Source organism: Sorex araneus, chromosome 6 (genome assembly GCF_027595985.1).
Source record: "Sorex araneus isolate mSorAra2 chromosome 6, mSorAra2.pri, whole genome shotgun sequence".
NCBI lineage: Eukaryota > Metazoa > Chordata > Mammalia > Eulipotyphla > Soricidae > Sorex > Sorex araneus.
The window spans coordinates 60,521,632-60,647,274 of NC_073307.1; the positions used below are offsets into that span (position 1 = coordinate 60,521,632).

Genomic DNA, 125,643 nt, shown 5'->3' on the forward strand with positions numbered 1-125,643 from the left:
GGATTCGAACCCAGGTCAGCCGTGTGCAAGGCAAACGCCCTACCTGCTGTGCTAATGCTCCAGTCCCATTCACCCCGTTCCTTAAGTCACTTGCCCAGATATACCCTGAGGGTGTGCAGGTACTGCGTTCGGTGCTCTGACTGTGACTCACCTGTAGGTTATGACTCTCCAATGCCCAGGGCAAGGCTTGTTATCCCATTCTCTCTATGCCAACAGGATCAAGCTGCCAGTCATCCGGCCACTGGGTCTCCCCCAGTTGGCAATCCCAAAACTTGCAGGGATTGTCTCTGGCAGGGGTCTAGTGCATGGGGGGGATGCACAGGGACACTCAACCCAGCTTCTCAGGAGGACTAGACCCCCCAGTCCCTGACCTCCAGCCCTCCTGCTCCTGTGGGACTTCCTGCAGCTTGTCCCCGTGAATGAGCTCAGGGATGGTCTGGGTTTACTTGGGGCCTCGTGCAGAGTGAGAGCAGGCTGCCAGGATGGCAGGTGTGTTGGTCCCGGGGTGGGAGCCAGACATCCACATGCCGTCCAAGGGCTCATCTTGGAAGCAGCGTCGAACCAGCTGTGCACAGGCTCCCAGTAGGCCGGGACATCAGGCAGGCGGGGCTGAGTTCCCAGCGTCTGGTGTCAGAGTTGAGGGGTGTAACAGTGAGACCTGGAATGCTGGCCTGGCTGCAGAGGGGCCCTGGGGCTCACACAGGCACCCCATTCTGGGTGGGACCTGGCAGAGATGGGCTCCCCAGGTCCCTGCAGGATGGAGACCAAGTTCCCAGTGCCCTACCCCCACCGAGTCCAGCTCACCCATATCTCACCCTCTGCTCCCCTAAACTTCCTACATGGGACCCAAGCCCCAGCTAAGGGGCTCCCTTGGCCATCACTTGGCCTCCTGAGGTTCTAATCTACCTGATCTGGGACTCACACAGAGGTCCCAGTATTACTTCTCTCCTGCCCTGTGACTTGGGAATCCAGAGAAGGTGTAGGGAGCCCCATCAGGACACGAGGGGTCAGCAGCTGAACAGACTTAAGGTTGGGGGAAGAAGAGAGACCCGGGGGCCACACTCGCCTCCCTCTCAGCGGGGGCGACCAACTAGACCACCCTTGACTATATTGTGCAAAGAAATCCTGCCCTTATTGAGGTACCAGCTATCAGTGGCTCCTGATGGTCTAACTTGGCCTCAAATTGGGGAGTGGCCGTGCTTTCAGGGCCATAGCCACAAATGATCACGAGGTGGCGCTCGTGTTACACGAAAAGTTGTGGCCGTTCTTTCAGCGCCTTAGCCCTAAATGACCACGAGATAGCGCCTGCATCATATGGAGGATCGCTAGCCCCTAGCGCCGGGAAATGAGGGACGGCCAGCTGTCCTCTCATTACAGAGGGGAAAAACCGAGAGCCAGAGAAAGCAGAGAACTCCGAGATTCCGTGGGCCTTTCTGCTCTGAACAACCCTGACTGCGAGTCCCGTGGACCTGAAAAGGCTCTGTGGTCTCCCAGGAGGCCCCCACGTGGGCTAAGGGGCTGCCCAAAGCCAGGCTGGCTCACTCCCCAAGAGGAGCTAAGCTGAGCCACGGTAGTTCCCTGCTGAAGCTCAGATGCCCTTATGGCTCTCCTCATATGGCTGCAAAACTACTGCCCAGAAACAGCTACGTCCACTCTGCGGCCTCTGCGTGCTGGACATGCCCAGATAGACTCAGAGATAAAGATGAACAGGTTGGTAGTAGATGACAAGTGAGAGGGTAGATGGTGCATAGACAAATGTGGGAGACAAGTGGACAGATGGGTGGATGGACAGGTAAGTGGACAGGTGTATGAATGGACAGGTGGACAGGTAGGTGGATGGACAGGTAGGTGGGTGCACAGACAGGTAAGTGGATGGACAGGGAGTTGGACACGTGGGTGAATGGACAGGTAGATGGACAGGGAGGTGGACACATGGGTGGATGGACAGGGAGGTGGGTGCACAGACAGGTAGGTGAGGAGTCATTACTGCACCTATAATGCCATGTCTGTGATTGTCCTCAGAGCCACGGGTTTGATTTTGATTCTTAGGAACAGAAAACAGGCCGAGCTGGAGGTAGCTAGACAAGCCGGCTTAGGCCCTGTGAGAAACTATTAGCGTGCCATTAGACCCGTTGCCATGGCAACAGCACAGCAGAGCGATTTTGTGGATAAGTCCTGAGAGAAAGGGCAGACACAGATCAGTGTGAAGGTACAGTGAGCCTGGAAAGACACGTAGCTAAGAGCTCTCTGAAAGGACTCTAAGCTCAGTGCTCTCTGGAAGGACTCACAGCTCAGTTCGGTGGTGCACTATAGTTTGGACCATAGGCACTCAGCCTGTCTCCTGCTGTCTCCAAGAGGCTGGCATGTGACCAGTTGAGGGAAGGGTCTTGCCTCTGAAGTCATTGTAGGGTTCAATGATGTTGGAACAATTCCTGAAAACAGTGTGGGGGCCTGCACCTTCTTCCTTGTCTCTCCTCTTGGGTTGCTTTGCTCTTTGTCCTGTCAGCAGGACAATGCCAGCCTCGAACAGAAGAGACCTTTCTGATTTTATGCAGAAAATAACTCCTGTGAAGCTTCCCTAATTCCACCCACATCAAATCATTAGAGATCTAGAAGGAAACAGGCAGGTGAGTTAACTGAGCTGCCCAGGAACCCTCTCTGGGGGAACCTACTCCCTCAGAGCCCATAAGTTCTTACGGACTGTTGCTTCATTGGGATTTTATTGATCCTCAGAGTTCAAGTTTATCTCTTTTACACTTTCTGCTTTATCAGATTGTAAATCCTTATCCTGGATAAGCAAGACGTGGAGTGTCCTGTGTCTTCTGGCATCTCAGGGGCTGGGGAATTCTCATTCCTCCCACCTGGACAGACCCTCTGGAATGTGCCTACTTGCTCCGAGGCCCTGAAGCAGGCGTCCATCTCATTCTGATTCATTGTAGCTGCCAGGCACAGTGCTGGGCAGCAGAGGGCCCAAGGGATTCTGAACCCAAATGGGGACAATTAAAAATTTAATATAATTTGAGAAATGCTTATCTCGAGGCAAATAAGTTTTGGGGAAAGGAAATTACTGAGGCTGGAGACAGTCGAGAGGATAAAGAGGATAAGACACTTGTATGAGGATGAACTGGTTTGATCCCCACAGTACTGGGCCCCCTGAGCACTACCAGGAATCACCCCTGAGCACAGAGCCAGGAGTAAGCCCTGAGCACTGCGGGTGGTGGCTCCCTACACACACAAAAAAAACACCAAAATGGGCACCCTTGGTCTATAACTGTGCAGAGACTCCCTGTCCCCATGACAGTGGCTGGGAGGGTCTAGAGCAGTGCTAAGCCCAGTCTCTGACATGTGTCACAGTGCAGGGTCCCTTTGCTAAGCCTTGTGGGCTGGGAGGGGACAGTCCCTGCATGTGGGAGCGCCTACTGCCGTCTTTGGGGCCAGAAGCCACGTGTCACTTCTGTCCTTTAGAACCGGGCCATCTGACTGCATCCCACTGAACTCAGATTTCTCCTGAGTTTCAGAGAACCGCTTCCAGTACCTGCAACACTTCTGCCGTAGGAATATCACTGGTGCCCCCACTTTGCAGGCCACGGAGCCCACCCACTTGCCAGAGGCTCCTGAGGCTCTCAACCATGGCTCAGGTGGATGTTTACGTGGGAGAATTGCCTGGTGCTATACCTTCAGGCAGTCCTGGTGGCCCTTGGCCTCACTCCTGGCTGCACTACCCAGGGGTTCCCCTGGGCCGGACCCCTTCTCCTGGCATGCTCTCCCTGATTCCCCACTGCTGCTGCTCCATCTGCTCTGGCTTCTCATGGCCCCTTGCTCTGTGCCTTTTCCTTCAGCCCTGGAGGCCACCCACTAGCACCACTGCTAGGGCCCCTGATTTTGCCCCCAAGGTCAGGGTCAGTGGCGTTAGAGCCATACTTGAAATTGGGTCTGGAGGCAGCACTGGGGGTGGAGGGGCTATCCCTGCTGGGTCCCTGTAGGCCTGCACATGCTCCTGTGATGGGAACATGTGCCAACACTCCCACGAAGAGGGGCCCGTGGGCAGCCACAGCCATGCTGGTATTTGGAGAGGAGCATCCTGGGACCCTCCAGTCCTTCTGGAGTGCCTAATTCAAATGTGGCATGGGGCTTTGGGTTGGACCTGACTGGTCCCTGCATGGCACCCCTGCCTCAGTGTCCCCACCACCCTCACCCTGCTCAGCGTCCCCCATCCATGCTCACTCCTGCCTCAGTGTTCCCACCACCCTCACCCCTTCCTCAATATCCCTACCACTCTCACCTCTGCCTCAAAATCCCCCACTTACCCTCACCCCTGTTTCAGCATGTTCCACCCACCCTCACCCCTGGCTCAGTATCCCCCACCTACCTCACCCCTGCCTCAGCATTCCCCATCCACCCTCACCCCCTGCATCAGCGTCCCTATCACCCTCACCCCTACCTTAGCATCCCTCACCCACCCTCACCCTGCTCAGCATCCTCCATCCATCCTCACCCCTGCCTCAGTGTTTCCACCACCCTTACCCCTGCTTCAGCATCCTCACAACTCACCTCTGCCTCAAAATCCCCCACCCACCCTCACCCCTGCCTCAGCATCCCCACCCACTTTATTCCTCCCCTGCATCTCTCCCTGAGCCCAGGGGCACCCCCAGGACACATGTGGCTGGGCCCTGGGAGAAACGCGCCTCCAAGCATTTTTTCTGTGTACTTCACATTCAAACTGTGCTTTTCCCTTCTAAATTGGGAGAAGCCTCCGCCCCCAGCGTTCTGGGGAGTGAGATGGATGGGCACCATCTCACTTTTGAAAGTGACATTTATTCTGTGATTCAAGAAGCAAGGGTGGTGGGAATAAATAACCGGGAGCTGATCACAGATCAGACTTTATTAATAACGTGGCAGTGGGAACGTGAGTGCTTAGGGGTGTGGTGGGAGGCTGGGGGTGCCTGGCTTATTGTGAGGGAGGCAGAGGGACACATCCCTGGAGTCCTCATGCCTGGAGCCAGAGCCCTCCCTCTCCCTGCACCTTTCCTTACCTACCCTCTGCTGTAAACTGCACGCCCAAGAACATGAAGAAGCACATGGAGGGGGCTGCAGAGGATTCCTGGGGTTGAGTAGTTGGGTCTTCCAAGTGCTTCTTTATTTTAGATATTTACTTTTGGTTTGGGGGTCACATGCAGCAATGCTCGGGGCTTATTCCTGGCTCTGTGCTCAAGAGCCAGGCAGTACTCAGGGGATTTTATGGGGTTCCCAGGTATTGAACCCAGGTCAACTGTATGCAACACAAGCACCCTCCCCACTGTATTATCACTCTGCCCCCAACCCACAGTGTATTTTAAAACCTTTCATTGAACTTACATTGTGGTGCAAGGGTCTAGCCCAGAGTTGAACCCCAGGCCTTGCATGTACCACACATTCCCCACTGAACTCCATTCCCCACCCCATTTCGTCTTCTTCCAGGTCTTATTTGTGTTTTGAACTTGGATTCCAGGACAGGAGTCCGGCAGTCACCTTGTGACATAGAGGGTAGACAGGACTCTTCAGTGGTGTTCACATGGCAGGCCCAGCAGGGGAAGGAAGGAAGGAAGCAAAGCATCAGGCCTCTGGTTCTCAGCCTAAATATGCCTGGAACCCTCGTATTTTTCCCAAAGTCCTGAGGCCCTCGTCCCACGTCAGAGGTTGGGGGGACCTGGGAGCCCAGGGTGTGGAGTGCTTCAGGGGAGAGAGGGGAGTGCCTCTGTCCAAGACTGGTCCTCTGCTGCCTGCTGCTGCTCTGAGCTCAAACAATCAGGGACAGACAGAGCCTGGTTCCCAGGTCCTGGGGACATAGACCACACTGGTGGGTGAGCCATGAACAGAGAAAGCACAGATGAGCCCCTAGGTGCGGCTGGCAGTGTCTGGAAAGGGGTGTCTGCTCAGCCTCACTTTAACTGGAGGTCAACTCTCCCAGCGTCTGGCTGTGGGGACTGTGTCCCTTCTATGGTGACCCCACCTGTCTCCTGGGCAGAAGTCACATGGTATCCTATTGCAGAAGGCCCTAGACCAGGCTCTGGGGTCTGCCCTGTAGGTTCACAGGCAAGTCCCCCACCTGGATACCCCCTCCCACCACACACACACACTAGTTGCAGAGTGTCCAGTTCAAACCCTCCCTGCCTCCCTGTTCCCTCCTGTCCAACACAGGTGACTGCCACCACCTCAGAGAGCCATTCGACCATTTAGTTGAAGAAATGCTTACACTGTGACCTTCCCGAAAACTGCGTCCAGAAAGAGGCAAAGAGCAGAGAGCGCGCGTGTGCAGGGCTTAAGGGGCTGAGCTGGCACGCAGCAGCTAACGGGCTTTGCTCCTGGCACCACATGGGTCCTACCAGGGCACCGTCAGGGGTGAGCCCTGAGCACCGCTGGGTGTAGTTGTCTTGGCCCAAACGGGGAAGGAGCAGAGTGTGGGGCGGGGCGGGGCGCTGTTTTCCTTATTCCTGAAAAGACACCCGCCTGGCAGGGCCCGAGACCGTGGCGCGCCTGCCCCGCGCCCAGAGAGAGGGAAGCTGGTGTCCCTCGGCGTCTCCGATCCTGCTGAACCAACCCAGAACCCCGTCCCCACCGGGCGCCAGGGTGCGCGCGTGTCGGGGAAGGGACACTGCAGGCTCGTGGCTGGCCCCCGGGACTGCCCTCTGCGGCAGGGGCTGCGCGCTCCCCGCGCCGGCGCCCGTGCGCGCCCTCCCGGTGCCGCATGCGGGCGCTGTGACGTTCCCGGGTAAATGCCGAGCAACTGTGTAGGCGAGAGGGAGCTAAAAATAAGAGCGGAAAATCTATCATTAAGGTATCATTGCGCCAGCGCAGCTATTCGCAGGCTCCCATGGTCCCCGGCGCCTGCGTTTGAAGCCGCCTTCAGGCTTGGGGGTGGGGGTGGGGGGATTTGCAGAAAACTCGCAGCAGCGGCTCGGCAGCCAGACCTCCGGGCGCAGGGGGCGGCGCCGGCAATAACAGCAACACTCAAAATAAAATAAGCTCCTACCCCCCACCCCCGCCCAACCCCGCACCCTCGCCGTGGTCTTCCGACCGCCCGGGAGCCGCGGGAGGGGCTGCAGGCCGGCGCTCGGGGCCCCGCAGCCCGCGCCAAGCTCGGGGCCCAAGGAGCGCGCTCTCGCTGGGGCTGGCCGGGGCTGGCCCCCCTCCTGCCCGGCCCACCTCGGCTGAGCTCCGAGCGCCGGGGGCGTGCGGGCAACGCTACCCCCGCGGCCCCGTAGCGGGGGCAGGTCGGGCCGGCGCGCGCGCGGGAGGAGGAGGCGGCGCCGCCGTGCGCCCCGCGCGCGTGTGTCCCCGCCGGCGCCGCGGGAATCAGCTCTTCGAGGGATCGCGTCACATGACTCCGCCTGCCCCCGGCCAGCGCGCAGCTCGCCGGCCCCAGCTCCCGGGCCCGGGCGCCGAGCGGCCCCCCCGGAGCGCGGCGCGCGGCGCGGCGCGCACGGACCGGGCTGCGGGCTGCGGCGCGGGGACGATGTGAGCGCGCGGGCTCGCGGGCCTCCCAGCACCATGCAGAAGGGGATCCGGCTCAACGACGGCCACGTCGCGTCGCTGGGGCTGCTGGCACGCAGGGACGGCACGCGCACCGGGTACCTGAGCAAGCGGAGCTCGGACAACACAAAATGGCAAACCAAGTGGTTCGCGCTGCTGCAGAACCTGCTCTTCTACTTCGAGAGCGACTCCAGCTCGCGGCCCTCGGGGCTGTACCTGCTGGAGGGCTGCGTGTGCGGCCGCGCACCCTCCCCCAAGCCCGCGCTGTCGGCCAAGGAGCCGCTGGAGAAACAGGTGAGCCCCCCCGGGTGCGGGGCAGGGAGGCCCGGCGGCGCTCGGGAGCGCGCTCCCCGCCCCCGGCGTGGTACCCCGCACCTCGCCCCTCCCCGCCCGCAGGGGCCGCGACGGCGGCTCCCCATCTCGTTGAGTTGGGGCGCGGGGGCGCCGGGGTCGCTGCGTGCCGGTGGCTCCGCTGCGGAGGCTCCCGCCTCCCCCGCCGCGCGCTGCAGTCCAGGCCGCCAGCCCGGCCTCGTTCCCAGCGCGGCCCGTGTGTGCGCGCCGCGGCTCCTCAGGCCTCTCCCGGACCCCTGCTTGTCGCCGTCCCTGGGGAAGCTGTGTGTGTGGTGGGGGCGCTGCGGGCCGGGGCTGCGGGGCTGGCCGGGGGCAGTCTGTGCCCTGTCTAGGACCCAGCGCCGGGCCAGCGCCGCAGGCGGGTCAGGCGGAAGGGCCGCCCGGGGCCCCTCTGACGGCCACGCAGAGAAGGCGGGGTCCCGCGCGGGGAGACCGGGCCTCCGGGATGCGTGTTGGAGAAGACACATGCCTGGCTTGTGTGTCCGCAGACGGCAGAGCAGAGTGGACAGCGGGCTCGGGACTGAGCCTCGGGGACCCTGTCCGCGGCACCAGAGCCGAGCCCTGCCTGGTAACAAGCAGCGGAGGGCGCTGGCCCTGGGTGCAAGCCTGACCCGTGGGCACCCTTTCTGTGTTACCCCTGACTCTCGACTCCGGGCATCCCGACTGAGTGATCCCCGACTCCTGGCCCCTGGCATCCTGTCTCTGGGTCCCGGTAGTGTCCACACAGGACTTTGGGGGAAGATTGGCCGATAACCGTGGACGAAGCTGCCCACGGCCCCTCAGCTGCGTCTGCCTGAAGTTAGCGTGAAGCCACAGGCCCCGTTTGCCCGCTCGCGCCCTGACAGGGGGCTGGGGGGGCCGCGGCCCAAGGGTTCCCGAGCGCCCGGGAGAGGGCCTGCGTTGCTGCCGCACTTGGCTGAGGGGACTGGCTGGCGGGCGGCACAGGCTCAGCCCGCGCCTCAGACTCCCCTCAGCCGCCCGCAGACGCCCCGCAACGCGCGGCCTCCGACCCTCCACAGAGCCCGGCCGCAGAGTGGGCGGGGCGCGGGCCGGCCGCGCGCTCTGATTGGCGGATCCGGGGCGTCCGGCTGTCTCTAGCGCTGAGCGCCGCGCCCAGACGCAGCCAGAGGCGGCGGGAGAGGGGTCGCGCCACGGGGGCCGCCTAGGCTTCAATCTGGGAGAGACTCCACGCGAAGAGGGTGCGCAGCCCGTTCTGCTTTTCTTGCTCCCCCCTGCCCCCTCGTGGAGTCGCCTCAGAGGGAGTAGAGACGGCCTTTCCAGGGGCATGAGGGTTGGGGGTCGGGGAAGGTGGAGGTCGGAGGGTATGGGGGTCAGAGGGTGTGCGGGCTGTTGCCATCTGTGCTGTGAGGCTCCTCCTCCCTGCGCAGTGTCACTCCAGCACCTGTGGTCTGCTTTCTAGCACTTTGTCCCACTAACACCCCCCTCCCTCACCCCCAGAAGCCTGGTGTCAGCAAATACTTGTGGACTTGTCCGCAGCCCAGAGATACCCAGCCAGGTCACAACAGGGGTGTGCGGACAGCTGGAAAGACAAAGGCTGCATGAGGTGTCAGGGACCCCTGGCCACCCCGCTCGCTCCTGGGCTGAGGGGCAGAGCATTGAGCAATGTCAGTGTCAGGCCGTGAGTGTAGCTGGCTGCTTGCCCTGTGGCCAGGACTCAGGGGTGACCAGCAGGGATGGGGGGCAGAGCAGCCTGACCACACCAGCTTCCTCACAGCACCAAGACAAGCTCAGGCCTTCCCTTGTGGCTTGGTGGGAAAGGCCCTGAGACTAGCCATCAGGCTCAGGAGCACCCCTGAGAGCACCAGCTTATCCTGGCTGCCTGCAGTATCCTCAGGAGGGAGCTTGTGCTAGGCCAGCCAAGCTACCTTTCTACTCCTGCTGTTGCTGCTAACCACGCCATGCAGGCGCCTGCTCCTGGCAGCACAGAAAGGATGATTCCAGAGACCACCCCAGGGGCCCTGGGGGGCAGTGGGGGGGGCCTCAGAGGCTCCATCTGGTGTTGGTTCCTCTTGAGTGACTGCGTCTCCAGGGCCCGGGTTTAGTGACTGGAGGCTCTGTTGGCATTTTGTCTGCAGCCCAGCTCTGTTTCCTAGGAAACAAGGGAGAGGTTGGTGCTGTAACATGCACATACATGTGCACACATGTGTCCATGCATGCACACATGCACACAGTGCTCACATGACACATAGAGATATGTGGTTATACACACATGCCTGCAGACCTGCTCACATGTGTCCACACATGTGTTCCATACGTACTCACACATGAGTGCACAGCAGGCATGCTCACGGATGCATAGGCACACATATGTGCATACACCACCCGCCACAGGATCAGCAACAGCAGAAACGCAGCCTCGTTGGCAGAAGCTAAGAATAGTTCTGTGCTGCTATGCCCAGCATGGCCACCGAGGGCAGAGGGATGGGGTCAGTGCCTGCCACATGGCCACGTGGGTTCCTGTGCATCTCCTAAAGCTGTGGGTGGGGTTGACTCTGCACCCCAGTTGGCCCTTGCCCCAGTTCCACCAGGATGCCTCTGTGCTCCCCTGCTCTGCCAGCAGCCCCATGCTTCTGCCCTCCCACAGCCTGTCTTGTTCCAGCTCCTCCACGATCAGTCCAGTTCTAGCCAGAGCAGGGCTGTCTGTATAGCTCACTCCTCCCCAAAGCCCTGCCCCTCTGATGACCCCATCGACTCCCCTCCCTGCCCCTGTGAGGATCCTGTCAGCTCCCCATTCTTGTGCTGGCACACACTGCTCTGCCAGTTGACCCGGGTCCCTCTGCCCACAGCATTACTTCACAGTCAACTTCAGCCATGAGAATCAGAAGGCCTTGGAGCTGAGGACTGAGGATGCCAAGGACTGTGATGAGTGGGTAGCTGCCATCGCTCATGCCAGGTATGGCCCAGATCCATCGGGTGAGCCCTGGGGGCTGGGGAGCCTCAGATCCAGGGTACAGGGATAAGGTAGGTACTCCCATACGGCTTGGCCTTTATTGGAGGTCATTCCAGGAGGTCAGCATTAGCATTGTGTTCTAGGCAAGTGCAGCGTCAGGACACAGGCATCATGTAGAAGGGCTGCGGGCATAGGGTGGGCACCATGCGGCTTCACTGGGGTAGCAGGCCCTGGCCAAGACTCCTCTTCTGCGTCATCCTGGGTGTCCTGCAGGGAACAGGGAGGCAGTGTGTCACACATGTCCTGGTGTCCACAGCTACCGGACGCTGGCCACAGAGCATGAAGCTCTGATGCAGAAATATCTGCACCTGCTGCAGATTGTGGAGACAGAGAAGACAGTGGCTAAACAGCTGCGGCAGCAGATTGAAGACGGGGAGATTGAGATTGAGAGACTGAAAGCTGAGGTCAGTGGCACTGTGCATAGGGCCCCAGGCCCACACGAAATGTGCATGTGACATGTAATACACATGACACCCAAACCCACAAATGGCACCAGGCCCACATGAGCCACCCAGACCCACATGTGACATATAATGCATGTGATCAAACCCACATGTGGTGCCCAGCCTTGTATATAGTATGAGATGGATGTGGCACCAGTGGTGACACCAGACCCACATGTCACCCTGGCCCACATGTCATGCACATCATGCACACTGCACTTAGACTGCCAGATGGCCTGTGACCCATGAGCACGTCCTGCTGCCCTGGGCCTCTGCCCTGTCCATGCACATGTTAGGTCCTGGGTCCCCCTGTGGGTGTCACTGAAGCTGTGGGGTGAGGATTAGGCTCAGGTCTGGGTCAGATCCCACTCTGTCCCCAGAGCAGGTCCCCAGTACTGTTGACCCAGGTGCCCGTCCCCAGTGGTTTGTATGAGTGTGAATGTGTATATGTGTGAATGTGAACATGCATATGAGTGTAAATGATACATGAGTGTGTTTGCATGGGGGGTGTACACAAGTATGGGGCATGTCCATCAGTGTGTTTGTGTGTATGAGTGTGCATGAGCATGGATACAAGGGTTGTGTGTGAAAGTATGTGTTTGAGTGTGTGTACACATGTGTGCTGATGCCCTCGTGAGTCCTGACCACAGGCCAGCAGCTCCCCAGCTGCCCACACCCTGGAAATCACTGTCAACACTGCATGCTGCGAGACACTGGTTCCCAGAGGCCTCTGTATCTGGCCTGTGCCAGCTTCTTCTCCTGCTGCCTCCAACTTCTGATTTTGCCTGCAGCGTGCCTGCTTGCTGGGGTTGCATGGCTGCCTGGGTCCTGGGCACTCAGGATGAGCCAGGAATAGTGCATCACAAGGGCCTCAATTATTTTCAAAGCACAAAGGCCAGGTCCTCTCATGCCATATGTATAGTATTATCAGCCAGAGCCTCAGAACCTAGGACTGCCCTGACACGATGGCCATGGCCAAGAAGTCCCAGGACCAGGCAGAAGGAGCCAGAGTCCAGGACACCTGATGACCCATGTCCAGAGCCTCCTCATGCCACAAAGAGCTGGACAAGTGCAGAATCAGGGACATGAGAGTCACCAGCCTTCTTGTGGCCCAGTGTAGATTTCTCACTAACCCCTCTGCACACAGACCTCTGGGACTTGGAATTATGAACACATGGAGTCATGTATACATGGGATCCTTTATAAATGAGACCCGGAGCAACCTGGGATCCTGTACACATGGGATCCTCTACAACATAGAGTTCTGGACAATATGGGAACCTGTATAACATGGGACCCTGAGCAACATGAGATCCTGTACTCATGGGACCCTGGACAACACAGAACTCTGGAAAACATGGAATCCTCTATAACACGGGATCCTGAGCAACATGGGATTCTATACACACAGGATCCTCTACAACATGGAATTCTGGACAACATGGGAACTCCTATAACATGGGACCCTGGAAATCATGGGATCCTCTATACCATGGAACCCTGATCAACATGAGATCCCATACACGTGGGACCCTGGACAAATGGAACCCTGGACTACATGAATTACTCATAACATAGAACCTGGACTACATGGAATCCTCTATAACATGGGACCCTGGCTAATATAGAATCCTGAAGAGTGTGGAATTCTGTACACATGGGATTCTTTATAACACAGAACGCTGGACAACATGGATCCTCTAAAACATGGAACGCTGGACAACATAGGTTTACATAATGGGACCCTGGACCACATGTACTTTGTACAACGTGAGGACTTAGGGTAGCAGCCCCCTGAACGTGTTCCTGTGCCAGGTGGGAAGGCTAGTGTGAAGAGGCCAGTAGGTTCGGCTGGTGCAACACAAGCCAGGCAAGTGCCAGAGCGGGCATGAAGCTGGCATGCTGCCACATGCATGACTGGGACAATTGTGCCAAGGTGTTCACACTCTCAGCTGTCTTTGGAGATGCCACCCCAGTGAGCGTGTTCTGAGCAAGTCCAGAGCAGAACCGTAGGCTGGGGCCAGGTCTCCTGGGCCCCCTTTGCTGGATCCTACACAGGGCTCAGGCTGCAGCCAGCTCTGAGGAACTCTCCACTTGCTGCTGCTGCTCCTGCACCCAAGACAGACTTGCAAAAGGAACAGCTTCCTCTCAGAGCCAGTCTCCACCTGTTACACTATACCCAAAGAGAAGAGTGGCAGCGAGAGCCCTGCTCAGAGCTCCCAAGGAGGGAGCCTCATCTAGAGGGATAGTGGCAGACCAGGGGCACCCCATGTCTGGTTCTCAAGAGGTCACGTGTGTGCAACTATGCATGCATGATTGTGTGCATACATATGAATATGTGTATGTATTATGCCTGCCGTGCACATATTGTATGTGCCAGTGTTTGCATGTTCTGCATGTTCCTGCACACATCTGTGTGCACGTGTACCTGTGTGTGCACGTGTGTGTTTTATGCGTGTGTGTGCTTTTGTGTTGTATGTGTGGACTCTTGTCTGCATATGTTTGTGTATATGTGCGCACTGTATTGCCTGGTGTGTGCACAGGCCTATATGCATCCATCTGTAGGTTCCGATCAGGGAAGCATCTATATTCAATGTGCAGATGTTGTCAGCTACAGGCTGGAGGGGCAGGAGGAGAGTGGAGCCTGAGTGCTTCTTGGTTAGATATTTTCAGCCACTCTTGGGCACAGCTGGGTAATTTTAGCAAGCAAGGAGTGGAGAACGCTAACTGCTCCACTTCACTTTCAGAGTGCTCTTGCTCTGCTCGATCGCGAGGCCCATTCTGGCCCAGGCACCACGGCCTCAGGAAGACGTGGCTGTGTGCTCTGAATAGGTGGTGGCTCTGTGGCCACTCCTTTCCTGGGGTTTTATGCTGCTTAGGTTTTTGTGGGGTGCCCAGTGCCTCAGCACCAGCCTGTGACCACACCCAGGGCTCCCACAGTGGAGACAGAGCTTCTGTGTGAGACAGGAAGAAGGTTCTCAGGATACAGGGAGAGTCTGTACCCGAGAGGGTGCGGAGGGTTGTGGAGCTGTGCTCAAGTGCACATGGGCATCTTCTACTGCTGCAGCTTCACCAGTTTATTCATTGATCCCCTGAAGTGTGGAGAGAAACCCAGACTGAGCCACCTCAGAGAGAGCAGCTGCCACCCAGATCGTGTAGATGGTTCTGGCCCAGTGCCACCAGTGACCTCACACAGGGCTGAGACCTGCCACCTGGGCCCAACACACACCTGTGCTCCCTCATAGCTGTGGCCCCCTTACACACCTGTGCACCCCGCACCCACCTGTGACCTCTTACACCTGTGTATTCCTCACTCCTCACACACCTGTGACTCATCACCTGCTTCGAGTGCACACACACGCGCGCGCGCGCACACACACACACACACACGTTCGCCCCTCATGCACCTTTGTGCAGAGTGCAGCCCTGGAGCTGACCTGGCTTCTGTCATAGATTGCATCCCTGCTGAAGGACAGTGAGCGCACCCAGGCCACCCAGACTGTCACCCCCAGCGATGAAGACAGTGACATCAAGAAGATTAAGAAGGTGTGTGCCTCTCTGGGTGCAGAGATCCCAGCTCCTGCTCTTCCCCTGGCCGCCTTCCCTCTGGGGTCCCCAGCAGACCCTGATGCTCAGCCTGGCAACCTGGAGTGCGGGGGTGTGCTGGCACACATGCTTGTGTGGTAGCCAGAGTAGTAGAACTGGAGCCCACAAGGAGAGGGCAGGAGACCCAGCCATGCCAGCAGAGGGACGCCCGCTGGGCCGTCCACATCATGGCCCGCTGTCACTGGTGATGTGTTCCAGTGTTTCAGAGCCTAAGCATTTATTGGAAAAACCTGGATTTCTGGTTTCTCAAGCACAAATTCGTGGACAGCCTCCGCACTGCCCATGGGCGGACGCTGCTCCTGCTCCTAATAGAACCTCTGAGCTCTGGGCACCCCCTACCTATCGTGGGTGAAGAAACTGAGGCATGGAAATCCACGTGTCCAGGCCCCTCATGTGAGCACTCGCAGACTGACCCAATCCCCGAACCTGACTCCACCTCCTCTGGCCCCCGGTCGTAGCAGCTCCTGCCAAAGCTGGGTCAGGGGTGCAGAGACGAGGCGGGCAGGCCTTGTCTCGGGGCTGCCCGGTGACCTACCAAGGGGCTGGGCGGGCTCTGACACAAGCCCCGGCCCAGGTCCAGAGCTTCCTGCGAGGCTGGCTGTGCCGGCGTAAGTGGAAGAGCATTATCCAGGACTACATCCGCTCGCCGCACGCTGACAGCATGCGCAAGCGCAACCAGGTGGTGTTCAGCATGCTGGAGGCCGAGGCCGAGTACGTGCAGCAGCTGCACATCCTAGTCAACAACTTCCTGCGTCCCCTGCGCATGGCCGCCAGCTCCAAGAAGCCTCCCATCACGCACGATGATGTCAGCAGCATCTTCCTCAACAGGTGAGCCCAGGACCGGCAGTGAAGACCTCTCCCATTCCTGACTCACCCTGTGGTCACAGGATGCTGGGGTGACCCAGGCTAGGGAGACCCGACATCCCTGGGGTCATGTCACCATAGCCTGTCCTCCTGCCAGCAGGCCGCTTTCCCAGACAGAAATCTGGCTCTCGGCTTGGAGCTGGGGTGTCGCCTCCATATCCCCTTCTAGAGGAACTGTTAGGGTGCGGGATGGGTGGGGTGCCAGGCTTGGCTTTCCCCTAGGGGCCCCATCCTCTGAGGCCCCATGGGGTCCCCTTTAGACAGGCACGAGCTGGACCTGCCCTGTGGGCCCCTCGTTCTCTGATATGTGCTGGGGGCTGGCGTGGCGGAGGGAAGGTGTAGGACACTTTCTGTTCCAGTGAGACCATCATGTTCCTGCACCAGATCTTCTATCAAGGCCTGAAGGCTCGCGTCTCCAGCTGGCCCACGCTGGTGCTGGGTGAGTGCCCGCTGGGCGGCGATGCTGGGCCTGCTTGAACGCCCTGTGCAGAGACCCCGCAGGGAGCAGAGCAGACGGTGCTCTGGAAGGACTTTTGAGAAAATCTCCAGAAGTAGAGAAGTTAGCCTATCCCCCCACCCCTGGCTTCCTGCTCCCCCTGGGAAGGTTCCCACTCCCAGCATCTATAGACACTCAGGGGAGGGCCCCTACCTATGTCAGGGGTAGAGGGCAGAAGGCAGAGGGCATGGCTTAGAACGTTTGAGCAGGACAGAGCCTGTGATCATTTCAGCGGCCTTTTCAGGGTGCTCAGGGACAGCCTTTCCCATGACCCCACAAAGGAACATGCTCAGGTCTGAGCACTTGACTGAGCAGACCAGACACACCAGTTGGGCCTAAGCTGGCACCCACCTGGAGGGACAAAGGGCAGAGCTAAGAGGGCTGAGGAAGGAGTCACCTCAGCGCAGCCACTGGGGAGGCTCCCACCAGTTCCCACAGCAGCAGCTTGGGGGCCAGGGCCCGCTGAGACAGACACTGGGCTCTGACCCTGATGGTTCCCAGGTGAGGCCCTGGTGCCTGTTGCCATCCACCTCTGACCCAAGTGCAGGCTGGGGGCTCGGCCTGACCCGCTATCAGGGCTGGGCCTCTGGTCTTCTCTGGGATTCTCTGGGGTTACCTGGGGTTCTCTAGGATTCCCTGGACCTCCCTGTGCCTCTCTGAGCCTCCCTGGGCCTCTGAGCCTTCCTGGGGATCGCTGGGCCTCTTGGTGGGTTGAAGGAAGGCTTATGGACCACTGGCTGTGCTGACCCTGGCCTCCTTGCAGCCGACCTGTTCGACATCCTACTGCCCATGCTCAACATCTACCAGGAGTTTGTGCGCAACCACCAGTACAGCCTACAGATCCTGGCCCACTGCAAGCAGAGCCGCGACTTCAACAAGCTGCTCAAGCACTACGAAGCGAAGCCCGACTGTGAGGAGCGCACACTGGAGACCTTCCTCACCTACCCCATGTTCCAGGTGAGCCCCCGGAGAGCAGGGCGGGCTCCTCCTGTACCCCAGATGCTGCCCAGACAGAGAAAGGGTCTCTTTCTCCATCTTCCCCATCTCTGCCCCCCATGGCTCCTCCCCACTCTCCGACCCGCTCTCCCCCACCCCACTAGATCCCCAGGTACATTCTCACGCTGCATGAGCTCCTGGCCCACACACCGCACGAGCACGTCGAACGCAACAGCCTGGACTATGCCAAGTCCAAACTGGAGGAGCTGTCCAGGTGAGCCCCCGCACCCCAGGAGTTTGGTTCCGAGCAAGGGGCCTCAGCTTCACCGCCCACAGTGCGGTGTCCATCCTGAGGCAGCTCCAGCTCCTGGGGTCCTGCTATAGCCCCCCTTCACAGGTGCCAGGTCTGACTGGGACCTCACATAGGCCTGTCCTGGGCTTACACTTCACACGTCTGCTGGAGCAGGGGAGTCCCTCAGACAGGGTACCCCATTCTCACAAAGTGTGTTTGCAGAGTCCCTTGTTTCATCAAGGTTTCAGCATGGGGCTCTCCCACAAGGTGACTTCAGAGTCACCCCTTTTCACAGGTGAATCTGAGAGGCACCCGGTGACGAAAAAGAAACCCTCAAAATCTACTCAGTGTTCCCACCTGCAGGGCAGCTGCTGTGACTGACTGAGGGCTCCAAGCCTTCCCTCGTGTCTCTGAGTCCTGCCTGGTCACAGCCTGGCCTGGAAGTGACCACTCAGGTGTCCTGCACCAGCAGACGTGCTCCACAGCAAATGCTTGCAGGCCCTCCTAGTGCCCAGAGGCTCCATCCAGTCCTAGGGTGGCAGGGCCTTGTCCCTTCTCTGTTTCCTCCTTTCCCAGTTGTGTGGGTCGGGCTCAGAGCATGCATGGGTCTACTTCCAACTCTTAAAGGTGGGGCCACAGTGTCTGCAGAGTCGTTCCCCTTCCTGGCTCTCGCTGAGCTCTGGGAACAGCTTCCAGGGCTTGTGAGGGGCGTGGTCTCTCCCCACCAACCCCCCAAGAGGCTTCCTGTCCCCACAGGATAATGCATGACGAGGTGAGTGAGACCGAGAACATCCGGAAGAACCTCGCCATTGAGCGTATGATCATCGAAGGCTGCGAGATTCTCCTGGACACTAGCCAGACCTTTGTCAGGCAAGGTATGCCCACAGGTACACCGCAGGGCTCAAGCAGGCCCCCCTGAGCATACACACACACAGATCCTGAGCACGCCCAGGCACTCCTGAACACATATGAGTGCCCCTGAAAACTCCCAGGTACTCCCTGAGCACATATCAGTGCCCTGAACACTCACGCGTACTCCTTAGCAAGGGCAACAGGAAGCTGTGTATAGTGCTGGCTGCTCAGCAGGCATCTCCTGCAGGCTCCCTCATCCAGGTACCCATGTCTGAGAAGGGCAAGATCACCCGCGGCCGCCTGGGCTCATTGTCCCTGAGGAAGGAGGGTGAGCGGCAGTGCTTCCTCTTCTCCAAACACCTCATCATCTGCACCAGGGGCTCGGGCGGGAAGCTGCACCTCACCAAGGTAAGCCTGGTGGGCACCCATGGTAGGTGCAAGAGGAGCAGGGGGTCTTGGGAGCTTACCCGCTTCATTCACTGTGCCACTCCCTGGGCAACCCTAGCATGGACTCAGGCTGGCCTCCTGGAATCTGGTACAGGTGGCCATGCCCTGGCGTCTGAAAGCCTTGACCCATCAGCTTTATACTGGGTGAATTTCAGTCTTAGCACTCAGGAGACAACCCCAACAGCCGCCTGGACCCCAGATGCTTGTCTGAGCGTTGGGCTTCAGCATGAAGTGAGGTAGCTGCTTGGCTACACAGCCCTCTCTACCTGGACCCTCTTGACCTGAGGCTCCCACTTTTTCAGAATGGGGTCATATCCCTCATCGACTGTACCTTATTGGAGGAGCCAGAGAGCACCGAGGAGGAAGGTGGGTATCAAGCAGGTGTGTGTGTGCTCACTCTCACACATACTCTGACACTCACATTCACTCACACTCACTCTGAGACACACTTAGACAATTAGACAGTCAGACTCCCTCTGAGATACAGTCATACACTCACACTCAGACATTCACACTCACTGTCAGACACTCTTATACACTCACTCAGACACACTCATACACTCACATTCAGACACACATACTCCCATATACTCACCCATACATTTATACACACACTCTACAATCACTCTTATGCACCCACTCACATTCTCATACACTCACACTCATTCACACACTCCCACTTGTGTTCTCACACTCACACTACACAACTCACTATACAAGTGTGCTCACACCTGTATACACTCACACTTGCTCACAGTCACACTCAGGGTGAAGGCCTTGCCTAGCATCCCCCTATCCCTGACTGTGGCTGGGGTGTGTCCTCACTGCCCAGACACCCTGTCTTCTCTTACTTGGGAGGTGAGTTCAGAAGAGGAGGGCTCAGGGCCGCTCAGCACTCACTGACCCTTAGTCTGTGCTTCCAAACCAAAGCCAAAGGCTCGGGCCAGGACGTGGAGCACCTGGACTTCAAGATCGGGGTGGAGCCCAAGGACGCCCCACCCTTCACGGTCATCCTTGTGGCCTCATCCCGGCAAGAGAAGGCAGCGTGGACTAGCGATATCAGCCAGGTGAGGCCCAGGCAGTCTTGAGAGAAGGTGTGCCATGGGGGTCCCTTCTTGCCTATGGTGCTGGACCCCACGACCATCCAGAGGGCATTGTCTGTGTCTGATGCTTCCATGTAGCCAACAGCCCATGAAGGTAGAAACCCCTTGTGTGGCTGCAGTGCAGCGCCAGACAATACCCAAGTTCCCACATGGAGCTTGATGCCAACCAAGTCCAAGCCCCATGTCCCCTGAGCAGGATAGATCCCCTGTGTCCCCTTCATTTTCCCTGCCCAGGACAGGGTTCCTGTGTCCATGCCCCTGTGTTCCTCCATGTCTCCTGCCCAGAACGAAGCCCCCACAGGGTGGGAGAACCTCTCCCTGAGGGGGCGGGGGTCTCTGATGCTGGCCGCTCCACCCGCAGTGTGTAGACAACATCCGATGCAATGGGCTCATGATGAATGCCTTTGAGGAGAATTCCAAGGTCACAGTGCCACAGATGATCAAGTAAGTGCTCTGACCTCTAATGTCTAATAGCTGCAGGGCTCCAGGAAGCTGCCAGGGGCTCTGAGGCTCCTGTGTTCCACTTGGGGTTTGGATGTTGGCAGGGCCAGGCCTGGAACTTACTTTCACCTGTAAGCCATCTGTGCAGCTGTTTCTCCGGTTTTCGTTGTTCTTTTGCACCCCACAAGCCCTTGGGGCTGCAGTGATAGTACAGCGGGTAGGGCATTTGTCTTGCATGCAGCCGACCTGGGTTCAATCCCCCCATTCCATATGGTCCCCTGAGCACCACCAGGAGTAATTCCTGAGTGCAGAGCCAGGACTTAATCCCTGAACATCACCAGGGTGTGACCCAGAAAGAAAAAAAAAGCTCAGACTCTCAGATTTTTTCTGTTATAAAGTTTGGGTCCTGAGATCACTGGCAGCAAATACCTTTGAGCACTGTCAACTACGTGGTAGTTCACAGGTGGTAGCTCTGTGCCTCACTCTCCTCGAGAAACCCCAGCTCTGGGACTCTGTGAACACTCCCGAGGGGGGGCATGGAGGGCATTGACTGAACATCTCCACTGCCATCAAACCACAGCCCTTGCCTGGCCCCAGGACTGCGAGGTGTCCACTCCCCTTTCTGTCTGCCAGTCACTTTCAAAGCCCACATGGGAAGCCTCCATTCTAAGCTACCTCCTCCCAACAGCTCTGCTCCTGCAGGCTCAGTCTCAAGGCGCCCCCTGGTGGCCCCATGGACAGAGCTGAGGGGGTGCCTGTGCCCTGGGAAGTCTTGGGCCTCTGACCAGCTATCCACTGTCCATTCAAGTCCTTACTATATCAGGCCTGTGTCCTTGCAACCTCATCTCCAGAATGCAGCCTAGAGGCCAAATCCTGCTGGATCCCTCCTGCAGCCCAGTACCCACATGGCTGGGGACTCAGGGTCCCCCAGTAAAGAGCATCACCACCAGCATCCCAGAGCCCATCTGCATGGGGCAGAGAGTTGGAGCGATACAGAATGAAGCTGCTTCCCCCTGGGGTCGTGGGAGCAGGTCCTGTGCATGCCGGCTCACCTGTCTGGAGCACTCTCGGGCCTGATACTCTGGCTGGCCAGGACACTCTCTAACCCCAGCACGCACTCCAGACTCCATCTGCGCTGTCGGGGGCTCCCTGATCACCGCCTCCATGACCCCCCCCAGATCCGACGCCTCTCTGTACTGCGATGATGTGGACATCCGCTTCAGCAAGACCATGAACTCCTGCAAGGTGCTGCAGATCCGCTACGCCAGCGTGGAGAGGCTCCTGGAGCGCCTGACCGACTTGCGCTTCCTCAGCATTGACTTCCTCAACACCTTCCTGCACTCCTACCGCGTCTTCACCTCTGCCGCCCTCGTGCTCGATAAGCTCATTGCCATCTACCGGCGGCCCATCAGCGCCATCCCTGCCAGGTCCGGTGTCCCTGTGCCCCCCATCCCCTTCTCCATTCTGGCCCCCTCCCCAGCCCCCATAGAGAAGAACGATTGGAGCAGAGGACAGCAGGGCCTGTGGCCCCACCTGGAAGAGGAGGGAGGGGGCCACTTGGGCAGTCACACCGATGAGTGCACGCATTGACACATGTGCACACACATACACTCACCACTCACATGTATACTCACATGCACTCACATGTGAACACACATGCATTCATACATGGACACTTACATGCTCTAACATGCATATATATGTGCACTCAGTCACACATGCACTCATGTGTGATCTCACATGCAGTCATACATGCACTCATACATATGTACTCACACATGCACGCACTCATATCTGCAGTCATGCATATACACTCAAATTTGTAGTCACACGTATGTACTCACACACGTCATAATGCGCTAACATGTATACTCACAATGCACTCACATGTGCACTCATGTACTCACATATGTGTACTCACATCTAGTCGCACACTCATGTACTAACGTGTGCTCCCACATGTGCAGCCACACACTCACATGAACTCACACATGTCCACTCACATGTACAGTTGCATGTGCACACACTCACATGCATGCAGCCCTGGCAGTGGCATCTCCCATTGCACTGCGGCCCTCATGAATGTCCTCCTGCAGGTCGCTGGAGCTGCTTTTTGCCAGTGGCCAGAACAACAAGCTTCTGTATGGGGAACCCCCCAAGTCCCCACGTGCCACCCGCAAGTTCTCCTCCCCTCCGCCCTTGTCCATCACCAAGACATCCTCACCCAGTCGCCGGCGGAAGCTGTCCCTCAACATTCCCATCATCACCGGTGGCAAGGCCCTAGACCTGGCCGCACTCAGCTGCAGCTCCAATGGCTACAGCAGCGTGTACTCGGCCATGTCGCCCTTCAGCAAGGCGGCGCTGGACACCAGCAAGCTCTACGTGTCCAGCAGCTTTGCCAGCAAGATCCCAGATGAGGGTGATACAGCGGCCGAGAAGCCCGAGGAGTCCTCAGCTCTCAGCAAGCAGAGTGAGTGGAGGCAGGGGCGGGGGTGTCTTCACATGTGTTTACACGTGTGTGTTGTGTGCATGTGTATGTCTGTGAAGATCAAGAACTCCTCTCAGATCCTAGGGTAGGGGAGGTCTTGGGGTCCTGCCAGGCCCCTGCAGGCAGGATGGGGGCTGGAACATCCCACTAAGCTCTGCTGGGTGGGAGGGGAAGACTTGGGGTCCTGCCAGGCTCTGCAGCAGCTTGGCTGTCGTGTGTGGGCGCCCAGGCTGCGTGGATCTGGCGTGTGGCCCCCATCCTGACAACAGTATCTTTCCGTCCTGCTGTCTGTCCATATCTGCAGTGGCCATGTCCTGGCTGGATCGGGGGTAGCTGAAGCAGGGCAGATGGAGGAGAAGGGGGGAGCCCCAGACACCCTGTCATGAGTGGCATTGATGGTCCAAGTGAATGGGCAAGCCACAGAAGTTACAGGACAGTCAGACACCCTGCCCCCATCCCTGTTGGTGCTGATTTGAGGTGCAGCAAGCTGTGCATGTGTTCTGTCCTGGCATTGTAAAAGGGTGAGAGCCCTGCATTGACAGTCCCTGGGGGAAACTGAGGACCAGAGAGAGTGAGAGGCGCTTGCTGTGACCTCACAGCAGATCCAGCGCTGGCACCCAAGCTGGACCTCAAGTCTCTGCAGAGTGGGCATAGGAGGGCAGCCAGGCCAGGAAGTAGGTGGTGGCTGAGCTGTGTGCCACTTCCCCTCAAGGCTGTTCCCAGATCAGGTGGTGGCAGATGAGTTATGGAGGTGCCCAGGCGCTTGGTCTTTCCCCCAGGAGGTCAGCATGGAGTATGCGCCCTCGGCAGGAGCACCCCATGCTGACTTGTCACATGACTTCAGGTGACATTGGGCCCTCACACACCCCTTTCTCCACCCCATCCCCACCCCTCAGGCTCAGAGGTGTCGGTACGGGAGGAGTCAGACCCAGAGCAGACACAGAGCGACGACGGTGACCCTGAGGGCTCGCCCACAAAGTCCCCCACGACGCCCCAGTCTGTGAAGAGCAAGAATTCCTCAGGTGGGCCCAGTGGCTGCTGCCAACTAGCACAGGGCCCAGTGGAGGGGGAACAGGGTGGGCCCTTCTGCCCCATCTGATCCCCTACGCAGGCATCTGAGATGGCTAATGACCTGTGGTCACTCCTGGCCATACCTTGTCTGGGTCCTCCATGCCCTGCAGCAGAGCCTGGGTGGGCTGAGGGTCACTCCTCTGCTGCCCCATGGTTACCCCGCTTCGTTTCCATGCCCCTGGGGCCCCCCAGCCCCCTTAGCTGACAGAACTCCAGCTTCTGCACTCACAGGACAGGGTTTATTCTCGACAGTTGAAGAGGCCCCGCTGGCCTCCAAGAAATGGGATGTGGGGAGAGACAGATGTGGGGACTCCAGGAACCGCCGGGACAGCCACCCTGACTGCTGGCCAGGCCCTGCTGATGGCTCCGTACCCACAGAGTTTCCATTTTTCTCCTACAACAATGGGGTGGTCCGAGGTTCCTGCCGGGAGTTGGACAGTAGCCGCAGTGGCCTCTCAGCTGCCTCTGCCTTTGCCATCGCCACCGCAGGCGCCAACGAGGGCACCCCCAACAAGGAGAAGTATCGCCGCATGTCCCTGGCCAGTGCAGGTATGGGGACCCCTATTGGCACATGTGCTCTGCCATGGCCCCCAAGGCCTCCCTGGAGACACTGGCTGGGCCCACAGTCTTGTACTCTTCTGGGAACCAGCACTTGCCCTTGAGCCTTGACCTGAGCCCGGACCACACCTGCAGCCCCCTCTAGCTGAGACTACTGCTACTGGGTCTGGGGCAGAGAATCTATTCTGGGCTGGACTCTGGCCCTATCTGGGAGACTTGGAACAATTCCAGCAGCCTCTGGGAGATGGCAGCTCTTGTGGACATGTAGGTAGCTCTTGTGGATGCCTGTCCTGGCACATGGTCAGCTGGAGGGTCCCAGCAGAGGCAGGGGTTTCACGTGACAGCTCACCGGTGGCTTCTCAGTCTGGCTTAGGGGCACAGGAGGAGCTGGGCACTGCTGCACCTCATATATCCCCTCCCCTGTGCGCCCCAGGCTTCCCTTCTGATCAGAGGAATGGAGACAAGGAGTTTGTGATCCGCCGAGCAGCCACTAACCGTGTCCTGAATGTGCTCCGGCACTGGGTATCCAAGCACTCACAGGTGGGCCCGCAGCTGGGGGCGGGTGGGTGTCTAGGCACTCACAGGTTGGCCCACAGCTGGAGGCTGGTGGGTGTCCAGGACTCACTTTGGCCCGTAGCAGGGGGTGGGCGTCCAGGACTCATGGTCGGGTCTGCAGCTGGGGGTGGGTGTACAAGCACTTGAAGCAGTGCGCTGAGACCCCAAGTCTTCAAGGTGATGTAGTATACATCTGAAACCAGTGGCGAGCAAGCGGCTGGGCCTCCTGGCAGCAAGCACTGGAAGCCAAGATGCTTTGTCTGTTCAAGGCACCTCTTGTTCTCAGAGGGGACAGAAGGAGGGCCGGTCTTCTGTCCATTGTCCGGGGCTGACCTAGAACCACAGAGATGTGGAGGGGCCTGGCCCTGCTCCAGAGGATGAGGGGGCAGGGAGTCCTGTGCCAGAATCAGGACAGAGCCTCCACCTGGCCGGGAGGTACTGCAAGTGTTCCTTCTCACTCTTGCAGGACTTTGAAGCCAATGCCGAGCTGCAGAGCAAGGTGATAGGCTTCCTGGAGGAGGTGATGCACGACCCTGAGCTTCTGACCCAGGAGAGGAAGGCCGCAGCCAACATCCTCAGGTGAAGTGGCAGGACTGGCCCTGGGGGTCTGCATGGGGTTTGTACTTGGGGTATGCACACGGGATCTCACAGAGGTGGTGGAAGGGAGGCAGGGCAGACAACTGGGCCCAGGGTCCAGTCTCATCTGCACCACGGCCCCAGCTGCCCAGGCCACTAGCTCTCACACTCAGGCTCAGCCTGGCCTCCCTCTCTCCCCCAGCTAAGGGCCGGGTCAGGCAGCCCCTCTTGCAGCTGGCTCTGCTCACATCTGAATGACCTTGGCAAGGCCCTGCTCCAGCCTCACCTTCTCCTCTGAGGCAGTGACCGGCCCTCAGAAGCATCCTGCTGCCTCAGCTCCAGCCGGGACACAGGGGTAGATGGGGTCAGGAGGAGGAGGTCCCTGTGGGGGAGAGTGGTTGCCAGATCAGGGGCTCGGGCCCAGAGCTCATGGGGGAGGGGCAAGACTTGAGGCCCACCTGCCCTCTGTACCCCAGGACCCTGACCCAGGAGGATCCCGGCGACAATCAGACCACCTTGGAGGAGATCACACAGATGGTGAGAGGGTCAGGCCAGCCCAGGCAATGGGCCCAGCAAGTCCCTCCTGATTGGCACCCAGGGCTGTCCTAACCAAGTCCCACTATGGGGGTCCTCCTCCAGTCCCGGGGTCTCCCTGGCTGGTTGGTCCTGAGGCTCTTTGCTCTTTCGCATGTATGTGTCTGTCCTGTACCCAGATGACCCCTCTTTAGTCACCAATCACAGGTTGCAATGCTGCCCGCACCACCTCTCCTCACTCTATCAATCTTCCCTCATTCATACAACCTTTCCTCACCTGCACAATTCTCCTCATCCACAGAACTCCCTACCTGCATTTCCACTCCTTACCCTATCCACTCTCCTCCCCTGCACCACCTCTCCTTACCCCATCAATCCCTCCTCACCTGTACAACCTCTCCTCACCCTATCAACCTCTCCTCACCCTATCAACCTCTTCTCACCTGCACAATCTCTCCTCACCTGTACAACCTTTTCTCATCCTGGCAACCTCTCCTCACCTATACAATCTTTCCTTGCCTGCACAACCTCTCCTTGCCCACACCACCTCTCTTCACTCTCACAGCCTCTCATCCCCACACCATCTCTCCTCACCCCACTGCCTCTTCCTCACCTGCACAATCTCTCTTTACCCATACAACCTCTCCCTCACCCGCACTCCCTCTGTCCTCCACCTGTGGCCTATGTTTCTTCAGGCAGAAGGCGTGAAGGCTGAGCCCTTCGAGAACCACTCGGCCCTGGAGATTGCTGAGCAGCTGACCCTGCTGGACCACCTGGTCTTTAGAAAGATCCCCTATGAGTGAGTGCTGGGACCCTGCTGCAGGCCCCCTGCTCCCTGAACCCGACTAAAGGGTCCTGGTCAGGAGACCAGCTCAGATGCACCCAACTCCCTCTCATTCTCCCTGATCTTGGAAGTGTGGGAAACACACAGACATAACCCCCACCCTGCTCCACACCTGCCCACAACTCTGCCCACCACACCCTGTCCCTCTCCCCATCTCACACAGGCTGAGCCTGAGCTGGAAGGCTCCACTCGGCGCCCACCAGGCAGCCAGAGTGCCCAGGGCCCCTGGTGGGGTCCTCCCTGGCTCTGCTCCCTAGGGGCACCCCAGAACTCAGGCACCAGGACTGACTCCTGTGCTCTGCCCTCAGGGAGTTCTTCGGCCAGGGCTGGATGAAAGAGGAAAAGAATGAGCGGACCCCTTACATCATGAAGACCACGAAGCACTTCAATGACGTGAGTGCACATCTCCATCCCCAGGACTGCCTTTTCTCCCCTGCTGGGGTCCCCAACTCTGACCCCATCTGTATCCTCAGAAGAGAAGACAGGCTGGTGGGCAGAAATGCGTGTGAACACCCCCTGGACACTAGCCCCCTGCCCCGCTTTCCAGAGACCATAACCAGCCAGAAGCTGTTTCTGATCCTCTCCTAGAGTTGGCGCTCCTAGGGGGACTAGTTGGGTCTGAGGGTCACTGAGTGAGGCCTCAGGGGGCCTGGTGCTAGGGCCCCCATCAACCTCCCCTGCACCCAAGCTGCTGGTGCTGGTGGTGTTTCCTCTCCTGTGCTTGGGTCCCCCAAGCCAGCAGGTGCATCCTGAGCTGAGCCTGCCCCTTCCAGTCCCGGCCGGGGCGACGGATGGACAGGTCCTTATGCCCACTCGAGCCTGCTCCTCCCCGTGGCTCTTGTCTCCCGCGCGGGCCTGCAGATCAGTAACCTGATTGCCTCGGAGATTATTCGGCACGAGGATGTGGCCGCTCGGGCGAGCGCCATCGAGAAGTGGGTGGCAGTGGCCGACATCTGCCGCTGTCTGCACAACTACAACGCCGTGCTGGAGATCATCTCCTCCATGAACCGCAGCGCCATCTTCCGGCTGAAGAAAACCTGGCTCAAAGTCTCCAAGCAGGTGGGACCCAGCATGCCTTCCCCCCAGCCAGGTTGGCCCTGAGCACTCACAGCTGGCATCACGCGGGAGCGCCCTAGCCCAGCCACTTCTAGAGAGAATGGTCTCAGGATGGCTGGGCACACACAGTGTGGCACCGGACATCAGGGAGACATGATGTCAAAATCCCTCAGTGTTGGGAAGAAGATAGTGTAGACACTTCAGAGGGTCTGGAGAAAGAAGGTGGTGTAGATACCTCAGAAGGTAGGGAGAAAGTGGTGTAGACACCTCAGAAGGCAGGGGAAAGGTGGTATAGATACCTAAGAGGGTTGAGGAGAAAGACAGTGGTGTAGACAGCTCAGAAGTGGAGAAGAAGGTGGTGTAGACACCTTAAGGTGGGGAGAAGGTGATATAGACACCTCAGAGGGAAAAGGTGGTATAGACAGCTCAGAGAGTAGAGAAAAAGTGGTATACACACCTTAAGGCAGGGAGAAGCTGGTGTAGAAACCTCAGAGGGTGGAGAGAAGGTGGGAAGAAGGCAGCTCAGTAGGAGGGGAGGCGGTGGTGTAGACAGCTCAGAGGGCAGGGAGAAGTATGTCATCTGCACCCCACCTGGCCCAGGACTCACATTAGACCCATGGCCGCCAGCCCTCTGTCTGTGCTTGCGCCCTGGACCCACTGCTGTGCCATCTCCATCCTGTGTGACCACAGGGGCACTGGGTAGGGAGCCAGGGCCAGGACCCCCATCTGGGTTCTTTGGCCACATGGGCAGGACGAAAGGAGTTGCAGCTGCCAGGGTTTGTGCCCATGAGAGCCTGTGCCTACCTGGCTGTGCCAGCTCGGGGTCTTGATCTCAGGGACCCTCAGAGAAACCACAGCAGGTGCAGAGTCGCTGTGCCCCAAAGCCAGCATCCCTCTGCTGCCCACCTCCTGTCCCACCACCATCTGCTTCTCAGCCACTTTCTAGACTGCGACTGAGGAGCTGAGAAAGGGGTGTTAGAGGCACCTAGGGGTGCTGGGGCTGTGGCAGATGTGGAGCTCAGGAAGCCCGTCTGTCCTGGGCCTGCTCCCCACCCACGTGTCACACTGAGGCCTCACCTTTCTCTTCCCGGGCAGTGCACTACCCCTGGTTTTCTGCCTTCAGCTGCAGAGCTGGATGTCCCTCACATGGGGCTCTGGGACCCTGATGTGTCCCCTATGTGGGCTTCCCCTGGCCTGCTGAGCCCTCGGGCCCCAGTGCCAGCCCCCACTGTAAGGGTTCTGCTTCCTTCCAGACCAAGGCACTGATTGACAAGCTCCAGAAGCTCGTGTCATCTGAGGGCAGATTTAAGAATCTGAGAGAAGCACTGAAGAAGTAAGTATCCGGTACCCTGTCCTCCTCGGCAGCTGGAGCACACTGGGGCCAGGCTGAACCTGTTCCCATGAGGTGCCCTGCACAGGCAGTTCTGTCCCCATCATCCCAGCTGCTGGCAGAGACTATCCTAGGTCTTGAGGTATCACAGATGGGCTCAGCATATCTCAGAGTCTGGGCCTTTCCAGCCTGACTCTCAGTCATCAATGCAGAGTGCGCAGAGCAGGGAGACATGACCCTGCAGGAGGCGCTACCCCCACACTGTCCCTGTACCTGGGGCCAGTCCCAGCTCGACGCCGGAGGAGGTTGGCGGTGGGGCTGCATGAGGTGAGTGTTGTGCCAGGCTATTGGTGAGGGTACACGTCTCCTCTGCAGTTGTGACCCACCCTGTGTCCCCTATCTGGGCATGTACCTCACCGACCTGGCCTTCATTGAGGAGGGGACCCCCAACTACACGGAGGACGGGCTGGTCAACTTCTCCAAGATGAGGATGGTGAGTGGCCAGGAGGGAGCCTGGGCCCACCCACCTCTACCCCCAGGCCCACCTGCTCGCTGGGCCTCATGTCCTGTAGGAAGGGCTCTAAGGGCTGAGCACAGGATTTGAAAGTGGAAGGTTAGTTCCATCCTGGTGTCATGGGATCCTCTGAGGATTGGTGTGTCCCCAAAACCAAAACAAATAAGGCTGGAACCATAGGACAGTGAGAAAGGCACAACATAGAGCCACAATTCAGCCCTGAGCATGGCCGGTGTGCCCCCAAATCCAAACAAGCCAAAAGCTTGTGCCATAGCCAGAGATGAAGCTTCTGCCTGGCATGTGTGAGACTGCTGATGCCCTGTCAGGCCAGGGAGAGGCTCCACATCCAGAGCCAAGCACTGTGAAAGCAGCCCTCAGCATCAGGCCCAAGATCCTAAGAGGGAAGCAAAGATGCAGCTCTCCTGGCAAGGGCCAGCCTGGGTGGCTGGACCATCTTTGCCTCCCTCAGCCCTCCCAGCTGCTGACCCTAGGTCAGGGTCTGCAACCTGCCCCGGGCCATGCACAGGGGCAGGGCCAGAGCCAAGTGGTCATGGTCACTGCCCACAGATCTCCCATATCATCCGTGAGATCCGCCAGTTCCAGCAGACGGCCTACAAGATCGAGCACCAGAGCAAGGTGAGGCCGCAGCTGGCGCCTGCATGTAGGCCACTCCCGCCTGCTGGAGACCCCCAGCGCTACAGACTCTGCACCCAGAGTCTCTAAATCTGCTGACCAGGTTCCCCACCCCCGCAGGTCACCCAGTATCTCTTGGACCAGTCTTCCGTGATGGACGAGGAGAGCCTATATGAATCTTCTCTCCGCATTGAGCCCAAACTTCCCACCTGAGGCTGCGGGCACCCGGACACGCGGCCGTGTACATAGCGTGGGTGTCTTGGACCCTCCTCCTTAGCGTGTGCTTCTCCAACAATCTGAGTCCGTCCTTGTCCTCTGGTTCCTGTCGCGCTGGCCCCCTTCCCCCCTCCCGTCCACCCCTGTTCTCCCCGCTCCACATACCGCGTAGGCCCTGCCCGCTTCCTTCCAGCATGTTCCCTGTGGTTGTTCTGGGGGTGGGGGGAGGCGGGAGGGGACCCGTCATCCACAGACCTTCCGCTGACGGCCACTTTCCAGAGTCACTGCTGGCCCGCAGTGCCAGGGCTGGGCTGAGGACACGGGACTGGGGACATGGGGCCGGGGACAAGGGGATGGGGACATGGGGCTGGGATCAGCCATCCTTGGTCCCCACCCCCATGGCCCCCAAGGCGGGATGCTACCTCCTCAACCAGCCTGCACCTCCCCTGTCCACCCGCACTGCCCTGCCAGCCGGGAACCACACCCGCGTCCCCCCGCCCTGGCCCGCACGCTTGTGTCGCTGCATCGTCGTCTGTCCCTGTGACTTAGCACCTCTGAGATGCAGGCGGGGCCTGGGGGACTCGCCCGTCACAGGGCACCTGTCGTGCTGCTCAGCACCTTCTGCTTCTGTGCTGCGGAGCTGGGGGGGCTGCCGCAAACGGCAGACAGCAGACAAATGCCTCTGTGCAAGCAATACCCAGTGGTCTGAGAGCCCCACTTCAAGTCTGATGATATTTCAACTCACAGCTCGTTTGGAAAAAGAAACTTCCATTTTTGTAAAAATATATGTTTCCTGATTACCTCTTGCTAATAAATCTATTCTATCTCAGGGTGAATGGGGGCGCTGATGGGTCTCCTTCATGTGGACTGGGAGGTGTCCTATTTCACCCAGACTCTTTAGCCTTGCTGGCTTATGAGTTTGGTGCAGTTCCCTCTGGGTCCTGAGGGGCTCCATCTCCCAGCGGCCAGGCCAAGGGCCCTGAGAGCCCGACCCTCATGGCCCTTGCAGCCACTGCTGCTCCCAGGCTGGGCTGGCCTCAAATGAGCCTGGGCTGCTCTCCAGGACTGTAGCTGGCCACAGGGGGACACTCCAGAGCCTCATTCCTATCACCTGCAGCCGCGTTTCACAATCACAGCCCTGAGGATGGAGGAAAATCGCTCATGTCTGTGAGTACACACTTGAGAACAGTCAAGATGGAAGGGGAACACTTAGAGCTGAGGTGGTGAGGCCTAGGATCTGTGAACATGGGCAGCTTGTTCTCAACGATGAATGACCGACTTTAGACTTCAAACGCAGCAGGGGGCTGGTGGGAAATGGCATCATCTTACATTCTGGCAAATCTCTCCTCTGCTGTCTGCTTGGTGGAAGTGGCTTCCACATGCACGACCTGCTGTTTGCTCTCCAACTGCACCCCTGCAGACTATGGAAGTGAGGGTGCAGGCTGCAGCTCCCTCAAGCAGGATGTTCCCACCTCACAAAGCTCCTTTGCAGACACTTGACATGCAGTCACCTCTGAGGCTGTCTGGCCCAGCTGCAGTTATAACCACGTTTCAGACTCAAACCTGCTCATGACATCCTCAACACTTCAAAGACAGGGCTGAGGAGTGACTCTGGCCTATTGCATGACTACATGTACCCTAGTACCCCATTAGCACTGGATGTAACCCCCACAAACTAAAACCTGAACAATAGCTGCTGCTTCTCAGAGTGATTCCAAACTCCCTCTGCCCCAGCCTCCCCACCATCCCACTAGCCCCATGCTCCACCATCCCACAGCACCCCCAGATCCCACTGGCCTTGCATCCTGGCAGCGGATGAGCACCTGCACCCCAATTTCCAGGGGCTCATTCCAGTAGGTTCCCACAGGGAATACAGATGCTCACCCACTCATCAATGTTTGCCCCTCAGTCTGAGAAGGGATAAAATGCAGCTTCCAGAGTTGGAGCAGAACAAAGGGGCTAAGTGCTTTCACTGCACGTAGTAGCTACTGTTGGATCTTCAACGTCATCTAAGGTCCCCTGAGCACTGCTGGGTGAGCCCTCCCCCCAGTATTGCTTCATTTACAACCTAAACACACCTTAAGAGCAAGCTGTGGGAGGAAACTGCTGTGAGCCGCCCAGAGCAGGCATGTGCCAGACATGGCTGCAGGGTGCTGGGGCAGGCAAGAAGTGGCTCCTCAGGGGTGTGGGCGTTGGGGAGATCCTGATTGTCTAGGAGTTGCACAATCCCGCCTCTTGGCTGACTGCGCAGGGAGTCGCCCTTTCCTTGTACGTGGGCTTCACCTTGCAGTCCGCTGGACTCCTTTGTCTAAGTGCAACTAGATGACCCAGATCAGCTCCAGGGTGGCTGAAGCTTCCTTTAGAGGGGCCCAGGGAGTGGAGTTGGCTCATTCCAGTGAAAGTCAGTGAGCTGGGTCTGAGGCTGTGGCTGGGGAGGGTCATGTCCTGCTGCAGAGTCCTGGGGGTCTTGGCAGGGAGGGGGCAGTGATGTGACTGTGTGTGATAGATGGTGCAATCCCACTGAGGTCCTGAGTCCCTCAGCACTGTTTAGGAATGTGCCAAGGCGGCCACCTGCATTGCAGTGTTCGTGGCCCATTTCTCTGCCCGGAAGGGAGCCCTGACATTCCACTTAGGGTGAGAAAGGCACACACTTGTTACCTCTCCAGCAGTCAGCCTTGCTCTTCAGCCCGAGTCACCTCCCTGTTCCCTCCTTCCCTTGGGACCACTGCACCTCCAAACCTGGCTTCCAGAGTCACCTTCACATACTCCCTTCAGATCCACCGGGTCTGCGGTGGAGGCAGGAGAGCAGGTGCCTGCACCCCCACCCACTGCACATTGTCCCTGGGCCCTCAGCCAAGGGAGTAGGCACCAGAGACTGGCCCTTGTGCTGGAGAAGCACAGCAAGAAATTGGGAGCTCCACCCAGGACATGTTTATGCAAAGGTGTCAGATGCATAAATGGACAAAGGGCACAGTGGCCATCACCGCGAGACCACTCCAGGCATTTACTACCCACGGGGCTCAGAGGCAGAACCTGAGCTGAGCCCCCGGGAAGGAAAGTCCAAAGTGAGGCTGACAGAGCTGGATGGGCGGGCCTCCGTGCCCTAACTACTCCCGGGGGACACCCAGCAGCTGTTTGTGAGAACCCTTGCGCCGCCCACTCCGCTCCTGCCCGGCCCGCCCTCAGCTCCTGCCCGCGTTGCGGCGAAGCCCCGCCCACACTAAGCCCCGCCCCATACGAGGCCTCGCCCCGCGCTCCTGCTCCCGCCAAAGTGAAGCCCCGCCCCACACTAGGCCTCGCCCCGAAAGCCCCGCCCCTCCCCGCCCCGTGCTGTCCGAGGCTCTGCCCACCAGAGGGCCCGCCCCCTCGCTCCTTGCACTGTGGCAAGGCCCCGCCCCACGATAGGCCCCGCCCATGCCCCGGCCCGGCCCCACCCCGGCCCGCCAGGAGGCCCCGCCCAACCCCCCTCGCAGTCGCGTCCAGTCCAGACCCCTCCCGCTGCCGCTGCAGTGCCCGCCGAGCTCTCCCGCGATGTGGCCCGCGCTGCTGCTGCTTTGCGCCGGGGCTCTGCTCCTGGGAGCGCCGGCCTGCAGCGCCGCCAACGTGTCCGTGAGCTCTTTAGGTACGAGTTGAGGGCCGGGGAGGCGGTGCGGGGCCTGCGCGTGGGGAGTAGGGAGGGGGTCCCCCTCGGCCCCGCCGGCCTTGTACTTAGACCTGAGGGGCAGCGCGCACCCGCACACGTTCTGGCGAGGTGCGGAGCCTCATGCCAGGACGGCCGCTGCCACTTGTCGGAGGTGCAAGTCCAGCCCCTGAAACTGGGGACCTGGCCCCGTTTGGGCCGGGTTGGCAACGTGCAGCGTGAGTGCTCGTGGAAGCCCTTTGCCGAGACCCCCGCAGATCACCTGGCCCGCACCTGCTAGTCGGGGAACCAGACCACTGGTTCTTGCTGGGACCTTTCAAGTGCCGAGCTCGGTGCCTCAGTATCCCTGCTGCCTGGGGGCGGGCCTGGCACTGGGCTCCAGAGCTTTTGGAAGGGGGCCCAGGTCCAGCCCGTCCTCCCAGACCTGGTGGTGTTTGCTGACCTTGACCCGCGGACACCTGGATTCCAGGGGCTGTCCCTCAGGATATCCCCGGCCCTGATCACAGAGGCACTATTCAGGGTGTGGCCAGTCACAGCCCCACTCAGACCCTGCACAGACCCACAGACGGGCCCAGTGGATTGAAGCGAGGTGGCTGTGGAGACTGGGGTAGGGCAGGGGCACCCACAGGTCCTTCTGCTTTTCCTTCATAGATCCCCAGTCCCCAGGAGGAGGCCTGGCTTTCCCACCTCCTTTCTAAAACCACCTCAGGGTCCTCAGGCCTGGTCCTGAACTATGTGGCACCTCTGCAGCCATCGGTTGTCCCAGGCCTGTCCCCCACACCCATCATTCTCCAAAGAACCGCCCAGGACAGGGGCCAGGACTCAGGTCTGTCCCCAGAAATGGCTGGGTTTCAAGCATCTGCTTCCGCCCTGGGAATGGCACGCCCACTGCTCCCAGACACCCCCCCCCCCCCACATACACACACCCAGGTTGACTCCCAGACTCCTGGGTGTTTCCTTCTTGTTCCCATGCTGACAGGGTTCTCCAACCCTTCCCCTGCTGTGGTCCCAGACTCTGGGCCACAAAGGTCTGTAGAGAAGGTACTGATGATGGCTGGACTTTCCCCTTCTCCCTAACCAGCTTTGGCCCAAAGCCAAGAGGGAACATGTGGGTTCAAGGAAGCAGAGCATGAGAGAGGCCCTGGAGGGGCCAGCAGGTGTCTGAGGGAGCGTGGGGTGCTGCTTGCTTGGGGTCAGGCCTCGCTTCCTGCAGAGCCCAGTGGGGCCGCTTATGGCAGCACTCAGATCCTGAGGCCAGAGTCAGCGCTGAACCCACATTCTGCCACTCACAGCCCCTGAGGGTCCAGAAACCATGGAAATGCTGCCCCTGAGCATCTCTGAGGCCCATCTGTGGTCCCTGTGCATCCCTCTTCTCTCCCTCCACTTCTCTCCCTCCTGAAGCTATTTGCTGGTCCTTCCCCACAACTATGCTGTCCCTCTGGCCAGGACACACTCTCCAGGGTGAATACCATGACTCATCTTGGGCGATTCCTTTTCATGGTGTGTATCTTAGCTGTTGTCATCAGATGGAGTGTCCACCTTGCTGAGACTGTGGGTCCTGCAAGTGGAGGTGACTGAAGTGTGTGCTTTGTGGGCTCTTGTGTAAAAAGGTGGAGGAGAGACATGTGCCCCCTTGGGGCACAGCTGAGTTGGAGTGCAGGGGTGCCCAAGGAGAGGGACCCACGTGAAATGAAATGAGGTGGAGCAGCTTGTTTGCGTGTGTGGTGGCTGCAGCTCAGAGTGACGGATCCAAGGGAGGACGTTGGCTGCCTTGTACAGGGCCCTGGGCCCATCTGCAGCCCCCTGCACCCCGCCCTCATCCCAGCACTTCTTGGTAGCCAGAGAACCACAGGCCTCGCCCTGGTTGCCCACGCATGGCTGGGTGTAGCACCACAGCAACAAAATCTAAATGCTGGGAAGGTGGTGGACGCTGTTTCATCAACCCGCAGATGAAACACTCCATACGCTCCCCACCCCATCAGCCAGGCAGAGCAATGGTCCTGTCCGCTCTCTTGCTCTGCTGCTATAGCCATGGCCAGTCACACACACACACACTTGGTCATGGTGCTCTGCGGGGGCTGCTCACACGTGCTTGTGGGGGGCAGGGGTTGCTTGTGGTGCCCCAAGGATCAAATTTGTGGGCTCCCCTTGCAAGGCTGTCGCTTCCACCCCTGTACCATGTCCTGGATCCCTGTACTGTCTCGTAAAGCTTCACTGGCACAACCACACACTCACAGAGGCTTATTAGCTGGTGTCTGGGTGTTAACTGCCTGAAGACAGGTTGCTTGGTCCTGTCTGCGTTTGGGGCATTCCCATAGTGCACATGCGCAGCAGCAGCACCCCAGATGTGACGTTTCAAAACTTGCCCGAGCCTAGAGCAGAAGTGCTGGGGTTTCGGTTCATTCCTGCAGGGTGCTCAGCCCCCACTCCACATGGGGCGTGAGCACAGGCATTGCATCAGGCAGCTGCTGCCCCCGCCACCATCTGTTTCTCTTTTCTTGGCAGAGACGTTCCGCTTCAAGACCTGGATGTTGCAGGTCAGTGCCCGCTGCTTCTTCCTGTGGTTCTGGGGTTCACTGCACTTCCTGTTGTGTGCCAGAAACAAGACAAAGGGCCCCGCTGTGGGTCTTTCTACATTGTGCTGACCCTGGGCATGAGCTGGTGACACGGCCTAGTGTTGCCCCTGTGAAGCCTTGGCCCTGGCAGCCCTGGGCCTCCCTGTCCTTTCCAGGTCCGCCATGAGCAGAGGGCGATGCTGTGGCTCTGTACCTGAGCTATGCCACTGACTCAGGGACAGGCACCATGTCCCACCCACTGGTGCAGAAGGAAAACCTCATCCTCAGGGCCCTTGTCTTCCCATGCCCCTTGGCAGCTGCCTCATGCCGTGCACTTTGTTTCAGCACCAGAAGAAGTACAGCTCAGGGGAGTACACACACAGACTGCGGACTTTCCTCCACAACCGGGACAAGATGAAAGCCCACAATGCGGGGAACCACACGTTTCAGAGTGCGTGGGGGCTCCCCTGGGTGTGTACTCCTGAGGGATGCTGCCATGTCCACGGGCCGAGCCAGTGCTAGTCCAGGAGCAGACTGAGGCATGCAGGTCTGCCCAGTCTGGCCAGATGGGTTCAGCTGCAGGTACTTGACCTCTGCCCCCAGCCAGCTCACATAGTATGCAGTATGGGACGCTGGGGACAGGATCACTGCAAGCTCCCCTACTAGTCTTGGGCTCTGCCCAGCAGAGGGGCCAGTGGAAAGGCCACAGATGTGGAACAGTGACCACAGTGCTTGCTGGGCTCAGGGAACTGGCCCCACAGGCTTCTGTTTCCTTATCAGACCACTGAGCTGCTTTTATCTGGGTCTTATTTCTCCTTCTCCATTTCAGTGGGACTGAACCAGTTTTCAGACATGAGCTTTGCTGAGATAAAACACAAATATCTCTGGTCACAGCCTCAGGTGAGTGACCTTCGTGTGTGTGAAGATGCATGTTTGCTTGGGCACTCGCTGAGGCCTGCCCTGCTACCAGCCGGTCCTGGCCCAGGGCACCCCCAGGTGCTCAGGGACCCTAAACACAGGGGTGCCAGAAGAAATGCAGGTGCCTGGAGTAAATGGAACTTCAGACAAACAACGGGACAGTTTAGCCTAAGTTCATCCTGGACACTCTGCTTCTGCTTCTCCTCCGTGTGTCTGAAACTCAGGTTCAATGGAGAAAACTGTCTTTACATGCTCAGCCCGACGGCCCTGTCCTCAGACACACAGAATGGATCTCTATGAGATGGGAGCACTGATGGCAGAGTCCTCCACGCTCCCTCCCCATTTGAACCACTCTTCTGTCAAAATGGCTTTTTTCTCCTGAAAAACCACCCTGCTTGCTTGTTTCAGAATTGCTCAGCCACCAGAAGTAACTACCTTCGGGGGTCAGGCCCATATCCCGCCTCTGTGGACTGGCGGAAGAAGGGAAATTTTGTCTCACCAGTGAAAAACCAGGTATCTGCATGGTCCCCCCAACCCCCGCCTGTCCCCAGCCTCAGGCAGGAAGCCTTCCAGACTCTAGATCTTGTGAGGGGGTCTCTTCTCCCCATGCTTCTCACACAGCTCCAGAGAGAGAAGTGGGATGATGGGGGGAGCCGTTGGAGCCTCTGACCTTTATATAAGTCCCCAGACTCGTGTGTGAGACAGCAGCCGGGGGGGGGGGGTCCCCTAGATTGACAGTTAAGACCCTTGGGCTGGAGAGATGGCAAGGGCTGGAGCACGTGATGGGCATAGAAGCAGGCTTTGAGTGCTGGAACCTCCTGGCCCTGAGCTGCCCTGCCTGTGGCCCTAGTCCATGGCCTGAGCTCAGACCATGCCAGCACCGGGCAGAAAGGTGAGGTGGAAAGTTTGGACGCCCGGATGCGCCCTCTGCTGGCAGCAGTGAGAAGGCCAGGGGCTGGCCTGGATGCAGCTGAGTGTCCAGGCTTGACCCTAACCCCTTGCAGGGCGCCTGTGGCAGTTGCTGGACCTTCTCCACCACTGGGGCCCTGGAGTCTGCAGTGGCCATTGCAGGCGGGAAGCTGCTGTCTTTGGTAAGTGGCTTAGCCTTGGTCAGGGAGGTTGTGAGGGCCCAGGCTAGGGGCTGGGGTCCTGCCTGGATTCAGTGATGGAACTCAAGCTGGAGGGAGCGACCCTGTTGCCTGGGCCTGTGCAGGAGGAAGCATCTGACTTTGTGAGGGGGTCAGAGCGGGTGGGGTGGGCCAGGTCGCTCTCCTCCCTCTGCACCCGGCACACTCCCATGTGGGAATGCAGGGCGTGCAGGTTGCATGTTAATAGGCTTTGCCCCCCCTAGGCAGAACAGCAGCTGGTGGACTGTGCACAGAACTTCAACAACCATGGCTGCGAGGGGTAAGTCCTGCGGGCCCCAAGCCCCTCTGCTCCCCGACTGCTCTCGGGCTGGTGGGCCCCAGAGAGGCACTGCCTCACCCTGGCAGGAGAACTGCTAGTCACCCCCACCTGGTCCCTCAGCCAGTGACCCGAGTCCTCTACTGCTTTGGGGAACTCCCAAGCCAAGGCCCTGAAGCTGCCAGGCAGTCCCGGCCACACCCATGTGGGCAATCCCATGTGCGTTTCTTGCAGGGGTCTGCCCAGCCAAGCCTTCGAATACATCCATTACAACAAGGGCATCATGGGCGAAGACAGCTATCCCTACCAAGGCAAGGTAACTGCACCCCCAGAACCCCACAACCGTGTGTACTCCTCCACATTCCCTCCTGCCCGAGCCCAGCAAACCCACAGCTCACACCAACCCACACAGAGCCACAGCACGCACAAGCGCATCCATCCCACACAGCTGCAGCACACACAGCCTCAGCACACACAAGCGCATCCATCCCACAGCCACAGCACACAGCCTCACCACACACAGCCACAGCATACACAACCACATCTATCCCACACAGCTGCAGCACACACAGCCTCAGCACACAATTGCAGCATGCCTCAGCAAGCTTTACCACACACCTCACCATACAGCCGCACTGCACACACAACTGCATCCATCCCACACAGCTGCAGCACACACAGCCACGGCACGCACAAGCGCATCCATCACAGACGCTGCACAGCCTCAGCACACACCCTCACCACGCACAGCCGCATCCATCCCACAGCCTCAGCACACACCCTCACCACGCACAGCCGCATCCATCCCACAGCCTCAGCACACACCCTCACCACGCACAGCCGCATCCATCCCACAGCCTCAGCACACACCCTCACCACACACAGCCGCATCCATCCCACAGCCTCAGCACACACCTTCACTGCACACCCTCCCAGTGGCTGCTCACTCAGCTCCCTTTCTCAGTAGGGGACAAGCCCATCTCTGCCTCAGCCTCCACACTCAGTTCACAAGCATCTGTTCTCCTCTAAGTGACTATGGCAGCACCCAGTAGGGGGCTTTTGTTCTCTAAATGCTGAACAGGGCTGGTCCTCACCAGTGCCCCATGGGTGCCCTTTGCTGCCCCACACAGGACAGCCACTGCAAGTTTCAACCTGAGAAGGCCATTGCTTTCGTGAAGGACGTCGCCAACATTACCCTGGTGAGTGTCAAACCCGTGACCTATGAATCAGGATCGTGTCCTCCCAGCTCTGGGGTTGGCACTGGTCAGGAGCCCCCTTGGTCCTCTCCCGGCCTCCCAGGGCTGAGGGACTCTCCAGGGATAGCCAGGAGGGCGAAGCTGCTGAACATTAGCTTCTGCTACATTTGTTGTGGCAGACACCCACATCTCTGGGTGACAGGCCTGTCATTGCCCACAGAATGACGAGGAGGCCATGGTGGAGGCAGTGGCCCTGTACAACCCTGTCAGCTTTGCCTTCGAGGTCACAAACGACTTCATGCACTACAAGAAGGGCATCTACTCCAGGTGAGCCATAGGAGGGCCAGTCCAGCTTCCCCACCCCATCTTCCTCCCCCTGCTGTCCCGGGTCCAGACAGGCCTGTAGAAACATGCTTAGTATAGTACCGTCCAGAGACTTTCCCTAGCTGGGGCACCTTCCTCAGCTCATCTCAGAATGGCGACACTGGTGTCCCCTTCCCAGCAAGGTGTCCTAGGCCCCGAGGCAGATACCCTTCCATCAGTCATGCTGCCCCGCCCCCCCCAGCAACTAGTCACACAACTCAACAGCCTGACCTTTGCCTTCTCAGAATCTCCTCAGGGAAAGCTAGTTTGCTGTCAGAAAGGAAGATGCCCTCTGTACCTAGTAACTTCACCTCTAACTAAAGCCCAAGCAGGGCTGCGGCTCTCTGCACCTCGGCAATGGAGTCCTGGCAACAGCAGGAAGGAGCTGGGAAGGCTCACAAGGGCCCAGCCCTCCCCGGAGCCCTTGTGCCGGCGCCCTCCTCTCTCCAGGTGCTGACCCTTTTTACTGTCCTCTTCCAGCTCATCTTGTCATAAGACTCCAGACCGAGTTAACCACGCAGTACTGGCTGTGGGCTATGGAGAGGAAAATGGGATACCTTACTGGATTGTGAAAAACTCTTGGGGTCCCCAATGGGGAATGAATGGGTAAGCAGCCAGGGGGCTTGGGGTGGGGCTTCTGAGGAACACATCTGCACAGGCCAAGGTAGTGTCCTGTGGACATCACAAGGGATCCAAGTGGTCCCCTCATGAGGGCTTCCCTGGTTCTGGGGTACAGTGATGAGGGAAAACAGGGGCAACCTTGAGGAAGGGCAGGTGTGGAGGCAGACCTCCCCACAGCCACCCTGGGCTCACAGCTGCCCCTCCCCCAGGTACTTTCTCATTGAGCGGGGCAAGAACATGTGTGGGCTGGCAGCCTGCGCCTCCTACCCCATCCCGCAGGTGTGAGGGCAGGGCCTCGCCTGGCAGGCAGGACACCAGCTTTGGCAAAGCAGAGGAGCCCAGTGGGAGTCCAGGCACCAGAAAGAAGAGACAAGACCAGGCTCCCGTCCAGTGGCCAGCAGCCCTGCACCAAGCACTTTCCCCACAGGGGGCACCTTCTCAATAAAGCGTGCACACCTCCTGGTCTGTGTTGTGCTGGGTCTTGGCCCACCACCTGCAGCTTGCCCAAGGGGCCCCGTTTATAGGTTCTCTTGGTTATCGACTTGCCAAAGCCAGAATCCAGAACCACATCTTAAACAAGGAGACCTATTCCTCAGTCCAGCCTGCAACCAGTTACTCTTGATTCTGTGCTCAAGGGTCACTCCTGGCAGCAGAGGATTGAAGCAGTACACTAACCAAACACTTCAGCTGTACTCTCCCAGCCCATTCTTTGCACTCTCCCAGCAGAGGGTGACTCTGGGTGTTGGGTGGCTTGGCCCTGTCACCAAACACTGAGATCTGGCTGTGACCAGGCAGGCAGCACACATCCAGGTCTGGAGTGTCTACTGATGCCAGGGGCCCAGAGGAAGTGGACACTGCTGGCTTTCCTAGTGAGGTCTGCCTGGTAACATGTTACCATTTTATAGATGAGGCCAGAGACATGGAGCAAAGGGAAGGGGCTTCTCCATTAAGTCCCATCAGGATGTTTTTTCTTGGAACAAACTGAACTCTCCAAGACATAGATATGGTCTCCTTACTCCTTTGTCTAATACTTAGGATATATCCTAGTAAATAGAGGGGGAGGACGGGGAAAGGCCCCACAAACTCTTTTTTTTTTTCTTTTTGGGTCACACCCAGCAATGCTCAGGGGTTACTCCTGGCTTTGCACTCAGGAATTACTCCTGGCGGTGCTTGGGGGACCATATGGGATGCCGGGGATCGAACCCGGGTTGGCTGCGTGCAAGGCAAACGCCCTACCCGCTGTGCTATCGCTCCGGCCCCCCACAAACTCTTAACTGCAGAAAAAGCACCCCAAATCCTTGAGATTAATGTTTGACATCTGTTATCATTGAGCCCTGGTTTCAGTCCCTAATTCCAATGCTTTAGTGGTGAAAGACAGGAATGAGCTGATCACCAACTCATTGATTGACTGATGGCTGTCTGAGAATGGGAAATGGGGGTAGGTGCTTAGCTCATCATGGACCAGTGAACTAAAAGCAAATTGCCCAAGTTGCTGTAGATGAAAAGTAGGTAACTGAAGCCAAACATCAGCTCATCCCTAAAGGCTAAACAAGAAACCACACCCCCACCTGAAGAATCACAGTAAAAAATACAAGAAAGACAACACGCAATACACAATATAGAATGTACCGACACAAGCGCACTGCTCTTTGAAACTTAAAGAAAAATTTATTGAAGATCTGAAAAACAATTCCTAAAAGATTGACTTTTCCAGAAAACTGCAGCTACACAAGGCATTGCGTCTACTATGGCAAACGTGCATTGACACAAACACAAACACAATGAAACAAGCCACTGTTCTACAATCCGAGCCAGGGGAAGATGCCTAAGGAACACCATGGATAACCTGCAAAGGGTGGGCTCGTTAAGCACCGTTTAAAAAAAAGGGGGAGCACAAGTGGGCGCAAGTGTTCAGGTATATACACTGAATCGAACCTTTGGCACTAGCAGAGCATTTGTCACAGAGCATTAACACATAATATCAAAGTGCGTAGTGTCAAAGGAATAGGACCACCAGCATTCACAAGCAGCTTTGTCAACCAGGCAATGAAACACTAGGGTGTATCTCTGCGTCGTCCATCACTGAATACACTGGTAGCAACTTTGAAATTTAAAAAAAAAAAAAAAAAGAGAAAAAGGGAGCTGTAACCCCTTTTATTTTCTGAGTTTAAACTCAAACAGAAAACAAACATCAATATTGTTATACATCAACGTTTTCAAAGTACAACAAGTGTACAAGAGGACTAAGAACAGAAGTGTGTTACAGAGATCCAAACAACGTGAGTGTCTGGCCCTCACACTGCTTTCCGGTGGTACTCAGGAGGCGCCACTTCGTAATCGCTGGCACTAAACAGAGTTGCGGAATTCTTCGCCAAGTACCTAAAGAAAAAGCTCACATTACAAAGATGGAAACAGCATCTGGATCCAAATCTCTTCACTTACTACAGAGCCATATAAAACACTTTCTTAAAACACAGTAAAATAATTACCTCACAGTAAAACCATGTAATTACAACTCCGATAAAAGGGATATATAACAGACAACTCAGCATAAAGGAAGTCTAAATAATTACCAAAGAACACTCAGAATATCAGCTTCAGAGTCTGGATTTTTTTTTTCCTTTTGTCACACCCAGCGTTGCTCAGGGGTTACTCCTGGCAGTGCTTGGGGGACCATATGAGATGCCAGGAATTGAACCCAGATCGGCCTCGTGCAAGGCAAACGTCCTACCCGCTGTGCTATCACTCCAGCCCCTAGATTCTGGATTCTTTAAGAAACTTGAGGTGTCATCGCAAGATGACATCTGTACTTTTTTCAACTTTTTGAAATTTATTTTTAATATACATTCAGAAGTTAACTAGTAAATTACATTTTAAGTTTGAAATGTACATTATGAAAAAGCAACAAGCCAAAATGTCAAATTCCTGAGCACTGTCGTGTGTGGCTCCAAAACAGTGTCCTTTGTCTTCTTCCTCTGATTTATTCATTTTGCCTATCACCCTAAAATCCTGTCACAATGCTGAATGTTTTGGGGAAACTAAGGCCTTCAGATTGGGAACCATATGGGGTGATGAGGATCAAACCCAGGTCAGCCACATGCAAGGAAAGAACTCTACCTACTGCACTATCTCTTCAGCCACTCTTGAATGGTTTGTTTTTTGTTTTTGTTTTGTTTTTCACACCTGGAGATGCACAGGGGTTACTCTTGGCTCTGCTCTCAGCAATTATTCCTGGCAGTGCTCGGGGGACCATATGGGCTACTGGGAATCAAACTTGGGTTGGCCACATGCAAGGCAAATGCACTACCCACTGCACTACTGCTCCAGCCCCTTGAATGTATTTTTAATGGTCCTTCACACTATTGTGGTGGTGGTTCCCCCCCCCACACCCAGTGTTCTTAGGCTTATTCCTGGCTCTGTGCCCATCACTCCTAGCAGATTCGGGACTATATTGGATGCTAGGGATCAAATCCGGGTTGCCACTTGCCCTGCCCGCTGTACTATTGCTCCAACCCCCTTCATACTATTGTTCAAACTGAATTTCCAAAGTCCAGTTTTCCACTTAAAGACCTTTCTCATAACAACAATCACGAAATTATCCTACATTTCTCCTTCATTTCTTGGTTTCTCAATATAAGGTCTCTATATTCATCATTTACAAGTGCATGACGGGTTGAAGAGATAGTAGAGCAGTGAGGGGCTTGCCCAGCATGTGTAATATTTCTACATATTTGTTTTTAGCCTATCTACTCCCATACTAGTATTGTACACCATTTTACCTGTTTCGTATCTTAAGATATCTAGCTTCAGGGGCTGGAGTGATAGCACAGTGGGTAGGGCGTTTGCCTTGCATGCGGCCAACCTGGGTTCGATTCCCAGCATCCCATATTGTCCCCTGAGCACCACCAGGGGTGATTCCTGAGTGCATGAGCCAGGAGTAACCCCTGTGCATTGCCGGGTGAGACCCAAAAAGCAAAAAAAAAAAAAAAAAAAAAAAAAAAGATATCTAGCTTCAATCAACAGAGTAATTTTCAGTATAATAGGGTTTTTTTGCTTTTTGGCTCACACCCATTGATGCTCAGGGGTTACCCCTGGCTCCACACTCAGGAATTACTACTGGCAGTGCTAGGGGGAACCATATGGAATACCAGGGATCGAACCTGGGTCGGCCGCATGCAAGGCAAATGCCCTACCCGCTGTACTATCAATCCAGCCCCTCCCCCGTTTTTTCGTTGCATCACACCTGGCAATGCTCAGGGGTTACTTTTTCACTCCTGGTGGTGCTTGGGGGACCCAAGGATGGGATGCAGATGATCGAACCTGGACTGGAGGCATGCAAGGCAAACGTCCTACCCGCTTTACTATCACTCCGGCAAAGCAAGATAATTTTTACTGAACGAAACTTACTTAGAAGTGAGGAGAGAGGAAGAGACAAAGAACATGTTCAAAGAGAAGGCAGGCTTCTCCAGAGTGGAAAAAGCCAGTAGACACACAGAGGGAAGAACAACATACATGTTGAAGGGAGAACACGGGCGTACAGAGCAAGCCTCAAGCATGTTCTTAAGACTTACTTTAGAAAATCATGAAGGTAATTCAGTAATAAAGCAAGGCTCTTCTCATCCAGAGGCGTATAGGCCAACATAGCTCCAATTCTTACTGTTTAAACAGAAGACGTCAGTCAAAGTTAAATCTAAGGTAAGTACAATCCTATTTTACTTACATAGTAAATGCCAAGGGTCACGGACTGCTCTCAGATTTCAGATAAAAGTTCTATTTCAAGACAGGTATCTAACTCAATAACAGAACACATGGCTCTCATGTACAAAATAGTTGGGTTAATTCAGAACACTTAAGAAATACAATCAAGTTTAAATGAATGGGCCATGTTTTAAAATCTTCTTTTATGTCACCCCTGCTAGCAAACAGAAAAATTAAAATTGTCCAAGGTACACAAAGGTTGTTTTCTGTATGCCCTCTTACCGAACAATCTCAACAGGTGCGGTGCCCCATACACCTGGGACATGGGGGCATCAGGGTGGTCTGCCAGGATCTCAGCATACTGTGGTCTCTCAAACTTGTACAGGAGCTGAGTGCCCAGCATCACATTGAAGTACTCTTTGATCCCTGCCACAACTTCGTTGACAGCATACTCTCTGAAAAATAGGAATGTGTATTTTCAAAGCAGGGCACTGAGAACAGAACAGAGATCACGGCACTTGCCTTGCATGTGGTGACCCCTTTTCAATCCCTCAGCTCACTCCCCAGTGCCAATTGCAGACTCCTGAGCAAAGAGCCAAGAGCAATCCCTTAGAACATTTGAATATGGCCCAATACATCCCCCAAAAGTGAGATGGAAATCAGACATAAGGGTAAGAGAATAAGTTGAAAGTTAAGCCAACGACAACAAGCATTGGGGTATGTGAGGAGAATCTGTGGTGGCAGGCATTCAAACCTCTACAGCCGCCTCCAAGGCAAGTAAGTGCCTCACCTACCTCATCTCTCCAGGTCCCGAATAGGTCTTTTTTTAAGATATTAAATTAAATGGGCTCAACATAACAATTCTAAAACTTAACCAAGAAGTAAGCAAACTTTAGCCCTCTGACAAGTATCACTTTTACCTTTTTAAGGCTGTTACATTAAATGGCTATATAAATACTTAAATATAACAGCCTCAATTTTACCTGAAACACTATTTGGCTCTGTAAGTTTAAGTTGACAACTAATGCCCCCCATGTCAAAACTCTATTTCGCTATTTTCTTTTCTTTTGCTTTTCAGGTCACACCCACCCAGTGATGCACAGAAGTTACTCCTGGCTGTGCTGGGGGACCATATGGGATGCTGGGAATCGAACCCAGGTTGGCCGCGTGCAAGGCAAATGCCCTACCCGCTTTGCTATCACTCCAGCCCTATTTTGCTACTTTTTGGTAGTAACGTTTAGAGTAAGAAGTTTCAGCTAATTTCAAAATAACATCTAAAAGAAAAAATCTTGGGCTGGAGTGATAGCACAGCGGGTAGGGCGTTTGCCTTGCACGCGGCCGACCCGGGTTCGATTCCCAGCATCCCATATGGTCCCCTGAGCACCGCCAGGGGTAATTCCTGAGTGCAGAGCCAGGAGTGACCCTTGTGCATCGCCAGGTGTGACCCAAAAAGCAAAAAAAAAAAAAAAAAAATAAAATAAAAGAAAAAATCTTTAGGTACACTTAAAAAGATACCTACACACATATATAAAATATATACTTACTTATTATCTGTGTTTCCACGAGATTTCTTATAATTTGCATAATCCTCTAGAATGGAATCCACATTCTTTTTGGCAGGGAGATAGAAAAGCTATGAAAACAAAAATATATTTGAATAGCAGTATGCTCCTGGGGCTGGGCAGATAGCTCAAAGGGTTAACAATGACTGCCACACTGCACAACATGTACCACAATAAGTGATGTATGAATTATCACATCCCTCCGCCCCGTTAGAGAGCCCAGCAAGCTACAGAGCATATCTTGCCCGCACAGCAGAGCCTGGAAAGCTACCCATGGCATATTCAATATGCCAAAAACAGTAACAAGAAGTCTCACAATGAAGATGTTACTGGTGCCCGCTCGAGCAAATCGATGAGCAACGGGATGGCAGTGATACAGTGATAATCGCATCACCATCCATTATCATGGATATTGTGTGGTAGAACCTATCTGAAAGCTCTACCAATTCTCTTTTTATCCTCACATTAGTCCTATGAGGTAGGGACTAGTATCAATTCAATTTTTTTTTTTTTTTTTTTTTTTTTTTTTTGCTTTTTGGGTCACACCCAGCAATGCTCAGGGGTTACTCCTGGCTTTGCACTCAGGAATTACTACTCCTGGCAGTGCTTGGGGGACCATATGGGATGCCGGGGATCGAACCCAGGTTGGCCGCATGCAAGGCAAACGCCCTACCCGCTGTGCTATCGCTCCGGCCCCTCAATTCAATTTCTGAGACACATCAGAAGTGTAAGTGCTCGTGTCTAAGAGTACTCTACACCTGTAACCCTCAAACAGTGCCAACGCTTCCTGAACCACTTGTACATCACTCAGCCTCTCAAGCCATTTGTTCTGATGATCAAATTGTTCGACCTATGAATTCAAATACTCTTCAGTTGTCCCTCACTTCATATTATACACCCCTTATCCTTTGATACTATTTTTCACGCTAGCAAGAGAATCAAGTAGATTAACATTTGTGCAGCTTTCAAGTTACCTGCTTCTGTCGAGTTATTAAGTCCCAGTCATCAACCAGCCATGGTTTCAGTTCTTCAGGAATTTTTACTTTAACTTCAACTCTGTTCATGAAAGTCTCCTCCTGAACAGAAAAAAAAAAGGTTATTAAATAGCGACTCCTTTTTGCTAAATAGCAACTCTATATAAAAAAGAGAACTTGGGGCTGGAGCCCTAAGTTAGCCTAAGTTAGCCCTAAGTTAGCCCTTAGCCCTAAGCCCTAAGCCCACAGCGTGTAGGGCGTTTGCCTTGCACACAGCCGACCCGGGTTCGATTCTCAGCATCCCATATGGTCCCCTGAGCACTGCCAGGGATAATTCCTGAGTGCAGAGCCAGGTGTGACCCAAAAAGAAAAAGGGAAAAAACCAAAAGTGAGTTCTCTATTGAAATACCGAATGTATTCAAAGTATAGGGGCCGGAGTGATAGCACAGCGGGTAGGGGGTTTGCCTTGCATGCGGCTGACCCGGGTTCAATCCCCGGCATCCCATATGGTCCCCCAAGCACTGCCAGGAGTAATTTCTGAGTGCAAAGCCAGGAGTAACCCCTGAGCATTGCTGGGTGTGACCCAAAAAGCAAAAAAAAAAAAAAAAAAGTATAGAGAGAATAAAGTGAAGATCATTAGCTACTTAGGTGGGAGGTGGGTGGGAGGGGGTGTATATTGGGGTTCTTGGTGGTGGAACATGTGCACTGGTGAAGGGATGGGGGTTTAATCATTATATGACTGAGACTTAAACCTGAAAGCTTTGTATTTTTTTCACAGTGATTCCATAGAATAAAAATGTAAAAAAAAAAAAAAAAAAGTAATTGAATTGACTTATGAATCCTTGATTATGCCCAGAGATGCCTAAAATATCAGAATATTCCTTTTTCTTTTATTTTTCCTACAGAATATTTCTATTTTTACACACACCACCAATTCTGCTTCACAAATTTCCACTGTCACTTCATTTGGACATATACACAAATAGTAACAATATTGTTACTTAAGAATCTAATATACCCACACACATATGCTGAACTTAAGACTTCTGGTGATGTGTTTATGGGTTATTTAAATTAGTACAAGAAATACTAAACTACCTAACATTTAGTAAGCTGAAACAGGAGAAGGGGTGGGAAGAATCTAATAGAGGCAAACCTAGAACTACAAGTAAAGGATGCATACAAAATATATGCTTTCCCCCAAAAGTAGGGGCCCTGGGTTCCATCCTCAGCACACAGGGACAGGGAGAAGAAAACAAAACAAGACTCACATTTTCAACTGTGGGATCTACTCGAGCTCTTTTCTTCCGAGGAGGCTGAGGTGTCTCACTGGTACTGCCTCCATCTCCATTCCCAGGAGCTATCAAAATTGGGGATGCGAAGGGGAGGTATTTCACTTATTAAAAAAGGAAGTCCTTTTAAGGAAAGTATCTCATAATATGTAACTCCCTTTTATTTCAATCTATGGTAACAAATCATACTGCTACCAAAACAGACCTTTCATGAACAGCTCTACCAAACATTTAGCATAAAGCACACTTGGTATCACTACCATCATACCACTCATCTAAACATTACCTTCTCAGGGTCAGTAAAAAAGACTACAGACCATACAAACACTAGATCTCTGAAATTTACTCTAATACTATGACTCTTATGAGACCATCAATAAGCATTACTCTAAAATTTTGTAATTTCATATTTTATTAGGGAATCTTATATGTCCTAAAAGTTAAGAACTAAATAACATTAATGTTTACCTTTCTGTTTGTTCTTTTTTGTTTTCCTGTAAAGAGGGGAAGAAAAAGCAAATAAACATAATTAACTCAGGAACCAATTATATTGAGAGACCTCCCACTGTTCAAAGAGAAAAAACCTGAGTTTTAAAGCTTCACTTCAGATCCTTATTCAGCTATTGTTTTTAATTGAAACATATTGCAATACTTTACATTTATTATTCTGGTCCTGAAGTTTTGAATTTTAAAAAATTTTTTAATCAGTTATTACTCCTACACTGGCTTTCAAGCACATAATTTTTGACATAAACATACCACGTGAAGCAAGTGGAAACAAATATAAACAAATGGGACTACATTAAACTAAGAAGCTTCTGCACCTCGAAAGAAACAGTGACTAAAATACAGAAAGAGCCCATGGAATGGGAAAAAATATTTACCCACTAGCCATCAGGATACCCAGGATATACAAGATAGGTAGACCGTTTTAAGAAAAAACCTCTAACCCCTTCAAAAAATGGGGAGAAGAAATGAACAGAAACTTCCTCAAAAAAGAAATTCAAGGGGCTGGAGCGACAGCACAGCAGGCAGGGCATTTGCCTTGCACATGCCGACCTGGGTTCGAGTCTCAGCATCCCATATGGTCCCCTGAGTACCACCAGGAGTAATTCCTGAGTGCAAATCCCGGAGGAACTCGTGTGCACTGCAGGGTGTGGCCCAAAAGCAAAAAAAAAAAAAAAAAAGAAAACCCCACAAAAACCAAAAACCAAAAAACCAAAAAGCTCTACATTGCTAATCAAAATAACAATGAGGTATCACCTTACACCCAGAAACTGGCACACATCAATAATAACAACCAGTACTGGCAGGGATGTGGAGACAAAGGGATTCTCATTCATTGTTGATGGGAATGCCAACTGGTCCAGCCTTTTTGGAAAACATATGGTCATTCCTCCAAAAAATAGAAATTGAGCTTCCATATGACCCAGCAATACCACTCCTGGAAATATATCCCAGAGATGCAAAAAAATACAATAGACATGACATCTGCACTTGTATGTTTATCACAGCACTGTTCACAATAGCCAGAATCTGGAAAAAACCCAAGTGCCCGAGAACAGATGACTGGTTAAAGAAACTTTGGTACAAGTAAAATGTGGTTGGAGGTCATGTGGGGGAAGGGTGAGGCGGGCGGAATACAGACTAGAGACTGAACACAATGGCCACTCAACACCTTTATTGCAAACCACAACACCTAATCAGAGAGAGAGAACAAAAGGGAATTCCCTGCCATAGTGGCAGGGTGGGGTGGGGGGAGACGGGACTGGGGATGGGGGGAGGGATGTTGGGTTTACTGGTGGTGGAGAATGGGCACTGGTGAAGGGATGGGTTATTGAACTTTGTATGGGGGAAGCATGAGCACAAAGATGTATGGATCTGTAACTGTACCCTCACGATGACTCTCTAATTAAAAATAAACTAATAAAAAAAAAATTTCAAAATTTCAAAAAAAAAAAAGAAACTGGTACATCTACACAATGGAATACTATGCAGCTACTAGAAAAAATGAACTCATGAAATTCACATAAGTGGATAGACATGGAGATTATCATGCTAAGTGAAATTAGTCAGAGAGGGACAGACGTAGAATGACTGCACCCAATTGTGGAATATAAAGTAGCATAATGAGACTAACACTTAAGGACAGTAGAGATAAGGGCCAGGAGGGTCATGCATGGATTGGAAACCAGCCGCACGTGTTGTGGGAAAAGGCAGTTGGGATGGAGAAGGAACCACTAAGTAAATAATGTCTGGAGGGATCGCCCAGGATGGGAGATGTGTGCTGAAAGTAGACCAAGGACTGAACATGAAGGCCTGAGTATCTGTATTGTAAACCATAATGCCCAAAATTAGAGAGAGAGAGAGAGAGAGAGAGAGAAAGAAGGAAGGTACTTGCCAGAGGCAGCGAGTGGAGTGGAGTGGAGTGGGGTGGGGTGGGGTGGGACACTGGAAACAATGGTGGTGGAAAATGAACACTGGTGGAAGGATGGGTGCTCAAGTATTGTGTGACTGAAAGATAATCAGGCAAGTTTGTAACTATCTCACGATGATCCAATAAGACTTATTAAAAAAAAAAAACACGTGTACATAAACGGCACCAAAATATCACCAATCTTAAATCTTAATGTGTTAACAATCAAGAACTGTTTGAATTTTAGCTATAAAACAAAGAGAGGTCTTACACTTCGACGTTTTTCTGTTGGAGCCCAGATGTCTTCTTCCCTGGGGCAGCCCCTCTCATCTTCCCCTCTGCATACTGCTCCCTTCAGAAATAATTCTGATCATTATGGCACCAGCTTTTCCAAATTTCATGTTGAAACTCATACTCAAATTCAATTCAGATTATGAAGTTTATAAATTATAACATAATTCTAACAAGATAGACAAAGATGATACAAAAACCAACAATCAAGAATGAAAACGTGGCCTAAGACTTGGCTCTTCTGTATCAACCAAAATCAAATGTAACAAAAGGTGATTATTTTCACTTAATTGAAAATTCCATTTGCTTTGGAACCCACTCTCCCAGTATTTTATTTGATCTCATCTTGCAAGACAACAGCTTAGAAATCAAGAAAATCATGCTATAAGCCAAGAGCCTTAAAAGATCCCTGGAAGTGCCACCAGAGACAAAAGACTGTATCTATCAGGAATGTCGTCTTCTTGATTTTTATTCTTCCAACATCAAGTACATCTTCCGTGAAGCCCAAGAAATGGGAACAGCTGAGTTCTCAACTCCAGGAATTTCTAACATCCCATTATGATTTCTACTTCCCTCTAAGCGAGTAAGTACTGACAGGCGAGATCCAACGTTTATGTAGGAAAGGTTTAACTGATGACCTAACACCACAGTCAGGTCACTGCAACACACAGCTTCCAATTCCCTTTTTAGGCAGGCAGCCAACACTTCTAGCTTTTATTCCATTTCCAAACACCAACTTGCTGGCATTTCTCCTCACACTCAGAACAAACTTACTGATTAGCTTTTTGAAGTTCTCGCTGTTTCTGCAGATTGGTGTCTACATATTTGAGCACTCTGCTTTCTGGAACCCATTCATCCCAACTAAAAAAGAGGAAAGTGAAAATTTATTAAAAAAAAAAATCTTTATTACTCTTCAGACTCTGCCCTCCAATTATTTTGTAGAGATCCAAAAGACAAGCCTTTGGATTTCTCTGAAATAATTTCTTGAACTGGCACTACAAATCCAGCCTGATCTAAAGTGAGAATCTATACTGCAAAGGAAGGAAATTTCATGTTTACAAAAGCAGCATTCCAAATCTCAATTGTCAAGAGTCCAAAGGCAGGTTTTTCAAACTATTCTTTAAGACGGCATTAAGGGGCTGGGAGTGTAGCTCAGTGGAAGAGTGCATGCTGCACATGAAGGAGGCCATGTTCAACCCTCAGCACCGGCACCCCATACCCATGAAAAAAGGACAAGGCCTAAGACTACGATATGTAAGAGTCCCTAAGTAATTATCCTCACAAAATAAAGACATCTTCCAAAAAAATGGTTTGAAGAAGCACAGACATCTGTAACGTTACTTGTACAGTAACTGTAACTCAAAGTTAGTTTGTCAGTTCTTATCACCTGTAAATGGGGCTAGGAATACTCGTCAATGACAAAAATACATGTAGAAGGCTTCAGAGTCTGACATGACAAAATACTCAATGTCAGAAAACATTACCTCCAATACCTTCCAGATTTAGTCAGCTGATTATTAAGTATTCTAATGTTCTATCAAACTGCACCATCCTCAAGAATCACACAAAGACAAAAAAAAAATAACCAGGCTTAACCAGGAAGAAGGCTTTCTAACCACTTAGAGGTGGAACTAACACTTTTAAAAATATCAAAAAGTTGTTAAGACATTCTGGCACTTAAAAAAGCTCCTTCAAAACAAGATTTCTGAGGCTTTTTCCAAAGGGGGAAACTAAAACAAAGCATGTTTTAGGGATTGCTTAGCTTTTTTGTGCAAAGTGATGCTTTTCTCCTGCTGAGGGAGCTCCTTTAGTGACACAATTAGCTTTATTCTCAAAGCAGTCTTTTTTTTAGTGACTTCCCACCTCTGACCTCATATATGAGATAGCCAAAAGGATAATAAATTAAAAAAAAAAAAAAAAACCAAACAAAAAAATTTTTTTTTAAAAAAAGCAGCAATCCTCAACATGATTTCCTAGAGAAAACTTTAAAACATGCATTTACCTAGAGGTCAGGAGGGGGTGGTGTACTGAGGGAGCTCCTTCAGGAACAGGAAAAAGGGCTACAATATCCTCACGTGTCTTCAAAGTGTTTTCAGAGCGCCTGGGCCTCACAGCACTTCTGATACAGACAGCACAGTACAAAGTGATCTCAGTAACTAGGTGCAGAATTTAGCTTAAGTTTTATTAAGATTTACAAATGGAATATTTAAAAATGTTTGTGCCAACAAATTCCAGTAAGGTTTTTGGAAATTTAGGTATCTTATTATCCATTGTGCTTTTAAAAAAAGTATAGTATTTACAGAAGTTTAAGGAAATTCCAATTTGAAAACTGGGATTTTGGCTGTTTGATTTTCTAAAAATAAGATCATTTAAACCATTTTAAAAACCAACCGTTTTCAAAATGAGCATCTATTTATGTTTAATTATGTTTCAATTCCATCTACAGGGGAGTGAGCCAGTTATTATTGTGACAAAGTTCCAATTGAGAACCCTGTCAAGTCTTTCCCCTGATATGAAATGCATCTAAATAAGCACTTGATCTATTAATCAAATAATACTAGAATTTCCCCTATAGGTTAAAAGTCGAAAATTCTTGGACTGAACCAAAGTAAGCTAATGTCTTCTGCTCTGAGGAACATCATGCCTAGGATAATTAGCTGACACTAAGCATTCAAAAATTTTTATATACAGACCATAAAATTTCTTAAGTTTCAAAAGCGCAGCTTGTAACTAATTCCCCAGTCACAGTGATCCCTGGCACAACTTTACAAGGCATTGGAAAAACCCACAACACACTTCCTGGGCATTAAAGCACCTCCACTTTCAAACTGGGTGTTTTTAAGGCTCCTCTAAATATCAACAGTCACTTTTCAAAATTATTTATAGTTTATCTATGTATGAACTAAAAAGACACACATCTCAATACAATTCCTCAATAGATCTACAAAGACAGTAATTTTAAAAGCCTGTATTATTTTAAAACTCCTTTTCCAAAAATATAAAATTAGCTGAAAAAGCAAAATCTACACGTCTACTGTTTGTTACTGAATTATGACAAAGAAATAAAACTGTAAAAACGTCTTTATTATAAGTGCCCAGGGGAAGGGGGTTGTCAGAACTATTCCAAGAATCCTGCTTTGTTTCCTGGTGAACAACTTTCCCAAACATTAATATACACAAATATTGTATTTCCTACAGAGAAATTAACATTCTCATTATTTTCCACCTAACTTATTCACAGAGCATTAATTACATTAAATATAAGGCTAATAATGACTAAACTACTGTTCTAACATAAGAAAGTGAAAGCTATGATATACACTAGGAATCACAAAATAAGTTTTCAGACTGTAAAGGTAAGTGGTAAGGTCCTTGCCTTGCCCGAGTCCAACCCAGGTCTGATTCCCAGCATCCAATATGGTTCCCGAGTACCACCAGGAGCAACCCAAGCATTGCTAGGTATGACCCCAAATCCAAAGAGAAACAAAAAAACGAAATAAGCTTTCCTGAGCAATAGAAAATTTAGCACGAATACCCAAATCCTATCTAATATCACAGAGCACTTCTCCAAACTAAAAGGCAGTTTCCGCTATGATTCTCCCAATTTCTCAGTATTTTTAACAACCATCAGTGGGGTCCAAGTTAATACTACCTAAAATAGAAATAGGCCAGACGTGCTCAGTGATAGTATGCATGCCCTACATGTGTGAGGCCCTGGTTTTGACCCCTGGAACTACCACTAAAACCCAAAAACAACCAAAAAAGGTACTTCTACAAAATTTGTATTGTCTCTTCTACAATTATACAACTGTAAAAAGAGTTAGCAGTCTAGTATTTCTTACCTAAAAGTACTTAGTAAAAATAAATAAGTAAAATTAAGTTGGTCACTTGTATAGCAGACAGTATGAAACACCAAGGTCATGGGGCTAGGAGAAGGTCCTGGTCAACTTCCTTCATGAAACAGCGCATTCATCCAGATGACACAAACTATACAAACTGTTTCCAGGGAGACCAGGGAGATGGCCAGAGTTCAGGTCAGACCAGATAATGGCTTGAAGTTACCAGAAACCTCCCAAAGAATTGAAGGACAAAACACCACTCATATGAATGTTTTAATTCCTTATCAGTTAAGAGCTACAAGCTACAAAACACCAAAAATGAGTCAATGACAAGTATTTGTGGTCCAAAGGAAAGACTTCCATCTGTATCTAATGTATAACCACACGCAGTCTCTAACCCAACAGTTTAACATATCATTCCAAAAAAATCTACTTGTCACAGAAAAAAAAACAGGTACTGTAATTCAATTTCTCTATCTATAAACTATATAGATAGAGACTTATAAACTATAAGTAACAAAGTGAACCAACCACATGAAATACTTTCTGTTCACATTTAACTATGCTTCCATGGTTCAGGAAATAAGTTGGTCATTATTTCCAAATCAGACAATCTTATCCTTTTGTAGGGAGAAAAATACAACTAGCTTGAGTACATCTGCTTTAAATCTCACTAAGATTGTGCTAAGGCAAAAAACATTTCCTAAAATATATCAAAACAAACAAAAAGTAGTTGGCTCATTAATGCCTATTAGATGTTATACTGTGACACAAATGACAGCATGTACTGCAAAGATTTAAAGTGTTTTTGCACCCTAATCCCTTTATATTAAATATGTAATAGTAGTTTCATCATATTAACAATGGTTTGTTTATCCTCGCTTTAGTACTATCACAACTGTACCCATCTATTATGATATAAGCAACCTCTGTTAATTTTATTTTAGGTGTATTTTAAGCAAAACATTGCTTGTAAAAGTCTAATACTCACTTTTTATTCCAACCACTGTAATGTATAAAGTATTTCACTTGTTTGTCCTTTATGGCAACCTTTACACACTGAAACAAAAAAGAAATTTTCACTTAGAAAAATCAGGGGGGGCAAGGGGGAGGAGAAAAAAAAAACAATCTTTCAAAGATATTTTCTACTTTTTGGTGGTCAAAGTTAACAATATAATATGACTAAAACACTATTGAACATTTAAACTAAAATAGTAAGCTGTAAACTGCTTATTGTTCACAATTAGTTGGAGCCAGTCCAACAAGACCAACGGGCTGGAGCCTAGCTCCTTAAACTCTGGGCCTGGACTCCACATGGGGTCACATACATTTTGGAAATATCTTTATGTTTATTATCAAAGTTTGAGTTGTAAAAAAAAAAAATTTGTAGACCTATATACACAGAGTTGAGTAAAAGCTTCCTGGATGAAGTTTAAGATGCCCTGGGCTAGATAAACTGGAACAGCTAATGACAGTCATGTTTGTATTTTCTAAAAGACTAGTCCAAAGCCCTGGTATATTTCAGAAACAAAACCAGCTGAAGAAATGTTTAAACCATATTACACAAGTCTAAGCTTAAGAAAAGCACTACTTTTTATTGCAAAATATCAGCAATCAGGGGCTGGAGTGATAGCACAGCAGGTAGGGTGTTTGCCTTACATGTAGCCAACCCAGTTCAATTCCTAGCATCCCACATAGTCTCCCGAGCACCGCCAGGAGTTATTCCTGAATGCAGAGCCAGGAGTTAACCCCTGTGCATCACAGGGTGTAACCCAAAAAGAAAAAGAAAAAGCAAAAACAAAACAAAACAAAAAAACCCCAGCAACCAGCAGTATAAATGACTACAAAAGCATTGTTAGGTCAAATCAGGGGTTGGAGTGATAGTACAATGGGCAGGGTGCTTGCTTTGCATCTGGCTGACCCAATTCGATTCCTGGTAGCCCATAAGGTCTTCCCGAGACAGCAATGAGTGATCCCTGAGCACAGAGTACATAAGGCCTAAAAATAGCCAAGTGTGGCCCCAAAACAAAAAAAAAAAAGTCAATTTAAAATCATTTTTTTGGGGGAGTGGGCCAAACCGAGCAATGCTCAGGGGTTACTCCGGGTTCTGCACTAGGAATTACTCCCAGCGGTTGCTCATGGTGCCACCACTGAACCTGGGTCAGCTGCAAAAGGGAAGAGCACTACCTTATGTATTATTGCTCCAGCCTATAAAATGGTTTAATAGAAAAACATTCAAAAATATACATATAATCAGCTGACTATAAAACATACTAGCATATGTGCTTGTGGTATCTCTATGATATCACTTTAGCCATTTAAAAAAATTTCTATGTATTAAAAAAACAATGTAAAAGCCAGTTTGAAGTACATGCTTTGCATGCAAGAGTCCTGGACTCCGCCCACAGCACCACATGTCCGCACCCCTACTTCCCAAGCAGCATCAGTTTAACCATAGAGCCAAATCAAAACAAAGAAACAAGCAAACAAAAAACAGTATAAAAAAATGAAAATGATTAATCACAGTCTGGTGCTTTACAATTACATTAAGACTATTTCCAAAGAGACTATTCCCCAAGAATATAGGCAGACACTGTCTTAATAATATGTACTACTTTAGAGTATGTACATTAAAAAATAATACAACTGCTACCCTCAAGTATGTCAGTAAACAGGGCCCCCCTTAACAACTTAAATAATTGTGACATCTTAAGTATCTACTAAAATAGTTACCAGAAACAAAATACTAAAACACCTGTTTACCTTGGTAAGTGTAGAATCAGTTTTCAAAGCCTGAGCACACCATATAGAGGAAAGGGGAACCCCAACAGGGTTTACAATGTACCAGATAAACCGATCAAGTTAAATTCCCACTTGTTTGCAACCTTTAACAACATAGCTTGGTGCTCACTCACACACTACATTTGCATATAAGATTTAAGAAGTTGGAAGTGCTTTCCCAAATCCTTCACCATACACAGCAATCTATCTGTGCCCACAAACAGCTAATCTATCATTCTGCTCAAGTGCTCTGTCCAACTGCAGGGAGGTCAGTAAGGTAAATTACAAGGTAAGAAATGCTTACTCAACCCACTAAACAAAGTCAGAAAGAGAGGAGAAACTCTACACATCTTTGGAAAAGAGAACTCTTAAAAGAAAAACATTTCCTACCTTTGCTTCATAAAGAAGAGGCCCATGAAAACACAGCACTCGCTCACCTGTAAAAATTAAAAAATAAAATCACTGTATTAGTTATAATGTACCTCCATATAAAAGACATTTATCTGAATACCATCACACTCATACTGTGGCATTTCTCATAAAATCAGGTTGGCAAGTATGTATGAACCAACACTTCACATCAATCTCAATAGTACTCACAAACACTTGCATGCAGATGACCCAGTTGGATCCCTGGAACATGCCCGCCCCCCTTCTGCCACAGCACAAAAGAAAACCTGGAGAGGGGGCAGAGAGATAGTAAAATGGGTAGGGTGCTTGTCTTGTACGCAGTCAACGTGGGTTTGATCTCCAAACCCCATCCCCATACAGTCCCCTGAGCACCACCAGCACAGAGCCAGGAGTATACCCGAGCATCCCTGTGTGGCCAAACCCCCATGCCCACCCCAATCCTCAAAAATCAAAGCTGTCGCTGGAAGGTTCTTGTGCTATTGTCTACTCCAAAGAGTCAGTGCCAAAGGGCCTACGCAGAGCTGGAAGTGGAGCCTGGAAACAAAACCATTCAGAAGAAAGAATTCTAAAAAGGCTGAATTAAAAGCAGTGAGAAAGGACTGACTGACTTCCCATCCAGAATAGGAATGGGACAAGTCTCATTATTAATTTGGTTCTAGTGGCACACAGCAGGTTGCAAAGTATGCTCTGCTACCATGCAGCTCAGGAGGCCTGAGCTTGGCTGCTAGCTGGTTAAAATGTCCTCCCTGGTCAGTGTCAGTACTAAAGAAGAGTTATCACTGAATTTTACTCCGCAGCCATTTTAAATTATAGAGACCATTTCCTCCAACAACTGGTTTAGCGGGTGCTGACAAAGTTCAGCATACAGCTTCAACATCAACGTGCTTAGGGGGCTACCAGGGCTACCCCTAAGTGTGCGTGTGGGGGGGAATGCTTTGCCTGGGTCCAAACTTAGCTCTACCACCTGCATTACTCGAAATCTACTCCAGGTTCTTCATGGCACCAGAGAATGCTAACCCACACTGGCTGCCACCGACAAGCACAACTGTAAGGAGGCCCCTTATATAATCACAGGGTAACGAGGGCACCCCACAGTCAAGTTAGCAAAACGTTTTAATGTGTCCTGATATTACAAAAACTGAGTGTGTAAGATAAAGCTGATCCAACAATCACCATAATGTTAAAGGGCTTTGGCTGCAAATTTATTTTATGAGAAGCAAAAACGATCTGAATCCATCTTTGTACAGCAGCCCCAATGCCAGAATATGAGAACCTACTAACCCTAGTGTGCGGGAAACCTACGCTGGCATCTGAAATATACTTCACAAAGCATTTTCCCACCCAAGTTCATGAATCTTTCCTATTTTACCCACTATAGTAATTCCTGCTCGGAAAGGGCTAGTTAATAAAACAGGAAGCCTGCCGGGCAACCTTAGAGTGGGTTTTCAGTGGGAGACCAGTAGCCATTTGCGCAACAGCTTTGGCATCCTTCAACCATCTTACGGGCCACCGCGCCCTGGTTCTGATAAGCCCCGTTCACGCAGAGCGGAGCTCCAGAGGCGGCTGAGAGTGGGAAGCTGCACACAGGGGCCCGGGAACGGGTGCGGAGCCGACCAGGCCGAGTGTGTGCGACGGATCAACGGGATCCGGCACGTCTACACTGGCTGCGTGTGACGCCCTGCGGGACGGAGCGCGCCTGCCTGCCGGGGGCGTTTCCCCAGGTAACGCCGAATGCGCAGACGGCCGCAACACCATCCAGGCGGCCTAACGGTCCACGCCGCGCAGCGGGCTGGCGCCCCGGGTCCTCCGCCCACGGGGGTCTCACCCTGCGTCTTCCACCCGCTCCCGCCCGGTTGCGCAAGCGTACACACGGCGCGCCGCCGCCGTCGCCGCCCCCCGGGGGCCGCGCAGACGCGGGGGCGCGCGGGGGGCCTCGAGGGCGGCTTGGGGGCGCCGCTCGGCCGTCACGTGAGGGGCTGAGGCCCGACGCGCTCGTAGGGCCGCGGCGCCATCTTGCGGCGCCATCTTGCTGCGCGGCCGGGGTCGGGCGGGCGCGGCCCGGCCACTGAGAGGCTGAGGGGCCTCGCGAGCCGCGGCGCCGCCGCGGAACTTCCCCGCGGCCCGGCCTCGCGCGCTCGGCGCCCGACACCAGCGAGAGGCCGCGGGCTCGCGGCGCCGCCGCCCCCTCAGCGCGGCCCGCCGAGGGCGCCGCCGCCCGGTAGCACAAAGCCGCCCGCTCGCCGCCTCCGCGCTCAGCCGACTCACCCTCCTGGAATTTAGGCTTCGGGTCCTGCTTGGGCGCCATTTATAAGTGATTCGCCGCCGCCTCCTTCTCCCGCCGCCCGACTACCGCCCCCTGCTCGCCACTCCACCCAGAGCTGCGTCAGCCGCGCCGTCAGCCCCGCCGGCTCTACATCCCCGGCGCGATTCGCCAGCGCCGCCGACCTCACCGCCCGCGACTGCGCCTGCGCGCCCGCCAACGGCCGCCCGTCGCCCCCGCGCACGCGCACTCGGCCCCCGCCGCGCCCGCCGCCCCCACCGCGCACGCGCGCTCCGGCCCGCAGCCGCCCGCCGCCACCACGCACGCGCTTCTGCGCCAACCGCTGGGGCCCCGAGCCAGGAAGGGGCGAGAACTATCTGGCTGCACGCCCCCCTGTCTGCCCGGCCCGCTCCGGTTGTAGCCGTAGGCCCGTGTGGCTCTTATTGAGATGGCGGGGACTGTCGCCCACCGCGCTTTAAGTTATCGCGTGGCGGGTCCGAGGCGCCTGAGGCGCAGGCCAGAGTCTTCTCCGGCCTCGGAGCGCTTCTTTCTGGCACCTGATTTAGGATGCTCCTAGGGTATCAGGCCTACAGTGCTCCAATTCCACAATCCCAGCCAGAGCGGCTAAGTCCCTCCAACGCTGACCCTCAGACGCTGCTTCTGAGGGAGCCTAGAGCCAGCCATTGCTCTTCATTGGGCTTCAGAAAGGGGCGGAAGTGAAGACAAGGACAGTTTAACGTGCAATGTAATGAGATAGGTTTGATTTTTTCCCCCCTTTTTTTGTGCTCATGCACTCAGGAATTACTCATGGCGGTGCTTGGGGGACCATATGGGATGCTGGGAATCGAACCGGGGTCTGCCGGGTGCGAGGCAAACGCCCTACCCGCAGCAGGGCGTTTCCCTTGCACATGGCTGCGTGTGATGGATCGATAGATAGAAGAAATTGTGCCGGGTCCCATCTGGTACCCCCTATCCCCCCAGGGTCCCACGTAATCCTCTGCTTTCTGGTAGTTCTCTTTTTGTTTGTTTGTTTGTTTGTTTTTCTTTTTCTTTTTGGGTCACACCCAGGTTACTCCTGGCTCATGCACTCAGGAATTAACTCCTGGCGGTGTTTGGGACCAACCATATGGGATGCCGGGAATCGAACCCCGGTCGGCCTCGTGCAAGGCAAACGCCTTGTCCTACCCCCTCTGCTATTGCTCCAGCCCTCTCTGGTAGTTATCTTTCTTAAGAAAAAAATTTTTTAAAGTTTCTGGACTGAAACTGCCATGACTCCAGCAGTAGAAACACATTAGCGGTGATTTCTGAGGACTGCTTCCCTCCAAGCTGGGCAGAGGAGCTTCCCCTGCCTTAGCTCTTCCAGAGCTGTACATTGGTACACCTGAATTCTGAACGCAGCTCTTGACTCTTGACTCGCATTCACGGAGCAATTCTCCCCTAAAATCAAACCCCTAAAAGCTGTTGGACTTTTCAACGGTGCCTCTTCCCAGCCTGACCTCCCAATAGTTGGTCACCTCTTACATCCTGATTCTAAATAAGGTATTAGGAGCTGGTTAAACTTTAAGGGGACACAATTCAACCCACTGATATGCTGATCTTACATCTAGAATGAGGCTTGTTTTTGGTTTGGGGATTTGTTTTGTTTCTTTTTTTGGTGTTTGTTTTGGTGTTTGGAGTCATCTGGTGATACTTAGGGCTTACTCCTGACTCTGTGCTCAGGGATAACTCTTAGCAGGGCTCATGGGATCCTATGCAGTGCTTAGGATCAAACCTGTGTCTTGTGTACAAGACAAACACCCTGCCAGCTGTACTGTTGCTCTGGCCCTTCCAATTTGCTTTTCCTGGAACGAGTCTACCTTATCCCAGCTAGGAATCAGGTACATCTCTGTAATAAAGGGATTCAGGAGGTGTCGTATTTTTTGTGAGAATTTTTCCTTTGTGTTTCGTGTTTAAAATCACACTTTGATTATAATGTACAGAGTGTTTGAGAACTGCTGGCAATAACTCAAAATATCTATGATAAAGAATATGCTGCCTTCGACATAAAAGGCTTTGTTGAGTTCTTTTAGAAAATTACATAAAGGAAAATGGGATTGTGTGCTTTGAGATATATTATGAGGCTCCAAGATGGCTGAAGGAAAAATTTTCACTTTGATAGTTTTGATTTTTAAAGGAAACGGGCATGGGGAAATAGCTCAGTGGTTTAGAACTCCAGCTTTTCAGGCATCTGGACATGAGTCTGATCCCCTGAAGCTAGTCGTCAACCCTGGAGGCTTCTGTCTGTGATTCCCAGTACTGGGTGTTTACAAGCAATGTAGTGAACCTGTGTGAGCCCCCGCTGAGCACCACAGCCAGGAATCATATTTGCAAACATCACAACAGAAGGAGCACAGGCCTTGGTGAGCACTGGACCCAGGGTAAGCCCCCAAAGCAGGCTGGTGTATCCCCTAGGCAGAGTGATGCCCCACCCCCAGTCTTGTTAAGCAATGCAGAGAGATTCTCCCCAGACACGCACATTTTTCTCCGTGAAGAATTAGGTTGGGGACATCCTGGGGTGAAAGCAAGAGGTATAGAAGAGATGGCCAGGCTGGGTGTTCCCCTAAGGCCCTCAGCCCAGCATGCACTGTCTGCTCCCTCACCTTCTGCATCTGCGCGCTGTGGAGAAAGGAGCACATAAAGCCAGGTCTAGGCCAGCCTGAGACACAAAGACACTTGAAACCTTCCTGAAGACATTTTTTTTTTGTAAAGGAAAAGTACCAGTCTGGCTGTCACCATGGAGACAGCCAGGACAAGGACAGTGGCAACTCTGGTCCTCTCTTCCCTCCCTGTTCTCGTGCTACATTCCTCATTGGTCTGCGGGGGGAAGGAGGAGGGCTGGGCGTGGGGAAGTGGGGGGATCTGCAGTCCTCAAGTCTTCTGCTCCTCACTAGGCCTATCTGGCCCTGCATGGCCTGACTCTCTAACCACCTGGAGTGGGTACATGCTTGTCACACTGAGTCACAAAAAAAGCACCTCTCCCAGCCTGCAGGATTCAAGGCCCCTCACCCACCCCCACCCCCGCCACAACATACATGTCAGTTTGGGCCCTGTCCCCTGCTCCTGGCTTCTTTCTACCCCGAAGACCCTTCCAGTGCAGCTTCTCCATAAAGACCAGGGTTGTCATACAAAGGGGTGCTGCCTTTGTATGCCATGCAATGCCCACCCTGTGATCAGATTATGCATTCAGCTCCTAATGCCAGCTGCCTGCCACAAAGTTGTGAGGTGGTGCCAGCCCAAGAGGAGTGGCAAGGAGTGTGTGCTGAACACATATGGACCCTGACTCCCCCAGTCTCCGCTCACGGAAGGATGGGTCCCTACCTCCCATCTGGTAAGGGCTCACACCTGTGAGCTCACACCCTTTGCTGCAGGGACCCTCACACCAGGCACCTGACAGAGCCACAGCGCTCTTAGGAGTCTTGGTATCTTGAAAATATTACTCATATTGTTTTCTGGTATTGTTTCTGAGTATGCAGTGGTACTCAGGGGCTACTCCTGGCTTAGGGCTTGGGGGACCATTCAGTGCTCCAGATGGAAGCATGTACTAATTACCTCTCCTTTTTCTTTTAGTTTGTTTTTATTTTGGGACCACACCTGGCAAAGCTCAGGGGTTACTCCTGTCTCTGCACTCAGGAATCACTCCTGGTGGGCTCAGGGGGCTATATGGGATGGCGGGGATGGAACCTGGATCAGCGACTTGCAAGGCAAGAATTCTCCCTGCTGCACGATCACCCTAACTCCTAAATTTGTATTTTAAATTTCTGCCTTCGTAGCCTGTGAAATACTTCTTTATTTTCACTTGTCTGAAGGCATTAAAAAGTTGAAGAATTGGGGCCAGAGCGATAGCACAGTGGGTAGGGCGTTTGCCTTGCACTCGGCTGACCTGGCTTCGATTCCCGGCATCCCATATGGTCCTCCAAGTACTGCCAGTAGTAATTTCTGAGTGCAGAGCCAGGAGTAACCTCTGAGCATCACTGGGTATGACCCAAAAAGCAAAAGATAAATAAAAATAAAGAGTTGAAGACTGGGACCGGAGAGAAAGTACAGGAGGTAAGGTGCTTGCTTTACAAGCTGCTAACCCCAGTTTGAGTCCCTGGCACTCTCATGTTCCAAGTATGTCAAGAGGTCACTTCTGAGTACTGCTGGATGTGACTCAAAGCAAAAACATTGTCCAGTGATCTCCTTCCCATAAAGCAGAAGGATAATAGATGACACAAGCTTGTCGACTGGGTGAGCTGGGCAGCGAGCTGGGGTTACTATATGTGGTGGGAATAGGGACAAGTGACACCGTTGGTGGCAGCCAGCTGTTGCCAAGCGAGCTGGGACAACTGAAGTGGAAATGGTAAGGGGAAAGAGCAATGGTCCGTGGGGCCCAAGTGTGGAGAACTCGAGAAGCAGGGCTGAGGAGGTCAAGATCAAAGAGGCATTTCCACAAAGGACTTGCAAGATGCGCAGAAGGATCATGCTGTGTTCCTGGGAACCAGAGGAACAATGAGTAAAATGCTTTGAAGTTAGGAAATATCCCAGTCCTATCTGAATATTCACTCTGAAAGCTACTGAACTGTAGTCTGCAAGGGTGCAAGCAATCTCAATAGGCTGTTTTATGACAGAGAAGAGAAATGCTAAAACAGGATTAGGAGTTTAGATCTATTCCAAACATTTAAGTTAGCGTTTACATTTAAATATTTAACTAGTTAAGATAAACGTGGACTCTGTATCCTGTCAGGGTGCAATGAAAACCTCATTTCACTGGGGATGTCAGGTGCAGTGGAAACCCCACCTCACTTGGAGTGTTGCAGTGTAGTAGGGACCCTACCAAACTAGGGAAACTGTGCCATCAGGGGCACCAAGTCTGGCAGAACCTCTCTCTGCCTCCTGCCTATGGGCTCCCTGCAGTTCATTGCTTTGTAATTTTAACCAGACAGCTTCAGGACAGCAGGACAGCGGGTAGATGTCTAGTAGGCACAGAGTGGCACATGGAGGCCCACATTCAGCCCTGCAAGAGAGGAAACTGGGTACTCATCACAACAGGAGGGACCTGAAAGCCTGCTGCACATGCCTAAAGGACCTGACCAGCATCCCTGCCCCTTGGCCTTTTGTCAGCAAATGGGCAGCCCCAGCCAAAGGAAGTTTGACTCCAACTTCCCAGGTCCTGCTTTTGCATGGCTCCAGCCCCAGTGGGCCCTCCCAACATTCATGGTTCCCGCACCATCCTTCACTCTCAGAACTTCAGCCAGTTCCCAAACACAGAATCTCAAACCCATTCACATGCCTAAATTTCCTTGCTGCTACCATTAAGTATTACCATGAAGTAGTTACTAGGATGAGGACTGGTTACCAGAGTGAGGACTGGTTACCAGGAAGAGAGCTGGCTACTAAGAGGAGAACTGGTTACCAGAGAGAGTATTAGTCACAAGGAAGAGAACTAGTTACTAGGGTTAGGACTGGTTATCAGAGAGAATACTGGTCACAAGAAAGAGGTCTAGTTACTAGGCTGAGAACTGGTTACTAGATAGAAGATTGGTCACAGAGCCCTAAGAGCAAAATGTTTTGTTTTTTTTTTTTATGGGCCACAACCAGCAATGCACTCAGAGCAAAATCTTTTTTTTTTTTTTCTTTTTGGGTCACAGCCAGCAGTGCACAGGGGTTACTCCTGGATCATTACCCTGGCAGTGCTCGGAGGACCATATGGGATGCTGGGAATCTGGAAATCGAACCTGGGTCAGCCGCGTGCAAGGCTAACACCCTACCCACTGTGCCATCGTTCCAGTCCCTGAGAGCAAAGTCTTGTGTGATACTTCAGAAGGATTCTGAGAAGACTTAGGGCACATGGAGGCCCACATTCAGCCCTGCAGAGAGAGGAAACTGTTCTGATGTTCATCCACCGCCCTTTCTCCTGGTCCTCAGATGTACCACAAGCTCATCTCCTCATGTGGTCCCAGGGTGTCCATAATAGTTTCTAGAATCCTCCCAATAGACAATGTGCTCCTGCATAGAAGGCACAGCCTTCACAATTCCTGTCCAGCCGAGAATTTAAGAAAGAAGGCTCATATGCACAGAAACAAGGAATAGAGGTTGAATCAGCCAGGAGAGACACCTGACATTCCTCCCACAGAGATCCTCACACTCTTGCTGGTCCTGGGCTCGCCTTCCTGAACACTGCAGGAGTGCCACCACTTTCCAAGCCCACCGCATGGTGGCAGTATGGAGGGTGCTCTTGTGGAGCAGTGCATGCCTTTCCCATCCTCTGCAGAAATTCACAACTCTTCGGGGTGTGGGAACTCAGAGGAGGAGCAGTGACAGCTGGCCCCTAATCCAGGTCCCCTGCGTCTGGCACTTATCAGGAGACAGAGATGAAAGGAGGAGCTTGAGAGTGGAGGGACTTCTCTGCAGATAGAGTGTATTGGGCAAGCGCCTGTGGGCAGGGGTGACAGCAGGAGTTCACACGGCACCCAGTGGGCCAAGCAGGGGGGCGGACATGGGGGGGCCTGGGGTGGGGAGGAGGCACTGCTCTTAGCTAGGTTTTCTGGTTTTCTGGATTGTGTCTGGGAGACTTGGGAAAAGGGAGGGCAAGGAACCAGGGCTGCGGGTGGGGCAGCAGCAAGCAAGTCTACTCCCTCAATTTGGTGGCACACAACCTTCAGAGACATTCTGGGAAGGTTGACAGGAGGTGAGAAATGACTGTTCTCAGATTCCAGAGGCCAAGAATCAAACACTAGGCTGGAAACTACTTTCCTCTGAAATTCTGGTGTCATCTGATTCCAGCATCTGTGCTGTTTCTGCCCAACTTTGTGGGCACTGGAGCTTGAGTCTGTGCAGAGGTTGTATCGGGTTAGGGGTCTTATCCATTGTCCCACAGGCCTTAAGCTCTTTCCCACCACCCTTTCCTGCTTGCTGTTGTGCTGGTCTGGAATTTGCACACTTCATAGGTGGTGTTGGCAGGTGCTGGCACACTTTCCCATGCAGTTCTGGGGTTGGCTATTCACTTTTCAGTCTTGGCTCGAATATACTGGGCTTTGGCAGGTCAAGAGATCACACATTCCAAGTGGAAGAACTGCTGGGACAAGCAGCAGCCAGGGCTCAAGCTCGTGACCTCACACTTGCAAGCAGGAGCTTTATGCCCTGCATTGACCTCTGGCCTGGCCCTGCACTCTTTAAATCTAGAAGCGTAGGTACTTCAGTTCTGAGGAGACTCATGTCATTCTTCTAATCACCTTCTCTGACCACTGTGTCTACTACTCTTTCTGGTGATGGCGTTTTCTAAAAGGAGACATTTTTGTTTATCATATGGGCAGATCTATTAACTTTTGTTTGTTTGGGGGCCACATCTGGCAGTGTTCAGGGGTTACTCCTGGCTCTGCACTCAGGGATCAATCCTAGTGGTGCTCGGGGAACCATTTGGGGTGCTGGGTATCGAACCCAGTGAGCTGCATGCAAGTCTAATGCCCTACCCACTGTACTATCTCTTGGTTCTGACAGTTTTATTTTTCTACACATTTTGTTGTTGATTCATCATTAACATTCCTTCTTAAGACCTAAATTATATAACTAGCTCCATTTCTTAATGTTGGTAATACTCACTTCAGCTCAGGCTGTCTTTGTTCATCCAAGCTCCACACTGGGTAGCATGAAGCATGACTATTTGTTGGATAAATAAAGGAGTAAATTATTTCATTTAAAAAAGAAGACGAGGGACCAGAGACATAGACCAGTAGGCAGAGTGCTTGCCTGGGGCATAGGAGAGTTCTTGGGGGAGCTTTGAGGGGGCCTGTTTACAGAGATCATGGGAGGCCCTAGAGCACGGCGAGAGTTTCAAGGGGCTGAGGTACCTGAGGCACATGGAAGAATTGGGGGGACCCTGGGGACTCTGGGGCATAGGGGGAGGGTTCTGGGGGGCTCTGGAGCACAGGGGAGAGTTCTGGGGGCCCCTGAGATACAGAAGAGTTCTGGGAGGGTCGTGAGGCACAGGGAGAGAGTTCTAGGCAGTGTGTGGGGGGACTGGGGCAAAGGCGTAGACGCAGGAAGCCAGGCAGGACCTGGTGAGTAGAGGGAAGGCGGTGGTTCAGGACACAGAAGGGCTGAGGCTGGCCGGCCTCCAAACTCGGGGCTCCCCCCACCCGCCCCAAACTTGGCCAAGCGCTTGGGAAAGAGCCCCAAGACATGGAACGCGGCCCCGCGAGGGCGCCCCTGCCTAGCCGGGCAAGCTTGAGAGGGGCTTGGGTAGAGTCTACCCAGAGCCTCCATGTCTGCCTCCCGGCTGGACCACGAGCCGTCAGTGGCCTCAAAGTCCCTCAAGGGGCTCAGGCCGTCGAGGTCGGAGATTCCGAGAGCCCCAGAATCTTGGGGCAAGTGGGGAGACCCCCTCCCGAGCGCGCCCCGAGTGGGCAGAGGCGGCGGGCGCAGGCGGGGCGGGGCGCGGGCTGGGGCGTGGCCAGGGGCCGGGCTGCGGCGGGGCGGGCTCCGTCCTCCTTTTCTCTGCGCTCGGGGCGCACGGAGTCGCCCGTGCCTCGCAGCCGGCCTAGGGGGCGGGCCCTGCCGTCTTTGTTGCCCGCGGAGCCGGGTGCGCCCGCTGCAGCCATGCCCAGCGCCGCGCCCCTGCTCCTGCTGCTCTGCGTGCCCGGCGCCCTCGGATCCGCTCCAGGTGCGTGGCCGTCGGCGCACGCTCCGCTGCAGCGGGCTCGCGGGGGCGCGGGCCGGGGTCTACAGGTCCCGCCGGCCCGGCGCCCACTTCCTGCCTCCCCTGAGCGTCTCCACCCGGCCGAGCTCGGCCTCGGACGAGCCGCTGGCCAGCGTCCAGGCGCTCAGCGGCGCTCCGTGCGCATCCGGAGCCGCGGTGGGAATCTGGGCCTAGGGTGTGGGCGCCCCGTCCTGTCCGGCGGGCTGGACCGAGCGGGGACGCAGGGAGTGCGGAGTTCGTTGGCGAGGCTGGCTTGCCGAGATGTCCAGGCGTCCTCTCGGGGAGTTTAGCAGAGTTTAGTAGCGCCCCCAATGGACCTGCGGCGGGGCTACAGGGAGCGCACCTCGGTCGGCCCGTGCCCACTGCCCGCAGCCGGAGGGGAGCCACCCAGGGAACTTCTGGGGGAAGCCGGAGGCCCCGTGCGTCTCTGATCTACCCTGGTTGGATGAAGGTATTGGGTTCGTTAGCCAGATTTCCCACAGGGTGAAAGAATGAGGGATGGTCTGTCTTAGCACAGGGATTGGCTTCCAGGGTGGTATTGTTGGTCTGCCAGGCGACCCTGGGAATGTCAGGGAGTCCCGGAGCCAATCTAGGCCCCTTCAGGATCACTGATGCTCGGTGCAGGGATGGAACCCGGATTCCTGTATGTGCAGCCCATGCTCCATGGAGCCACTGCCTGGCCCCACGACAGGGCTAGCCCAGTGGAACAGTGGAACGTGGTGTAGATCTTCAGCCTGGCCACGTGCTGTGTCAGGTGGTCAGCACTCCTGGGTTCTCTCAGAGCAGAAGACGCTGAGCTGGATGCTTGCCTGTCCCCCAGCCGAGGTATGGGTCCCGGCTCTGCAGTTCCCTCCGTGCAGCCCGCCTCCATGGGGCCCACCCCGCGGGCTTGGACCTTGATGGACTCCTGCTTTGTAATACACCATGAATGTCTTCCTTGCCATGGTTCCCAAAGTGGAACATGAGACTCTGGGGGTGGATACGGAGCCATCTGAACTGAGTGGTAGGAGCCTTGGGTGCAATTAGGTGCAATTTCTGTTTGCTTCAAGAAAGTAGATTTCCAGGGGTGCGCTGAGAGGTGTTTTATCTGAAAAGGGGACTTGGAGGCTTCATTCCCAGGTACACTTGGGAACAAAAAGGTCCCTCTGTCCTCAGCAGTCGTGCTGCAAGAGCTGTTCCCCACTCCTGGGGTTCTGCTGTGTGCCTATGTCTGATGCTCTCCACTGGTCACACTTGATGATGTAGCCCTCTTGGCGTGATTGTCCTTTTCGTCAGCGCTTCAGTTGTTGACTGAGTGAGGCAGCAGCAGCGTGGACCTGGAGGGCAGCTTCCCCTTAGCTCCCTGGATGCTTCCCACTGCGAGTCTGGGCCTGGCAGGGATTGATGCCTTGTCTTCAGGGAAAGATGAGCATGGAGACTTGTAAAATCATGGACTCTGTAAATATTTGCTGACGTCTGGTCAGCTTTTGATATTTGTCAGTCACCTGGTAGAGGTCTCGGCTGTCCCCCAAATGGGAGTGTGGCACAGGGTCTCAGGCTGCTGGGAAAGCTGGGGGTTCAGTGGGGGCCTCAATGGACTGGGAAGAGAATGAGCACTGCTAAGATAGCACTGCAGGCACCAGGGGGGAACCCGAGGCTGGAGAGGGAGAGGCGTGGGGCCCTGGAATGATGCACTGCCTGCTGTCCCTTCAGCGCACCTGGAGGCCTGGAAGCCTCTGGACATCGTGCACCCTGTGCGTGTGGATGCGAGAGGCTCATTTCTGTCCTTCGAGCTGTGGCCACGTGCACTGAATAGGCGGGAGGAGTCGGCGAGGCCCCGCATCTCGCCCACCTTCTACGAGCTGCAGTTCCAAGGGCGTGCTCTTCGCTTCAACCTCTCCGCCAACACGCGGCTGCTGGCGCCCGGCTTCCTAGTGGAGACTCGCAGGCGCGGAGGCCTGGGCCAAGTGGTCCTGCACCCAGGTGCATACCCACCTGCTTGCCACCTGCTGGGTCAAGTGCAGAGTCACGTGCAGCGCCCCGCGCAGGGCCCAGCATCCCAGCCGGGCAGCGCCGCCATCAGCGCCTGTGATGGGCTGGTGAGTGGTGGTGGGGAGTTCCTGGGAGTGTTTGTGTGTGTGTGTGTGTGTGTGTGTGTGTGTGTGTGTGTGTGTGTGTGTACCTGGGGGTGTGTATGGATATGTGGGGGGGGCCTGGGAGTGTGTGTGTGGGTACCTGGGGGTGTGTATGGATATGTGTGTGGGTGCCTGGGGGTGTGGGTATGGGTGTGTATAGAGGTCTCTGGGGGTATATGTGTATATGGGTGCATGGGGGGGCACACCTGGAAGTGCTCAGGGGACTCCAGGTTGCTGGATCTCACCAGAGCCTCACAAGCGAGGTATGTCTGCACCCTTTTCCCTGCTCGCTCCTCACTGCCAGTTTGTCTACAATCAGTCTCTGCTCAAATTACACCTGTCCAATTGTCAGGTCTTTTGGCACCCCAGGCCTCATGGTCTTCATTGTGTGCCCAATGAGGGGCCTAGAACCTTCCTACTGGATCCTGAGGCACCCTCAGGAGGGGTGCTTCCAGCCCTGGCCCCTGAAGGTGACAGAGGCCCCTGCCAGGTTTCATGTCCGGGACTCTGGGGCCCGGGGCCAGTACCTCTTGGCGGCTGTGTCATCTCTGTGCTTTGGACATGGACTGAGCTGCTTTTGGAGTGACTCATACCCTCTGCAGGATGAGGGCAGGCAGCACTGGTGACAGCTGGGAGGGGCCGCAGTGGCTGGAGGTGGTGTGGCACAGGCTGGCCCATGTGGGAGACGCCCTCTTGTTGGGTTTGGTGGGGGGCAGCAGGGGCCCTTGGGAGGAGAGCCCCATGCGCTGGAGTCTGTCGGCTCAGCCTCTGTGACTCTGCTGCCACCTCTGTAGAAAGGCGTGTTCCAGCTGTCCAACGAGGACTACTTCATCGAGCCCCTGCGCGGGGTCCCTGCCCAGCCTGGCCAAGCCCAGCCTCACGTGCTGTACCAGCATGAAGCCCCAGATGGACAAGGAAACTCCAGCTCTTCAGCCACCTGTTGGGTGCAAGGTACTTCCAGTGTCTGGGCTCTCTTCCAGGTGTGCAGCATCTGCCTGACAAGCTGCTTGGACCAAGGGTGCAGGGCAGCAGCAAGGTGTCCCAAGCCAGAGAGTGGGAGGCCTCAGACCTCAGCCCTGCACTCACTTCCCATCTCTCTCCACGCCCTCACTGCCAGCTATCCTCCAGGGCCAGCATGGCGGCAGCCTCTCAGGCAGCCCTTGCCACCAGCTGGCCAGCTTCAGCAGAAGCAGTGTCTGTGGTTGGGGTGCGCATGCGCCACGTCTCTGCCAAATGGGCATAGTACCTCCAGCCGAGGGCCGAGCTGTGGGGCCCATAGCCCTACCCTGGAGGTTCCACTCACATCTGCTGATTTGGGCTTGGGGCCATGCCCAGCGGCAACTCAGGACTTACTCCTGGCCCTCGGCTCAGCTCCTCCAGCAGTGCTCAGGGGACCATATATGATGTCCGGGATTCAAGCAGGGCTGTGGCAACTGCATGCGAGACCCAGTGCTCTCCTTCCCATGCTGTCTCCTCAGCTCAGCTCTGCCTTCCTGGGCAGCTGAGCATAGGAACAAGCGTCTGGGCCTGGCTTTCCCCAGCTTCCTAGATTCACTGTCTTTTCTAGGATGGCCAGCCAGGGTCCCAGCTTATGTGTCTGTCCTAGGAGAGCTGACACCTCACCTGGGAGCCCAGGACCTCCTCCCAACTGGTGCTCTGCCCTGCACACATGTCCCTGGCTTCCTCTGGGCACATCCCCTGCTCCTTCCTGTCCACAGGAGACCACAGGAGAGGGGAGACAGGTGGCCCGTACTTTTGAGCTGAGCCTAGTTCAGAGGCCAGCCCACCGTCTGCTTACCCCCAAGCAGCTCCGTGGCCTGAGTGCAGGCTCACTCTGTTCTGAGCTAGCTCCCGTGGCAGCTGACCCTCCCGCTCTGGCTACAGAGTCCCCAGATGCGGAGCCTCAGCGGGAGCGTTGGCAACAGCGGCACCGGCGGCACCAGCGGCAGCAGCTGAGGCGCCGGCACCTGCGCTCAGTCAGCAAAGAGAAGTGGGTGGAGACGCTGGTGGTTGCCGACACCAAAATGGTGGAGTTCCACGGGCACCCCCACGTGGAGAGCTACGTGCTGACAGTCATGAACATGGTGAGCAGCTGCGGGGCCACACGCACCCTGGATGGTGAGGTACACACTGCAGGAGGCGTGTGTGTTCCACAGAACGCCACTGGGCTGTGGTGCCCTCCACACAGTGTGTTTATCACTCCCAGGAGGTCTACTCATCACTCCCGGCTATCCGTGGGTTCTAGACCATGCTTGAGGCCTCGGTGGGCCAGGCCTGCCACTGAGCCCTTTCCTGGGCCGTGTGCTCCAGCAGGGCTATACGGGGGCTGCTGGGGTGAGGGGACTCAGTTCTGAGCACGTTCTAATTCCTGCAGCGCTTTGACTTCACACTATTTAAACCTTTTCTCAGATTGTCAGGAGGCAGCTCAGCCTGACCCGCACTTCTCCTGTACCGTGGGGACAGTGACATGGCCCCGAGGAGCTGCCCTGGGTGGAGGGACAGTGAATGGCCTAGAGGGAGCTGCCCTGTGCAGGGGACAGTGAATGGCCTAGAGGGAGCTGTCCTGTGCAGGGGACAGTAAATGGCCTAGAGGGAGCTGCCCCGTGCCGGGTGACAGTGAATGGCCTAGAGGGAGCTGCCCTGTGCAGGGGTACAGTGAATAGTCCCGAGGAGCTGCCCTGTGCTGGGGGGACAGTGAACAGCCCCCAGGAGCTGCCCTGTTCCTGTGGGGACAGTGACACAGCCCCGAGGGAGCTGTCCTGTGTTCTGTGGGACAGTAAATGGCCCCAAGGAGATGCCCTGTGCCGGGGGATGCTGAAGCAGCCTAATCGAGAATGTCCCTTTGTCTTGAGGGTGCCCCAAAGGCACAGGTCCCATTGACCCCCTGAGGGTAGCTGCTTCTCCTGGAGCTGAGTGGGGCACCTGTAGTTTCATGGGGTCCTCTGCCCATGACCCCACAAGCCTTGGCCCCACAACTCTTGGCTGGAAATGTAGGTGAGTCCCTCTAAGGGACATGCATGGCCCTGTCCCCGCGCCTCCCTGCTGGCCTCCTGGCTCTATGATGCTCATCCAGGTGGAGCTACACCAGGTCAGGGCAGACTGGGCCCCATTTGGAGGTGTGAGGGGGGTGGGTCCTGCTGCTGTGTCCTGTGCGGTGTATGCAACTGTGCACTTAGGTATACATGGCCATGTGTGACGCCATGAGAGCCCGGGAAGTGTCCTGTATGTCCCTGTGGGTCTGCATCCCAGGGGTCGGGGTGACGGGACATCAGCATCCTGTGTCTGGGCTGTGACCATCTGGGTTCTATCTCTTTTTGTTTTGCTTTTTGGGTCACACCTGGCAATGCTCAGGGGTTACTCCTGGCTCTGCACTCAGGAATCACTCCTGGCGATGCTCGGGACCCGACCATATGGGATGCTGGGAATCAAACCCGGGTCGGCTGAGTGCAAGGCAAACGCCCTACCCTCTGTGCTATTGCTCCAACCCCCGGGTTCTATCTCTTGGGCAGGTGGCCGGCCTGTACCACGACCCCAGCATCGGGAACCCCATTCACATCACCATCGTGCGCCTGATCCTGCTGGAAGACGAGGAGGTGAGAGGCGCCTGCCCCCGTGCCCCAGGAGGGGAGCCGGCTGCCCTCCTCATGAACACTGTCTGGAGGCTGGCGCCCTGCCTCTGTGAGGACTAGCCCTGAGTGCCGCATCCCACCCCCAGGAGGACCTGAAGATCACACACCACGCAGACAACACCCTTTGGAGCTTCTGCAAGTGGCAGAAGATGATCAACCCGAAGGGGGACTCGCACCCACTGCACCACGACATGGCCATCCTGCTCACCAGGTGCTCCTGGGCCCCCAAGGCCCGCGCCCATCTGTCCATCCATCTGACCTCCCCGAGGAACCATGGGGGCAGTTTCACACTGGCAGCTGTGCCAGGTGGGCTGGGCACCAAGCCAAGGGGTCTTGTCCAGTCTGGCCTTGATGGCCGCTCTTCTGTGTGGCAGGAAGGACCTGTGTGCGGCCAGGAACCAGCCCTGTGAGACGCTAGGCATGTCGCATGTGGCAGGCATGTGCCAGCCCCACCGCAGCTGCAGCATCTGCGAAGACACGGGTCTTCCCCTGGCCTTCACTGTGGCCCACGAGCTTGGACACAGGTACCCTCCCCCCACCTCCCAGCCACTCCTGATATCATGCCCTGCCCAACCAGCTGATGCTTTGAAGGAGGGAACCTTGTGCCAGTGTGAAGTTGCCCAGAATGAGTCTTTGGGACCCAGGTTGGGCCAGGAAGCCCCTGGCTCTCAGCTGTCCTTGGACGCAGTGCTTGGGGGACCATATGGGATGCCGGGGACTGAACTCAGATTGGCCACATGCAAGGGAAACGCCCTACCACTGTACTATCACTGGGGCCCCTGGATGCATATTTTTGATGTGAACCCCACCAGAAGTTGACCCCGGATCAGTGTCCTCCCCTCTAGGCCCATGTGTGCATGTTCACGGTCTAGTGGTGGGCATGAACCACCTGGGTCTAGGGCAGGCACTGGGAAGAGCCAGGCTGGGGGCCTCTGGCACTTCTTGGAGCTCCTGAAGGTGCTCCCTCTTGCCCCTTGCTATGGTCACCAGGTGGAGCCATAGGCAGGACCAGTTAGGTGCTGGTCCCACTGTGGTGGTCCCGTGGCAGGTAGCCGCTGCACCCACACTTTAGGTGGGAAAGCAGGATCAATGGAGGGCTTGGAGAGGGGGAACTGGCAGGCAACCTTACTTACCACCTCCGGGGTCTCTGCTCACTGCCCCATCTGTGCTTTCCACAGCTTTGGTGTCCAACACGATGGCCTTGGCAACCCATGTCTGTCCCAGGGAAAGAGTCCTTTCATCATGTCTCCGCAGCTCCTGTACAGCACAACGCCCCTCACCTGGTCCCCCTGCAGCCGCCAGTATATCACCAGGTTCCTCGAGTAAGGCCCATTGTGGTGGGGAGGGCTGGTAGCCAGGGCCAGTTGTCCCCTGGGGCCTTATCTGGGAGAAGGGGCACAGGCTGGGTGCGTGGGCCCCTGTGCCAGCTGCAGCCATAGGCCTGTGGCAGTCTCTGACCTCTGGGCTGTTCTTGCCAGTCCACATTCAGCATCGCTGTGTACATGGGAATGTACAGAACCTGATGAAATTGTCTTTACTTTCATAAAAATTAGAGCTTCAGGACTGGAGCGATAGCATGGTGGCTAGGACATTTGCCTTGCATGCAGCCGACCCGGGTTCGATTCCCAGCATCCCATATGGTCCTCTGAGCACCGCCAGGGGTAATTCCTGAGTGCAGAGCCAGGAGTAACCCCTGAGCATCGCCGGGTGTGACCCAAAAAGCCAAAAAAAAAAAAAAAAAGAAATTTGGGCTTCCCCGGGTGATACTTGGGGGGACCTGGAGACCACCAGAGCTACACCCATGGACCATGAGATTCAACTCAGGGCCTCACATAAGCAAGGCATGCCCCAGACTTGGAGCCATCTCCTTGGCCCGGCCTTCTCCTGTTAAGGGGGCAGAAGGGTTCGGTTATACCTAGGAGTGACCTTATCAGGTCCCAGGGATTGAACTGGGTTTAGCCACCTCCCACTGAGCCTGAGGCTCCAGCCCGCCTGGTGGTGCAGAAGGCAGGATTTTATCTCTTCCTGAGGGCTGTGCCATTGTGTCTGAGCAGAGTCTCGTTTGTCATCTGTGATGGGCACTTGGGCACGTTCCAGCTTCAGGCCATTGTGAATGACACTGCCGGCAATGTGGGGGGGGGAGGTGTGCAGCTCCCTGTAAATTGTGGTTTCTGATTCTCTGGGTAAATTCCCGGAAGTGGGATAAGTGGGTTATATGAAATTTCTATTTTTAACTCTTCGGGCCTCTCCGAATGGCCTTCCCCAGTGGCTGCCCTGGCTCCTCCTGCCTCTCTATCATCCCGTCTCAGCACATGCGGCTTTGTCTCTCCCACCAGGTGTGAGTTGGGTCTCATTGTGTTTTTGATCTGCATTTCCCCAGCCGTAAGTGATAAACATCCTTTCTTGGGGCCTGTGGCCATCTGTCTGCCTGCTTTGGAGACATGGCCCTCCTGGCCTCACCCGGTGTGGGCCTGGCTGCTGGTTAGTTGTGCAGGTGCTTTGTGGCGACTGCTTTGAGGCTGTGTCTCTGTTCTGTGGCTGATTTCTTTCCAGGGCTTTTCTGTGTGATGCCAACCCCGTTGCTTGCTTCTTGGGTTTCGTTTGTGGTTGGAATCACTGCCCTAACTGTCCGGTCTAACTTTGGATGTCGCAGTGGTCCTCATTCACGGAACACTCCCTTATTTGCCTCGCCCTGTTTCCAGAGACAGGGTCTCCTTTTCCTGCGGTTGTGGCCCGTGTGGAGCCCCTTAAGTGCTACTCATCCCTGTGAGTCCCTGTCAAACTTCCCTCCTGGGATGCGGTTCTCAAGCAGATTGGAAGGAGGCACAGAGATGCCTGCAGAGGGGCCTGGGGTGGGTCAGGCTGGGGCAGGCCCTGGCTCTGCCCTTTGCTTCTGGGCCCCTCCTTGTGACTGATGTCCCTGGCGTGCTCAGTTTGGGTTCCTTTGGCTGTGGTGCTGGCACCATGCTCCCCGGGGAGCACTTGGCTCCGGGGATTGTGCCCTTTTCTGTGGTGCTCTCCCACGCCTGGCTGTGGAGGAGCCGGAAGTTGCTCTCAGTGCTGGTGGCAGACAGCAGAGCTGCTGGGACTATGCTTGGTATGTGCAGTGACCTCCTAGTGCACGGCAGTCACTCTGAGGCTCGGGGCTTCTCACAAGCCAGTATTCTCACCCCCAGCTGGCCTCTCACTGTCCTCCTTTGCTCTGGGCCTCGCTCACCCCACAGAGAGGCTCCAGCCTCAGGGCAGGGCACCTCGGAGTGCTCCTTGTCCAGGCTGTCACCCTCTGTCGTGCCATGTCAGGGCCCCTGGGCCCTCACTGCCATGGTGTCTCAGGTTCTGCTGTGTGGCTTCTTCCGCAGGACTTGCCTTCTGCAGCCCCTTCCAGGATACGACTAACCCCCACGTCTGCCCTCCTGGCCCCTCCCACCCCACAGCCTTCTGCCCGAGTGGGCTGGGAGGAGGGAGCGGACAGAGTCTGTCTCTGCTCAGTGTGTCTCGGTTTCCTAGAAGTTCCTTGTGGAGGGGTGTAAGTGGGGCCAGTCCTTTTCTGGCTCGTTGCAAGAAGTTCTAGGGTTTCTGGGCTGGGCAGTGGGGAGGAGAGAGAGTTTCGAGCAGCCGGTGTTAGCTATGCAGGCCGACAGGCTGTGGAGCCTCAAAGTTGCAGGCCTGCAGCTGTGCAGCCCGTCAGCATTGACCCGCTGTGACCCCAACTTCACAGAGCCCCTCCTACCCCACAAAGGGTGGTGTTTACACCCCCATCTTCAGCTAGGCCAGCAGTGGTGGGCAGTGAGGCCAGTGGCAAACCCAGGGCTGGTGGTGGGTGGGACATTTGCAGGCCTCGTCCTGGCACCGTGACCTCATCTCAGCCTTCAGGGTCCACAGCACTTGTGGCTGTGGTGGCTTCCTTGTCTCTGATCCACATCCTGGCTCCCACAGTGCTTTGGGGACAGGGGGCTACACAGTGGATGCTAAGAAATGTGGTGGGATGGGCCAGGGAGCCAGCTGGGGGCCAGAGGCGAGAGGGGTGACCCAGGCTGCCTGCCAGGACCCACTTCCTGTTGCTCCTCCACTGGCCTGCAAGGCCCCTCTCAGCAGTCCTCTCCTCCTGTCCCCTGTCCCCTTTCATTGCTCTGCAGCCGGGGCTGGGGTATGTGCCTGGACGACCCACCATCCAAGGACGCCATCGACTTCCCTTCTGTACCTCCTGGCATTCTCTATGACGTAGGCCACCAGTGCCGTCTGCAGTATGGGGGCAACTCTGTCTTCTGCCAGGACATGGATGTGAGTGTGGACACCGGTCTGATGAGGGGACTTGGGCCTGGCATGGGAGACAGGTTGAGTGGGGGTACATGTAAGTATGGGTGCAGGCCTAAGTGGGGCACTGTGGGTGTGAGTGCATAGATGCAGGACTGAGTGTGGGCTCAGAGGGAGGTTTTCCTCAGCAACCTGCCGAGCCGAGTCCTGTGGGAGAGGCCTTGGGTACCACAGAGCCAGGTCTCTACCTGGGTCAGATGTTCCCTCCAGCCCCTCCCTCCCGAGCGGGTCAGTGGAGGAGAGGCCACAGGAAGTGACCCAAAGTGATGGTTCTAGAAGTGTTAGAGAGATCGCACCACTATTTTTGTTTCGGGGCCGTACCTGACAGTGCTCAGGGTTAAGTCCTGGCTCTGTTCTCAGGGATCACTCCTGACAGGTTTGAGGTCCACAGGGGTTTGCTGGGGATGGAACCCAGATTGGTTGATTACAAAGTAAACACTCTATCTGCCATACTATCATGCTGGCCCCTACCTCGCGACTTCTCAGGGTTCTCTCCAGTGAGGGGGGATGGTGTAGGTGGCAGAAGAGGAGTGAGCACACGTGGAGTCTGGGGTCCAGTGCAGGGCCTTAGATCTGAGATGACAGGGCTGCCTCTGGGGTCCCACACACCCACCTTGAGGAGGGGCCCATAGGCTTGCAGCTGGGAGAAGCCTAAGAGGTGGATGACCTGGCCTGGTTCCTCTCTGCAGAATGTCTGCCACACGCTCTGGTGCTCAGTAGGGACTACCTGCCACTCCAAACTGGACGCCGCAGTGGACGGCACCCGATGTGGCGATAACAAGGTGGGCTCACAAGGACCTTCCCCAGGCAGGAGCAGGGGGTGGGCCTGGCTCTGGGCCCTCCGGTTCAGAATCACTGGCTCACTCTGGAATGCCCTCTGCTCCGGCAGTGGTGTCTGAATGGGGAATGTGTGCCTGTGGGCTTCCGACCCGAGGCCGTGGATGGGCACTGGTCAGCGTGGACCTCCTGGTCTGAGTGCACACGGAGCTGCGGTGTGGGCGTGCAGAGCACGGAGAGGCAGTGCACGCAGCCCGCGTGAGTACTATGGCATGGGGGGACCATGTAGCTCTCAGTGCTGGGTGTAGGGCTCAGGGCCTCATTCACCTCTCACCCAGGCCCAGGTACAAAGGCAAGTACTGCGTGGGTGAAAGGAAACGCTTCCGGCTCTGCAACCTTCAGAGTTGCCCCCCTGGCCACCCCTCCTTCCGTCAGCTGCAGTGCAGCAAATTTGACACGAAGTGGATGGAGAACAGGCAGCACACGTGGGTGCCCGTGCCCAACGATGGTGAGTGCCTGCACCCTGGCCTGGCTCCCCTCCCAGCCTGCTGACCCCTCCTCATGGCTCCCCACTCGGGCCCCCAGTGAACCCCTGTGAGCTGTACTGCCAGTCCACCAACGAGCACTTTGTGGAGAAGCTGCTGGACGCCGTGGTCGATGGCACCCCCTGCTATCAGAACCGGCCCAGCCGTGACGTGTGCATCAACGGGATCTGCAAGGTAGCTGGGAGGAAGGGGTTCTGTGCTGTCGGCCTCTGCCCTTCCACTACTGAGGCCTGCCCCAGTGCCTTCCTATTGCCCTATGCCACCACCCGCTTCCTTCTGACTTCCTACTGGCCAAGTGAGCACAGGCGGCCACTATCCGGCCAGGACAGGTCCCTGCAGGGTGGGGCGCCCTCCTGCTATGACGCTGTCCCTGCAGGGCCCTCCTTGGACGTTGAGTCCATTTTTTAGGAGCATCTGTCCACACTGGTCAGGGGCTGTGGAACTTGCTGTTGTCCTCCTGCATAGACTGAACTCCCCTATCTGGCAAGGGGCCATGGTAACAGCCGCTGCCCCTTTGAACAGGCTCAAGCCCCGTATCTAGAGGTGGAGGCTCTGAGAGGCAGAGGGGGCCCCTGGGGCGGGTTACTTGGTAGTGGACAGGCCTGAGCACCAGGCCCCTGTGGTCCTTGTGTGCAGAATGTGGGCTGTGACTTTATCATCGACTCGGGAGCCGTGGAGGATCGCTGCGGTGTGTGTAAAGGCGATGGCTCCACCTGCCTCACCGTGAGCACAACCTTTGAGGAGGCTGAGGGCTCAGGTAGGGGGGCACTGCCAGGGAGGGACTTCTCTGCTCAGGGCCATGGCTCTCGTGTTTCCTGCCCAAGACTCTGGTCAGGCCCCACTGGCTCTGAAGCTTAAGCCCCCCCATGGGGGTGTGTGGCAGGAAGAGCTCGAGTCTTTACAGGTGACGATCACACAGGGAGTCCAGGGGCTGCCAGTACTGGGAGCAGGATCTCCCCAGAGGCCCTCTGGAGGGCAGGAGGGCATGGTCACTGTGCGAGGTCACTGTGGGAGAGGATGGTCACTGTGGAGGCCAGTGCTCTGAGGCAGGTGCAGTCCAGTAGGAGGTGGGAAGCATCAGCCCTGAGCCCAGTCCCAGTCCCCAGGGAGCTTGGCAGTGTCTGGCTTCCCATGCCTGTTTCTCGTCTGGGGCAGAGTGTCTGGATGGGGATGGTGCACTGGAAGTGAAGGTGGCTGACAGGTGTGAGAGGGTGCACCCTGGACACCTGCCTGGGCACAGTGGTCTGCAGAGGTGGGGCTGGGCCAGGTGGGTGGTTGCCAGGTCAGTGGGTGTGGACTTGAAGGGGCTGCTGAGGCAAGGCCACTCACCTCCAGGCTATGTGGACATGGAAATGATCCCGGTTGGTGCCCGTGACATCCACATTGTGGAGGTGGCCTCATCAACCAACTTCCTGGCCCTGAGGGGCGAAGACCCGGACAAGTACTTCCTCAACGGGAACTGGACCATTCAGTGGGATGGGGACTATGAGGTGGCCGGCACCATCTTCACCTACTCTCGCTACGGCGATCTGGAGAACCTCACGTCCCCAGGCCCCACCCGGGAGCCCTTGTGGATCCAGGTGCCTTTCCCAGTTCAGAGGGTCAGGAAGCAAGGGGCACAGCTGAGGCACTCCTCTGGGGCTCCTGAGAAAAGGCGGGCCTTGTGTGGCAGATCCTAGACAGACGCCAGGCCCCTCTGTCCTCCCTGCAGCTCCTGTTCCAGACGAGCAACCCAGGGGTGCACATCCAGTACATCGCTCCACTGGGCATGGTGACCCGTGGCCAGGGGCATTTGCCCAAGTTCTCCTGGAGCTTTGGGCCCTGGACCCAGTGCTCGGTGTCCTGTGGCTCAGGTGAGGAGACAGCCACCAGCTGGTTGCTTCTGTGCTGGGCCCTGTGAGCTGGCTTGGGGCTGAGCAACCTTCCCAGCACTGCAGCCTGATGTTGGGCTGTGAGGCACGTCTTATGTGGTTAGGGGGTCCTGCTACTTTTGCCAAATGTTTCTCCTTCTTGCCACCCCCACCTTGCTCTCCCTGTGGCCCTGGGGTCTGGGCAAACACAGCACTCCCCCAAATACCATCTGAGCACCAGATGGGGACATGCGCACAGGCTGTGTGCGGGTACCCTTCCCAGGCCCAGGCTAAACCCCAGCACCCCCAGGCATGCAGAGGCAGAATGTGCATTGCATGGAGCAGCACACAGGGCTGGTGGATGAGCGGCACTGTGACCCCCTGGAGCGGCCTGAAGACCAGCAGAGGCCCTGCAATGAGGAGCCCTGCCCGGCCCGGTGAGACTCCCATGACCCTGCCCCTGTCCTGCCTCCATGGACTTCCACCCAGACCTTGGAGACTTGCCCCCTGGGGCTCTGGGACCTAAGGCTGGGTTCAGACCCCCCCCATGGGCATGAGTTGTCTCCTGCAGGTGGTGGACTGGCGAGTGGCGTCCTTGCACGCACTCCTGCGGGCCAAGTGGCCTGGCAGTGCGCTCCGTGCTCTGCATCCGTAGCGTCAGTCTGGACGAACAGAGTGCCCTAAAGCCAGCTGACTGCGGGCACCTGGTCCCACCGGCCTCCGAGATCCCCTGCAACCGCCACGTGCCCTGCCCACATACCTGGGTAGTGGGGGACTGGTCCCAGGTGTGTCTACCAGGAGCACCTTGGTCGGGGGTACAGGGAAGCCAGAGCAGCTTTGCACGGCCCCTCCGGCCCAGGACACGTGCCCTGGCCTGTTTGGCCTGCTGTGGGGGTGGATGGTGGGTGCTGCACACACGTGCCCCCGCTGAGGCCCTGTTCCTCCCTCAGTGCTCTGTGACGTGTGGGGTGGGCATCCAGCGCCGGATGGTCGAATGCAGCCATGGTGATTCCTGTGACGAGGCCCAGCGGCCAGCCAGTGAAAATCCTTGCTCCCAGCGACCCTGTGAGGGCCCCGACGGCTCGGGCAGTGGCTTTTCCAGCCATGAGAACTTAAACGAGGTGGACATAGTCCCCGGCCGCCGGGCCCCCAGCCCTCCGACCCCCGTGCCTGCCAGCATGAGCAACGCCATCGAGGACCCGTTTCTGGAACCAGTGGTCGTGGACGACTTCTACTATGACTACAACTTCATCACCTTCCATGAGAATCTGGAAGCGGGGCCCTACCCACAGCAGGGCTCTGACCAGAGGGACATCTGGGGCTGGATATCACCAACAGACATCCCTACACCGGCTGCAGAGTCTCTGCCTGACTGGTCCCCTACCCCCAGCCAGGCTGACCACAGCCCCTCACTTCCCTTTGAGCAGACCCTGAGGGACCCTGAGGACAACCTCTCATCTGAGGCTTCGGACCCCAGGGTTCCCCAATCGGCCTGGCCACTGGCTCCCGGGGACAACACGGAGTCACCTGCTGTCCCTGGGAGTGAGGACGGGTCAAATTGGCTGAGTCCCCCAGGGTGGGAAAGCAGCGAGGAGCCCACTGTTCGCCGAGTGCAGCCCCTGCTGCCCGATGCCAGCATACAGCAGCTGTGGACGATCCGGCCTGGGGACCCTGAGCTGTGGCCTGCCGCCACAGAGCCCAGGGGCTGGGAGGTGCCCACCCTCTCCCCTACTGGGCCCTCCCTAGTGGGGGCCAGGACCTTTCTCCTGACAGCCCCCACAGGCCCGGGGCATGCCCTCCCCAGCACCAAGCCTCCCCCAAGTGCCCCCCAGCACAGACCTGCCAACAGTAGCCAAGCCCCTGATGCTCACCTGGATGTCAGTCTGAATGGGGAGGGCCCCCCCAGCCTCGTGCCACCTGCCAGGAATGCCAGCTGGGAAGTCGGGGACTGGAGTGAGGCAAGTATGGGTTGGGGGCTGCTTGCCTGGCTCCACCTCTTCCTATGTAGAGTTTTAGGCATCCCACTCCAAGCAGACCAGCAGAGTCAGCCTGGAGACGGGGCTCATGCCACAGCATGCCCCTGTGGCTGCCCACTCAGTGAGCCACAGGGTGAAGGGCCTGGACTTCCATGCTCTGGGCTCAGAGAGCTGCATCCTCCTGGGACCCTGGGCAAGCAGGCCCTAGGGGAACTGGCCTTGGGTCACCCTGCCTGCCGGGGCTGTGGGGTGGGTCTCTGCCCAGCCCTCATATCTGTGTCTCCACAGTGCTCCACCACCTGCGGCCTGGGTGCAGTCTGGAGGCCCGTGTACTGCAGCTCAGGCCGGGATGAGGACTGTGCCCCCGATGGCCGGCCCCAGCCAGCCCGCCGCTGCCACCTACGACCCTGTGCCACGTGGCGTACAGGCAACTGGAGCAAGGTGTGTGGGTGCCCGGGGAGAGACCCGCTGTGTACCGCTGCCCAGCCCCTCCCGGCTGCTCCTGGCATGGACCCACACTGTGTCCCTTGGACCCTAGTGCTCCCGCAGCTGTGGTGGTGGAGTCTCCGTGCGGGATGTACAGTGTGTGGACGCCTGGGACCTCCGGCCCCTGCGGCCTTTCCACTGCCAGCTGGGGCCTGTGCAGCCACCCACCCGGCAGCCCTGTGGAACCCGGCCCTGTCTCAGCTGGTCCACCTCGTCCTGGAGGGAGGTGAGGCCTGGGCTCTTCGGGGGTAGGGGTGGGGCTGCAAGGCCCGGCCTGAGTCTGCCCCATCTGCAGTGTTCCGAGGCCTGTGGTGGGGGCCAGCAGCAGCGCCTGGTGACCTGCCCGGAGCCCGGCCTCTGTGATGACGAGATGAGACCCAACAGCTCACAGCCCTGCAACACACAGCCCTGCACCCAGTGGGCGGTGGGGCCCTGGGGCCAGGTGAGGGACATGCACCAAGGGTGGGGGCTGGGGCAGGCCCTACAGTTTGGGGAGGTGGAGGTAGCAGCTTTGCACTAGGGAAGCAGGTGCAGGGTGAGGGGCTGGAAGAAGGATCCCAGCTCTGCATGGGGGCTCAGGGGATGTTCCCTCCCTCAGTGCTCAGCCCTCTGCGGTGGCGGTGTCCAGCGGCGCCTGGTCAGCTGTGTCAACATGCAGACGGGGCTTCCCGAGGAGGACAGTGACCAGTGCAGCCATGAGGCCTGGCCCGAGAGCTCGCGGCCATGTGGCACCCAGGACTGCATACCCCTTGTGCCGCTCAGTGAGTGCCTGATCATGCTGGGGCAGAGGGGTTCAGTGCCCTGTTGTCCCTGACCCCTGGGTCTCAAGATGCTGCCCTTGGGCCTCAGGTGGCAGCTTCCTCCCTGCCAGTCCTGGTCCTACCCTGTTCTGCCCACCTCAAGGCAGTTGTGTGCCAGGGTCAGCCTCAGCCCTGGGCTCTCCTGGCAAAGAGGGGCTGGAGGCGCTTGGCGGCTTCGCTTCTGCCCGGCCTTTCCACCCTCCCCTCCCACAACTGTGAGGTTTGGGGTCTTCTGGGAAGAGCTGCCCTGGCTGATTGGGGCCTTAGGTGGTCACTGGTCCCAGAGTGGCCACAGTCCAGCTACATCCCTACTTACCAGGCTCTGGCCTAGAACCAGGAGGCGTTGGGCCCCAGGGTTCCAGGGATCTGCACGGGGACAGGCTGGGGCTGACACTTGAGCTGTGGGGATGGGAGGCCGGGAGGCAGCTGGGCGGCCTTGGACCTTGGAAACTCCGGATGTTTGCACAGTTTGTGGCAGGACATCTGGAAACTCCAGGGTGTGAGGTCACACGGAGGTGGTGACATAGCGGGGTCACGACTCTATGCCCTGGGTGTTGGCATGGAACAGGAGCCACTGGCTGTGGGGGCCTCGGGGTGCTTACAGCTCCTGGGGCAGGGCGGGGTGAGCAGTGAGTGAGGCGTGGACAGCAGCCAGCCAAGCCACTTCCCAAAGCAGCCCGGAGCAGAGCCGGCTTGTCCTGGCCAGCACAGCCCGCGGCCAGCAGCCCCAGGGGCTTGTAGAACTCCCAGTGCTGGGTTTTCAGGGCCAGGGGTGACAAGGGCAGCTGACCCCCTCCAGAAATGGGGGCCCCTTGGACAGCTCCTGAGGGCCCTGACCTCCTGTCCCCACACAGACTGTGAGTGGGACCGCTTGATCTTCAGCGCCTGTGAGACGCTACGGCTGCTCGGCCGCTGCCAGCTGCCCACCGTGCGCACCCAGTGCTGCCGCACCTGCCGCCTGGACGACTTCAGCGACCTGGCCCGCGGCCACCAGCGGGCTGCCCGTCGCTGACCGCCACTTGGCTCCAGACCAGCCAGACCTCAGCCCCCTCCCCAGCCATGGGGGCCCTCACCTGATGGTGCTGACCTGGGCCCCTCCCCCAGAAAAGGTATATATATATTTTTTCTATTTTCATGTTCTCATCCATAAAGGCCTCCACGCCTCCAAGCAATTCCACTTTCTGGGTGGGGGACTCTGCTCAGAGGGGCTGGCCAGAACCCTGCACCCAAGGACATGCCACACCCGGCCCAGCCCTGCCCACCTCTAGGGTCTAGGAAGCCAGGGAGACATTTGGTCTTAGTCTCTGTGCTGTTCCGATGGGGGCAGTCTGAGCTGCCAGTCGTGACTCAGGCGGGCGGGCGGGGCTGCTCCAGACAAATATGGGCTCCCAGGGGCCCCCACCCCAGACATACTCCAGGGGCCCCTCCTGGTGGCAGCTGCATTTCCAGCCAGAATGTTACACAAATTAGTTTATTTGTCTTTTACTATGACAACTCAGACTTTAGCATGCAGGGCAGCACAGAAGCTGCAGTGACATGGATATGGCACTGACCACCCGTGGTCAAGTTGGGGAGTGTCCCTTTGGGCACTGGGCCAGCACCAGGCACAGGCACAGTACCCGAGGCCCCCAAGACAACAGCTGCCGCCCTGCACTGTGGCACAGCAGGGAAAGAGCAGCGGGCAGCACCCCAGGGTACTGGCCACTGCAGGCACATGCAGTCTCGAAAAACCTTGGTAAAAAAAGCCTATAAAAATAGAAACTGTAATGAAAACGTACAAAAGTATGAACACGTCAGGCCCTTGCCTGCCCCAGGACCACAGGGAATGACCTTTGATGGGTTGCTGGAGGAGCTGGCTCCATCCTGTCTCCACTGCCCCCACCTTCCAGGGGGAGCCCCCCCAGAAGTGCTTGCCCCTTCCGCCTTCTCATGGACATGGCTGATGCTCAGACACCCAGAGCCCCGGACCCTCTCAGCCAGCCACTCTCTCTCTGCCGAAGCAGTATTCCAGCCCCTTGGGGGGACTCCTGAGCCCCTCAGGATGTCTGCATCACCTGGTAGAGTCTCTGGCCAAAGATAGGCCACTGCCTCCCCCCGGAAAATTCTACTGACACACTGACTAGGATCCAGGAGCTCAGCCCAACAGCACCTCAGACTGTAAGAAGCCAACAAGTTCCTGACGCCCCTACTGGGGCCTTGCATGCCATCGGTCCTTCTCTTTGGCTGAGGCCACATGGCCCATGCTGATCTTTTCAGTCAGAGAAGCCCTCAACAGAGAGGAGGGCCAGAGCAAGGGTACAAGGACTGGCCATGCTCAGTGCCTCTGGAGACTAGAGGGCCGGGTGCCATCATGGCGAGGGGCTGCCTCTGCTGAAGCCATAGGAAGCACTGTTCCCAGCCCCTGCCAGAGCCAGCTGGGGGGCTTTGCTGGGAGCCCCACAGCCTGCATGCCCCTTAGGGTCACACCGTTCTGGATCCAGAAGCTGTTTTGAAGTGGACAGATTGACCTTTCTGAGGGGGCCTCCCTCTGCCCTGGAATCCACGTGATAAGCAGCGTTGGGGGACATGGACCCCACCACCGTCCAGCCTCAGTTCGCAGCCTGGGAGACCTGTGCACCGGTCACAGAAACGGCTAGCTGGTCACTCACCAGCTGGTCAGAGATGGCTGTGAGCAGAGCAGAGCCCCTGTAGGACGGGCAGTGCCTCTGGGCCCCTGGCGTGAGGCGGGGGCTCAGGTGTCCTCCTCGTCGCTGACCAGCTCCCCCTTGTTGGGGCTGGCATCCCGCTCCCTCACAAAGTCCTCCCGGATGGCTTCCAGCTCTGTAAGCTCCAGCCGCACCTTCTCCAGGTGGTAGGCACGCCGGTTCCGGATCTGCCGCAGTGGGAAGGGATTCAGGTCCCCGAACGAGATGCTGATCAGCTTCCTGTAGGGAGAAACGGCATCAGCACAGCAACGGCACAGCTGTCCACCCTCCCTGCCTCCTGCTGCCCTCAGGCCTGGGCCCATGCTTGCACCTGACCACATCTGCATTGGAGCTGCTGCCTGGCTTTCTGGCTGGCACCAGAGTCAGGTGCTGACCACTAGCTGATGATGAGCACGAAACTAAAGGGGCCCCAGGCGATGCCACCGCCAGGCTCCTGGGCCAGAGCTGGGCAGTGTTCTGTTCTGTGGGGCTGCCCTGCAGGACTCCTTCCTCTGGACCTGAGAAGATGTGGGGGGAGGAGGCGGCACCCACAGACTCACCCGCAGCATGACACAGATTGACCCTGAATCAGTGACCAGAGCTGCCCGCCAGGTGGCAGTGCAGGGCACTCGGGATGGTGGGTCTGCGTCTTGCTATCTGCACAGTTCAGGCATGTGTGGCAGGGTGTGCCCCAAACACTACAGGGATTACTCCCGAACAGGGAACAGCCCCAAACCAAAATAAAAAGTGCACTTTCCTTAAAGGACTAAGTATGGCCCGCCTTTCAACAGACGGCTCAACCATGGCCTGGCGCAGAGCATGCTGTTCTGGTCCAGAGTGCTCTGGCCCTGGCGTGGGGCAACCCCTCGTCTCTCCCGCTTCTCACCCAGTGCTCTGCTCCAAGGGGAGCACAGTGCCCCACACTGCCCAGACCAGGCCCCCACCTGCCACCCCACAGGTGACAACACTGGCCCTACTGGCTTCTCCCACCCCCTGGATTCTGACCGTTGACCCTGGCAGCTGGCTCATCTCCAGGCACCAGACAGAAAGCCTCTAGGTCATGAGCCTCCCTGGGGCTCATGTGTCCTCAGCATCACTTTATGCCTCTCACAGAGCTGAGGTGCTGGCTTGAGGGCAGCCATAGACTGCCATGTCCCTTGCTTGTTCCAGGCACCCCAGCTTGCTCCCCCCATTGCTAGGAGCTCCAAGGAAGCCCCAAAAGGCCAGAGACCCCCCCTCCCAGACTCACCGGGCATCCAAGACAGTGCGGGTGAAGGAGCGGAGGTACTTGAAGATGGCCATGGGCTCCTGCAGCCTCAGCACCTCCTCTTCCTTGTACTTGAAGAGCGCCAAGGCAAATCGGAATATCACCTGGGGGGGGTGGAGGGGGGAGTGAGCAGGCCAGGTGGGGGCAGCTTCCAGGCTGTGAGACCCTTGCTTAAAGCAATTGCCTACAGGAAACTGTGCTGGCCCGTGGGGCCCTCCCTGCCCCGCCTGCTGTGTTAGTCAAGGGCAGGGAGAAATCAGTTCTGATAAAACCCAAACCAGGTCTTTGCTCAGACACTCTCAGCCGAGTCTCCAGCCCCCAGGCAGCTTCTGCAACAAAGCCCTGAGCCTGGGGGCTATGGCTGAGAGTGATTCAGGGGCTTCAGTAGACCAAGGCTTGCTGCTGGCTCAGTGGGAAGCACTGGGAACTGGAGAGAATCCCTGATGGTCACCACACAGGCTCAGCAGTGCGTGCCTGGCCATGGAGGGCACAGACCTGCCCGGGTACACGGGGTAGCCAGGCCTGCTGCAGGGCACACCAGCCCCAACCACAGAACCCAGCACCCCCTGGCCTGCTTCTGCCCCCAGATGCAGCACCTAGGGGAAGGCTACTTCCTAGGTTAGGGAGGAGCCAGACAGCCCTCCTCCAGCCCAGGAGAGGTCACAGTGCCCTCTGGAGGGCTGGACACCAGCAAGCGCTCCCACCGGAAGCGGACTTTCACGCAGATGCTGCCAGGAGCTCAGAGGGCTGAGCCATGTTTTACACGTGGGATAACCAGGTTTGAGCCCCCAAACTGCCAGTCTGTCACCAGGTGGCTGTGTGGAAGCCCTGCTGACCAGACCTTTATATCCTCTCAACAAATGTGGGAGGGGGGGTGTCCTGCCGTCTGTGACAGGCTGAATGTGGTCTCCTCCTAGGCAGTGTTCAGGAGGCCGGGAGCTATTTCCCAGAGATGCTGGGCCAAGTAGGAGCCGTTGGTGCGAGGGAGCAAGGATGCAGTGACGCTTTCTCTAGAGTTTCGGGGGTCACAAGGCCACAGCCTAGTGCTGGGGCTGCACATGGTCCAGGGGGGAGCTTGGGGACTGGCATGTGGGGACGGGATATGTCCCAACCAGGGGTGCCGGGTCGGCCTGCAAATACTCAGAAGAGAGGAGCCCGAGCGCCACACTCGCCCAGGCACCCACCTTGGGCCCCTCGTAGAGGAACGAGTCCCAGATCTTGAAGAGCACATCACTGACGACACTGTCCACGAACACCACCAGGAACCAGTTGAAGGTGATGAGCGTGTAGTCGACCTGGTGTTGCTCCAGGTGTGCGTGCACTCGGGGCAGCTTCTCACTCATGAGGTCCCTGAACACCCGCTGGTCCACCTGCATGGCAGGAAGGAGCGGGTCAGCACCAGCTCAGGGTGGACCAGCCATGGGCGGGCGTGTACTCACAGGACACGCAACAGGGCACGTGCCCATCACATGCAAACTACTTGGACTTGAGGACCCTCCGCAGGCCTGGCCTGCTCTGACACATCCGGGTTTCCCAGGCACCTCTGCATACTCCCACCACTCCTGGAACCCACACACCCCACACACACCCGATCCTGGCTGGCTCCCGGGTGGGTGACTGGGCCACTGGAATCTGTGTGGGGCAGCACAGCCTGCACCCAGGCCACTCTCAGGCTCTGCCTCATTCGCCGAGTCCTCTCATACCTGTGACCCTAAGAGAGTCTTCGTGTAGTAGTCCCGGGGCATGAACACCTCCACGATGGTGACCAGGCACCAGAAAGCATCTTCCTGGTCCAGGTAAAGGAGAGCCACTGCCGCCAACCTGCAGGCAGAACAGGTGGGGGGCGGGGAGAGATGAGCACTGGGGGAGGGGTGGGGGAGAGACACAACAGAGGAAGCAGAGGATGGGAGGAAGTGGCAGGAAGTGGCTGGCTGGCCCGCCACCAGGGCCCTGCAGGTCACTGCACTCAGCTCTAGTCAAAACGTGATGTTTTTTCCTTTTTTTGAGTCATACCTGGCAGTGCTCAGGGGTTGCTCCTGGCTTTGCACTCAGGGATTACTCCTGGTGGTGCTTGGGGGACCATACAGGGTGCTGGGGATTAAACCAGATTGGTCGCATGCAAGGCAAACGCTCTCCTCACTGTCCTATCACTCCTGCCCATAAGATGATTTCCCCCCCTCAAGAAACTCCATGAGCTTCTCTGAAAAAAAGAAAGAAAGAAAGAAAAGCCAAAACCCAAGGGCTGTTGTGAGTGGAATGCGGAAGAGAAAGGTGGAAAAGTCAAGGGACAGCAACAGTGAGGAGCTGGGCAGAGAGCAGAGCCCAAGGCCAAATACAGCATGAGGATGCAGAGTCATATGCAGTGAGCACAGGACTCTCCCCCAGACCTCCCCCAGCAGAGTACAAAGGGGCAAATCCAATGAGAGGGTCTCTGTTCAGAGGCGAGAAGCAGACAGAAGAGCTCAGAGGCCAGAAACACAGGGCGGAGCATGAGAGGTGGGGTGACGTGGACACACCGGTCCAAAGGTCTTGGTCTGCAGACAAGGGGCAGTCCTGGCATCTGGGCGGGGGCACATCTGCAGGGAGATCCTGGTCTGGGAGGAGCCCAGTTTGGTGCTTGGAGCATGAGTCCCGCCAGCTGAGGCCCTCCTGCCCGCCAGAGCCCCCCGCACTCAAGGGCTGGCATGTGAGGGTGGAGGAAGCAGATTCTGGTGCTTATTAGTGGGGGCCAACATCCGAGCAGGCAGGACCCTGCTCCTCCCTCTCGCTGTGTAGGAGCTTCCTGTGCTTCCAGGAGGCGGCCAGGGGAGGCCCAGCTGGGCATGCATGTGCCCGTACAGCACAGCCCTACAGTGCCGCAGAGGCCTGGGAGGCGGCACGTACCGGTTCAGGCCCTGGCAGTAACCGATGTCGGGGTTGCGCCAGGAGAAGGCCAGCAGGACGTTGCGCAGGCGCTGGACACCGTCGGACGTGGGGCCCGCGTAGTGCTTGTTGTTGGGCAGTGTGCGCAGTAGGTCCAGCTCGATCTGTTTGGAGGCCGGGTTCTGCCGCGCCAGCGCCTTCTCTAGCAGTGACTGGAAGTAGCCGGGCTCAGCGCTGTCCTTAAACTTGCGTGCGTGCAGGTCCACGCACCACTTCCACACCTTGGGGCGGTGCTCATGCGGGATGCCCGAGCGGATCAGGCCCTTCAGCTCCGGGCAGCAGGCCATCTCCCGGTTGACGGTACTCGCCAGGAAGTTCTCCCACTTCACCCCCGTGGACACCTCCTGGGTCTCTGTTAGGTGTAGAGTCTTCAGGTCCAGGGCTCGCACCCTGGCCACCAGCTTCTCCTCCTCATCATCCTCGGGGACAGTCCTGAACCCATAAATGTCGTACTCGCTGTGGAGAGAAGTGCCAGACTCTGAGTGACCCAGACACGGACCCCACTCGTGATAGCGAGAGTTGCTGGTACCTTGCAGTCTGCAAGGGGGTACCCTGTCCCCCTCCTCAGTGTGGAAGGGGCTAAGCCTGGCTTTTTCCTCCTTAGACCCCACAAAGCCCTGTTCTGGATGGCTGCATGCCTGAAGCATGACAGGCAGAGAAGAGGCAGCAGCGCTGAGAGGCAGCAGCGCTGATCAGCCATGGTCCAGAGCTGCAGCCACACCTGTAAGAATAGCTAAGCACAGGCCAGATAGGAGCAGCAGCTGAGCCGGCCGCATTCACAGACGCAGTGGCGCTGGATGTGAGCACCAGCGTGGGTCAAGACCAGCATCAGCCCCCGCAACATGTGTGCACACGGGGCAGAGTGAAGACATGCACCCGACAGGACTCCTTGCTAGTTCCCACTTCTGCGCACAGGCACGGGGACAAGGGAGTAGAACGACACTTGCTGGCCCTGGGAGGCAGGTGACCAGTGTCACAGAGTGCACGTGAGTCAGCCTGATCATTTCAGGAACTGACACTAACAGGCATCTGTGCATGAAACGTATCACTGTCCCCAAACACTTGCAAAGGAGCTGAGAGGTGAGAGGGCAGGAAAGTTGGAAGAACTGCCTGAAGCCCTCACTAGGTCTGGTGCAGGAGGGGGCTGGCCGGGCACCACGGTGCAGGACTGCTGTGCTTCGGGGTTGCTCGTTGCACACTCACCTGACCAGTGGCGGTTTGAGGAGGGCTTGCTCTGGCTGCTCAGGGCCGTCCACCTGCAGGGCATCCTCCAGCAGCTGGGCGATGACCTCGTGGGCAGGCCCAGGCCCCTCTGAGCAGACGGGCGTCCTTACTTCCTGGAGCAGGATGAGGTACTTGCTCTCGATCTGGCAGAGTTTGGCCTCCAGGCTAGAATACTGTGGAGAGTGGGGGGTCAGAGCCTGGCGAGCAGAGGGTGACCAGCCCCCCATTCCAGACATGCGCAAAGCAGTCAGCCTCAGCTAGAGATGGACAGGGAAGGGATAGAAGCCACGGACCTCCCCCACGCCTGGGGGGGAACAAAGAATAGCGAGAGCTGCTGGTGCCTTGCAAAGCCCTTTGCAGCCACACTCACGTCACTATCCTCAAACCACACACTCTCCCCAGAGGCCTCAGGGTACTCAGAGGTTTAATGTGAGCAAAGACTCTTGGGGTGCAACAAGGTGGAGCTGGTATTTCTGTCTCATCTTGTCCCCACAGCTCTGCCCTCAAGCCCACCCCTGCACCATGGGGAAGCTGGACAGGCTCCGGGCTCTGGCCCAGGAAACACACCAGACGCACCTTGGCCATCAGGTCCCTCTCTCTCCTTTCTGCATTTCTCCGCAGAGCCGAGAGCTCAAGAATTTCCTTATTCAGAAATTTGTTTTGGGTTTTATAGCCCTGCAGACTGTCCTGTGGAGAGAAAAGCAGGCCCTCTGGTTGGCTGCACTGTTCAGTCAGTGTGGGGTCTGCAGACCCTGGATGGTATCTGGGAGCCCAGGACCATGCCCCGCCACCACCCCCTAGTGCCATTTGGACACAGAGATACACAGAGGATGCGGGTCCCCAGGTTTGAACACATGACTGGTGGCAAGGTCAAGATAGGGTGTCTGCCACTGCCCTGCTTCTCTCAGGGTGCCCCGGCCTCAAGAGTGCCGGACACTGGTGCTGATGTCAGAGGGACTGGCCTTGCCCCAGCAACGCTGCCATTCCCAGGACTGCTAGGATGCTCCCCCCGAACCCCCAGCCCCGCTTCTGACCCACCCAGCACTGTCACCCCTGTGAGGCAGCCAAACCTGACCCGCCCAGCACCTCACCCCTGCCCTCAGGGACATGCCTGTGGACTTTACAGCTCTACAAGGTGCAGGGCCAGGCTGGAGAGGGGCGTGGAAAGTGACAATAGTGTCTCCCAGGCCAGGACCAGGGCTACTTCACCAGAAGCTTCTGACTCGGATGGAAGCCCTGCCACTCTGTACTGGGCCTCGTGGGCTGTGGAGAGCCCTGATCAGATGCCACTGGCCACAGCAGCCTCATCATTTTTCCTTGGGTTTAGGCTGCCAGAGCTGGCCCGCCAGACAGGATGCAGCCAGCTGGGCCCAGCGGGTCTACAGGGGCCGAGGCAGTGGGGGAGCGGAAGCCAGCCCTGCTGAAAGCAGTGACCCCACACAGGGATGGACCAGCCCTGGGACCGACTCAGGCTCCAGGATGCTAGCTGAGGGAGGGTGCTGTAACCACGACAGCAGAGCTATGAGGCACGGCGGGGACTCAAGGGCCCGGCTCCAGCTGACCTTCAGCCGGTCCAGCTCCAGTAGATCCTTGTCGGGGCCCGAGGGGGAGGTGGGTGGTATGCTGGGAGCGGCGCTGTCCTCGCTGAGCTGCCGGGACAGCTTGATGATGACCTCGTCCTTGGCCTGGATGGTCTCCAGCAGCATGCCCAGCTGCTCGCTGAGCTCGCCCACCTTATGCTTCAGTGTCCGCACCTCCAGCTGCTGGCTCTCCTTCTCGGCGCCCAGCCGCTCCAGCTGCCCGGCCAGGCCCAGGATCTGCGCATCCTTCTGGTGCAGGAGCTCCAGGGAGCCCTTCGGGACACCCTCACACAGCTGGCTGCTGGTGAAGTACTTGTCATACTGGGAGGAGCGCAGAGTCTGCTGCAGTAGCCGCACCAGTTCCTGGAGAGGGGCAGGGAGGGCAGAGCTGGGGGAGGGGAGCGGAAACACTCCCCACTCCACAGGGGGGGGGCGGGGGGGAGCAGCTGCGAGAATCTGAGGAAATGCCGAAACCCAACTGAAAAGGCTTACAGCCAACTTCCCCTTGGAGGACTCCAGAGAGGGGAGAGGCGGGGAAGGGGACAGTGAACAGGAAGCCGGTCTGCAGTGTCCAGGTCTGAGGGGCAGCGCGGGGGGTCAGTGTCAGAGCACTGGCCCCACTGTCCTCCCAGCAACACGGAAAGGAAAAGTTGAGACAAGTGCAGGAGAGCAGGTGGGCAGCATGAGGGCTTGCAGGCGGGGAAGGAGGGCCGCCTGTGGAGGCCAGGGAGCAGCAGGTACCTTCTGGCTGGAGAGCTCTTTCCTCAGCTGCACCAGCTCGTCCTGCAGACTCTGCATGTCGGCGCTGCCTGTGGGCCCCTCAACGGCCGGGTCGCTGCTGCTGCCGCTGCCACTGCCACTGCCACTGCCACTGCCGCTACCGCCACCGCCGCTGCCCTGCCGGCTTCTGTACAACCCAATCATGTCTCTCATGGGGCGCTTTGCTTTGGAAGGAAGACGCCCCAGATCAAAGGGGAAGCTGGTGACTCCTAAGTGAAAACAAAACAAAACTGGCTCTTCCCTTCGCAAGCCATGCAGGCCTCCGGACGGCAGGATGGCAGGCTGCGAGGACGCGGTGCTCCCTGGAGAATCCACTCAGTGCCTGCTCCTGACTCAGGCACACAGGGGTCAGAAGGGACACCAGGGAGCACCCCCAGCTGCCTCCCAGGCACCCCAAAGGCACGCAGGGTTCCTATGACTGAGGACTTGCCTGGCTTCTTTTGTTTTTCTTTTGTTTGGGGGCCACACCCAGCTGTGCTCAGGACTTCCTACTGGCTCTGCACTCAGAGATCACTCCTGGCCAGCTGGGGGAACTTTCTGGGGCATGGGGAATCGAATCTGGTTGGCTGCATGCAAGGCAAATACCTTCCCTGCTGTGCCCCCTCACCTGACTTCTTAGATCTGCCTGAGGACAAAACTCTCCGTTTACAACTTCTCAGTTATAAACACAGGGGAAAGTGTGACCGTGTTCTTGCCCCTGACCACAGAAGTACAAACGAAGACTTGCTTCTCCAGGAGACTCAAAAGCAGACAGATGAGACCCTCCCCTGCAGACTGCAGAAGGGGCATTGGGCAGCAGCTGTGCCACCCAGGTTTCTACCTTTGTTCCCTTCAGGCATCGGGCGTCTCCGCTCCTCAGTGACCACCAGGGACTCCTCCAGTTCCTTGGGGCTGGGGTCCAGGATCTCCCACTCCTCATTGGTGTAAAACACGCTCTTGCGCCCATCACTATGGCCTCTTCCAGGTCGCAGAGAAGACATGGAATTTCTGTTGGAAAAAGGAGCTGTGTGCTGGCTAGGCGGTGGACACGAGCTGTGCCTGCATGCTCCATCCGTGGGGTCCCTATGAGTGACACCATCCACAGGACCCACAGGAAAAGGAAAGGCAACCAGGAGGATGCTGCTAGAGAAGCTTCTGTCAAGTGAAAGGAGACTGGGGCGGGCAAGTCCTGGGGAAGCAGATGCATGCAGGAGAGGACTGGAAGAGCAGGTGGACAAAATGGGACACTTGCTAATCACTGGGGTGGGGGTGCCCTGCTGGAGTGAAAGAGAATGTTCTGGATCAGCTGTGGTCATGGTGGCCTGCTGCATGCACAGATTAGTGTGTTTTTAAATTTGTCTTTTTTTTCTGTTTTTTTTTTTGGGGGGCCAAACCTGGCGGTGCTCAGGGATTACTCCTGGATCTGTACTTGGCAGTTATTCCTGGTGGTACTTAGGAGACCGTAAGTGACACTGGGGATCAAACCCGGATGGGCGGCCTGCAAGGCAAATGCCCTCCTGCTAATAATGAGTTATTTTTAGTTTTTTTTTTTTTAGGGGGTGGGGTGGGAATTCCCAGCCATGCTCAGGGCTTACTGAGTGATACTTGATTCAGGTATCACTCCTGGTGGATTCGGGGGACCATATGGGGTTCTGGAGATGGACCCTGGCCCTTCCGGCTGTGCTATTGCTCGGGCCCTTGAGTGTCTGTTTTAACTGAGCGAGCAGCAGAGCATGCAACTGGCATCTTGGCAGCATTTCCCCAGAGTGATACCCGGACCCTTGCTCCCAACAGACCTGGCTCCTCCCAGGATGCTGCTCTCCATCGGAGGAGACAGGAAGTTGAGGCCGAGTGTGGAGCATCTTAGTCCACGCAGGCCTGTCCCTGTCTGAAGCAGGCTGGCCTGTTCCCAGAAACTGCTAGGTCCAGCTCCCTCTCACCTGAGCTCTGTGCCCCACTGCCTCAGAGAGAAATTGATGGAGCTGGGCTGCGTGGGGACGGCCATGCTCTCGCCCACCAGCCCTCCCGGAGCCGTTTCCATAGCGAGGACATTTCTGGCCTTCTCTGCAGAAGTGTCTGGGTGAGGGAACACCGAGTCTGAAGGAAAAGCAAGCAAATGTGGATCACTGGAAGCTTTGGCAGGAACTTCACCAACAATGATGGGTTCCCTGTATAAAACCAAAATTGGGGGGGCAGGCCGGAGCGATAGCCTGGTGGGGAGTGCACTTGTCTTGTACACAGCCAATCTGGTTTCAATCCCCTGCACACCCCCCTATGGGCCCCCAAGGACCATCAAAAGTAAGTCCTGAGCACCATCCAGAGGGAGGGGGCCCGGCAAAGGGGTGCTGTCCCCTCTTCCTGTCTAGACACTTAGCGCAGCCCTTTACCTCATGGACTCACAGCCGGGGAAGGGCACAGCTTTCCTTGGATATGGACCCACATGCTTTCCACATTGCGCCTGGCCAGGGCTACCCAGATGTGGGAGTGGCCAAGCCCAGGACAAAGTGAGTCAGTGTCAGCCTGGGTACACGCCCTCTCCTGTATGCATCTGGTCTGCCCACAGGGCAGGGTGAGGGCACCATCACCCCCTGTCCAACTGCCCATCCTATCCCCCAGCAGGGCCTTATAAGGCATGTGGATCCGCAGGCTGTCACTGTCCTCATTCTGAGTTTCCCAGCTGAGTGGCCCCAGCGAAGGGCAGCACTGTTTCTGGCTCACCTGTGTTGTCTCTGGCCACAAGGCCCGTGGACACATCGCCAGGTGCCAGCGGGGCCCCGTGATCCCCCTTGAGCATGTCCAGGCTGGTGCAGTACTCCCATCGCCTCTGCTGCAGCTCCTGCAGCCAGTGAGCCATGAGTTGGCAGTTTGGAGCCTAGGAGTGGAAGACCAGTCACGGGCTGAACTCCCCACCCCCTCCCACCTCTGATCTGGACAGTGGCCAGGCTGGACCCACTCCCCAAACTCAGACTCACACAGACCCAGGAAGCCCAACTGGTCCACAAGGTGCCCATGCATGCAGGGCATCACAGAGAAATAGCTTGTGTCCACCCTCAGTAACTCAGAGCACAGGTCAGCCCATGGGATGAGCGAGAAGTGGGTCCAGGGGAGTGTGTGGTCACAGGGATGGGGGACATAGCAAGGGCAGTACCCGTATGCAGGACCAGCTCCTCAGAGAGGGACAGAATGGGGTGACACTCAGCTGGACAGGAAGGATCAGGGTAGGGACTGCTCGGGGGCCACGAGCCCCTCTGGCATCTGGGGCAGTGGGCAGTAGGCCTCGGTCTGCAGCTAGGCAGAACCCAGCACTGGCAGCAGAGGTGGGGGGAGGGGCCAGGAAAGGTCACAGCAGCAGAGGCTGAGTACCCAGGCCCACCTCCTGCTGGGGGGCCCCCACAGAGCCCCAGCTCAGAGGCAGGTATGTCTGGTATGTGAGCACACAGATATGTGCACGTGAAAATTGAGGATTATGCACACAAGCTTGAGCATGAACATACATGTGAGGGCACATGTGCAGAGTCAGTGTGTGTACAGGCATTAAGATTCTGAGAGCACACCTGGTATGTACTTGTGTGGGTTCTCTGTGTGTGACATGTACATGTGATTACACACATGTGTATGCACTTATTCCGCCTGACTCCAGGCCTCTGGCTGGGGAGAGACTGCAGGGGCTTGCCTTCTACCCGTTCCCATTGCCCTGGTCACTCTCTGGCCTCACAGCAGCACATGCTCCGAAATCTGGCTGCCCTCTGAGTGAATCTCAAGAATTTCTAGTTCCTGCAATGTGGCCACCATGAAAAATCTGCTCTTCAAAGAAAATGTGGGGCTGGAGCAAGATAGTAGAGAGAATAAGGCACTTGTTTTGCATGCACCCGAACCAGGTTCGATCCTCGGCAGCCCATATGGTCCCCAAAGCACGGTAGGAACAATTCCTAGCAGAAAACCTGGAGTAACACCCAAGTACCACTGGGTGTGGCCCCAAGACAAAAACAAACAAAAACCCTTTTCCCATTCCATCTGCAGCACCAAGTTTCAGGAACAGCTAGATTAGTAAATGCTTCATCATGTCTCACGTAATTCCTGGGATAGCCTTTCGATCACATGCTTTCAACATCTGACATGTTATTCATGTTACAGAAATCTAGTCAATAAGGCAGGAAAAAAACTTCCCAGAGACAATGATCAGTTGTTCATTTCCTTTTAAAAATGTCAAAGTGGGGCTGGTGTAAAATGGGGTACAGCAGGCAAAGTGACTGCCATGCAGGCACAATCCACAATCCCCAGCACTCCACCCATATGGTCCTCTGAGGACTGTCAGGAGTAAGCCCTGAGCACCTGTGGGTGGGGCCCTCAAAACCCAAAAACATTTAAACAAACATATAAAGGGCAGAAGTACTTGAAGTGTCTGTTCCAAATTCCCAGTAGCAGTAAGTGACTAGGGAGGGGCCGGTGGGGGGGGGCTGTTGTCCGCAGGGGCTCCTGAATGGTGTGGGCAGGGGCACTGGAACCCCAGGCCCTCCCTCCCTCTGGATCAGAACCCTCCAGATCATAAGACAGTATGCAGGACTAAGGAGTCTGCAGACGTGGCAGAAATCCGGAAAGCCTCGCATTTTCCGTTTGCTGCAGAACTGAGATTTGGCTCTCGGTCTAATCACATGGAGAAACAAACCAGCCTCATCATGGCCTGGTCTTGGTCTGACAGATCCAGGCGGTATACATCTGCCCCTGCTACCGTGGCAGCCAACAGACACGGGGCTGTGGGGTCACGCCAGCACGTCCCAGCAGGCAGCATGATAGGGGCACCCCACAGGGTGCTCCAACAGGCAGGGGCGCATCGAGGGCACAGTTCTCTACCATCGCCCGTGTCTGTTCCCTGATGTTCACAGCATTCCTGGGAATCTGATGTAAGCCTGGGGAGGAAGCAGGAGTGAGAGCTCAGTAGGGCCCGCAGCCAACTCGGGCGGGTGGGGGGCCCTGAGACTCCTGCTCAAGCCAAAGTCTTCCTGCACAGCCATGGCCAAAACCCACCAGAAGGAAGGCTGGGCTCACAGCCATGGGCAGGGAGTGGGGGGCGCAGACACTGCCAGCCGGAGGCCCTTAGTGCCAGCATGAAAGAGGATTCTGGACACACCACCCCCTCCCATGTAAGAAATCCTGAAGAACGAAACCTCACTTCCAAAGAGAAGTACCCAACATCTGCAGAAAAGACAATCCAGAGGCCGGAGCAATAATACAGAGGGTGGGGCGTTTGCCTTGCACACAGCTGACCCGGGTTCAATGCCCACCATCCCATATGGTGCCCCACGCACCTTCAAGAGTAATTCCTGACTGCAGAGCCAGGAGTAACCCCTGAGCATCACTGGGTGTGACACAAAAAACAAAAAACAAAACAAAAAAAAAAGGAACGATGATCCAATCATGATCCAATCTGTCTTATCATGATCCAATCTGTCTTGAGGTGTTTGAGCATTGTGACACCAACTGAGGCCTGAGCTCTGCCCCACAAACAAGGCTTCTCCAGCTATTGCAATCAAAGCAACACCAGTTGGGGCCAGAGTGCAGCAAAGGCGCTGATCCCATTCCCAGCACCACATACAGTCCCAAGCATCATCCTTGAGCAGAGGCAGGAATAATCCCTGAGCACTACTGGGTATGGCTCCCAAACAAAAACAAGTGGCACCAAGTGCCAGAGAACCAACGTATCAGGAAAAGCAGACGGAACAACAAAAAGGCTGTGAAAACAAACCCGTTAGCACTGGGGCCACCAGCTAGAAACCTGAGAAGAACTTGAAGAATCAAGAGTGATGCCCGAGGCACAGAACCCAATCCTAGACATGAATGAACATCCAGGAAATACCATTAAATGACATTTCTGTCTCTCCCGTCTATTCCTACAGAATGTCAAAGGTCTGGGAGGACCAAGCCCACTCAGCCATGGTGACATCCAAGCCCCCAAAGGCTGGTGGAGACCCTGGAAGCCATCCAGAGCCCTCAGAACCCACCGATGAGCTCAAGGAGAGCCGAGTGTGCCTCCAGATATGAGTAGACACGAGCAACGCAGGGAGGCACAGCAGCCGGCGGACACATGGGGGCGGCACCTGCAGCAGCAGCCTCCAGATGCAGAGGCTGGAGGGAAGTGGGTCTCGGAGACACCTGGCCAAGAAAATTACACAGGGAAGCCCACAAGCCAGTTCTGCTCTGGCAATGGGGCACGAGGGGGCCACAAGCAGGTCCCTGGGACAACCAAGGACAGATGTGGCTACATTCCGAGGCCACACATAATGAGAGAGAAGTGCTGCCCATGACAGTCGGGGTCTTTGGCTGTTCCTCAAGGACTCACCATCAGTTGTTGCCCCTCAGTCCACCAGCCAAACAGCTCAGGTGAATGTCCGTGACTTCATGTGCTCACACCCACTCACATACACTAACACACAATCACATGCGCTTACATGCACTCACATGCAAATCACATGCACTCACATATGCTCAATTCATACACATACTCACATACTCACTTGTGCCCACTCACTCACAGGAGCTCATGCCCAATCACACAACAATCACACCTACTCACATTTGCTCACACACTCACAGGCACTCACACACAATCATACCCACATAGATGTCCTCATACACTCACACATCCAATCACACCCACACACGTACTCACATGCTCACAGATGTACTCACAAACACACCCACTCACATTCACACAATCACACCCAACTCACACAAGCGCTTACACACAATCACACCCACTCAAACATAATAATGCCCACTCACACACATCCACACGCTCACACACCACTCGCAAACACTTAAACCTGCATACCTTTGCACTCACGTGTCCCACTCTCATGCAGATTTGCACATTATGCTCACACTTGCTTGTGCGTGTGAAAGAGCATTCATCTCTGGGATGGCGTGCCTGAGATGGTGCCAGTGGGGAAGCAGCAAAGGGGCAAGGAGGGAAAGCATCGTCCCCCTCTGGCCCAATGCTGGCACCACATCACTAGGAGACAGGGCCAGGCCAGGTGCTGCTAGACACGCCCAGTCCCAGCCTTGTCCTGGCCCACAGCAGCTGCCCCCTCCCCAGCCCTGTCGCCTCCTCCAGACCCCCTAGTGGAGGGAGCAAGGCTGACCAAAAAACTCTGGAACTAGCTTCCCCTAAGACTCAAGGCGCCTCAATCTGGAGGGGCAGGAGCCAGGGGCGTGGCAGAGAGCAGAAAAAAACGCTCAGCATCAGCAGGGGCTTTACTCTTCTTAGCCCTCATCCAAAGGAAGGCTGTCTGGTGGTACTTGAGAGGGCTCCATCCCCACAAACCCACCCCCTGGGCCATTTCAGAAGGCTGCCCCAGCTGTGCCCCAGAATCTGGAGTCCAGTGGTCCAGAGAGCCTGGACATGCAGGGCACTCCAAATAACAGTGCCCAGGGATGCATGCCCCCGTCTCCCCACAACCAAACTGGGTTCAGTGGGACCGAGCACAGACTCAGGGATGATGCGAAACAGGGTGCTGCTTCTAGTACTTCCCCACAAAACCACGAAACCACGGACACAGTCTGCCTGACTGCATGAGGCCTGGGGCTGCCGGGCCAGACGGGTGGGACTCTCAGGCCTTACTGGGCCTCACTGGGCAGGAGCTGGGCTGCAGGGGACAGGACCTGAGCCCTGGGCAGAGGCCTTGCTCTCCACCTAAGCCGGCACCACGCAGGCAGCTGGGAGCAGAGACCAGGCAGGTTTTTTTCCAGGTTTGGGGGACTCTGCGCTCTGACCCGCGGGCCCCACACTGGCTCTCCCGCGGCAAATTCCGAAGCGTGGAAGAACCTGAGTAGTCTCCACCTGTCCACTGCGACCGGGGACCGAGAGGCTCCGCCACTTCCACCCAAAGCCTGTGGCTGAAGGGCCACCCCTGCACAGGGGGCTCCGAAGGGGCCTCTAGGGCAATCGGCCGCTTGGGAGGTCAGAGGCCACGGACCCAGCCACTGCCGGCCTAGACCCGGGTCCAGGCCAGGAGCTGCGGAAAGTGCAGAGACAGGAAGGCGGGGAGGAGGGGCCGTAGGGAGGCGGCGCGCCCACCTTGAGCACCGTGACGCCGTCCGCGCTGTGCACCTGGAAGTGCGCGGGCGGCTCGGCGCCCGGCTCCGCCGCCTCGTCGGGGCCCTGGTAGCTGAAGCAGGCGTCGGCGATGTCCAGGTGGCCGAGGGGCAGCGCGTCCTGCGGGCTCTTGAAGTAGTACAGGTAGCAGCGGCGCGCGTCGAACACGAACCAGCGGCTGCGGTAGCCGCGCAGCGGGCCCTTGCCCGACAGCTTCTGCAGGTACCCGCAGAGCCGCGCGGGGCCCGCGCCCTCGCCGCCGCGCTCCTCGGCCCGCGCCCCGGGCCCCGGCATCACCCGCCCGCGCGCCGGGCCCGCGCGCCCCCGCGCGCCCCGCCCCGCGCGCCCTCGCGCGCCTCCGCGCGCCCCCGCCCGCCCCCGCAAGGGCGTCTGGGAGCTGTAGTCCGGGCCCGGCGCCCGCGCGCGCCCCCGCCCCGCTCCCGCCCCGCAGCTCCACGCGGCCGCAGCCGTCTGCCCCTAATAGCCCGTCACCCCAGTGGCCCCTCTCCCACCCGCACCCCGTCTCCCGGCGCCTCAGCTCCCGGCGCCTCAGCCTCCCGGAGCCTCGGCTCCCGGCGCCTCAGCTTCCCGGAGCCTCAGTCCCCGGCACCTCAGCCCCCGGCGGCTCAGCTCCCCGCACCTCAACTCTGAGTTCTCAGCAGCCTCACAGCCCCCTCTGCCCTCCGCGCAGCCCCAAGCTCTGGAGCTCGCCCGCTCCACGCCCCCCAGACCCCGTACCCCCTGCACGCCCCCCGTCCCGGCGGCGCCGCCCCGTCCACGTGGCTGCGTGTGACTCGGAGCTGGACCCGCGCCCGGCTGAGGCGTGGCTGTTTCTTCATCGAGTCTTCCACGCGAGGGTTTCCCAAAATCCTGAAGTTGCGTCTCTGGAAAATCCGGACTGAGGCAAACTCTCCTTTCGGCTCTCTGTGTCCTGCGCCCAGATCTCACTGCCCCGGGCGCTCTGCCGTGGGGTGTTGGAACCAGGTGCTCCCAAGCAGGCTCCCCAGATCTGTGCTCGCAGGCACGATGCAGAGCGGGTGCGCGGAAACTACCACCCCTGGGAGCGAGCCTGCCCGAGCCCCGGGGCCAAGCGCCCTGCAGTGACTCACTGGCCAGTGGGAAGGCTGCAGGTAGGTAGGTGCCTGGGAACTCCCTAGAGTGGGAGGAGCTGGGATTGGAGGTGCAGCCTGCCTGGGCTCTGTGAAGTGGGGATGTCCTCTCAGTTCAAGGCACAGACCTGAGAGGGCTGGGAGGACCCCTGGACAAGCCCCCACAGGTGGGGCTGCAGCCTTCAGTCCAGCCCTGCACACACACACACACACACACACACACACACAAACACACACACACACACACACACACACACACACACACACACACGTGGCACTCCAGCCTTTAGTTCAGCCCTGCACACACACCCCACCAGGGAATCCCGCCTTGCAGAGCCCAGCTCAGAACTGGCACAGCCACTTCCTGGCACCAACAACTACAAGTCTTGCTCTGAAATCCTTGGCAGCATTTCTGTCCTGATGTGCTTGATGTTGCTGGCCTTAGTGAACAATTGTCACTTGCCCTGGGGCTGGAATGTGAGAAGAAACCCCCAACCAACCATTTGTGGGAATGGCAACCTGTTCCTGCATGCTGTGGTTGGCACGTGGTGCACATTGACCGGAAAGTCCATCAGTGTTGGTCTGGCCCTGGTTTTGGGCTTTGAAGCCAGCGCATTTCCTAGGGCACAATGGGCTGGTGCTCCAGAATTTAAAGGACAAAATGCAGACCTGCACTGCTCTGGGACGTGGCTGTGAAGCTACAAAAGTACTGAGAGCAGCAGAGGGTGGGGACTCTGCCCCTCCCCCACTGGGAAACCCAGTGACCAGAAGGAAGTGGCTGTCCAGGAGGAAGTCACTGCACAGGACACAAGGACATGGTATTTGCTGAAAAAGGGAAACCAGGGCAGCACACTTGCTCCCTCCAGGGCAGCCTTCCAGAAAGTCTGAGAATTCCTGAGAGTTCCTCAATAGCCAGAGTTTCTGCCCACCCTCCCCACACTTCTGGCTGCAGGTTTCCACTGCACAGAAAGGAACAGGATGGCCAGGGGCAGAGCCTGCTACACTGAGCAGAGACCTACCTCAGAGATTTCTACTTCAGGGAACCCCACATCAGAACCCTCCTCAAGTAATCCACCTCAGGGCCCCACCTCAGAGAATCCACATTAGAGACCCTCACCTCAGGGACCTACCTCAGAGACCCAAACTCAGGGATTCCCACTTCAGAGACCCAACTGGGACCCCCTCACCTCAGGCACCCACCTCAGGGGACCTACCTCAAAGACCCCATCTCAGGGACCCACCTCATAGACTCACTTTAGGGGGCCCCATCTCAGGGACCTATTTAGAGACCCTCAACTCAGGGATCCTTACCTCAGGGACCCACCTTGGAGAACACACTTCAGGGACCCACAATAGGGACCCTCATTTCAGGAAATCCACCAGAGGGACCCATCTCAGGTACCCTTACCTCATATCCTCATCTCAGAAACACCCTAAGGGCCTCTCACTTCAAGAATTCACATCAGAGAACCTATCTCGGAACCCCACCTCAAGGAAGGGCTGTGGGTGGGTTTTCACAGTCCTGGGGTCCTATGGGGATGTGCTAGGGGTGGATTCTCAAACCAGGGAGGGGTTCATGGCTCTGGTGAGGCACCCAGATTCAATTTCCCCATTTGTAGAGTGACCTTTGTCATACATGCACCCCCTATAGCTGCTGGAAGCTTGAAGGAGCTGGGGGGTCCAGGGCTGTTCCACTTTCTGCCCAGTACCGGATCCTCAGTTCTGGGCTGAGCCAGGCGCTCGACCTCATTTCTTTACCAAATGCAGGCAAATCCACACACCTGCACTTGCCTTGGTGGGCAGCTGTCCCTGCCAATCCAGGGCTCACATCAGCAAGATCAGTGCCCTGGGGTGATGGGGTTCAGGCCATTGGTCCCAGGCAGGTGGGACTGGGACTGCTAGGACGCAGAGACTGAGGGGAGCCTCTGTCGAGAGCTCCTCAGACCCGTGTCTGTAGGGCCTTGAAGAGCAGGCAGTCCCATCTGGGACTGTACATAGCACACATGTGTCCTTTAGAGAGGAAGTGATGATCTTGCATTCAGCACACACATGTCCAGGGGCTGGGGGGCGGGCATGCCCTGCACACAGCACATGTGTGTCCTTTGAGGGCACAGGTGACTTCACACTGAAGTGCTGATGTTGGTTCTTCTGTGTATCCACAGTCACTGCACAAGGCGATAGTGGACATTCAGCTGTGGTCAGATGAGCTGGACCTTCAGTAACTGTGAGAATGGGGAGGGCTTCATAAATGGGTTCTCATGAGAGGGCCCCCCACCCCCCATTCTTTCTAGAAGAGCCTCCACTAAGGTTTGGGGGAGTTAGGATACTCCTGGCAGTGATGCTTGGCCTGACTGGACCTTGGACTTGTGAGGCTTGTGTCCACCTAGGGCAACCTCCCCATTCCCTGCATTCACTGACTCATGGGAGTTCTGCCATTTTCTCTATGGTAGTACCCAGGCCCCTGAATTCCCAGGGGAATTCAAGGCTGGAGACAGGGTTCTTCTCCTCCTCCTCAGGGGCCTCATGTGAGCCTACTCAGTTTCCCTGCGGAGGCCCTTATTTGCCTGACTTTGGAACCTTCTCCCTGGCCTTGCTACAGCAGTTGCTGCCCTGGACACAAAACCTTTGTCTTCTTATGCAAATAACTAGGTTCTGCCCATAAACACATCCGGCTTTAAAGGGAGCTGGAGAGAGAAAGCCTCATGGAAAATTCTAGAAACATTTTTCCTTTGTATTTGAATACTTACTTGCAGGACCTTGCTTTTGCAGCTACATGCTCTGGATCAGACCCCACTTCCTGAGCCCCTTTGTGCCCGGGCTTCTCCCTGGCATCCAACAGAATTTAAAGGCACAAACACAAATGCATGGAAACAAGTTGCCATAGAAACAAGTCTGTTGGGGGAGCTAGAGAGATAATACAGTGGGTAGGGTACTTGCCTTATATGTGGCCGACTCAGGACGATCCCTAGCATCCTATATGATCCCCAAGCCTGACAGAAGTAACCCCTGAACACTGCCAAGTGTGGCTCCAAAACAGAACAAAAAATGAAGCAAGTCTGTTGAGGGAAGGTTACCAGAATACCTGTGCGTTTGGCACAGAGTGCTTCCCGTGTTTACACTAACCCTCTGGCCACAGGTACGTTGTGCAGCTGGGGGGTGCTCAGCCTGTCTTGTCTTGACTGCAGAGTTGGAGCTGTGGAAGCAGACCTGGGGTGCTGGCCAGGTATCAGGGGCTCCTTGCCTGTCAGTATGACCCTTCCCCCACATCTCCTGTCAGCCACCATGCCCCCTCAAAGCAGAGCATCAGAGACTCAGGGCCACCTGCCCATGGAGACAATGGCCTCTGTGTGCATGGTGGTTGGGGGTGTGGACATAAGCAAATGAGCACAGCACACAGATAGGTGGTGTGAACTCCCAATGCCACACTCACCAGCATGGAGGGGAGCCGGAGTTCACTCGGCCTGGGCAGGGGGCAGCGGGTCTCTGCGGAAAGCCAGGCCATGGCCAACCTGCAGAATCTGGCTCTACGCTGGTTCACAGAGACACAGGCCTCCTTCATTCTGCAGAATGGAGTTCTGCCCCCCTGGTTCCACGGATTCATCACACGCAAGTAAGTCTGCCCCTGCCCCATAGCATGCTCAGCTGAACCCACAGGCTACAGGTCATGGGGTCCCGATGGAGGGTGCGATCTGCCCCTGGGCATGCTGGACTCTGTGCAGGCTGCTCCTGACACTCTAAGGCCGGGTCCTAATGCTGGCATGTGCTCTGCTCAGGGAGACGGAACAGCTGCTCAGGGACAAGTCCCTCGGCTCCTTTCTCATCCGCCTCAGTGACCGGGCCACCGGCTACATCCTGTCCTATAGGTAAGAGCAGAGCTTCTCTCTCTGGAACTGGTCCTGCAGACAAGCACGACCTCCAACCCTGGCCCCTGTGCTCACTCCCCTGCTCTCCATCCAGTGCTCACCAGACCTGTCCTGGGCAGTACTGCATTGCTCTAGGCCAGGTACAGGCCATGGCAGAGAGGAGAGGATGGGAGCCAGCCTGGTGGACAGCAGGGATGAGGCTAGGCCCAGCCAGCACAAACTTGGGGGCAGGTGGAGGAGGAGTGGTGTTCCTGATCAGAGAGGAACCAAGCTTCAAGACACTCCATCTACCCACTTCAGTTTTGGCCGAGAGCAGATGTCCTGTGTCTCTCTGTGCTTCACTTTTCTCAATCATCACTGGGGTTGCAGCAGGACCCAAAACCCAGGATTGTAATAGGCCCGAATAGTCGTCCCAGTGCTACTTCTCTCTACAGGCCTGGAATCTTAAGTTCTGGTATGGGTAAATATTCATGGCAAGAGAAAGAATGACTCATTCTGATATCAGGTTCCTTGGGATCTCAGCTGCATTGGTCTTTCCAGAAGTAGGCATGTTTTCATTGTAGTCTTGGGTGCAAAGCTGATCTCAGAGACAGAGGAGGGGTGCTCAGAGAGTGGTTAGACACAGTCCCCTCACGTTCTTCAGTTCTGCTCCAGGTTCAGAGCAGAGGCATCATGAGAACTCAGAGAGGGAGACTGGCCTTTTACCAAGTACTAGAGCAGCTGCTTATCCAGATGGGAAAAGGCTCTTGTCCCTGCACTCCACATCCCACACAGAACCCACATCCCACACAGAACCTAAATCTCACATAGAACCCATGCCCCACACAGAACCCACATTCAATATAGAACCTACATCTCACCCATATTCCACACAGAACCTACATCCCACTAGAACCCATATCTCACACAACCCCATCAGAACTCACATTCAATACGGAACCCACATTCCACACAGAACTCACATTCCATACAGAACCCACATCCCACACAGAATCCACATCCCACACAGAACCCATATTGAGCAGAAAGTTCATTCTGTGACCACAGTTGAGGGGAAAGCAAAACAGCACCTTTGTAGAAGAGACCCCAGGAAAAACTTCAGTCTTTAGAGACCAAGACTTGCTCAGAGGCCCAAAAGCATCAACATGTAGGGGACCATATTAGTTTTGGACAGATTCCCCTTAAAGCAGGAAGTCTTGTCCATAATGAGACCAGAAAGAGATCACCTAGAAGACAAGTTCCTTCCTGGATAGCCATGCCTTTCGGAAGACTCATGGCCTGAGCCAACCATAAGCAGTGAAGGTGGCCCGTTATAGAAGAGTCCAAAGGCCTTAGCGTGCAATTTCTGCAGTGTCACCGCTGGGGAAAAACCAGTGTGAGCCACATGGGGTGCAGAGGACAGGGTAGAGAACACAATACCTTCTCAGACCGTGACAGCGTGGGAAGCAACTGGTGCACTTCCAGAGGCTTAGCTGGGGAAACCCCAGCCCACCTGGCCCCCTCCTTGGTTCATTCTCAGCAGAGATGAATCACCAAGAATGTGCAGATGCCATCTTTGTAACAGCCCACCTGGAAGCAACCTAACTGCATAGCTGGAGTGGGAGAACTGTGGGTTCTTGCCAGTCACTGCTGCCCATGGATAGAAACAAGAGTGACCTCTGACCAGACACGAATCCACTCCTAGACAAGTGTTGGGTGACCGAAGAGACTAAAGGAAATCTGCATGACCCCATTAAATGAAACCCCAGATAAACAAACCCGCTTTTGGTGATGGGGCACAGGATAGGGCAGGATCTCTGTGACAAGTCAGATGGTGGTGGTGGTCAGTGATAGTGATTGGGGTCAGTGGTGGTGACAGGGGTTCAAATGGTGGTGTTGTAGTGATGGCGGTCAGGGGTGGCCAATGGTGGTGAAGAGGGTCACATGGTAGTGATGGGGGTCAGTGGTGGTAGTGAGAGTGTCATAGTGATGGGGTCAGTAGTGATGTTGAAGGTGATGGTGTTGATCATGGTGATGGAAGCACAGGACGGAAGGGGAATGAGGCATCTTTTGGAAATGTGTTCTGTTTTGCCTGGGGCTACGTGTGGAAACCCACTGACGGGCAAGCTCCTTTTCACAGAAGGACGGATGCATCAGCAGAACCGGGACAGCTGTGCTAGGTTGACCTCATCTTTTAGACTTTGACGTTTTGTTTCTTGTGGACTTAGGGGCCTGAGTCCAGGATCTGGACTTCATGATGCCCTGATTCTACTTCCATGGAAAGTTGTGTCCCTTCATTAGGCCCCTGCAGCTGCTTTGTGCTTCGGGAGTCTCCCGAGGCCAGGCTTGAGTGAATCACAGGCACTCTCGGGGGCAGCAGCAGGGCTGTGGAGCAGGTGGTCTTGTCTCTCCTGCTAACATACCTGTGCTGTAGGGGCCGTGACCGCTGCCGCCACTTCCTCATCAACCAGCTCCCCAACCGGCGCTACCTTATCTCAGGGGACGTCCAGAGCCACGGCACGCTGGCTGAGCTGCTGAGCCACTACCAGCAGGTGCAGCTGGAGCCCTTTGGGGAGACCCTGGCTACAGCCTGTCCCCGGGTAGGTGACCCTCTGCCCAAAGCCCCGCTGCTAAGCGCCCCTTCTTCTGGCCCCTCTGCTTGCATCCCTCAAGCACTCGGTACAGAATCAGGCACCCTTTGAAGAGGAGAGACTGGAATGGGGTAGCAGTGGAACCCTAGTCCTTCTCAGCCATTTGGGGGCACCAGGAACCAGCCAGAGTGTGACCACATGCCCTGTGCCCTTACTCCCAGGAGGAGGACAGTGAACTATACGATGCCATCTCCCTGGGACTCCAGCAAACCAGCGCCTCAGCCCCAGTGCCCCTCCCGGTGGCCCCCGAACAGGCCTCTAGTCTCAGGACATCTCCAAAGCCCCAGGATTCCTTCCTCCATGGGAAGAGGAGCCCAGAGAGCCAGGTGACTGTCCCTAAGGAGGAAGATATACAGGTAAGGATCCTGGGCACTGGGGCAGGCTGGCATTATGGAGTGTGGGTATTGACCCGGTCAGGTATCTGGCAGCCACCTCGCCACACCCAGAGGAGCATCATAGGCTCATTCTGAGGTTCCTATGGATCAGTGCTCCATTACTCCCAGCTCATGTCAGGAGCATTTGTGCGGGAGGAGCGGAGGGACCACAGAGCAGACTGCATGGTCCCCTGTGCTCAGCTGGCAGCCCCTGGGCTGTGGAGGCAGCTCCACTCAGGTATGAGACACTGAGTGGAGCAGAGATACCTGCCTCATTGTGCCATGCCCAGGGCTTTTCACAAAAGTCAGAGCTCCAGGACCTGCATTTGCCCACCTTCTCACACATCTCGTCTCAGGGACCATGTGGAGTCATGTGGCTCCACACTCCATCCCATACCACGCCCCACACCACCATATCCCACACCACATCTCACACCATATCTCACACAACACGCCATGTCCCATGGCGTCAGACTCACAGTAGTTCCGTTGTCAGCACCCCTGAGAGCTGTGCAATTACACACAGTTACTGGTACCTCTGGTGCTCAGATGCCTGCTGGATAGCAGAGGGGGGCTCAAGGGCCACCTGGGAGAGCACAGACAGAATGTGTGCGGGAGAGGTGGATCAAGATGGCCTTAGAGACCTGAGTGGGAGGTAGGAGCCTGAACCAAGCAACCAATGCCTGTGGATGGAAGTTGGATAAACTGAGGCAAGGACAGGGCCCTGCTTTTCTAGAGACCGTAGGTTCACTGAGGGCCTGATGGGGGTAGCTCTCAGAGGGTCTCCCATTGTTGCAGGCCTCCGACAAGGTGCCACCCCTCCCTGAGCGCAGTGCCTCCCTTCTGGACAAGCCCCAGGGAAGCCCCAATGACATCATCTACGCAGACCTGAGGAAAACCAAGCAGGCTCCAGGGGGCCTGAACACCGAGGTGTCCGGCCGACTCACACCAGTCCCAAGCCAGGAAGCCCCGCAGAGACTCTCAGATGCAACTCCCGGTCCCCGGGGCCTCTTTCTGGCACCCAGTGCTGGGGCCCCAGGGATCTCCATCATATCCTGGAGTCAGGGGTCTCAGCACAGCTCACCCGATGGCGCTGCAGACACCTACGAGGCCATCGGCTCCACCAGCCTTGCTGACAAGACCAGGCCCCAGCAGGGGGATGGCAGCACCTATGAGTCTGTCCAGGTCTGCTGGGGGGGCCCAGCACAGAGCCCCCTCCGGAGAGGCTCAGGGCCACTGGACTGCAGCTATGATAGAATCTCAAGGGGCCCTGTGCCCCTGGATCCTGGAAACACCTATGAGCAGATCCCAGCAGCCAGAAACAAGGACTCTGGACGGGCCCAGAAGGTGAGTATGTGAGCCGGGGGTGTGTGGGCGATGTGATGGTGGTGAGTGGGATGGAATGCATGGTAGGTTGTGGTGTGAGGTGGGGTGTGTGGAATGGTGTGCACTGTGTAGTGATATGAGGTATGTGACACGATGTGAAGTGGGTGTGTGGTATGGTGTGAGGTGGGTATGTAATGTGTGGTGTGGTATGAGGTGGGGTGTGATGTGGAGTATGTGGTATGAGGGGAGGTGTATGGTGTGTGGTGGGGTGTGAGGTGGGGTATGAGGTGGAGTGTGCGTTATTGTGTGGTGTAGTAGTGTGAGGTGGGTGTGTGGTATGGGGTGGGGTGGGGTGTGGAGTGGGGTGAAATGGGGTATGTGGTGTGGTGTGGGATGGGATGTGTGATGTTGAGTGAGGTGTGGGATGGGATGGGGTGTGGTGTGGTTGTGAGGTGGGATATGAGGTAGAATGTGGGACGTGGTGTGTGGTGGTGGTGTGAGGTGGGTGTGTGGTGTGGAGTGAGGTGGGGTGAAGTGAAGGGTGAAGTGGGTTGTGTGTGGTGATTTGAGGAAGCTCCCAGGCAGCTCAGGGACTAGGAGGGAGTTGAGGCTCCTGGGATGTGGAGGCCCTTCCTCAGTCTCTGCACCAGTGCCCATCTGCTGGAGCCCACAGGGAGAGGCCATCCTGAAGTTCCTGGGGGACCAGGCAGAGACAAGTTCAACTGAAAGGCCATTATGAAGATCAGGAGGCTGGGGCCCCTGTTCCCGGGCCCTGTCTATGAAGTTCTACAGAGGTCCACAATGCTATCCTTGTCCCCATATGTCCCATACTCTGCCTCCAAAGGGCACAGCACTTCCCCCCACAGCTGCAGGCACTGGGATGCCACAGGGCCCTTCCCTAGCTCAGCCCAGCCCCCAGGTCTGTGTTGGTGGCCCCCAGCCCAGACACCCCAGCCCTGGCTCCAGCATCTTCTCCCCTTTTGCAGCCCGAGAAGCTCCGAAAGATGTTCTTCACTGACAAGAAGCCCAGAGCCTGAAGAAGGCCTGGATGCCACCCCTGGGATGCTCCATCAGGCTCTGTGGGGGCACCAGGGAGCCTCAGGTCCAAACAGGCTGCTCTGGAGATAGGCTGCATTCTTATTCAGCAGCCTCTGGCCGCGACCACCCATCCCTATGCCTGGTGTCCTATCCTAGGTCTGGGTGGTGGGGAAAGGACAGGGCAGGGGTTACACACCATTTCCAAGATGAGTGCAGGAGCAGGGCTGACAGCATCCCTCACTGACACCTCCTGGGGGAGGCCAATCCCCAGCTGATTAGTGGATACTGGACATTGCATCTTATAGGAAGCACTCAGCAGGAAGGTTGAGGGGAACAGTTAGCTGCCCCCTTCCCACCCTCCCATTCATGAGGGGCTGTAAGCACTCATCTGACTCCTGCCAGGCTCTACCCACAGTTTGGATCCCAATGTGACCCCAAGACCAGCTTTAAAATAAAGGTCAGTGCTGATGTGGTGCTCGGCCCTGGGAGCCTGTTGGGCTGAGACAGAGCAGGGAGAAAGAAAACGGCTTTACTGCAGGAACTGGGGTCTGGACAGGGACAGGGTCCCCTGTCGGGGCGGGTGGGGGCAGGTTGGTCTGGGGGAAGCTTCTTATTCCCTGATACATCCTGGCTGCTTTTTGCCCTGGGCCCAGCACCTGGACAGGTGAGCACCTGCCCCTTGCCAGGAGTGACCTGGAGTGCAAGGCAGGGTTGTGGGAGGTTCTGGGGCCAGATCCTGAGTCTGGGAAGGGCCCTGTCCCCACCTTCTTCCCTGGTTAAGGATTTTTTTTGCTCAGAGGGCTGAGGAAATGTTCATGGGTACACTCCCGCGCCACAGTCTCATTCTGGGGACCCAGTGAGCACTGCCGAACGGGGAGCTGGGCTTGTGGGTCAAGTCCTCAGATCCGGATGTGGAAGGTGCTGGAAAGAAAGCAGGGGAGGGGAAGATTAGGCAGCCTGGCATGTTCACCAGTGCCCTGCCACACAGCTCTCCTGGGCAGGTCGTGGCACCCAGCACTAGCCCCTGGGAAGGACAGGCACCCAAGCCACACCTGAGGAAGTCGGGGGCCTTGGCGATCATATCCTCAAAGTCAGCAAAGCCCAGCTTGCCATCCCCATCCAGGTCGGCCTCCTCAATGACCTTGTCACACACCATCACCACCTCGTCCTCATCCAGCTCCGACTTGGTGAGCCGAGCCAATGTCCGCTCCAGGTCCTCCTTGCAGATGAAGTTGTCAGTGTTGAAGTCTGGGGACGAGCGGGGTGCTTAGCAGGGCAGCTCCCGACAGGCCCTGCTCAGCCCCTGTGCACACAGGCGGCCCTGGGAACACTGCTGCCCGGCACAGGCAGCCCCTGCCACTATGCAAAGGCACCCCGCACCACCTACTCAGTGGCATCCTGCTAGCACACTCACAGGCAGCCCTCACCACCACACTCATGAGCGCCCAGGCCACGCCCAGGCCTCCTGCTCCCTCCTTGCCCCACCCCATTACCATAGATCTTGAAGGCATAGCTGGCTTTGAGGTCTCGGGGTGCTGACTCGCAGAGCACTGAGAACATGTCTACGAAGTCGTTGAAGGTGAGATTGCCGTCGCCTTCCTCGGAGAACGCCTCCACGATCCGCTCCTTGAACGGGTTCTCCTGGGGGACCGTGTGCAGGTGAGGGGCACCGAGCAGTGTCCCTGAGCCCATCCTGGTGCTCACAGAGGGGGCCGGAACCTCTGCGGGCAGGAGCTGGTGGGAAGCAGGCCATGTGCTGTGGGCATGTCCCCAGACTGTCGAGGAGCTGGGAGCACCACGCGCCCGTGCCCCTGAGCCTGGTGCAAAGGGTCCACACCAAGATCATGCTTACCGCTGTTCCTCAGGAAAGAGGTCACAGTGGCACCTCCTGGGGACATGGGTAGCTGTGGCTGAGCTGTAGGGAGGCTCCTCTCAGGCCAGCCACTCTGCTGTGCATGCCAGGAAAGGCCAGGAGAGCCACTGCCCCATTGCGGGGCCCGAGGACCAGAGCGGCAGCTTGCTGGTAAGTCTTGAGGCTGGTCTGAGCATGGGCCTGCAGGCTGGGTACCCAGAACTCCTGGGACACACAGGGCTGCAAACCTCCGAGGTAATCGCCTGGCCAACGCCCAGAGTAAGGGAGCAGGCAGCAGTGACCCCTACCTCCAGAGAGGGCACCCTTCATGGTGTCATGCAGATGAGAACAGTGAGGTGGGTTCCACCTGTTGGGCCACACAGCCTCTGTGCTTCCCACCCCAGTCCTGCCTCACCTGGTCTGCAGCCCTTGGCCCTGGACTCTCCCATGACCCCCGTACCCGCAGCTCAGGCATCTGGATGATAAGGCTCATGGGCACGTGCACAATTGGGCTCTTCCTGTAGTCCATGGGCACGAGGTTGGGGGCCAGCTCATAGAAGCGTGCGTGCAGCCTGGGTGGGGGGACAGAGAGAGTACCCCATCAGCCTCCCGGGCCTCGCTGCAGAACCCAGCAGGCTGAGGGAGGGGAGGGCCTGTGCCCTTAGCCGAGCATCCCAGAAAAAAAGCCAGAAAGTTTTTTAAGGAAAACCCAAGGAGAATTGGAAAAACCCAATCTGGGAAAAAAATTCCAGAAACTGTCAAACACTCTCCCTGTTAGCTCAGGCGTCACTTGTTAGTCCTGCCATGGGTGTTTCAGTGATGAGATGGTGAAATTTGGACTGGCACAGCTCTGTGCCAAGGCATGGTCCCCCCTCCCACCTCCCACCTCTGAGAAGCACAGTCTAGAGGGGGCGTGGGGAGGCAGCCCAACTCTGACTGAGGAGGGGACTGCTCAGGGGGCTGTGCTGCTGCTCTGACTGGGTCAGGAGCCCCTTCTGGCTGCTCAGGTTCCCTCAGGATAGCCCTTAGCTATCTGGGGCGTGTCTGTCCAGGCCTGTTTGTGGGCTCCTGGGCTGAGCTGTAGGGTCTGGGGGTTGGGCAAGGAACCTGCAGGGAGCCAAGACCCCCACAATGCTCCACCTGCTCGTGCCCTCACAAGCCCCTAGAAGGAGGTGTGGGGCCACTGTGGTTGGGATAGGATGGCACAGTGGACAGGCGGCAAACACAGCCTAGCTGGGCAGTGCCAAGCCAGGGATCCATACCAAGGTACTGTGGGCTTTGAAAGGAGGTACCAGCTGTGTTTCCTGCTCACTGGGCCTCTGTCTCAGTGGACCCCACCCCACGCTCACACCAGCTTCACACAACACCTCTGCAAACCCCTCACAGGGTCCCTTTCCCGATCTCGCAGAAGACCTGCAGCTCTGCAGAACTTGGAGTGTGATGGGGCTGAGCCCTGGTTTACCGACCCTCGCCCCACCATCTGCGGTGGCAGCAGGGTCCCCACCACTGAGCAGAGTGAGGGGGGATCCTAGCAGCAGGGCTGGGCCAGCTCTGCCCCCTCCCCAGGATGTGATCGGACACCGGCTGTGCGGCTGCCGCCACCTGATACCCGGGTTGGCTGACATGGCTTGAGGCAGGTTTCCTGGTATCTGTGAGTCCTGCCCACCATCTGCTCCTGGGCTCAGGGCCTGAATCCATGTGACCCAAAGCCGTCCCCATTGCCTGTGGCCGGCCACACTTACTTGAGAATGTCCTTCTTGTTGAAGAAGGTGCAGTCCTGCGGAGGGAAGCACAGTGCTGTGTGGTCCTGCTCACTCCTGTCCTCCAGGGGAAGCAGGCTGGAGGATGAGGGACATAGGACAGCAGCACAGAGCGGGAGCTGTCCACCTTTGTCCTGGCCAGGACACGGGTACACAGTGGGTGCATGTTTCTTGGGAGCTCATCCAGGTTCTGGGCTGTAGCCCTGGGCTCTGAGCCTACGGCAGGCGGAGGGGATGGTCTGGGCCCCATAGAGCTGAGGCTCCTCAGAGCCTGTGTCCCTCATCTACAGAGTGGGACAGCCCTGAGCAGGGTTGAGGGACCAAGGCTTTCTGCCTCATGCAGCATCTGCTTCCCATGTGTCTGCCCCCACCTGCTTACTGGCTGCAGTCTCCAGGCCCTCAGCGTCCCCCACAGGGACAGTCATCAGGTGCAGGTCCCAGCTCAGAGACATGAGGGTGGGTAGGGGCCTGGAGCCTTAGTACAGCAGGAAGGGCGTTTGCCTTGCATGTGGACCCGGGTTCAATCCCCAGCATCCCATATGTTCCCCCGAGCACTGCCAGGAGTAATTCCTGTGTGTAGAGCCAGGAGTAATCCCTGAGTATCACCAGGTGTGGCCCCCCCAAAAAAAAACAAAATTTAAAAGAGACATGAGGGGGGCTGGAGCGATAGCACAGCAGGTAGGGTGTTTGCCTTGCACGCGGCCAACCCAGGTTCAATTCCCAGCATCCCATATGGTCCCCTGAGCACCGCCACGGGTAATTACTGAGTGCAGAGCCAGGATTCACCCCTGTGCATTGCCAGGTGTGACCCAAAAAGCAAAAAAAAAAGAGAAAAAAACAAAAAAACATAAAGAGACATGAGGGTGGGCTGGGGAGCAATGAGCCGGGGTAGGCACATGGAGCCCCATCCTCCATGCATCCATGGCCTCCCTGGGCCTGGTCCCACCCTCCAGGTCACGGCTGGTATGGCTCTTCACTGAACAGTGTTCAGCCAGCCTGAGACATGTAAGTGGGAGAATGTGGACCACTGTCAAGGAATGGAGATATACATCCTGGGCCCCCAGCACTCAATGGAGTTGAGACTGGGGTGAGGTGAAGGTGCAGACAGGTTATGAACACAGAGTCAGGGTACCCCAGTTGCCTGGAAGATGGGGTCCAGGGGAGGGGACAAGAAGGTAGTGGAGGCCAGTCAGCCTGGACTGACCCACTCAAGCCACTTTTGGCCCTGCAGTAGGGAATTGCACTTCTTTGTCCGCAGAGGCTCCTTTTTTTCAAAGAAAGCTGAGGGTGGGGGGAGTCAGTACTCAGGGTGTCTGGAGGGCACCTTTTGTCATTGTCACAGTCAACCAGTTGGTTCAAAGCTCAGGTCCAGTGGAGACCACCCAGGGGGTCCATGTGGTGGCTAGTACAGGGCCATGAGTTGCCCTTGGCCCTCTCCATGGGTTCTTTCTACAGCCAGTCCCAACTTTCAGGACACTCATCTGTGCTGTCTGTTCAAAGAAAGAGGAAGGAATGGGGGAGGCGGGGTGTGGGGGTGGGGGGGATGGGGGTGCTGAGAGGCCCAGGGTGGGAGTGTGGGGACTGCAGGGGGTAGGCAAGGGTGTGGGAGGGGGGAGGCTTTCAGGCCTGAGCTCTGCAAAGTCGGGCCCTCCTTAGGGTTGGGGGGCTCATTTGTAGAAGGCAGTCCCGCTGGAACTTGGGGACTGGACAGGGTCCCTGGGGTCACAGGACTGTGGCTGTCACTCAGGGCCACCCAATCAGCCACTGGTCTTCGGGAGCCGGTAGAGTCAGGGAAGAAGACTGAAGCTCTCAGGTTTCTCAGCCTCTTGGCTCCACTCGGCCTGGCGGATCAGAACCCAGACCTGGGCCAGCTCCCAGGGAAACCCAATACAGCGGGTCTGAGGGCCCCCGGTCCTGTTATGCCGAACTGCAGCCTCCTCCAGCCGTGCCTGCTCAGGGCAATTTCAGCTGCATCAGTCCTGCACCCCCCAGTCAGAACAAAGACTCTTCTCTGCTGTTCTCAGGCCACCACCTGTCCAGAAACACTGAGGTCTGAGGCCAAGGGAATGTCCCCCTGCACAAGGTGGCTTGAGCCACTGTTGGGACTCCCACACACAAAAAGGGGGGCTCCTTCATTTTCTCTCAAACACTGCACGGGGAGACCACCCAGTGCTGGCCCCCCACCCTCAGGAGACAGGGCCAAACCCTGCTGTGAGGAGGCCTCAGAGGGAAGCCCCTCCTTCAGCACTGCTCCTCACAGCCCTACTCCCACCCTGCCCGAAACCCAGCCAGGGAAGGCACTGGGGATGCCCACTGAGCCTGTACAAAAGAACACACGAGGGTGTGTGTGAGTGTGGGTGGGTGGGGAGCCAGGGCTGGCGAGGGTCAGGAGCTGTGAGCAGGCCTGGGGCCCCTGCCCATCAGTTTTCACGATCCTGATGGGGAGGGACAGTCCCCGACGGGAAGGGAGCTGAGAGGGCTGGCGAGGGTCTGCCACCGCTCGCATCAGTTTCAATGTGGGGAGCATGAAAGACCCTAAGATGAACAAGAGCACTTGGGGACGGTGCAGCTTCCGATAGGACCCGAGCGAGGCCCTCTCTGCCGGCTCCATCCCCAGCGCTGAAGGGGCAAGACCCCCTCTCCCCACGGGAAAGTGAGGTTGGGCCCAAGGTCATGCTCGCGTTAGCGGCGCCGGCAGCTCCCTCGAGGCCGGGACAGGGCGCAGGGCGGGCGCACTCACCTGGTAGTTGTCCAGCTGCTCCTCCGTGAATATGGTCTGCTTGTTTCCCATGGCCGCCGCGTCCGCGCCCGCACCGCGGCCGGCTCAGCTCAGCGGGCAGCGTCCACCGGCCAGCCCCTCCCCCCCGCCTGGCGCCGCGCCGCTGAGCCCCCGCCCCGCTGAGCCCCGCCCCAATGCAGGCCCCGCCCCAATACAGGCCTCGCCCCAATGCAGGCCCCGCCCCAATACAGGCCTCGCCCCAATGCAGGCCCCGCCCCAATACAGGCCTCTCCCCAATGCAGACCCCCGCCCCAACGTAGGCCCGCGTCCCAAAGTGTCCGCGCCCCAATGCAGGCCCCGCCCCAATGCTGGCCCCGCCCCACTGTCGCCCCCTCCCCGCTGTCGCCCCCTTCCGAGGTGCACGTCCTGCCCTGGTCACCCTCGCCCTAAAGCAGGCCCCGCCCCGCTCTGCCTCCTCCCTGCAGTGCCTCCGCCCCTGTCGACCCCCACGCCGTGTCGGCCCCGTCCCCGTCGCCCCACCACCGCTCAGGCCCCGCCTCCGTCGCGCCCACGCACCAGGAGCACGCCCAGTCCCACATGCAGGTCCCGCCCACCACCTGCCTCACGTGAGCCCCCGCCCACAACAAGGCCCCGCCCACATGCAGGGCACGCCCATACTAGGCTCCGCCCATATCCCGGACCCGCCTCATGCAGGCCAAGCCCCCTGGGGCTCTGCCCACATAAGGCTCCGCCCATATGCGGGCCCCGCCCCTAGTCATCCTGCCTCACGTGAAGGACCCGCCCCTTGCCAGGTGCTTGCTGCTCACACAGGGCAGCTAGCTCGTCAGATGTAGCGGGCTGGCAGCGGGGTGGACCTTGACGCTGATGGGACGGGCATGGGCGGGACTAACTTTTAAAGGAAAGTGAGTAAGGCTGGGAAGCTGGCAGATGGCGGGGACATGGGGCGGGGCGTAAGAGGGGCGCTATCCGACAGCTCTGGTGCTGCAGCCCGAGTCTGCAGGTGGCCACTGTGCTGGGGAGAGCCATAGTTGAAGCTGGCAGTGCAATATGGGGCGCACTTGACCCGGCCCGGGACATCAGTGAGAAGTAGAGGTGAAAGTGGCAACCTTGGAAAGCCTGTCTCTTAGGGCCTCCCCAGGGAAGGGCAGGGGTCAGTGGTGAGGCCCTCTAGGACCCCGCCCTCTCGAACTGTTGGCTGAGAAGCCCATCTGGCCTTTGGCCTGCCAAGGCAGGGTATCTCAGGCCTTCTGGGTCCCTCTGGGAGGACGACAGGATTAGCTGGCCTTTGTGTCCTTGATGCGAACTCAAGACTGAAAAGAATTTAAGAGATTTACTGTGTCTAGAGAAATGTGACAAAGGCCAGAACATTTTCTGGGGCAAAAGCCACCCAGCACAGCAAATAGAGCCTCCTATTAGATATCCAGTCCTTCACCTGTGTTAATTTCTAAATTCAGAGGTGTGTTCTATTCCACAGATGTTCTAACTCAACTAAGTAAGACTGCAAAAAGTACAGTTTATTTGTGTCATCCCTGAGAGCAATAGATCTTGTTAGCTTGCAAGAGCAGACAGAGAAGAAGCAGGCTGTCTCTCTAAGCCTAGCCTGGCGTGAAGCTCTCCATTATGGGCAGGGCATTGCCCATGGGCTGTGGAAGTCTGGTGGCATATTACTATCCCAGCTCAAAATGATCTGCCCAAGGTCACACACTGGTTGGTAACTGTAACTGAATTCACATCTGGTGATACTGTCTTGCCCACAGTGTAAGAGATGAGAACCTGCAGTCCTCTCCAACTAAAGGGGCCCAGCCCTAGTGTTTCACAGTCTTGTAAATACCATGAATAGGGGCCAGGGCTGTGGTGGGCATTTCTTATATTTTATATTTGTGAGTCTGATCAGACACTCCTATTTGACATGACCTGAGCCTGAACACTCGCCTTTCGACTTCAGTGATTTTCCATTGGCATGGTTCGATGTTATGCTCAACTTCCAGAACTGCGACTGGTGTATAAATCAAGGAAAAGAGTAGGAATGGGTTGACTAGGTGAAAGAGCACGAATGCTCCACAGCCCTTGAGATTTGCTGCTGAACTGCTTTCCAAAACAGGGCTAAGCAATGGAAAAGGTCAGCCACAATGTGAAGTGCAGCCATTCCACCAGAGTCAGATAGTATGGAATTTTAGCATTTTAATACTTCCTAATAAAAGGGAAAACATGTTCATTAGATTATCACATGCACTTGATGGCTTTTTTTTTTTTTGGTCACAGCTGGCGATGCACAGGGGTTACTCCTGGCTCTGCACTCAGGAATTACTCCTGGTGGTGCTCGGGGGACCATATGACATACTGCGAATCGAACCCGGGTCAGCTGCATGCAAGGCAAACGCCCTACCCACTGTGCTATCGCTCCAGTCCCGCACTTGATGGCTTTTAAAGCTGGAATTTCCCCCAAGCATCTTTGTTGTTTCTTTAGCTATTGAAGAGGTTGTTCTAATACGGTGTTCTTCAACCTGTCTAGACCGAGAACCGGCACCAATCTGCAAACTGGTGAAGACCATGACTAGAGTTATTTACTAAAGTCCTAATATTTAGGAAAGGAAGTAGAAATCCATTTAATTTTGTGAAACTTTTCTTTCAAAAACAGAGTGATTATTTGGTAACACTAATATTCTATCTTGCTAGCTTCTTTCTAGAGTGTTATTTTGATTAAAACATTTCCTCAACATGAAGTCCCAGATTAGAATAGGACATAGCCGAGCCAAAGCAAGCTTCCAGACTCCACTCTTAAAGATCATTTCCCCTGTGAGGTACGTCCATGCTTGTAAAGTTGTCTCTGGACACTGCCAATTACAAGGAACAGAGATAGCACCCAAGCGGCTTGTCCAGAGGCCTGTATCCAGAGACACCAGAAGTTCTGGAGCCTGAGGATGGACACGGGGGAACAGGCTGCAGTAGAGGTTCCTGTCCCAGAGCATCTTATTTATATTTTGGGGTGAAGAAGCTAGCTACTTTTGGATCAGTGCTTGGGGAGGAGTTTGTTCTTGGCAGTGCATGGGGGGGACATAACAGTGCTGGGGACTAAACCTGGAACTCCTGCACACCAGCCACCTACAATCTTTTGGGTCACCCCTGCCCCCAATTGTCTCAGAACTATGCCTGCAGCTGCAGGGGGCAGGGAGTCCCTTGTTAAGGCGGCTGGAAAGGAAATTTGAGGTCCCTTCCAGTCTTGAGGATCTGAGCTTTTGACAGTTCCACAGGTCCCTGCCGTTTCCACAGGTGCTTGCCCCAAGTTCGGCTGGACCTCTGCTGACACTTCCT

General features: G+C 55.9%; 7 protein-coding genes across 16 annotated transcripts; 4 read left to right on the top strand and 3 right to left on the bottom strand.

Annotated features, from left to right (window-relative positions):
- The first annotated feature begins 6,954 nt into the window (after positions 1 to 6,954).
- On the top strand, positions 6,955 to 31,522 carry RASGRF1 (Ras protein specific guanine nucleotide releasing factor 1). 4 transcript variants are annotated; one of them, XM_055141638.1, is made up of 27 exons: positions 6,955 to 7,803; positions 10,668 to 10,774; positions 11,088 to 11,235; positions 14,728 to 14,820; positions 15,455 to 15,708; positions 16,104 to 16,183; positions 17,004 to 17,197; positions 17,341 to 17,450; positions 18,225 to 18,343; positions 18,568 to 18,728; positions 19,070 to 19,133; positions 19,698 to 19,834; positions 20,232 to 20,314; positions 21,490 to 21,738; positions 22,408 to 22,781; positions 23,696 to 23,821; positions 24,360 to 24,419; positions 24,862 to 24,968; positions 25,450 to 25,562; positions 26,036 to 26,096; positions 26,789 to 26,892; positions 27,246 to 27,330; positions 27,799 to 27,996; positions 29,247 to 29,326; positions 29,699 to 29,816; positions 30,405 to 30,473; positions 30,591 to 31,522. In XM_055141638.1, the coding sequence occupies exons 1-27, from the start codon at positions 7,528 to 7,530 to the stop codon at positions 30,681 to 30,683; spliced, it is 3,663 nt and encodes a 1,220-aa protein (XP_054997613.1). In that variant the 5' UTR covers positions 6,955 to 7,527; the 3' UTR covers positions 30,684 to 31,522. The 4 variants fall into 4 exon arrangements, with proteins under 4 accessions (XP_054997613.1, XP_054997614.1, XP_054997611.1 ...); XM_055141636.1 differs by having other exon boundaries at positions 6,956 to 7,803; positions 24,123 to 24,419; XM_055141637.1 differs by having other exon boundaries at positions 6,957 to 7,803; positions 24,249 to 24,419.
- A 2,642-nt stretch (positions 31,523 to 34,164) lies between these two features.
- On the top strand, positions 34,165 to 42,051 carry CTSH (cathepsin H). Of its 2 annotated transcripts, none has more exons than XM_055142670.1 (12): positions 34,165 to 34,308; positions 36,832 to 36,863; positions 37,227 to 37,332; positions 37,711 to 37,781; positions 38,208 to 38,312; positions 38,804 to 38,890; positions 39,151 to 39,206; positions 39,438 to 39,519; positions 40,334 to 40,402; positions 40,620 to 40,726; positions 41,243 to 41,368; positions 41,663 to 42,051. In XM_055142670.1, exons 1-12 carry the CDS (start codon positions 34,218 to 34,220, stop codon positions 41,826 to 41,828), a joined length of 1,098 nt encoding a protein of 365 aa, XP_054998645.1. In that variant the 5' UTR covers positions 34,165 to 34,217; the 3' UTR covers positions 41,829 to 42,051. The 2 variants fall into 2 exon arrangements, with proteins under 2 accessions (XP_054998645.1, XP_004617609.1); XM_004617552.2 differs by having other exon boundaries at positions 41,593 to 41,799.
- Positions 42,052 to 43,026: 975 nt separating this feature from the next.
- MORF4L1 (mortality factor 4 like 1) lies at positions 43,027 to 62,119 on the bottom strand. Of its 3 annotated transcripts, XM_004617618.2 has the most exons (13): positions 61,913 to 62,119; positions 59,627 to 59,673; positions 57,447 to 57,514; positions 54,619 to 54,735; positions 53,391 to 53,477; positions 52,597 to 52,677; positions 50,378 to 50,403; positions 49,889 to 49,977; positions 48,618 to 48,719; positions 47,626 to 47,714; positions 46,364 to 46,536; positions 45,955 to 46,039; positions 43,027 to 43,762 (listed from the first exon to the last, which is right to left on the bottom strand). In XM_004617618.2, exons 1-13 carry the CDS (start codon positions 61,950 to 61,952, stop codon positions 43,678 to 43,680), a joined length of 1,089 nt encoding a protein of 362 aa, XP_004617675.1. In that variant the 5' UTR covers positions 61,953 to 62,119; the 3' UTR covers positions 43,027 to 43,677. The 3 variants fall into 3 exon arrangements, with proteins under 3 accessions (XP_004617675.1, XP_004617676.1, XP_054998527.1); XM_004617619.2 differs by lacking the exon at positions 54,619 to 54,735 and having other exon boundaries at positions 61,913 to 62,118; XM_055142552.1 differs by lacking the exons at positions 53,391 to 53,477; positions 54,619 to 54,735 and having other exon boundaries at positions 61,913 to 62,116.
- Positions 62,120 to 70,476: 8,357 nt separating this feature from the next.
- Positions 70,477 to 88,315, top strand: ADAMTS7 (ADAM metallopeptidase with thrombospondin type 1 motif 7). The gene is made up of 24 exons (XM_004617553.2): positions 70,477 to 70,584; positions 72,313 to 72,698; positions 73,529 to 73,685; positions 74,619 to 74,818; positions 76,244 to 76,327; positions 76,450 to 76,574; positions 76,738 to 76,887; positions 77,542 to 77,685; positions 80,500 to 80,644; positions 81,367 to 81,459; positions 81,567 to 81,712; positions 81,793 to 81,962; positions 82,040 to 82,173; positions 82,636 to 82,756; positions 83,335 to 83,579; positions 83,711 to 83,852; positions 84,160 to 84,286; positions 84,421 to 84,634; positions 84,800 to 85,807; positions 86,114 to 86,266; positions 86,364 to 86,537; positions 86,607 to 86,753; positions 86,910 to 87,072; positions 87,966 to 88,315. The coding sequence occupies exons 1-24, from the start codon at positions 70,521 to 70,523 to the stop codon at positions 88,121 to 88,123; spliced, it is 4,650 nt and encodes a 1,549-aa protein (XP_004617610.1). The 5' UTR covers positions 70,477 to 70,520; the 3' UTR covers positions 88,124 to 88,315.
- A 296-nt stretch (positions 88,316 to 88,611) lies between these two features.
- Positions 88,612 to 105,954, bottom strand: TBC1D2B (TBC1 domain family member 2B). The gene is made up of 13 exons (XM_004617620.2): positions 105,622 to 105,954; positions 100,266 to 100,419; positions 99,488 to 99,644; positions 98,389 to 98,555; positions 97,530 to 97,777; positions 96,771 to 97,151; positions 95,785 to 95,895; positions 95,188 to 95,381; positions 93,946 to 94,440; positions 92,766 to 92,883; positions 92,247 to 92,432; positions 91,045 to 91,166; positions 88,612 to 90,035 (listed from the first exon to the last, which is right to left on the bottom strand). Exons 1-13 carry the CDS (start codon positions 105,931 to 105,933, stop codon positions 89,843 to 89,845), a joined length of 2,838 nt encoding a protein of 945 aa, XP_004617677.2. The 5' UTR covers positions 105,934 to 105,954; the 3' UTR covers positions 88,612 to 89,842.
- A 3,444-nt stretch (positions 105,955 to 109,398) lies between these two features.
- Positions 109,399 to 116,359, top strand: SH2D7 (SH2 domain containing 7). The gene is made up of 5 exons (XM_055143429.1): positions 109,399 to 110,358; positions 110,522 to 110,611; positions 113,025 to 113,190; positions 113,403 to 113,597; positions 114,414 to 116,359. Exons 1-5 carry the CDS (start codon positions 110,183 to 110,185, stop codon positions 114,972 to 114,974), a joined length of 1,188 nt encoding a protein of 395 aa, XP_054999404.1. The 5' UTR covers positions 109,399 to 110,182; the 3' UTR covers positions 114,975 to 116,359.
- Positions 116,360 to 116,488: 129 nt separating this feature from the next.
- On the bottom strand, positions 116,489 to 122,484 carry CIB2 (calcium and integrin binding family member 2). Of its 4 annotated transcripts, none has more exons than XM_055143431.1 (6): positions 122,332 to 122,484; positions 119,574 to 119,608; positions 118,292 to 118,403; positions 117,473 to 117,713; positions 117,032 to 117,227; positions 116,489 to 116,900 (listed from the first exon to the last, which is right to left on the bottom strand). In XM_055143431.1, exons 1-6 carry the CDS (start codon positions 122,380 to 122,382, stop codon positions 116,879 to 116,881), a joined length of 657 nt encoding a protein of 218 aa, XP_054999406.1. In that variant the 5' UTR covers positions 122,383 to 122,484; the 3' UTR covers positions 116,489 to 116,878. The 4 variants fall into 4 exon arrangements, with proteins under 4 accessions (XP_054999406.1, XP_004617678.1, XP_004617679.1 ...); XM_004617621.2 differs by having other exon boundaries at positions 117,473 to 117,620; positions 122,332 to 122,480; XM_004617622.2 differs by lacking the exons at positions 118,292 to 118,403; positions 119,574 to 119,608 and having other exon boundaries at positions 117,473 to 117,620; positions 122,332 to 122,477.
- Between the last annotated feature and the right edge of the window lie 3,159 nt (positions 122,485 to 125,643).

Bases quoted from the DNA above. Each gene is read 5' to 3' on its own strand.
- CIB2 (XM_055143431.1), bottom strand. From the start codon at position 122,382: ATGGGAAACAAGCAGACCATATTCACGGAGGAGCAGCTGGACAACTAC. The intron at 117,714-118,291 runs GTACGGGGGTCA...GCTTCCCACCAG, and splicing joins TCCAGATGCCTGAGCTGCGG to CTCCTGCCCGCAGAGGTTCC. The intron at 117,228-117,472 runs GTAATGGGGTGG...GCTCGTCCCCAG, and splicing joins CTATGCCTTCAAGATCTATG to ACTTCAACACTGACAACTTC.
- RASGRF1 (XM_055141636.1), top strand. From the start codon at position 7,528: ATGCAGAAGGGGATCCGGCTCAACGACGGCCACGTCGCGTCGCTGGGG. The intron at 17,451-18,224 runs GTGAGCCCCCGC...CTGTCCCCACAG, and splicing joins AAACTGGAGGAGCTGTCCAG to GATAATGCATGACGAGGTGA. The intron at 27,997-29,246 runs GTGGGACCCAGC...GCTTCCTTCCAG, and splicing joins GGCTCAAAGTCTCCAAGCAG to ACCAAGGCACTGATTGACAA.
- CTSH (XM_055142670.1), top strand. From the start codon at position 34,218: ATGTGGCCCGCGCTGCTGCTGCTTTGCGCCGGGGCTCTGCTCCTGGGA. The intron at 34,309-36,831 runs GTACGAGTTGAG...TTTTCTTGGCAG, and splicing joins CGTGTCCGTGAGCTCTTTAG to AGACGTTCCGCTTCAAGACC. The intron at 39,520-40,333 runs GTAACTGCACCC...TGCCCCACACAG, and splicing joins GCTATCCCTACCAAGGCAAG to GACAGCCACTGCAAGTTTCA.
- ADAMTS7 (XM_004617553.2), top strand. From the start codon at position 70,521: ATGCCCAGCGCCGCGCCCCTGCTCCTGCTGCTCTGCGTGCCCGGCGCC. The intron at 81,460-81,566 runs GTGGGCTCACAA...CTGCTCCGGCAG, and splicing joins CCCGATGTGGCGATAACAAG to TGGTGTCTGAATGGGGAATG. The intron at 83,853-84,159 runs GTGAGGAGACAG...CAGCACCCCCAG, and splicing joins CTCGGTGTCCTGTGGCTCAG to GCATGCAGAGGCAGAATGTG.
- SH2D7 (XM_055143429.1), top strand. From the start codon at position 110,183: ATGGAGGGGAGCCGGAGTTCACTCGGCCTGGGCAGGGGGCAGCGGGTC. The intron at 110,612-113,024 runs GTAAGAGCAGAG...CCTGTGCTGTAG, and splicing joins GGCTACATCCTGTCCTATAG to GGGCCGTGACCGCTGCCGCC. The intron at 113,598-114,413 runs GTAAGGATCCTG...CCATTGTTGCAG, and splicing joins CTAAGGAGGAAGATATACAG to GCCTCCGACAAGGTGCCACC.
- TBC1D2B (XM_004617620.2), bottom strand. From the start codon at position 105,933: ATGCCGGGGCCCGGGGCGCGGGCCGAGGAGCGCGGCGGCGAGGGCGCG. The intron at 100,420-105,621 runs GTGGGCGCGCCG...TTCCACTCCTAG, and splicing joins ACGGCGTCACGGTGCTCAAG to GCTCCAAACTGCCAACTCAT. The intron at 99,645-100,265 runs GTGAGCCAGAAA...CTTTTCCTTCAG, and splicing joins TGTGGCCAGAGACAACACAG to ACTCGGTGTTCCCTCACCCA.
- MORF4L1 (XM_004617618.2), bottom strand. From the start codon at position 61,952: ATGGCGCCCAAGCAGGACCCGAAGCCTAAATTCCAGGAGG. The intron at 50,404-52,596 runs GTAAGACCTCTC...CCCTCTTTACAG, and splicing joins CAACAGAAAAACGTCGAAGT to GAAAACAAAAAAGAACAAAC. The intron at 46,537-47,625 runs GTAAGTATATAT...CCTATTTTTCAG, and splicing joins CGTGGAAACACAGATAATAA to AGAGTATGCTGTCAACGAAG.